This window comes from Ailuropoda melanoleuca, chromosome 2, assembly GCF_002007445.2.
Source record: "Ailuropoda melanoleuca isolate Jingjing chromosome 2, ASM200744v2, whole genome shotgun sequence".
NCBI lineage: Eukaryota > Metazoa > Chordata > Mammalia > Carnivora > Ursidae > Ailuropoda > Ailuropoda melanoleuca.
In genome coordinates this window covers 6,575,957-6,677,859 of record NC_048219.1, presented here as the reverse complement: position 1 = coordinate 6,677,859, position 101,903 = coordinate 6,575,957, and the positions used below count along the sequence as shown (strand labels likewise).

Genomic DNA, 101,903 nt, shown 5'->3' with positions numbered 1-101,903 from the left:
GTCCCAGTAGTTCATTTTTGCCTTTGTTTGCCTTGCCTTTGGAGACGTGTCCAGCAAGCAGTTGCTGTGGCTAAGATCACAGATGTTGCTGCTTGTGTTCCNTTGTTCTTTGGGTTTGGTAAGCTTTTTATAGATTTTGGATACTAGCCCTTTCTCTGATATGTCATTTGCAAATACTTCTCCCATTCTGTCGGTTGTCTTTTGGTTTTGTTGACTGTTTCCTTTGCTGTGCAAAAGCTTTTTATCTTGATGAAGTCCCAGTAGTTCATTTTTGCCTTTGTTTGCCTTGCCTTTGGAGACGTGTCCAGCAAGCAGTTGCTGTGGCTAAGATCACAGATGTTGCTGCTTGTGTTCCCCTCTAGGATTTTGATGGATTCCTGTCTCACATTTAGGTCTTTCATCCATTTTGAGTTTATTTTTGTGCATGGTGTAAGGAAATGGTCCAGTCTCATTCTTCTGCATGTGGCTGTCCAATTTTCCCAACACCGTTTGTTGAAGAGATTGTCTTTTTTCCATTGGCCATTCTTTCCTGCTTTGTTGAAGATTAGTTGACCATAGTATTTACATTCTTTTAAAAATAAAATTAGGGGCGCCTGGGTNAGTTGAAGGTCCATTTCTGGGCTCTCTATTCATTTCGTTGATCTATGTGTCTGTTTTTGTGCCAGTACCATACTGTCTTGATGATTACAGCTTTGTAATAGTGCTTGAAGTCCGGAATTGTGATACCACCAGCTTTGGCTTTCTTTTTTAATATTCCTTTGGCTATGCAGGGTCTTTTCTGGTTCCATACAAATTTTAGGATTATTTTTTTCAGCTCTATGAAAAAAGTTGATGGTATTTTGAAAGGGATAGCATTGAATATATAGATTGCTTGAGGTAGCATAGACATTTTATTTTATTTTTTTTTTTTTTAAAGATTTTATTTCTTTATTTGTCAGAGATAGAGACAGCCAGTGAGAGCAGGAACACAAGCAGGGGGAGTGGGAGAGGAAGAAGCAGGCTCCTAGCGGAGGAGCCTGATGTGGGGCTCGATCCCATAACGCCGGGATCACGCCCTGAGCCGAAGGCAGACGCTTAACCGCTGTGCCACCCAGGCGCCCCGAGGTAGCATAGACATTTTAACAATATTTGTTCTCCAATCCATGAGCATGGAATGTTTTTCCATTTCTTTGTGTCTTCCTCAATTTCTTTCTTGAGTTCTGTAGTTTTCTGAGTATAGATCCTTTGCCTCTTTGGTTAGGTTTATTCCTGGTATCTTATGGTTTTGGGGGCAATTGTAAATGGGATTGACTCTTTAATTTTTCTTTCTTCTGTCTCATCGTTATTGTACAGAAACACAATTGATTTCTGTGCATTGATTTTATATCCTGCCACTTTACTGAATTCCTGTATGAGTTCAAGCAATTTTGGGGTGGAATCTTTTGAGTTTTCCACATAGACTATCATGTCATCTGTGAAGAGTGAGAGTTTTACTTCTTCTTTGCCAATTTGGATGCCTTTTATTTCTTTTTGTTGTCTGATTGCTGAGGCTAAGACTTCTAGTACTTTGTGTTTTTTTTTTTCTTCTAGTACTATGTTGAACGACAGTAGTGATAATGGACATTCCTGCCCTTAAGGGAAAAGCTCTCAGTTTTTCCCCATTGAGAAGGATATTTGCTGTGGGCTTTTCATATATGGATTTTATGATATTGAGGTATGTTCCCTCTCTCCCTACACTGTGAAGAGTTTTAATCAAGAAAGAATGCTGTACTTTGTCAAATGCTTTTTCTGTATCTATCGAGAAGATCATATAGTGCTTGTCCTTTCTTTTATTTATATGGTGTACCACATTGATTGATTTGTGGATGTTGAACTATGCTTGTAGCCCAGGAATAAATCCCACTTGGTCATGGTGAATAATCCTTTTAATCTACTGTTGGATCCTATTGGCTAGTATTTTGGTGAGAATTTTTGTATCCATGTTTATCAGGGATATTGGACTGTAATTTTCCCTTTTGGTGGGGTCTTTATCTGGTTTGAGATCAAGGTAATGCTGGCCTCAGAAAGATTTTGGAAGTTTTCCTTCCATTTCTATTTTTTTCTTTAAACATTCTTTAAATGTTTGGTAGAATTCCCCTGGCCCTGGACTCTTGTTTTTTGGGAGATTTTTGATTACTGCTTCAATTTCCTTGATGGTTATGGGTCTGTTCAGGTTTTCCATTTCTTCCTGTTTCAGTTTTGGTAGTTTATATGTCTCTAGGAATGCATCCATTTCTTCCAGATTGCGTAATTTGTTGGCAAATAGTTGATCTTAGTATGTTCTTATAATTGTTTGTATTTGGTGTTGTGATCTCGCCTCTTTTATTCATGATTTTATTTATTTGGGTCCTTTCTCTTTTCTTTTCGATAGGTTTGGCTGGGGGTTTATCAATCTTATTCTTTCAAAGAACCAGCTCCTAGTTTCTTTGATCTGTTCTACTGTTCTTTTGTATTTCATTGATTTCTTCTCTACTCTTTATTAATTCTCTTCGCCTGCTGGGTTTAGGCTTTATTTGCTTTTCTTTCTCCAGCTCCTTTAGGTGTAAGGTTATGTTGTGTATTTGAGACTTTTCTTGTTTCTTGAGAAAAGTTTGTATTGCTATATACTTCTCTCTTAGGACTACCTTTGCTTCATCCCAAAGGTTTTGAACAGTTGTGTTTTCTTTTCATTTGTTTCCACAAATTTTTTAAATTCTTAATTTCCTCATTGACCCATTCATTCTTTAGTGGGATGCTCTTTAGCCTCCATGTATTTGAGTTCTTTCCAAATTTCCTCTTGTGATTGATTTCAGTTTCAAAGCATTGTGGTCCAAAAATAAGCAGGGAATGATTCCAATCTTTTGGTATAGTTGAGACCTGATTTGTGACCCAGTATGTGATCTATTCTGGAGAATGTTCGATGTGCACTTGAGAAGAATGTGTATTCTATTGCTTTAGGATGGAATGCTCTAAATATATCTGTGAAGTCCATCTGGTCTGGTGTGTCATTCAAAGCCCTTGTTTCCTTGTTGATCTTCTGCGTAGGTGATCTGTCCATTGCTGTGAGTGGGGTATTAAAGTCCCCTACTATTATTGTATTATTATCTGTGTGTTTCTTTAATTTTGTTATTAATTGGTTTATATAATTGGCTGCTCCCATGTTAGGAGCATAAATATTTACAATTGTTAGATCTTTTTGTTGGCTAGGCCCTTTAATTATGATATAGTGTCTTCCTCATCTCTTATTACAGCCTTTGGTTTAAATATAATTTGTTGGATATAGGGATTTCCACACCAGTTTCTTTTGAGGTCCAGTAGCAAGCTAAATCGTTTTCTGCCCCCTCACTTTAAATCTGGAGGTGTATTTGGGTCTAAAATGAGTCTCTTGCAGACAGCATGTCGATGGATCTTGCTTTTTTGTCCAATCTGATACCCTGTGTCTTTTGATTGGGGCATTTAGCCCATTTACATTCAGAGTAACTATTGAAAGATGTGAATTTAGCGCCATTGTATTACCTGTAAGGTCACTGTTTCTGTTTATTGTCTGTGTTCCTTTCTGGTCTATATCACTCTTGGGCTCTCTCTTCGCGTAAAGGATCCCTTTTAATATTTCTTTAGGGCTGGTTTAGTGATCACAAATTCTTTTTAGTTTCTGTTTGTCCTGGAAGCTTTTTATCTCTCCTATTTTGAATGGCATCTTAGCTGGATAAAGTATTCTTGGCTAGAGCAATAGTAACTTTCATTCTTGCTGGTGGGAATGTAAAATGGCACAGCCACTTTGGAAGACAGCCTGGCAGTTTATTAGAAAGCTAAACATAGTCTTACCATATGATCCTGTGATTGCACTCCTAGGTATTCACCCAAATGAGTTGAAACTTATGTCTACACAAAAACCTTCACATAGATATTTACAGAAGTTTTATTCATAACTGCCAAAAACTGGAAGCAACCAAAATGGCCTTCAAATAGTGAGTGGATAAATAAGCCATGGTACATCCATACAATGGAATATTAATCAATAATAAAAAGAAATGAGCTGTCACAAAATATGGAAGCAACCCAAATGTCCATCTATAAATAAATGGTCGAGGAAGATGTGGTATGTGTGTGTGTATGTATATGTGTGTGTGTGTGTGTGTATATATATATATATCCATATATATACCATATATCATGCTGTATTTGTCTTTGACTTATTTCACTTAGCATTATACCCTCTAGATCTGTCCATGTTGTTACAAATGGCAGGATTTCATTCCTTTTTATGACTGAGTTATATTCCTTTGTGCATATATGGCTATATATGTCCATATATAGCCATATATATCTATATATGTATACCTATATAGATATATGTGGATACATATACATATGGATACATGTATCAAAACCCATATTGTTGTACACAATACATCCATATGATTTCACTCATATGTGGAATTTAAGAAAAAAAAACCCAAAAAAGTAGACTCTTTTTTTTTAAAGACTCTTAAATATGGAGAACAAAGTGGTGGTTACCAGAAGGAGGGTGCCTGGGGGGATGGGTGAGACAGGTGAAGGGGATTAAGAGTATACTCATCATCATGAGCACTGAGAATGTATAGAATTGTTGAATCACTGTACTGTATACCTGGAACTAATATACCACTGGTTGTTAACTATACCAGAATTTAAAATAAAAACCAAAATTAAAAATGTGTGATTAAAAAAAAAATGAAACAAGATGAGCTATCAAGCCACAAAAGATATGGTGGAAACTTAAATGCATATCACTTAGTGAAGGAAGCCAATCTGAAAAGGCTATATATTATATGATTCCAACTATATGATGTTCTGGAAAAAGGAAAATTATAGAGCTAATAAAAAGATCAGTGTTTTCCAGGGGTTTGGGGAGGAATTAGGAAGGGAGGGATGGAAAGAGGATTTGGGGGACAGTAAAACTGTTCTATGTGATTCTGTAATGGTGGCTATTACATTATGTATTTATCAAAATCCATATTGCTGTATACAACACAAACAGTGAACCCCAATGTTCACTATGGACTTTAGTTAATATAACAATATTGGCTCAACTGTAATAAATGTACTATATTAATACAAAATATTGATAATAGGAAAAGCTGTTGGAAAGGGTAGAAAGGGGACATATGGGCCTCTCTGTACTATCTACCCAGTTTTATATAAAGCTTAAATGATTCTAAATAATAAAGTCTGTTAATTAAAAAATAGAGAGAGATGCTTTTTGACACATTCCTTTTTTTTTTAATTGCATTTTGATGCTGACAAAGATGGAGAAGGATAGGCAACTTTGCATACTGCTATAATAAAACAGGGAGAAAGGGGAGAAGATAGTTGCAACATATATAAATGAAAAGAGCTGATGTTCAGAACATATAAGGAATTACTACAAGTCATACACACACACACACAAAAGAATTACTGCAAATCAGTAAAGACAGATGTCCTTGAAAATAAAGGGCAAGATAGTGGTATCTGGCTGGCTCAGTCAGAGGAGCATGAGACTCTTGATCTTGGGGTCATGAGTTCAAGCCCCACGTTGGATGTAGAGATTACTTAAAAATAAATAAATAAACTTAATAAAATAAAGGGCAAGATAAAAATGGACAAGATGCTTGAATAGGCACACACAGGAAGAGGAAATTCATATGGCCATTAAACATATGAAAAATTGCTCAGCCTCAGTCATGAGGTTGCAAATTAAAACTACATGAGATTTCAATACTTACCCACAAAAATGTTTAAAACCAAAGATCGACATTACCAAGTTTTGGGAGGTGTGAAGCAACCGGAACTCTTATTTATTACTGGTAGGAATGTAAAATGGTACAACCACTTGGGAAATCCATTTGACAGTATAAATCAGAACATACGTGCATATCCTCCACCCTAGCTAGACTGTGAGCATATGTTATGTTCATATGTAGAAGAAGATGTGCACAAGAATATTCCTGACAGCCGGTAAAATCATAGCAACCAAAACCTGAAAACAACCCAATAGTCACCAATAGTAAAATAGACCAGTAAATAGATAAATTGTGATGTATTCATACAGTGCAATACCATATAGCAAGGAGAAGCAGGAAGCTATTGCCGCAAGCAACAACCTAGAAGAATCTTATAAACGTAACACCATAGAAGAAGCCAGGCATGCTGTGTGAGTCCACTTAAAATTTAGTCAGACTGACATATCTATCATCTAACAGCTGTATAACAGACCACTGAGTAGAGATGACATAAAGATGTAGTAAGGATGTTGTTTAACCACCATACGTATACAGATAACAAATTAGGGTCCTTCCAGTGTCTTTTGCTAGTTTAAACAGTGTTGTAATGGCATTGATTTCATGTAACTTTCCAAACCAGACAATTTCTTGTGAGACAATATAAGGCATTTACATATTGAATAAATATGGGATGTACATGATATAATATTCGATTTCAGAATTTTAGCTGATGGTCAACAGTACAAGCAAAGGCCTGGCAGTAGAACCGTTTGGCAGACAAATGAGACTATCTGAGGTTAGATCTCCCAGAGGACCAGTTTGGATAGGGAAGCTGAGGAGTTTTTTGGGTTCTTGTTTTTTGTGTGTGTGTTGTTTTGTTTTGTTTTTTAAGATTTATTTATTTATTTGAGAGAGACAAAGAGAATGGGGCGGGGAGGAGCAGAGGGAGAGGGAGAGAGAGAATCCCAAGCAGACTCCCCGCTGAAGCCCAACACAGGGCTCAATCCCAGGATCCTGAGATTATGACCCAGGCTGAAATCAAGAGCCAGACGCTTAACCGACTGAGCCACCCAGGTGCCCCTAAGGAAGTTGAGGTTTAATGGAGAGGATTAGAAACCCTTTTTGAGGGGCGCCTGGGTGGCTCAGTCGTTAAGTGTCTGCCTTTGGCTCAGGGCATGATCCTGGGGTCCTGGGATCGAGCCCCACATCAGGCTCCTCTGCTGGGAGCCTGCTCCTTCCTCTCCCACTCCCCCCTGCCTGTGTTCCCTCTCTTGCTGGCTGTCTATCTCTGTCAAATAAATAAATAAAATCTAAAAAAAAAAAAGAAAAGAAACCCCTTTTGAGGAGTTTAGACTGATATCCCCACAGGCACTGGGGAGTCTTTGAAAATTCTTGATCAGGGGAAATACATCTAGTCATCAGAGATTCACCAAACACTCGCACTGCATTATGTACCAAACTAGGTAGACATCAGGCTTACAAAGACAAAAGACATTGTTCTATTTGCTCATCACATAGTGAGAAAAAGGGGCGCCTGGGGGGCTCAGTCCATTAAGCATCTCCCTTCGGCTCAGGTCATGATCTCGGGATCCTGGGATTGAGCACTTTCTCAGGCTTCCCGCTCAGCGGGAGTCTGCTTCTCCCTCTCCCTCTACCCCTCCTACACCCCCACCCCCCCGCTCATGCTCTCTCTCTCAAATAAATAAATAAAATTTTAAATATATATATACATATATATACACACACACAGTGGAAAAAAATAAATGCAACACATTTGCTAAGTTTTGTAGAAGTTTATGTAGAGTTTGTCAACAGGAAGGAGCAACAAATTCTGTTTTGTTGGGGAGAGCCAGGGAGGGGTTCGAGGTGAGCCTAGAGTTTGACAAGCAGAAAAGTTAAGGGATGACATGAAATCAGAAACTCTGAGAGCTCATATTCTGGAAGTGGCTACCCCGTAGGTAAGGAACAGGGTGGCTCTGGGACATGGGAGGGAAGGAGGTTTACTTTTTATTCTATATCTTTCAGTACTTTCGAATTTGGCACACGCATTACTAAATTGCTCAAAGTTCTACGATAAGGTCTATACAGCTGCCACCTACGCTCTTAGTCATTACCCTAGGCTACATCCCAGTAGGAATTCTGAGCCTCATCCACTTGGAAGAGAGAAGAGATGTACAGGACATTTGGTGGCATTGACTCTGATGGATAAAAGAAACATCTCAAACAGAATCCTTGGTTTGAATGCTGGGTCACTGAAGGAGAGTAGTGCCAATGACTAAAACAAGCACCTGGGAAGGCCTATTGATTTGGGGAGGAAGATGAAGAGTTTGTTTTGGAAAGGGTGAATTTGAAATTGGCAGAAATATTTAAACAGAGATATCCTGTACACCAATCCCCAAGACCATTTTAAGGAGTCTGCACATTCAAACCAATATCCAAATATTGCTAAAAAGTTGTTTGCTGGGGTGCCTGGGTGGCTCAGTTGGTTAAGCGTCTGCCTTCAGCTCAGGTCATGATCCCAGGGTCCTGGGATCGAGTCCTGCATCGGGCTCCCTGCTCAGCGGGGTGCCTGCTTCTCTCTCTCACTCTGCCTGCCTTTCCCCCTGCTTGTGTGCTTTCTCTTGCTATCTCTCTATGTCAAATAAATAAATAAATAAATAAATTCTTTTAAAAAAAGTTATTTGCTTTTTCCACGGTCATACTGTACAAGGTACATAGTGTACAGAGGCTACCAAACACGTGATAATGAGATCGATCTGATGGCCAATGGTATGTAGGCTTGTGCACGTCCATGATTTAAAATTTTCTGTTTAGGGGCACCTGAGTGGCTCCGTCGTTAAGTGTCTGCCTTTGGCTCAGGGCGTGATCTCGGGGTCCTGGGATCGAGCCCCACATCAGGCTCCTCCTCTGGGAGCCTGCTTCTTCCTCTCCCACTCCCCCTGCTTGTGTTCCCTCTCTCGCTGGCTGTCTCTCTCTCTGTCAAGTAAATAAATAAAAAATCTTTAAAAAAATTTTTTTTCTGTTTAATTTCTCATGGTAAGTATCAATAGCTATAACCCTCAAAAAACAAATAATTTTGAGGTTCTCAATAATTTTTAAGATTGTGAAGTAGTCCTGAAACCTAAAAGTCTGAGATCCTCCACTGGTAGATGGCTTTCAAACTTCTTAAGGTCTCACAGAGGGAACTTATACATCATGACCCAGGATCCACCCATATACACAGAAGTATAATTGAAGGAGTTTCACAAACCAATATTATGGCTCCCTATTCAGGATATAGATGGTGTTTTGTTTTTTAATATTTTATTTATTTATTAGAGAGAGAGTGAGAGAGCGAGAGAGAGCACGAGCAGGGGGGAGGGGCAGAGGGAGAGGGAGAAGCAGGCTCCCCACTGAGCAGGGAGCCCAACTCAGGACTCGAACCCAGGACCCTGGGATCATGACCTGAGCCTAAGGCAGACACTTAACTGACTAAGTCAACCAGGTGCCCATACATGGTGTTTTCTATCTCATTTTAAAAATTAAAATGCTGATAAGAGCTCACTAAATTGATTTCATGACCCACTAATGGGTAAAGACCTGCAACTTGAAAAACACCGCTCTAGGGGCGCCTGGGTGGCTTAGTCCTTAAGCGTCTGCCTTCCGCTCGGGGCATGATCCCAGCGTTCTGGGATCGAGCCCCACATCAGTCTCCTCCACTGGAAGCCTGCTTCTTCCTCTCCCACTCCCCCTGCTTGTGTTCCCTCTCTCGCTGGCTGTCTCTCTGTCAAATAAATAAATAAAATCTTAAAAAAAAAAAAAAGAAAAACACTGCTCTAGAGTCTAGATGATTGGAAATATGGAAGGAAGCTGGAGCATTCTGAGAGGACGCGCTCAGTGGAACATGGTGTATATTTAATATGTGTTGAGGAAGTCAATGGAAGGAATGTCTTATTCTTCAAACTTCCGGTTCTTCAACTAGGCAACATTTGCATAAAGCAAATAAATAGGTTATCGCGAAGAGCAAGTAAGAAATGTAGACGAAGTCTCTTCGTATGCTGCAAACTACTACAGAGACGGGAGGGTTTGCTGTTATAAAAAGCTAAAGGAAATGTATAAAGGTTACTGGCCGTACAATCAGAAAACTTAGGTTTAAATCTCAGCTCTACCATGACTAACTCTGTGACTTGGGTATCACTACCAATAATTGATATTTATTGAGTGCTTACTGTATGACTGATATGGTGCTAAGCTTTAGTAAATGTTTTATCTTCTTTAATCCTTACCATGACTTTATTCTTTAGGAACTGTCTTAGATTGTATTCATTTGCATCCATGGAAAATGAGGTTTGGAGAGCTTAGATCATTTACAAGTACTTAGTTCAGAAGACTTTTTTCTTTTCTTTTTTTTTAAGATTTTATTTTATTTATTTGACAGAGAGAGACAGCCAGGGAGAGAGGGAGCACAAGCAGGGGGAGTGGGAGAAGAAGAAGCAGGCTGCCAGCAGAGGAGCCTGATGTGGGGCTTGATCCCAGAACGCCAGGATCACGCCTTGAGCCAAAGCCAGACGCTTAACGACTGAGCCACCCAGGCGCCCCCAGAAGACTTTTTTTCTGTTTGCCTCTTTGCCTTCGCAGTATCTGATCTCTTTTCTTCTTTGAAGAATACCTGGATTTTCCTCACGAAACCACCCCACCTACACACTTCGTCCACGTGGCTCAGGTAAACTGGCTCTACCTCTTGGATTCAGGGCTGCTTGGGTGACAAGGCCGGCCACGTGGCATCATCCTCCGGTGTGCCACAGCGGTTGGTCAAGGTGTGGTCACTTGACTCAGGTGGGACCAATCAGAGCGAATTCAGGGCTTTTCCTACAGCTTTGGCGAGGAGGTGTCCCTTTCTGCTGGGCTGGAGGCTGTGTTCCTCTAATCCCGGAGCTGCAGTGACCATACTGAGTGAGAGGTCGGTCACCTGAGGATGGGTCAACATGGAGCAGAGTAGGACCGAGATGTGGGGGGAGAGAGGGAGGAAGAGGAAGAGAGCAAAAGCACTAATGATACTCGTGGAGCTGCTGGATCCTGCCTGCAGACAAACAGAGACCCATGAACTTTTCGGTTACAAGAGCCAAAACATTCCCTTTTGTTCTTCAGTCAGTTAATATTTTTTAAAAGATTTTATTTATTTATTTGAGAGAAAGAGAAATCGAGAGACAGCATGAATGGAAGGGGAGGAGCAGAGGAAGAGGGAGAAGCAGACTCCCCACTGAACAGGGAGCCCAAGGGGGTCTCAATCCCAGGGTTCTGGAATCATGACCTGAGCCGAAGGCAGACGCTTAACTGACTGGGCCACCCAGGCGCCCCTTAAGTCAGTTAATTTAATTTAGTTGCTTCCCATGCACTTACATAGCACTCGCTAAGTGCCAGGAACTATTATTCTAAGCACTTCACAAATAATAACTAGTTTACTCTTCATGACAACCCTGTGAAGGGAGCCGATAGAGTATTTTCATTTTACAAATGAGAAAACCAAGGCACAGGATAGCCAAACAACGTGCCCGGCTTTCTCTTGAGACGTTTGCCTTCAGAACCTGGCCAAGATTTGACCTGCGTCCAAACGGATCCCACACACTTACTCCTTTGCCAGTGTTTCTCAAACTCTCCTCACTTACCTTCCATCTTTGTCATAATTACCAGAGTCACAGACCTTCTATACCATTATTCATCTAACAGTTTCCCTTAAGTCCACTCTAAATCAAGTCCCTTCTTCGATTTGTCCCAACCTCTAATAGCAGCGACATCATGAGCTTAATGTTTTCTAGGAAAAAACACATGAACTATTAACATGTAAAATATTTATCCATGTGTCAACTAAAATCACCTGAGTCCCCCCGCCCCTCCTGCCCAGCCTCCCACTTCCCTCACTGATGTGATGTGTCTTCATCTGTAAATAGGGCCCCTGATAACGGGGTTGTTATTTAAAATAACTAAGGAGCCCCTAGAGGGCTTCTCCCTCTGTCCTTCCGCCTGCTTGTGCTCGTGCTCTCTCCTGCTCACTCTCTCTCAAATAAACAGATAAAATCTTAAAAATAAAATAATTGAGGAAATAACTCAGGCACTGCTTTGTTGATTGTAAATTATGAAACACAAGGCAGGTACAACAGCTGTTAAGATGACAAACTCCTCAAGGGCAAGGATGAGGATTTGGGAGTTTTGACCTCTTAAGTCTCATTTTATACCAGTCTCTTTCTCTTGGCTACATGCCAGTCTCCCTAGGTTGTGTTTATGTCCTCAGATGGGGACTCTACCTTCTCCCCCTGGAAGATTTTTGCTCGAGCATTCTCTACACTGTTACCCTCCTCTCACCGAGGCAGAGTGTGTTTTCGACACTGGCCACGGCCATATTTTTCGTCCCGTGGTTATCCTATGCCAATAAGGTTGGGAGAATTTGATACGCGCCCATAGTAACTAGGATACCTCCTCTGTTTGCCTGGCTAACTCCTACTTCTTCAGCTCTCAGATGAAATGCCTCTTCTTCTAGAAGGCCTTCCCCCGAGCAAAACTAGGGTGGGTCCCTGGTCATAATCTCCCATGGCATCTTCTACTTCCTCTTTTGTGACACTTACCCCCAGCTGCCATGATTTTTTTCACTGTCAGCTTTTGCTATACTGTGAGTCCTCTGAAGGCCGGGACCATCTGCCCACAGGATCTCCAGCAGCTGGCCTGCTGGATACCTGCGCACAGGGTGCTCTCGGTACTTGTCGAGGGAATTAATGGCTATAGAACTGAATGAGATGATGACAAGTTGCAGCTTCATGAGGGAGGCTGAGACAAGTGTTTTGCGTTTTTTTTTTTAGATTCTTTATTTATTTGAGAGAGAGAGAGCACGAGCAGGAGGGGCAGGGAGAGAGAGAGAGAGCATCTCAAGAGGACTCCACACTGAGCGCAGAGCCCGACATGGGACTTGATCTCAAGACCCTGAGACCATGATCTGAGCTGAAACCAAGAGCTGGACACTTAACTGACTGCGCTACCCAGGTGCTCCTGAGACAAAGATTTTAAAGGAAAGGCAATGTAGCATGAACAGTGCCAGGCTACGGAAGTGTGAGGAAGGGTAGAGGCCCAGGAGAGCCTTTCTAACCGAGTTTTGAGGATCAGGAAGAATAGGCTACCCCGGAGTGAGATTTGAACCCAGGCTTTCCAGGAAGATCCACAATGTAAACACAATATTTTACTTGAATCACACACACCCATTTTGTCTTGCCACAAAATTCTCCAAATCTTTGGTACTTAAAATGTGCTCTGGGACCAGAAACAACTGCATCACCAAGGAGCTTGTTAGAAATGTAAGTTCATAGGCTCCACCCCAGACCTACTGATCCAGAAACTGGATTTTAACTAGATAAATTAGACACCTTCAAGTTGAAGACAGTATATTTTTATTGCAGGAGCTGTGGTGTTTGGACTCAGTACCTTAGGCGCGTTAGAATGTCTGCTCCACAAAGGCTGGATTTTTACCCATCTTATTCTCTTCTGTATCTCCCAGGGCTTGTGTGCGGTTTAAAACTCAGGCTGAGAGCTGGGAAGCCTTATGCATTTAGTCTTATACTCTCCAGTGCTCTCGAAGAGGATCCATAGATACTGAAGCTGGAAGGACCTCAGCTTACCAGTCAATGCTGTCTGTTAGAAGTATCCGTGACAATGGAGATGTTCTATATCTGTGCTGTCAAATAAGATAGCCCCTATCCACAACTGTCTGTTGAGAACTTGAAAGGCTGACTAGTATGACTGCGGATGGAATTTTAAATTGTAATTAGTTTTTTTTTAAAAAGGCCATTTTTTTTTACATTTATTTATTTGAGAGGGAGACAGAGAGGGTGGGGGGGAGGGGTAGAGAGAGAGGGAGAGAGTATCTCAAGCAGACTGCCTACTGAGCGTGGAGCTGGATGTGGGGTTCAATCTCATGACCCTGAGATCATGACCTGAGCCAAAATCAAGAGTCGGATACTCAACAGACTGAGCCACCAGGGTGCCCAAAATTGTAGTTAGTTTTAATTAATTTAAATTTAAACAGTCACATCTGGCTAGTGGCTACCATACTGGACATCACAGGCCTAGACAAATCTTTTGTTCAATGGACAGGAAGACTGAGGCTCAAAAAAATGTCAGTGACTTAAGATCACACTGTGAGTAGATGGGCACCTGGATGTGATTTCGTGAGCACTGAAGGTGAAGTGCACAGAGCTTAGAAAGAGACACACGTAGGTCTCTGGTAGCGGTGTCAGGCCCAAGAAACTGGCCAACTTGGAAAACTTCTCTGGGCCTCACATCTCTTCTGTAAAAGAAGGCTTTTACTTTATTTTTGCTTGCTCTAAAATCCCTTCTAATTATTCATGTTAAAAGGCTCTAGGGGCACCTGGGTGGCTCAGTCTGTTAAGTGTCTGACTTCAGCTCAGGTCATAATCTTGGGGTCCTAGGATTGAACCCATGTTGGGTTCCCTGCTCAGCAGGGAGTCTGCTTCTCTCCCTCTAACTGCCCCCTACCCAGCTCATGCTCTCTCTCCCAAATAAATAAGTAAGTAAGTAAGTAAATAAATAAATAAATAAAATCTTTTAAAAAGTTTCTAATTGAGTAGTTTTTGTCCCTTCCTTGCACAGTGCCACCTAGTGGTGCACTATGAACCTTGCATCGCCTCCTCCTGGATCAATTCTTGGCCAAGGAGGATGGGAACTCCTGTGAGTGGACCACTCCCTTCCTGTGCCTAATTTGGCCATGAGATCCCACTTCAGTGTACCCTCCTCACAGACTTGGGCAAGAAGTTCAGTGCTGACACTGCTAGGTGTCCCTGGGCTTTTCCCGACCACCTCTCAGACCCTCCATCCACAGGAACAAGCTTTGTGACTTTGCTCTTGATGGAGCCCTACCTAATTTACGTGTCAAAAGTCTATCCCTGTGTCTGGTCCAGGGCATGGCACCTTCCTCCTCTGCCAAGCCCCCAGTTTGAACTTTTTTTTTCTTTCTCTAGTCACAGCTCAACTGATGACCAAGCAAACAGGCAGCAGGTGGAAATCCATGAGCCTCTTAACATCAAGCTGGGGACAGTGCAAGAAAGATTCTCAAGGTTTTTACCCACAAGGCATAACAGTCTGTGAACTTGAGCAAGTTATTTAATTTTTCTGAGCCTCAGTTTGCACAGTGGAGATAAAAAAATATCTATCTCTTGGGTAATTTTGAGCATTAGAAATAATACATAAAGTACTTAGTGCATAATAGGTTATCAGTAAATGGTAGTAGGTTATAATCACAGTAATAACGTACACCTTCTATTTGCTTGGGACTGATATCTGAACTCTAGGGGATGCAGAAGGGGTGCAGAAGATGTGATCCCTGCAGGCCTCCACAGCAGCGGTAAACAGCAGGCTACCACACAGAAGCAAGAACAGATCATTGGAGACAGGGTATAATTAAGTGCAAAATGGAGGGTCATGGCCTGAGAGTGCTGCGGGAGCACGGAGCCAGGGAAGATAATAATCATCCTCATGTCTACATAACACTTCAGTGTTTACACTGTCCTTTAACATCTATAATTTTACTTATAACAACAGTGAGGTGGAAATTAATGTTATCTCCCTTTTACAGAGGGAACTGAGGCTCTGGAGGCAATGTAACATACCCCAGGTCGCGCTGGAAAGTAGCAAAGGTGGGACGTGAGCTAGGGGCATCGTGACTCAGATACATCCTTCTTTTCACTCCCCAGGAGGTTTTCTGGATAAGTCTGGACTTGAGATGGGTGTTGAAAGGTGAGAAGTATTGGGGAATCAGTGGAGGCTCTTCAAGCAGGGCCACTCATTAAAGATGCAGGGGAAGAGGGTGTGAAATTGGACCAGTTGACCACTGGGATCCCTTTGGGTGGGGAGAAAGCCCTGATGCTATACACTCACGATTCCTGAACCAGCCTGATGGGGTAGAAGGGGTTGGGGAGGGCTTCCTGGAGAAAGCGGCATCTAGGCTGAGACCTGTACGAGGAGCAGGAGTTGGCCAGAGCTCCCAGGCAAAAGAAATAGGAGGACATTTAGGGAACTGGAAGTAGTTCAACCAGGCGGCAGCGGAGTGCATTAGAAGTGAGGCTGTGGCCAGATGGGGCAGGGCCCTGTAAGCCACATTAAGATCTTAAACTTTATTTCGGGCCACTGAGAAATCAATGGGATGTTTACCCAGGCAATTTGAGCTTAGACCAATCACTCTGATTGCAATGTGGAGACTCAATGGCAGGGGCCAAACTGGAGGCAAAGACTGGCGAGGAGGCTGAGGCAGCGCCCAGGCAAGAGTGGAGGGCTGCCTGGTGGAGCGAGAATTGCAGGGATTGGGAGACATGACAGATTTGGGAGACAATTTAAGAGGCAGAATGGACTGGAGTTGGTGATTGATTGGAAACTGGGGGTGTGCTGGGGGGGAGTCAGGCAGAAAGAAAGGAGTTCAGGATGATTTCTGGTTTCTGGCTTGGAGCAGCTGCGTGGGTGACTGTGTCTCTATCCCTGGGCTGGAGAAGAAGAGGGAGAAGTGGTCCCTGAAGGGAGACCAGAGGGGAGGGGCTTCGAAGGGCAAGAGGATTTAGCAGCTGATGGGGAATAGTGGGTCAAGCACTCTTAGTAGAAGGAAGCCAAATTTCTTCTTTTTATTCATTCAATACATTAGGGACCTACTGTGTGTCAGACACCAGGAGTACAGCGGTGAACCAAACAGACCAGGTCCTTGTCCTCATGCAGTTTATGTTCTAGTGGGTGGAGACTGACAAGAAGCAGAGAAATAAGTATGTTGAGGTGCCATGAATGACACAGAGTAAGGGGATGTGCGTGATGGAGGCTGCGGTTTGGATGGGGTGATAAAGAAAGGCCTCTCTGACTTTTAGGCAGACTATGAACAAAGAGAGGGAGTGATATGGGGAGCAGTGGGACACCCTTCTGGGCAGAAAGAAGGGCAAGGCTTAGAGGTGAGAGGTTCCCTGTATGCGGTGGCCACTCTAGCCATGGCAGGGATTGAGGTCAGAAACTGGTTTTGCTTCCTCCCAGCTCTGCCACTTACCAGCTACATGACCTTGGCATGTCACTTACCTTCTCTGAGCCTCAGCTTTCTCATCTATAAAATGGGTATGCTAATACAGAGAACTAACCGAACTTATGCATAGTGCCTGGCACAGAACAGATTCTTCAATAACTTCAACATTTTGTTTTCTTTTAAGATTTTTTTTAATTTTTTTATTTTTTTTTAGATTTTATTTATTTATTCGACAGAGATAGAGACAGCCAGCGAGAGAGGGAACGCAAACAGGGGGAGTGGGAGAGGAAGAAGCAGGCTCATAGTGGAGGAGCCTGATGTGGGGCTCGATCCCATAACGCCAGGATCACGCCCTGAGCCGAAGGCAGACGCTTAACCGCTGTGCCACCCAGGCGCCCCACAACCTTTTGTTTTCTTTTTCCATGGAGGGACTAAAAGACACGGGATGGTGGAAATTGGTTTAACAGAGGTGAGGTGAGAATCTGATAATTCTGGTATTGAACTCCCATGGCTACGACTGCTGGAGGGAAAAGAGTACACCAATATATATCTTCCTTCACCTCATTTTCCTCTCCTCTCTTTTCCTCTCCCAGTTTCTGACCTGGACTTATTTGTGTTTCCAAGCAAGCCTGCTGAAGAGAGACTGATAACGGACACTTTTGATGATGCAATACCCTCGGTTCAGTCTTTAGGTCCCTCTTCTGTCCCTGAGTCCCCTGTCCCTACCAATGGACTGGTTTCATTTCACTCTGGGAGTCAGGAGTGAGCGGAGGGGGTGTGGTGGAAAAAATGACTCAACCTGGAGCTTGGTGATTTATATGATAAAGCTCACCCTGTGTGGGGGGGTGTCTCTGTGCTGGGTGGGAGGCTCCAGCCCTTATCAGGTGTGTCAATATTGCGATTCTAAATGCGGAGCCTCTAAGGACCACTGAACGAGCACAGAGTGGGGGCGGCAGGGTGCGTCATGGAGGTGATCACCTCTGTGCTAATGACTGAGATTCTTGTCAGAGCTTGGCCTCTGCAGGCAAAGAAGGAAGAGCACGTGGAAGGAAGGGACATAGGAGGGGAGGGGCCTCAGGAAGCTGAACTGTGTGAACTTGGCTGAGTCATTATGTAATCAGCCACACCCTTGCTCAATAGGCTTCTGTGGTTCCCCCCTGCCACAGGATAAAGTCCTAAAGACTCAACGAGAACCCAGCCTACCCCCCTCCCATGCTTCCTACAACACTCTCTGCTTGGAAGAAGCAAGACCTCCTTTTTTTTTCTGATCCCTTTCCCCCATTTCTTATATATGTGTATATATATATATATGTATATATGTGTGTGTATATATATGTGTGTATATATGTGTGTATATATATGTATATAAACACATCATACGTAGGATATATGAAAACAAACTTTACTTTTAGATTTAAAGAAAAGGTACATACGTGGTCAAGAGAGTTTCCGTGTGCTTCTCCGACTATTAACTTCTGACATTACCAAGGTGCATTTGCCAAAACTAAGAACTCAGCATCGATATATTTCATTAGCTAAACGCCAGACGTTTTCAGATTTCACTTGCTTGCCCACAAATGTCTTTTTTCTGGTCCAAGCTCCCCTCTAGGGCGCTACATCCCATTTGGTCCTCATGTCTCCACAGTCTCCTCAGGTCTGGGACAGCTTCTGTCTTTCCTGTCCCTATGACCTGGAGAATCGTCAGGAGCACGGATCACATCTTTGGCAGAATGTCCTTAATATGGGTTTACCTGATGTTTTCCTCAGGGCTAGACAAGGATTATGGGTTTACGGAAAGAATAGCACAGAGGTGAAGTGCCTTCTCCTCACATCCAATCGGGGGCACGTGCTGCCCACGCCACTTATTACTGGTGACGTTAACGTGGGTCACTCCGTGATATTTGCCAGGTTTCCATACTCTATTCTTTTTTTTTTTTAAAGATTTTATTTATTTATTCAACAGAGATAGAGACAGCCAGCGAGAGAGGGAACACAAGCAGGGGGAGTGGGAGAGGAAGAAGCAGGCTCCTAGCGGAGGAGCCTGATGTGGGGCTCGCTCCCACAACCCCGGGATCACGCCCTGAGCCGAAGGCAGACACTTAACCGCTGTGCCACCCAGGCGCCCCCATACTCTATTCTTAAGCAAGTCACCAAGTCCAGGCCACACGCAAGAGGTAGAGAGTGGGATTAAGCTCTACTTTCCGGAAGGGGGAACGACTACATAAATTATTTGGAATTCTTCTTTTAAGATCTGCCTCTTCTTCCTTATTCATTTATTCAATTATTTATTTATATCAATATGGACTCAACTCATATATATTTATTTCATACTTTGGGTTATAATCCAATACTATGTTATTTATTTTGTTACTCCAATTGTCCCAGCTTTGGCCATTGGGTGTCTTTCAGGTTGACTCCTATGTCTCTTTGCCATGCCCCTTTTGTTTATCGGGTTCTGGCACTATAACACGCTCTGGGCTCATCTTGCCTTTTCTCTGACCCAGCCCTTCAGTGGTTCCCCACTGCCACAGGATAAAATCCCAAAGGCTAAAATCAGCTTCTCCAAAGATCCCTGGTTCTTTTTATTGGAGAATATTTTTTAGAAGCCAAAATCTGGATGCTGGATCCTTGCTTGTTGCTACTGGGGAGTAGACTTTTTTTTTTTTTAATGAAAAGTATTAGACCTATGTTGTGAAATTGTGAAATATACATTCACAGAACAGTACATCAAGCAGATAAGTACAGTTTAAAGAATAATTATAAACTGCAGATAATCAAATCTGTTGTTACCATTAATTATGTTCATTCCATTGTATTCTCCTCCTGAAACCTTCCCCTGACCTGCAAGGCCAGGATCGGGTGCCCCTCATATGAGCATTTGTAGCACCTGGCACTTATTCCTATCCTGATTCTGTATTCATGCACGTCCATAGTAAACAAGTTGGAAGACGCAGGTGTTTAAAGAAGAAATCGAGCCAGCATTTCTACAATCCAGGGGGAAACTTTCTAACTTACCAGAGTCATCTGAGGATGTAATGGGTTCCCTTTAGATCTGTGTTTCATTCATTAGCCACATGGGGCCAGTGAGTACATGAATTGTGGCTGGGTTTGAGTTGGGATGCTTTAATACAAAAAAAGAATGTAAAATATCTCTTTAACAGCTTTTTTTTTAAAGATTTTATTTATTTATTTGACAGAGATAGGGACAGCCAGTGAGAGAGGGAACACAAGCAGGGGGAGTGGGAGAGGAAGAAGCAGGCTCACAGCAGAGGAGCCTGACGCGGGGCTCGATCCCGTAACGCCGGGATCACGCCCTGAGCCGAAGGCAGACGCTTAACCGCTGTGCCACCCAGGCGCCCCTAACAGCTTTTTGTATTGATTACTTATTAAAAGGATGATACTTCGAATATGTTGAATTAACTAAAACATCATTAAAATTAATTTCACCTGTTACTTTTGACTTTTTTGGTATTTAACAGAAAAATTTTAATTATATACATGGCCTGCATTATATTTCTATCAGACAGGGGTGTCCCATGACCTGATATATTTGAGCACCGATTGGATTTTGGCAGAGTTGTGATGGCATCGGTGGAGACTGGATTAGGTGATATTTATTTATTTGTTTATTTACTTTAGTATAATAACATGTAATGTTCTATTAGTTTCAGGTATACAATATAATATTCAACAATTCTATAAATTACTCAGGGCCCTTGATCCCCTTTACCTATTTCTCCCTTCCCCCTACGCACCTCCCCTCTAGCAACCATGAATTTGTTTCTCTGTATTTAAGAGGCTGGTTTTTTTGTTTGTCCCTTTTCTCTTTGCTTGTTTGTTTTGTTTCTTAAATTCCACATATGAATGAAATTATATGGTATTGTCTTTCTCTGATTTATTTCACTAAGCATTATACCCTCTAGCTCAATCCATTTTGTTTGGATTTCTTTATCTTCTTTACCCATTCATCTTCTTTATCCATTCATCTGTGGATGAACACTTGGGCTGCTCCCATGTCTTGGCTATTGCAAATACTGCTGCAATGAACATAGACATGATATCTCCTTTCAAATTTACGTTTTTGTATTCTTCAGGTAAATACCCATTAGTGGAATTATTGCATCATATGGTGATTCCGTTTATAATTTTTTGAGGAACCTGTTTTCCACAATGGCTACACCAATTTACATCCCCACCTACAGGGCACAAGAATTCCTTTTTCTCCACATCCTCATCAACACTTGTTATTTCTTGTCTTTTTATTTTAGCCATTCCAACAGGTGTCAGGTGCTAAGTCATTGTGATTGTCATTTGCATTTCCCTGATGCTGAGTGATGCTGAGCATCTTTTCATGTGTCTGTTGACCATCTGTATGTCTTCTTTGGAGAAATGTCTATTTGGTCCTCTGCCATTTTTAATTGGATTATTTGATTTTTTGGTGTTGGGTTGTATAAGTTCTTTATATATTTTGGATATTAGCCCCTTGTCAGATATATCGTTTGCAAATATCTTCCCCTATTCAGTAGGTTGACTTTTTTGTTTTGTTGATGGTTTCCTTCACTCTGTAAAAGCTTTTTATTTTGGTGTAATCCCTATAGTTTAATTTTGCTTTTGTTTCCCTTGCCTCAGGAGACATACGTATCTAGAAAAATTTTCTCTATGGCTGACGGCAAAGAAATTACTGTCTATATTTTCTTTTTTTTTTTTTAAGATTTATTTATTTATTTATTAGACAGAGAGAGACAGCCAGCGAGAGAGGGAACACAAGCAGGGGGAGTGGGAGAGGAAGAAGCAGGCTCATAGGGGAGGAGCCTGATGTGGGGCTTGATCCAGGAACGCCAGGATCACACCCTGAGCCGAAGGCAGACGCTTAATGCCTGCGCCACCCAGTCGCCCCCCTCTTCTAGGAGTTTTATGGTTTCTGGTCTTACATTTAGGTCATAATCCATGTTGAGTTTATTTTTGTGATTAGTGTAAGAAAGCGGTCCAGTTTCATTCTTGTGCATGTAGCTGTCCAATTTTCCCAGCACCATTTGTTGAAGAGACTCTCTTTTCCCCATTGTATATTCTTGCCTCCTTTGTCATAGATTAATTGACCATATAAGTGTGGGTTTATTTCTGGGCTTGTTACTCTGTTCTTATTGATCTATGTGTCTATTTTTGTGCGAGTACAGTACTGTTTGATTACTACAACTTTGTAGTACATGTTGGGATTGTGACACCTCCAGCTTTGTTCTTTTTTCTCAAGATTGCTTTGGTTATTCAGGGTCTTCTGTGGTTCCATACGGTTTTTATTTTTATTTTTTTTAAAGATTTTATTTATTTATTTGACAGAGGGAGATAGCCAGCGAGAGAGGGAACACAAGCAGGGGGAGTGGGAGAGGAAGAAGCAGGCTCCCAGCAGAGGAGCCCAATGCAGGGCTTGATCCCAGAACGCCGGGATCATGCCCTGAGCCGAAGGCAGATGCTTAACGACTAAGCCACCCAGGCGCCCCAATTTTTAGAATTATTTGTTCTAGTTCTGTGAAAAATGTTGTTGGTATTTTAATAAGGATTGCATTAAATCTGTAGATTGTTTTGGGCGGTATGGACATTTTAACAATATTGGTTCTTCCAATCCATGAACATGGAATATCTTCCCATTTGTTTATGTCATCTTCAATTTATTTCATCAAGATTACACAATCTTTTTTTTTTAAGTTTTACTTATTTATTTTTATGTAACATCCACACCCAACATGGGGCTCAAACTCACGGCCTTGAGATCAAGAGTTGCATGCTTTTCTGCCTGAGCCAGGCAGATGCCCCAGGATTATGTGATCTTTAACGTAGATTACCCTTGAGAGTTTATGATTCTACAGCTTCAGCCTTTCTCCTACACTTTACCTACACCTACACTCTGCTTCTACTGCATTGTTCTTATTCCCCAGACATGCCCTTTGGTTGTTTGTTTCTGAGTCTCTGTTTGTCCAGTATGCTCTATGTATAACGTCTTTTCTCCTATATCTTCTGTCAGAACCCTACCGAACCTGAAAAGCAGCTCACATGCCACCTCATCCATGAAGCCTTTCCTGACCCCTCAGAGCCAGAACAAACTCTGAACACCTCCAGCACTACTACGCACCAACCCCTCCATATATTCTGTACTTTGGCAATTTGCTAACTTCCCTCCCTAACTAGATTGGGAGAGACTTGAGGGCAGGGATAAATGGTACAGATACTTCTAAGAACCGATGTCCAGATCCTCAAACTTCCCTTGTGCTCTTTTGGAAAATCCATTTGGAGAACACATTCTGGAATCCAGGGCCATCTTATTTCTCATCTCCCGAATATGTTTACAAAAGCTGCTCAACCCAGGTTTTTAGGGGCACCTGGGTGGCTAAGTCGGTTAAGGGTCTGCCTTCGGCTCAGGTCATGATCCCAGGGTCCTGGGATCGAGTTCTGCATCAGGCTCACAGCTCAGTGGGTAGTCTGCCTCTCCCTCCCCCTGCTCTTGAGTCCTCCTTGATCTTATGCTCTTATTTGTGTGTGCGCTCTCTCCCTCGCAAATAAATAAATAAAATCTTAAAAAACAAACAAACAACCCCCCCCCCACAACCCAGGTTTTCACGCACAGCATTGGGGGGTGGGGGTGTTGTGCCTTCAGGGCACCAACTAAAGGTGAAGGAGTCTAATGACTGAATAATAAGGCATTTTGCAAATTGGGCAGTTGCTAGTTCCTTACTTTCAATAGGGTTGAAGGAGGTTCTAATTTTGTTGTCATTAAAAATAACTTTTTTTTAAAGATTTTATTTATTTATTTGACAGAGATAGAGACAGCCAGCGAGAGAGGGAACACAAGCAGGGGGAGTGGGAGAGGAAGAAGCAGGCTCCCAGCAGAGGAGCCCAATGCAGGGCTTGATCCCATAACGCCGGGATCACGCCCTGAGCCAAAGGCAGACGCTTAACCGCTGTGCCACCCAGGCGCCCCTAAAAATAACTTTTGATGATGGATCACTATGTGATTTTTGGCTTATAACTCAGAAGAAATTCAAATAATTAGGTGACATTGTAACAAAGCTCTTTCCATTCTCATCTTACGTATGGTACATGGTTTCTCAATGATTCTATTTATAGAAATAAAAAACTGATATAAAATTGTGGCTAAATGCAGCCTTATTCCAACAATAAGTAATATTTATCCAGAAATATGTGAACTCCTTGCAAAAAGTCTATTTCAATAAGAGATGCATTTCCAGTATTATTTTACTCTTGCCTTAATAATTACTTATATTAAAAAACAAAATTCAACTGAGGAATTCAATCATGAATCGGATAGCATCCATTCCAGCCAAGTAGAGGGATGCTCGCAGGGGTCGTACAAAATGCAAGGCTATTATAGGAAGGAGGGTGGGGCAAGAAAGTCATAAACAAATGAAAAGAAAGGCAAGTTCAACTTCCCATAGGGGAATAGGCAGGGGGTCCCATACAGACTACCCCCTTTGGGAGACTGAGAAGACCTATGCATGGATTACCTCATTGATACTTACCAGAAAGTTCCTGACTAACTTATTAGGATTTGCATTTCTCAGGGAGGTTGAAGAGCACTTGGATAACCCTGTTTGGGTGACTTGGCCTGGCCCAAGTAATGCCATTTGGGGCCTGTGGTTTTCTTTTTAACATTTATCAAAAGATACATGTTATGGGTATGGCTGGCTGGCTCAGTCGGTAGAGCATGTGGACTCTTGATCTTGGGGTGGTGAGTTCAAGCCCCATGTTGGGTATAGAGATTACTTAAAAATAGGGGCGCCTGTGTGGCACAGCGGTTAAGCGTCTGCCTTCGGCTCAGGGCGTGATCCCGGTGTTATGGGATCGAGCCCCACATCAGGCTCCTCTGCTATGAGCCTGCTTCTTCCTCTCCCACTCCCTCTGCTTGTGTTCCCTCTCTCACTGGCTGTCTCTATCTCTGTCAAATAAATAAATAAAATCTTAAAAAAAAAAAAAAGAAAGAAAATCTTGGGGTGCCTGGTTGGCTCAGTCAGTTAAGCATCTGCCTTTGGCTCAGGTCATGATCCTGGGGTCCTGGTGTTGCAGGATTTTTTTCTCCAACGGTGCCCACGGTTCTTGGTCACGCCACCTGGAAGAATGAAGAGGTAGAAGAGACAGTGGCGGGCAGCAAAGCAAGGTTTATTGAGCGATAGAAAAGTGATAGTACAAAGCTCCCAAGAAAGGAGGGGATCGCAGAGGGTTACCCAGCTCTGCGACTTCTGGCCTTGGCTTGGGTTTGGCCAATGCAGAGTCTTAGCAGGAGGAAGAGGGGAAAAAAGAAAGTGAGGTCAGGGTCTCTATTGCCTTGGTTCCTACCTCTGCTGGTCTAGTCAGTCTGACCCTGTCCCTGGACAAAAAGTTAGTGTTCCTCTCAAGCAAAGGAACTGCCCCTCTAGGTCTCAGGTGGTAACAGCCTGGCTGCTGCCCATCCCAGCTTCCTGCATGATCCCTTGTGATTTTCTCTACCTTGACCACACCTTCTAAATTACCCCAACGTATATAGCATAACCATCTCGAATTGTCTTAATTTGAGTGTGCCACTTGCTTCCTGTTGGCATCCTCACAAATACAGAAGCGGTGCAGAGTTTTTAAAAATCCCTTAAGGGGCCATGAAAGCAAAAAGTCTGAAGACCACTGATCCACACTATAGCCTCATCCATTCCTTCAGTAAACATGGACTGTGTCATGCCTAGGGCTCCGCTACAGAGGTGAATTCCATGGGGTCCCTCTCCTCAAGTTATAATAATCGAGTGGAACAGAAGATACACAACTAATTAAGCAGAGGGCAACAGAATGGAGTATGATATGTGCTTTAATAAGGATATGGACAGTAAATTGTGGGAGCACTGTGGAGAGAGCAACCGACTAATTTTACTTGGGAGAATTGGGGATAACTTCACCGAGGGGGGTTCATATGTTTTATGGCAGCAAAGATAAATAGGAGCTTGCCTGAAAGGAAAAGGGAGAAAGGGCATTCAAGGCGTGGGGGTGGGGGGAAGAACCAATGGTTATCAGAGGATTGCTGAGTCATGGCCGGTTTCCAAAGGTGGTTCAAAAAGCACCAAGAATAAAGGAAATAATATGTAAATATGATTAGGTTAAGTAAAGAACTTATACGTGGCAAAAGGCATTGCAAACAGAGTTAAAATACTAAATGGCTCTGTGGAAGAAGATAATTGCAATTCATATATAAAGAACACCTAGAAATCTGTAAGAACGAAAGATAAGCAAGCGAGTTGAAACGTAGGCAAAGCACGGGAACAGGCAAACCGGTAAGAGGAAGTCCCTAAGGCAGAGAAATGCAGATTAACACAATTAGGTACCGCTTCTGAAGAACAGAGTGTGGCAAGGGGACAAATAATAACTTCACAGTGGAGAAGTGGAAACACACATTAACCAAATGCTTAAGGGTAATAATCTCACCAGTAGCAAGTCATGTGGGTAGCATGTGCCCCCGATTGGATGTGGGGAGAGCACTTCACCTCACTGTTATTCTTCTCGTAAACCCATAACCCTGTCTAGTCATGAGGAAATCACCAGATAAACCCATATTAAGGGCATTCTGCCAAAGACCTGATCATTACTCCTGAGGACCATTTAGGTCATAGGGGCAGGAAAGACTGAGAAGCTGTCACAGATCCAAAGAGACTAAGGAGACATGAGGACTAAACACAATGTAGTATCCTAGATGGGAGCTTGGACCAGAAAAAGGACATTAGTGAAATCTGAATTAATCTAGAGTTTAATAGTAATAAACCGGGGTGCCTGGCTGGCTTAGTGGATAGAGCATGTGACTCTTGATCTCAGGGTTGTGAGTTTGAACCCCACATTGGGTATAAAGATTGCCTTAAAAAAATAAAAAATAAAATAGTAATAAGCCAATGTTGGCTTCTTAGTTTTGACAAATATGTCGTGGTAATGTAAAATGTCAACATTAAGGGAAATTGGGGGAGGAGTGTGAGTCTCTTGACTATGTTTGCAACTTTTCTGTTGATCTAAAGATACTCCAATAATAAATACTTTAAATAAAAAGTTTATTTTAAAAAAGGTTGAGGGGTGCCTGGGTGGCACAGTCGGTTAGGCTTCCAACTCTTGATTTCGACTCAGGTCCTGATCTCAGGGTTGTGAGATGGAGCCCCATGTGGGAATCTGCGCTCCGTGCAGTCTGCTTGAGATTCTCTCTTGCCCTCTGCTCCTCCCGTTCATGCTCTCTCTCTCTCTCTCTCTCAAATAAATAAATAAATCTTTAAAAAAAAATACTGAAACACTATTTTCTACCCATCGAATTAGCAAAGAATAAAAAGTCTGGCTCAAACAAGAATTGAGAAGATATGGGAAAAGTAGCTCGCTCATACTTGCAGGTGGGAGGCAAAAGAGACCTTAGGAAGGGGCGCATGGCTGGCTCAGTCAGTAGAGCATGTGACTCTTGATCTCGGGGTTGTGAGTTTGAGCCCCGTGTAGGATGTAGAGATTAAAAAAAAAAAATGTACTTTAGGAAAACACTTTAGTCTAGGAAAGCAGAGAATGTACAAACCTTACAATCCAGAAACCATTCTCAAGTATATAGGAAGAAGAATTCTTAAGCACATGCATCAGGAAATATGTGTAAGAGCAGTCGATACGACATTGTTCACAGTAACATAAAGTTAGAGTAACTTGAATATCCATCAATAGGGAAACACTTTAAAAATTGAGATATATTGGGGCGCCTGGGTGGCATAGTTGGTTAAATGCCTGACTCTTGGTTTGGGCTCAGGTTGTACTCTCAGGGTCGTGAGATCGAGCCCCACATTGGGCCCTGCACACACTCAACGTGGAGTCTTTTTGAGATTCTCTCTCCCTCTCCCTCTGCCCCTCCCATTCATGCTAACTCTTTCTCTAAGATAAATAAGTAAACCTTTATTAAAGAATTGTGACATATGAATATGATGAAATATTTACTATAGAGCAGTTCAAAGGAAAGAACAAGATCTCTATATATGAACATGGCTAGATGTTAAAAATATAATATTGAGTGAAAAAGTAAAGATGAAGAAGGATAAATATATGATGCCGTTGGTATAAATTTAAAAGACACACAAAAATACCATATATTGGTTTTTTAAAATATTTTATTTATTTATTTGAGAGAGAGAGTGCATGCACGGGGAGGAGGGAGGGGCAGGGGGAGAAGCAGACTCCCCGCTGAGCAGGGAGCCCAAACTGGGGCTAGATCCCTGGACTCCAGGATCATGACCCAAGCTGAAGGAAGATTCTTTTTTTTTTTTTAAGATTTTATTTATTTATTCAACAGAGATAGAGACAGCCAGCGAGAGAGGGAACACAAGCAGGGAGAGTGGGAGAGGAAGAAGCAGGCTCATAGGGGAGGAGCTTGATGTGGGGCTCGATACCACAATGCTGGGATCAGGCCCTGAGCCGAAGGCAGACACTTAACCGCTGTGCCTTAACCGCTGTGCCACCCAGGTGCCCCCTGAAGGCAGATTCTTTAACCGACTAAGCCACCCAGGCGCCCCACCATATATTGTTTATGTTTACATGTATCCTAATTCATTCATCTAATAGACCTTTCATGAGTGCCTTATTATGTGCCAAGTGCAATTTTCGTTCTGAGGATACAGCAGTGAACAATAATAGCTGACAATTATATAGGACTTGCTGTGAGCCAAGCACTCTGTAATAATAATAATTAATAATAATAATAATAGCAAACACTTATGTAGCGTTTACTACATAGCAGGTATAATTCTAAGTACTTTACATGCATTAGCTCATGGGACCCTCATAGTAACCTTATGACATAGGTTCTATTATTACTCCCATCTCACAGCACAGCGCAGTGAACTTGCCTAGGGTCACATGACCGGACCGTGGTGGTGAGGGCGTACAAATCCAGGCGGCCAGGCTCCAAGTCTATCCTACCAACCATGACGCTCTTTGCCTTGAATCTGTGCTGTCATGGAGCTTACATTCTAGTGACGGCAAGCCAGGCCGTCAGACAGTGACAGAGCTATGGGGAAAAATAATAAAGGGGAGGAAAGAGGGAGAAGGGGTGGGGGTATTAAGTTTTAAGGAGGGGATGTGGTGTTCAGGAAAGGCCTCACTGAGAGATACCATCTGAGCAAAGATTCCCAAGGAAGGAGAAAACCATGCAGCTATCTGGGGGTGACTGCATTCCTGACAGAGGGAACAGCAAAGTCAAAGGCTCTAAGGAAGCAGTAAACCTGGAGCATTTGAAAAATAAATCGCAAGGAAGCCAAGGTGGCTAAAGCAGAGGGAAGAAGGGGGAAAAGTCAGAAGTGAGTCCGGAGAGATGTGGGGGCTACATGGTGGGGGGTGCTTCGAAGTCATAATGAAGACCTCGGAGGGGTCTGAGCAGGGGGTGGCAGCATGTGACTTAGGCTTTAGAGGGCTCCCTCTGGCTGCTTTGTTGAGATGAGACTGCTCAGAGGCTTTTGTAATAACCTGGGCAAGAAATGGCGGAGGCTTGGACCAGAGCATTCACAGTGGAAGTGCGAAGAAGTGGGTGGGTCCTGGATATATTTTGCAGATTCAATTGGCAGTATTTGCTGAGGATTGACAGGAAAGAAAGAAAGGAGTCTGGGGTGACTCAGGTTTTTGGCCTGAGTAAGTGGGAAGATGGAGTGACTGTTTCCTGGATGGGGAAGACAGTGCAAAAAGCAGGTTCGGGGACGGGGGGAAGGCCTGGAGTTCCCTTTTGGACGTGCTGAGTTTGAGGTTTCTGTTGGACAAGCACGTTGTCATGTGCCGTGTTCAGTTGGACACAGTAGTCTGCAGTGTCGAGCAGAGAAGATAAAAAAATCTGTGTACGGTCTGCAAATGGATGTTATTTGAAACCACAAGAAACGGTGAGATCACCGGAGACGTGAGTATAGATACAGAGTGTGCAAAGGTGAGAACCAAACCCTGGGGCCTGAACATACGGAGGCTGTGCAGGAGGCTGAGGAGAAGGGAGCCGAGAAGGGGAGGATTCCGCAACAGGAGACTGAGAAGGAACAGCCCACGGGGCAGAGGAAGGCCAGGGGAAAAACCGGGAGAGCGTAGAGTTTCATCAGCTGATTGAAGAAGGGGGTTCAAGAAGGAGCAAGTGATCAAATGCGTTGAAGGCTCTGACAGGTAAGCGACGATGAGGACTGAGGAATGGCTGATGGAGCAACACGGGGGTGTAGCATGCAGAGTACGATACCCCGAAATATGCTGCTTTGGCATAAGGCTTATTTTGAGCAGAAGGCGACTGATGCAAGGAAGGCTCTCTGTCCTCCGCCTCTTCGGATGAAAGGAGGACACACATTTCAAAGGGGTCCCTGCTCCTTCTCCACCAGGAAAGAAAAGAGTTAATCCCCGAGACAGCTTCAGACCCTTATAGCTGGAGCCACCGCCGGAGGGGTCTACTAACAAATTCACTCACGGGCCCTTCTCATTAGTTGCCCGTATGTTTGCCTCCCCACAATTTGCTGCCCCTGGAGACAGGTTCTTTTCCATCGTCTTGTCACTTCCCCAAAAATGTATTGTTCCTTTGCTAAGATGATATATAAGCCCAAGTTCTAACTAAACCTTTGAGTCACTCATCTGCGGGTGCACGATACACGTGTTCATGAGCTTCTGTTTGCTTCTCCCTTGTTAACCCATCTTTGGCCAGTCTTATTGATGGGGCCCCAGCTGGAGACCCTAAGATGGGTAGAGAAAGAGACTTTTCCTCTCCAACAGAGGTCATTAGTGACATTGACAAGAGGGTTTAGGTTCAGCATATGGAGGTGAAAACCTAACTGGAACAGATTTCGGAGAACGGGAGGAGAGATGATGCAAACTGTCCAGACAGTTCTCCCAGGTTTTGGCAGTAGCTGGAGGGAGTACAGAGTGAGCAGATGTGTGTTAAAGTGTCAGAATAATGCATTACGCTCATGATAGAAGTTGCCAGTCATTGATAGAAGTTGACGTACATTACATTCATGATAGAGGTTGATGCTAAGCAGGTTCAGAGACTTTTAAAGATTTGATAAAACAGTACATATATCCTTAAAAAAACCATCACCCACAATAATTGTATGTTGAAAGCAAATATAAGAAATTGTAACAGCTGATAATTCAGAAGTGAAAATTTTGGTGTTTGTTATGTTACCTTTGTACTTTCAAATTATCTTATGGGGCGCCTGGGTAGCACAGTCGTTAAGCGTCTGCCTTCGGCTGAGGGCGTGATCTTGCGGGATCGAGTCCCACATCAGGCTCCTCCGCTGGGAGCCTGCTTCTTCCTCTCCCACTCCCCTGCTGTGTTCCCTCTCTCGCTGGCTGTCTCTCTGTCACATAAATAAATAAAATCTTTAAAAAAAAAAGAAAAAGAAAAAAATTATCTTATAAATAATTGCGGAGGGGAAGTTGTGGGCCTGAATGTATGAAGTACCTTGTGTGCTCTGCGGAGAATGGGGTATGTAGCTGTCTAAACAGAGGATGATGGTGGCTCAGAAAGTTCTCCCTGAAAGCTGTGGGTGTGCCGGACTTGTGTACAGCCAACTGGAGGTGAGAGTGATACAAAGATTACTTTTTTTTCTTTAGAGAGGGAGAGAGAGGGTTGGGGGAGGGACAGAGGGAGAGGGGGAGAGAGAATCCCAAGCCGGTTCCATGCCCAGTGCGGAGCCTGACTCAGGGCTTGATCTCACAACCCCAAGATCGTGACCTGAGCCAAAATCAAGAACCAGACTTCTAACCAACTGAGCCACCCAGTCACCCCCAAAGTTTACTTTAATAGGACCAGGGCAGAGTTTTTCAAAATGAGGACAGGACCATCTGCTTCAAAACCTCCCAAAGGCACTTAATAAAAATTCCAACCCTGGGCCGTTCCCCTCCAGCCTGCTAAATTTTAACCTTGCCAGCAGGGCCAAGCAATCTGGATCTGGAACATGGAGTGGCAGCGAGTTTGGGGGAAGACTGGAGGCTGTGTTTTGTACCTGGAGATGGCAGTGCCCATGGGCTGTCCAGGCAGTGAGTGGATGTGAGTGTCAAGCTCACTGATGGGTGTTTAGCAGACTCATCGTGAAGTCCCATTGTGAGAAGCACAGGGATGTGCACATAGTAGGTACTGAAGGTTTATTGAGTGAATTATGAACTGAGCTCAAAAGTCCCCTTGCTGAATTCCAAATTCTAACTCCTGACCATCCTCCCAACTCTCTTCTAGTTGCTCGGGGCGTGTGTTTTTTCACGCTGGCTATCAGCCTAGAGAAATGGGCAGAACTTAGGCTTCAGAGTCAGACAGGCTTGGATCCTCATCTTCCCTCTCCTCCCCAGCTTGGTGGACACAAGCAGCTCTCCTCTTGGAGCCTTGATTTTCTCATGTACAATAACATATCCTGTCATGCGTTCATTCATTCATTCACTCAGGAGGGTTCTTCTGCCCTCCTGGAGCTTACATCCTATGTGGGAAATGGCAGTAAACAATAAATAGATTAGATAGGTAAACTATACCAAATGTGAGAAGGTGAAAAGTGCTATGGGGGAAAAAGAAAAGAGCAGAGAAAGGTCTGGGACTGGGTGATAGTGGCGGTGGTTGGACAGGGGAAACATCACTCCTGAATAGGGGTATCAGGTAGTAGGCCATGTACAGAAGGGAGGTTTGTGGGAAGGCTTGAGGAATGTGAGGGAGGGAGCTGAGTAGATATCTGGGGGAAGAGTGTTCCAGGCAGAAGGAAGGGCAAATGCTTAAGGCCCTGAGGCAGAAGTGTCTGAGAAATAGCAAAGAGGCTAAGTATGGTTGGAATGGAGCAGTGAAGGGGAGATTGGAAAACAGGGCCTTGCAGGGCAGTGATACTACATAACAAAGGAAAGAAAGAAATGAACAGTTACTGAGCGCTAACTATGTGCCAGGAACCGAGATTGACGTACACCAGCCATTTGATCCTTCAAAGAATCTTCCCCTCCAGGTGCAGGCAGACCTCATTTTGTTGTGCTTTACAGATGTTGCATTTTTTACAGATTGAAGGTTTGTGGCAGTCCAGCATTGAGCAAGTTTATTGACGCCATTTTTCCAACAGCATTTGCTCACTTCATGTCTCTGTGCCACATTTTTTAAAAAAGATTTTGTTTATTTGAGAGAGAGAGAGACAGCCAGTGAGAGAGGGAACACAAGCAGGGGAAGTGGGAGAGGAAGAAGCAGGCTTCCAGCAGAGGAGCCTGATGCGGGGCTCGATCCCAGAACGCCGGGATCACGCCCTGAGCTGAAGGCAGATGCTTAACAACTGAACCACCCAGGCGCCCCTCTGTGCCACATTTTTTAAAAGATTTTATTTATTTATTTGAGAGAGAGAGAGCGAACATGGGGGGGGGGTGAGGGGCAGAGGGAGAGGGAGAAGCAGACCCCCCGCTGAGCAGGGAGCTTGACTCTGGACTCTATCCCAGGACCCCAGTATCACGAGCTGAGCCAAAGCAGACGTTTAACCAACTGAGCCATCCAGGAGCCCCTCTGTGCCGCATTTTGGTAAATCTCACCATATTTCAAACTTCTTCATTATTATTGTGTTTGTTACAGTGATCTGTGATCAGTGATTTTTGATGTTACTATTGTAATTGTTTTGGGGTGACATGAACTGCATCCATATAGGACAACAGGCTTAATCAATATATGTGTGTTCAGACTGGTCCACCAACCAGTTGTTCTCCCATCTCTCTCCCTGTCCTCGGGCCCCCTATTTCCTGAGATACAACAATATTGAAATCAGGCCAATCAATAACCCTACAATGGCCTCTAACTATTAAAATGAAAGGGAGTCATGTGTTTTTCACTTTAAATAAGAAGCTAGATGATTAAGCTTAGTGAAGGAGGCATGTGGAAGGCCGAGATGGCCATGAGCGAGGCCTCTTGTGCCAGTTAGCCAGGTTGTGAATGCAAAGGAAAGGTGTTGAAGGAAATTATTTTTTTCATTAAAGATTTTATTTGACAGAGAGCACAAGCAGGGGGAGAGGCAGAGGGAGAAGCAGACTTCCCACTGAGCAGCGAGCCTGATGTGAGACTCAATCCCAGGACCTGGAATCACGACCTGAGCCAAAGGCAGACACCTAATCCACTGAGCCACCCAGGAACCCCAGTCTTGAAGGAAATTAAAAGTGCTATTCCAGTGAACACAGAAAGTGAAACAGCCTTCTTCCTGATACAGAGAAAGTTTGAGTGGTCTAGATAGAAGATCAAACCAGCCACAATATTCTCTTACGCCAAAGCCTCACCCAGAGCAATGCCCCAACTCTCTTCAATTCTGTAAAGGCTGAGAGAGGGGAGGAAGCTGCAGAAGAAAAGTCTGAAGCTAGCAGTGCTTGATTCATGGGGTTTAAGGAAAGAAGCCATTTCTATAAAATAAAAGTGCAAGGGGAAGCAGCAGGTGCTGATGGAAAAGCTGCAGCAAGTTCTCCAGAAGACCTGGCTCAGGTCAGTGATGAACGCAGTTACACTAAGCAACAGGTTTTCAATGTAGATGAAAGAGCTTTCTATGGGAAGAAGATGCCATCCAGGACTTTCATAGCTGGAGAGGAGAAGTCAATGCCTGGCTTCGAAGCTTCAGAGGACAGGCTGGCTCTCTTGTTAGGGGCTAACGCAGCTGGTGACTTTAAGTTGAAGCCAGCGCTCATTCACCATTCTGAAAATCCTAGGGTCCTTAAAAATTATACTAAATCTACTCTGCCTGTGGTCTATCAGTGGAAAAACAAAACCTGGATTTTGGCACATGTTTACAACCTGATTTACTGAGTATTTTAAGCCGACTATTGAGACCTACTGCTCAGAAAAAAAGATTTGTTTCAAAACATTACTGCTCGCTGACAATGCACCTGGTCACCCACGAGCTCTGATAGAGATGTCCATCAAGATTAATGTTGTTTTCATGCCCGCCAATACAATGTCCATTCTATGGCCCATGAATCTGGGAGCCATTTTGACTTTCAAGTCTCATTATTTAAAAATACATTTAAAGATTATATTTCATATCGCTATAGCTGTTTTAGATAGTAATTCCTCTGAAGGACCTAGGCAAAGTAAACTGAAAATCTTCTCAAAAGGAGTCATCATTCTAAATGCCATTAAGAACATTCATGATTCATGGGAAGGGGTCCAAATATCAACATTAACAGGAATTTGGAAGAAGTTGATTCCAAGCCTTGTGGATGACTGTGAGGGGTTCAAGACTTCAGTGGGGAAAGTAGCTGCAGATGTGGTGTTAACAGCAAGAAACCTAGAATGAGAAGTGGAGCCCGAAGATGGGACTGAATGGCTGCAATCTCATGACAAAACTTTAATGGACGAGGAGTTGCTTCTTATAGATGAGTAAAAACGTCTTTTCTTAAGATGGAATCTACTCCTGGTGAAAATGCTGTGAAGATCGTCAAAATGACAACAAAGGATTTAGAATAGTACATAACCTGAGTTGATAAAGCAGCAGCAGAGTTTGAGAAGATTGACTCCAATTTTGAAAGAAGTTCTACTGAGGGTAACATACTATCAAACAGCTTTATATGTTCCAGAGAAATCGTTCATGAAAGGAACAGTCAATCAATGCAGCGGACTTCATTGTTGTCTAATTTTAAGAGATTGCCCCAGCCACCCCAGCCTTCAGCACCCCCCACCCTGATCAGTCAGCAGCTATTAACGTGGAGGCAAGACCCTCTACCAACAAAAAGAGTACGATGTGCTGAAAACTCAGATAATGGTTAGCAGTTTTTAGCCATAAAGGTTTTTTTGGGGGGGGGTGGTTGTCAAATGATCCTCTTTTTTAAAAAAAATATGTTATTTAACTTACTTTTTTTTTTTTTAAAGTAAGCTCTACACCCAGGTTGGGACTCAAACTCACAACCCTGAGATCAAGAGTCACATTTCTACTGACCGAACCAGCCAGGCACCCTAAATGATCCTTTACTGAAATATTTTCCTTTGTAGTTCTTAACTAGCTGGGCAGTTCACTGTACCACCGCTGATGTCATCTACAATATCATGAGGGTGGCGGCCATCAACATTGCAGCCCACAGATTGGGCAGTCCTGGGATCTCTTTAATGGTCCCGAGAGTTCTCTAGCTAAACATCCATGCTGCATCTGTTGAGCAGTGCTGACAATCTCATCAAAAGTGGTATTTCCACTGTGCTTAATTTTTTCTTCTTTCTGTCTCTTGACAGTTCCTTGAATGCTTTGATAATTAGAGCCAAGGCTGAAGGGATCTCTTCAATCTGGGCCTCTCTGTTCTGAATGGTCAGTTTCCCTGTAGTCCTCAGACCCTTCCGACCACTGGTTACCTTGGCGATGTCATCACCAACATTTTCTGGCAATAGACCTAGGGGAGGTGGATCCGGGCCAGGGCAGATGTGGCATTGATTTCCCCAGCAGTGTGCCTCAGGTATACAACTTTGATCTCATTGGGATCGAACTTAGGTGGCATGGTGGAGGTGGCTGGTGTCAGATGACCCTGGATTCGGGACCACCGAAGACACTTGCACCTTCACCATCTCTGAGCTGAAAGGCAAAAAAGCCATAAAGTATTTTTTTAAATTAAGATTTTTTTATTTATTTGAGAGAGAGAGAGAGAGAGAGAGCATGGGCATAAGCAGGGGGGAGAGGCAGAGGGAAAGGGAGAGGCGAAGGGAGAGGGAGAGAAGCAGACTCCCTGTTGAGCATGGAGCCCAACATGCGGCTCACTCTCACAACCCTGAGATCAGGACCTGAGTAAAATCAAGAGTCAGACAATGCACCCCAGGCACCCCCATATTTTTTATTTTTAATTAATTAATTATTATTATGTTCAATTAGCCAGCATATAGTACATCATTAGTTTTTGATGTAGTGTTCATCGATTCATTAGTTGCATATAACAACTAGACATACCCTCCTTAATACCCATCACCCAGTTACACCATTCCCCCACCCGCCTCCCTTCTGTAATCCTCAGTTTGGTTCCCAGGGTCCAGAATCTCTCATGGTTTGTCTCCCTCCCTGATTTCTTCCCATTCAGTTTTCCCTCCCTTTCCCTGTGGTCCTCTGCACTATTCCTTATGTACTACACATGAGTGAAACCATGTGATAATTGTCTTTCTCTGCTTGACTTATTTCACATAGCATAATCCCCTCCAGTTCCATCCATGTTGATACAAATGGTGGGTATTCATCCTTTCTGATGGCTGAGTAATTTTCCATTGTCTATATGAACCACATCCTCTTTATCCATTTGTCTGTTGAAGGGCATCTCAGCTCCTTCCACAGTTTGGCTATTGTGGACATTCCTGCTATGAACATTGGGGTGCATGTGCCCATTCTTTTCACTACATCTGTATCTTTGGGGTAAATACCTAGTAGTGCAATTTCTGGGTCATAGGGTAAAGTATTTTTTTTTTTTTAAAGAAACAGACTCTTTTTTTTTTTAATTTGACAGAGATAGAGACAGCCAGCAAGAGAGGGAACACAAGCAGGGGGAGTGGGAGAGGAAGAAGCAGGCTCATAGCAGAAGAGCCTGATGTGGGGCTCGATCCCATAACGCCGGGATCACGCCCTGAGCCGAAGGCAGACGCCTAACCGCTGTGCCACCCAGGCGCCCCAGGGTAAAGTATTTTTTAATAAAGGTATGCACAAGGTTGCCTGGCTGGCTCAGTCAGTAAAGCATGTGAATTTTGATCTCAGGGTTGTGAGTTCAAGCCCCACATTGGGTATAGAGCTTACCTTTTAAGAAAAAGGGTATGAACAACATTTTGTTTTGTTTTGTTTTGTTTTGTTTGAACAATGCTTTTTTTAGACATAATGCTATTGCACTCTTAACAGACTACACTCTAGTATAAACATAACTTTTTTTTTTAAAGATTTTATTTATTTATTTGACAAAGATAGAGACAGCCAGCGAGAGAGGGAACACAAGCAGGGGGAGTGGGAGAGGAAGAAGCAGGCTCATAGCAGAGGAGCCTGATGTGGGGCTCGATCCCATAACGCCGGGATCACGCCCTGAGCCGAAGGCAGACGCTTAACCGCTGTGCCACCCAGGCGCCCCTAAACATAACTTTTATATGCACTGGGAAATAAAAAAATTGATCTGACTTGCTTTATCGTGATATTCACTTTATTGCAGTGGTCTGGAACTGAACCCATGATATCTCTGAGGTATGTCTGTATTATGACCCTACCCACCTCTTTTTTTTTTTAATGTAAGTTCTATATGTAAGTTCAATGTGGGGCTTGAACTCGAATAAACTGAGTGACAAAAACAAAATGTGACTTGGTTATGATGTACAACTAGTAAGTGGCCCAGCATATTCTTTCCTAGTACCACACATTATTTGCCACATATCTATTGATGTCATAGCTATAGCAATTTCATAAAATTCCCATTACTTTTAGTGAAAAGATTCAATGAGGGGACAGGGGAGCCAACATGGCCTAGGCAGGGGGAGACGCCACCCAGGACCCAAGCATCCTGAGACTACCCTAGATCTGCAGGGGGAAGGGTTGCACAAACATGGCTTCTCTGAGTCAAGAAGTATGGGCCTGGAATGGTTAAAAAATGAGGAATGCTAAAACAGGGTTACGAACATTGCAGTATATTTTAACTGATAACTTTAAGTAAGATCAGACTTTTCACATGAACACTACACAGTGATATAGTTTATCTGAAATTATTAAATTCATAGCACACTCGAGGTGGTGTGGTCTCATGTTGGAACCAATTTCACAGATGTGAGGGCTTTCCTTCTAGTCTGTCAATGTGTCTCTGTGACTGGATGTATACCTTCATGCAGTCCTAACATGAAAGGTCTAGTTTGAGGCCCTCAGTACATGTAAATCAAGATAATGACATACATATGTGGTGCTTGCTGGGTGCTGCTCTAAGCTTTGCAAAGATTCTTGTGTACAGCCATGACCTCTTGAATCTTACCAATTCCAACGAACATGATATGTTCAAATCTCAGTTCCACCACTGCTGTGGGTTGACTTGTACCCTCCCAAAAGTTGTTGAAGTTCTAACTTACAGAACCTGTGAATGTGGCCTTATTTGGAAATAGGGTTATTGAAGATGATCTGGTTAAGATAAGGTCATTAAGGTGGGCCCCCATCCATCTGACTGGTGATCTTGTAACAAGGGGAAATTTGGACCCAGAGACAGAGACCCAGGGAGATCACGTGGTGATCTTCACGTGGTGATCTTCACGTGGTGATCTTCACGTGGTGATCTTCACGTGGTGATCTTCACGTGGTGATGTGAAGACTGGTTATGTTGCCACCATCAAGCAACACCAAAGATTGTCCGCAAACCACCAGAATCTAGGAGAGATGCAAGGAACGGATTCTCCCTCATAGCCCTCAGAAGGACCCAATTCGGCAGACACCTTGATTTCGGCCTTCTAGCCTCCAGAGACTGAGACAAAAAACGTCTGTTCTTTAAACCGCCCAGTTTGTCGTACTTTGTTACAGCAGTTCTAGCAAACTAATGTACCTCTTTATATACTAGCTAAGGAATTCTCGTCTCCTGTTTTGTTATCTGCAGAACTGGAACCATAATAATGGTTCTCTAGGCCACGCTCTATTCTAAACCCTTTGTGTAGATTACCTCATTTGGTCATCACAGCATCTCTCCGAAATTGGTACCGCTACTGTATCCCCTTGAGAAACAGGAAAGGGAACAGAAAATTAAGTAATTTGCTCAAGGTCATAGAGTAACTAAATACACAGGATAAAATAGATCCTTCACGAGACAGTTGGGAACTCTGCATGAGACTGCGGGTGTCTAGCGAAAGCGCTTTGTAACTAGTGAAGCATTCCACCCGTGTTAGTTAGAATCTCTGGGGATTCAATCCTTTTTTTTTTTTTTTTTTTTTTTTTTTTTTTTTTTTTGGTTACTTCTGACTCTTCTCTTCCTACCCGTACTTCCTTCCCTTGGCGACAGTGGTCGCTGCGGTGCGCGGACGCTGACAGGTCCCTCTAGCCCGCTGCGCTGGCTGCTCGCTGGTGTCTATAAATAACAGCGCCGGGCTCAGCGAGGCATCAGTCAGCCGCCGCCGGGGCTGGGGTTCGGGAGGGGGCTGTTACTGGAGCTGGACGCGGCGGAGCTGAAGCTGGGCCGGGGCGGAGCGCAGCGCCGCGCCGGGGCCGCAAGGAGGGGTGTGTTGCTGCCGGCCCACCGCGAGCCACCGCCAGGCCGCCTGCCTCCGCCTTCCGCCTCCCTCCATTTCCCCGGAATTTCAGCCCGGCGCGCCTGCACCCCGGCCCTTCTCTGGGTGGGGAAGCTCCCGGCCGCTTTCCGGCTTCACTCCTTCCTCGCAGGCTGGGCTCCCAGCCCCCTCTCTTCTTTTCCTGGACTGGCTCCCACCCCCCGACCCCTCCTTTGGTCCCCTTCCTTTAGCTCAGGCTCCCTAACCCCTTCCCTTAGCTGAGTCCCAGCTCCTCAGTCACATTCCTCAGCCAAGGGTGTCAGCCTTCCCTCTTCCTTTCCCTTGCCTGGGGTCCAACCTATCCTGTCCCTTCCTCTGTCCTTAGGGTGCAGTCTCTTTCTCCCATTCCCTTTCCCGGGCCTGGAGTTCCAGACCTTTTGGTCTCCTGTGGTCCTTTCTGGGTCCTTGTCCCTTTTCCCCAGTTTGGAGTTCTCCATTGCAAACCCAGCCTCCCTCCAGCCCCAGAGATCAGCTTCCACACAAATACCTCTCAAAAACATGAACTTTTCCTAGGGACTACCCCAGTCTGTCTTCTACCTGCTGACCCCTTGTTACCTATGTCCCAGGTCTTACTCTCACTTTGCTAACAGTCAAGGCCTGCTGAACCAAGGGATCAGCATGAGGCTTCTGTGGTCTGGCATCTGTGGCCGCGCTCCCCCGAGAATCTTCCCTTCGTTGCTGGTGGTGGTAGCCTTGGCGGGGCTGCTACCTGTTCTCAGGAGCCATGGCCTCCAGCCCAGCCCTACTGCCAGCACCATCCGAGGCTCAGAGCCACCACGGGAACGCTCGATTGGGGATGTCACCACCGCCCCACCGGAGCTCGCCCCCGAAAGCCGCCCTGTTAACCATTCCGTCACTGAACACAGCATGAAGACTCGAAAGGCCTTTCCAGTCCTGGGCATCGACTACACACATGTGCGCACACCCTTTGAGATCTCGCTCTGGATCCTGCTGGCCTGCCTCATGAAGATAGGTAAGTCCAGTTGGCTCGGACACTTCTGCGGCCACCAAACTGGAAAGCTTCTTGCCCAGTCCTTACCACTTGAGACTGCCCAGGAATAAAGGTCCGGACCACTCCAGGAAAGTAGGCAGGCTCCGTCCTGCCATCTTGGTGTTTCTCAAACTTGGGCTCTGTGGTCTGAGTGCTCCCAAGATTGGAGCCAGCTTTGTGCAAGGGAGACAGCAGGATTAGGGCATGGGATGCTTCTTATAATAGGTACATTCAGCAAGGGTTCCAGGCCTGCAGATCTCCTCTGGCTGGGCCAGACCCGGAGGGGAGCCAGGCACCCAGCTGTGCACGTACGAGACAGAGGAGTGTCTTCCAGCAAAGTGGCCAGTCGGCACTGTCACTAGCAGCCAGGGCAATTACATGCTTCACAGGAGGGCGTTCCAGAATGGAGTATTATATCTACTTGGCCTGTCTGAGGAGTTTAAGCATAGCAGGGGACCTGTGTGCTGGAGATCTAGAAGTGTGGTGGAGCCTGAGGGATCCCCATAGTATCACCTTCCTTTATTCCCAGAATGTTATCTGTCAGCTTTGCCTGCCCAGGCTGGCCGGGAGCCCCTGAGTCAGTTTCCGGCCCAGGAATGCCGTCCTTTATACAGTTTATGGGACTGGAGCCCTGGAAATTTCTGAAGTCTGTTTTGGAGGTGGAAGGGGGAGTGGAGGAGGTCGAAGCTTGGTCTGGCCCCCCACTCACCTCCACGTTGGCACCCGGCTGTGTCTCAAGGTGCTGTATGGGCTGACCAGTCACGTTGGCTGGCAGCTCAACCAAGTGGGACAGGGACAGGTGGATGGGCTCAGGATGTTCTGGTCTGAAGAGACTCTGAAGTGTTCTTTTTGGGAGAAGGAACCAGAAAAGTTGTTCCCTCCCCTCCCTGGTCTCCATCCCTGCTAGGCCTGAACACTCTGTTCTGCTGGGTGATTGATGGAGTTCACCGGAGCCTGCATAGCCCAGAAGTCCCTGGAAGTGTGTCCAGGGGGGCTTTGAAAGCTGCCTTTGCTTTTTTAGCCGCAGCTATCTGTGGAAGGCATGAGGATCTGGGATTCTGCTGGTTTCGGTTTGGGGAGTTTGTGACTCTTGGTAGGAAGCCTTGCAGCTTTTCCAAGGACACGCAGGAGCTCAGTGGTGATGCCCGGCTGGCGTGAGGCAGGCTCTGGGACATGCTGCAGGAGGACACTCTGTTTTGACAGATGCAGTGGCTGGTGTGGAGCTTTGGTGCTTTGACAGTAGCAGGGCCTGTGCATGGAGCTGGGCCACCAGCTTCATGTACTTATACCCTGATGGCAGCCAGCTTCCTGGTAAAAATCAAGGACTGGGCAAGGGGAGCTATGTGTACTGATTCTGACAACATGACCTTGAACAAGCTGGGGCCTCTTTCTGCAGGTCTTGCCCAACCGTGAAACTGGCAAGAATCTCTACATTTGACCATGTCAATTGAGTCATGAAAACTGTGTCTTAATTTTTTGTAAGAAACTAGTGACCGTGATGTGTCATTTGCCTGTATGAGGCCAGTAAGAGACCTCATAATCACTGTCTAGAAATTGCCCTTCTCTCTGCAAGTCCCTCACCTTCCAACGACACCTGGCATTGTGTTAGGGCACTGGAGGCCGGTACGCACACTACAAGTCTCAGTGCCTTCTGTTGGGACGACAGCATGACCACAGAGATCCTACTCTGGGCAGTAAGGAGTTTGTCCCTGAAGGCCTGATATCTGTTTCTGATGGGGTCAGGCTCGGCCTGCTTTGTCCCCACCAGAACCTGTGCCAGGGACCCTGAGCAGCTGGAGAACAGAGATGATGCCATGGCAAGGGCATCAGTCTAGAAGTTAGGAAACTTGGCTTCTCATCCCACCTCCCTCTCTGACCTTGGGCCAGTCACGCCTCCCCACCTGTCAGCTGATCTTTGGCCCCTTCTAGGGCTGACATTTCTGCCATTCCACTGACTCGGGTAACCCTGGCAAGTCACTCAGCCTTGGGCCTCAGTTTTCCTATTGTGAAATGAGGAGGCTGGACATGATCTCTGAGGACGTTTGCAGTTCCAAAAGTCTGTGTCTCTGACTTGGAAGGGCATTTGGAAAACAGAAGAGCCCCAGCATCTGGCTCTTCTGGGGGAGAGAATTATGACCAAAAGATCTCAAGGGTCCCTGTTCAGGTAGCCAAAGTGAGTGCCCATTTTTTCCTTTCCCTTTGCAGGGTAGAACTGAGGTTAGATGAAGGCGCCTCCACTCTGCCCCTGAGCCTTTCTGAGCCTCTGCTTCCTCAGACATAATATGGGGGAAATAATAATACCCATAAAGCTGTCAGTGTGACACTGACCCAAGTTAGTGCGTATGAAGCTGCCTTTGTACCTACAGGAAGCACTCAATGAGTGACATCTGCCCCCGTTGGGATTTATTTTATTTTATTTATTAGAGAGAGAGCCCCCGAGCGGGGAGGGGAGGTTGCATAGAGAGAAGCAAAGCAGAATCCCGGCTGAGCACGGAGCCCGATGCAGGACTCGATCCTAGGACCCTGTGGTCATGACCTGAGCCGAAGGCAGACACTTAACCAACTGAGCCATCCAATCGTTCGCCCCTGTTGGGATTTGAACCACCAAAGGCAAATGCATCCCTACCTCAGCCTCCTACGTACAGTCTTCCTCTGAAGCTGGAGGATTACACATCTCTCAACCCTAGGCTGCCACAGGGCGTCCTTCCTTAAGGTTTTGGGGTGTTGGGCGTGTCCTACTGATTTTGTTCTTCCTTTCACTTTAGCTGCCTCCAGGGCTGGTCCTGGCAGGGAGGGGACACAGCACCAGCTGACTTAGGGGACAGGGGTGGGGTCTGAGGCCATGCTTCCTCTGCACTGTCAGATACCCAGGAACCTCAGAGTTCATTTCGGGGTCTTGCCTACTCTCTCAGTACTTCGGTGTGGGTAGGAGCCAAGTCAGAGCCCTCATTCTGTCACGTCTGGCAGCTGCTTCCCTTGCAAGGTACCCCTCCTTTAAGAATAGAAAGTGCTGTGTGCAGTTCACCTTCCTGTCCTAATCAGTGAGCAGAGCCTCAGGTTGACCCCGTCAGAGATGGTTGGGGGAGGCTGGGGTTGGTTAGAGCTGAAGTTCTAGAGTAATGCTTCTGGGTTCTCTTCTGACTGGCTCCGTGGGTGACATGGGACCCTTCTCTGGGCCTTTTCGCTCTCTCCGACGGTCAGGGATTCTTGCCTTTTCCTTGCCCAGGAGGGGCTGGTGGTGGGAGGGGGGTTTAGACTATTAGGAGACCTGTGAGCGTGACCCTAAGCCTAAGGTTAGGTCTGCTCCCCCGCCCCCGCCACCTTGTGATTTGGGCCCTGTGTGAATTCCACTTTGTCCCCAGTTCACCCAACTTCCAGTCTAGTGCTTGTTCCAAGGGAGAGCCTCACTGTAACCCGGCTCGCCACTGGCACCCCCTGCGTTTGTTTGCCCATATCCCTGACCTAGAACTCCTGGCAGAGGCCCGAGAGCCCATAAAACAGGTATTCATTTTTGTCTCCTGACCAGAGACAAAAAAGCCTTCCTTTGTCTCTTCAAGTCATATAGTTTGTTTTTTTTTTTTTTTTTTTGGTTTTGGTCTTTGCAAGGCGTATCCTGCCATTTCCTCCTTAAGTCCTTGGGGGGGGAGGGGGTCACTATTGCCCACTTCACATGCATGGATATCGGCCCCAGCAACTGGTTTCCTGTAAAAATAAGACTAGAACTCACCTCTCCCACTTCTCAGAAGGAGAGAGGAACAGCTTTAGAGGTCATGTTGAAATTCTCTCAAGAAGCCCAGATGGCACCCTCTAAAGAGAAGGGGGTGGCCTTTTCCTCTCTGGGAAGATAGCTGACTGACTGCAGGACAGTGGAAAGGGAGGGTCAGCTGGGGGCCGGGAGGAGGCCTTCAGGTAGGACACGTGTCTCCAGAAGCATCAGGGCACGTGGAGGCCTTCGACTGGTCACGTTGCTGGACTTCATTCAGCTGAGCGCCCACGAGGCGTGCCTTTCCTCTCATTCCCGCTCCTCCAGCTCTGGGAAAGCAAAGACGTGGTCAGAAAGCCTGGGCTTCCGCCGCTGCCCTGCAGTACCAGGGACCACGGCCAGGCCTCGTTGCCCTGGACCTGACTTGCCTCACTGTGAGGTGAAGATGCCGCCTGTGCCTTCTAAGACGGGTGTAGAGGACGCGCTCGGGAATGCCCAGCACGGTGCCCGGCGGGCTGCTGAGGCAGCTTCTAGGGCCCGTTCAGACTCCACCCCTTTGGGCGGGCTTCCCAGCCCACTCCAGCCCACGACCAGGGCCAGTTGCTCTCGCTTCTCCCCCTGAACCCGTTTCCCTTATTGTTTATCCACAGCTTTGGCACGAGGCCTAGCCTGCCCTGTGACATCTCTTCTGTTGGGTGTGTTTGCGTTTTAATCAGAATTACCATTTATTGAGTATCTACAGAGTAGTGTCAGGCACTTTGTAAAAGTGATCTCGTTTAATTCCTACTAAAATCGTATGAAATAAAGGCTATCTCTGTTTTACAGATGAGGAAGCCGACCATAGAGGTTATCTTCCGTGATGTTGAATTGCTGTTTCTTTTCTGTTTGTGTTTCGGCCTGGCCTCCTAGAGGAGTGCCCCTGTCTCTCTGGCCCCTCACAGTCCCATGGGCAGATGCACACGCCGCCTTCCTCGGAGTCGGTGCCCAGCCTGCCGAGCTCGGACTCCCTCTAGGGATGGGCCAGATGTCAGTGGTGGGAGTCCTCTCTCTGTCCTGTGAAAGCTGTTGGGGTTCTGCGCCTGGCTTTGGGCCTATCCCCGGTCCCCATGAGTTGCACAGATACAGCGGAATCCTGCAGCGAGGCTGGGCCTGTCCCTGAACCTCTGGTAGTAAGCCTGCCTGTCCTCTCCGTGGAGGTGCCCTTTCTGTGGTCTGACTGGAGCTTGCTTCTCCCCTGCTTGGGTAGGGGAGTGCCCATGGAAGGGGGGTTAGCCAGCAGGGAGTGGCTAACCCTGTGATTGCAGTCTTCTGCCGCTGGGCAGGGAGGGTGTGGGGCTGCTTTGGGTTACCCTCAGGGCCCAGCAGGATCCCCTGAGAGGCAGCTTCTGTGTTGGGGGCAGGTAGAACAGATTTCTTTAGCCCTAGAAGGCAGGCAGAATCTAGTAGCAGTTATCATCACTGCTGTAACTTGTTTCCAAAGCACTTGCATATATAGTATTTAATTCTGATCGTCTCAGTGGGTTAGCAGGTGGTATTGATGTGCCCATTATACATCTAAGGAACCTGAGGCCTCCTAAGAAGTAGGTGGCAAAGGACGCATCTCTGGACTTCTGATGCAAGACCCCATCCTATTTCCTGCCTGGCTGACATCCTGGGTCCTTATAAAGATCAAGGGAGACCAGAGATAAGGGGCTTTGATGAAAGTAAGTGACTAGGCCCATCCACACTGGTAACTCGAGCAGTTGTCAGAAGGGACATTAGTTTCCCCAGTAGGAGGGGAGAGCTGAAGGAACAGGGCAGTCTGGGTTGGTCTGGAGTCCAGGCCAGATCAGCTCCTAGTTCTAACAAATAGCATGAGGGCTGAACTCAGCCTTGGGGCCTGTCATACTCAGACAGGTCAATGGAACAGCAAACCTTTGAAATAGAGGGCTTTTCCTTTTCCTTAAAGTGTTATAGGCCCTCCTGGAGGAGAAAGGAGAGGCAGAGACCTGAATTACAACCAAAAACATGCTGAATGGGCAGGAATGAGGAAGTCAAGAAACCTGAGATCTGGGGGTGCCTGGGTGGCACAGCAGTTAAGCGTCTGCCTTTGGCTCAGGGCGTGATCCCGGAGTTGTGGGATCGAGCCCCACATCAGGCTCCTCCGCTATGAGCCTGCTTCTTCCTCTACCACTCCCCCTGTTTGCGTTCCCTCTCTCGCTGGCTGTCTCTATTTCTGTCAAATAAATAAATAAAATCTTTAAAAAAAAAAAAAAAAAGAAACCTGAGATCTGGTCTTAGTTCTTTGCTGAGCTGTGTGACCTTAGGCAAGGCACAACCTCTCTGAGCTCCTGTTAGGAAATATTTGTGATAGGGACGCCTGGGTGGCACAGCGGTTAAGCGTCTGCCTTTGGCTCAGGGCGTGATCCCGGCGTTGTGGGATCGAGCCCCACATCAGGCTCCTCCGCTATGAGCCTGCTTCTTTGTCTCCCACTCCCCCTGCTTGTGTTCCCTCTCTCGCTGGCTGTCTCTATCTCTGTCAAATAAATAAATAAAAATAAAATAAAATAAAATCTAAAAAAAAAAGGGAAATATTTGTGATAGTTTTGTCAAGTATTTGTTAATTATATTAGCTGCTACTTATTAAGCTCCTATTTCAGAAGCCATGTCACGTACTTGCACAGCTAGAAAATATTGGGGTTTAAGCCCAGATCTTTCTGACTCTAGAGCCCATGTTCTTCATTATCCCCCCACTCCCTTTCAGTTCAGAAGTTTTATTTTTCCATAATTATGAACAAGGAAGAGTTTTATGGTTTTAGTATGTCAAGTCTTGACTGCACTCTGTGGATCATTTCTGGGTTTAGGGAAAAAGCCGTGACCCCCCTCCTTGCCCAAGTCCCACTGTGAATTCAATAGCCCTTCTCTAAGGTATTGGCATTCAGAAACACAGGAGAGGCAGGGAAGTGGAGTGGAGGGACCCCAGATTCCCTTTGGGAATGCCAGCCTGGGCTGAGCCGGCTGGCCTGCCTCCTTCTGTCATCCCCTCACCTGCCCCCTCTCCTTCCGTGGTGAGGAGAGAAGGCTCACTCAGCAAACCCAGGACCTGGGTTATTCCTGAGTCATCCATCGCCTGTGTGGGCCTCATTTTGCAGCGCTCACACCCCCTGCAAACGTCTGAGTCAGACACGTCTCCCCAAGGTTGTCTGCACACACCGCCCTGGGCCAAACCATCTCTTTAGATGCCGATAAACATCAACCGATACTTTTAGGCAGCCCGTGATTATATGTGGGTATTTTTAATCTTATGGGCTAATCTAATTTTAACTGAACTAAGTTTTGAGTTGGGCCTGGATCAGTGGGCTCTCCCCCTTCTTGGGATTATGCTGACTTCATTGTCTTCCCCTAAAAGCTCATCTAACACCCGGGGCCAGTTTTGGGGTCTATGAGGCCAGACCTGACCCCTGACTTCTAATACTGACTTGCTGAGAATTTGGAGTTCCCCAAATCACCCCTAGCAAGTTCTTTTCTGAAAAGATATGTCCTTAAGCAGCTTGGAGTGAGGTTCAGGATGAGAAGTCCTGTTCCTCCCGGGGCCCCCTTTCCAGTCCCTTAGGGGGACACTTATCCCTAAGCCCAGTCTAGCCCTTCCACAGCATTCAGCCTGTTGGAGACCAGGCCACTGAAGGCGGAGAGGTGACATCACAGCTGTGTGTCAGGCAGAGCCCACAAGCTCACCAAAATAATAAATAGCTAACACTTAACATAGCACTTTCCGTGTGTCAGGCAAAGCTTGCAAAGGCTATGTCTTTGTACTGGCCAGCCAGGACTGAGAACAGCTAATTAATTTGTCTCTTCAAGCTGGGATCCAAGAGGCAGGTCAGCCGAAATCAGCCACCAGGCCTTTAGCTTGTGGCCCATCAGGGAACCAGGAAGAGTGAAACCCTGAGCCCTGATCGTTAGGTGCTTCCAGTGTGCTTAGGAGAAAATGGTCTGTTTGTGCTGAGGGGGTGGGCAGACTCCCGGAAGGCAGAACATCAATCCCTGAGTGCAGGGGTGAGGAGGGGAGGCTTCTCAGTGAAGGATGGAGAGGAATGAGATAACCATGCAGGACTGAGAGAGTTATTCTTAGCACACAATCCCCACGAGTGTAAGCCCCTTGAGGACAGGGCCTTTGTTTGCTTTCTTCTCTGCCTTGCACAGAGTAAGGGCTCCTGTGTACCGGGGGATTGAAGGAGTGCGGGACTGACTTCCACGATTATAGAGATGGGGTCCATGTGAAGCATGGGGCAGATTGGAAACCTAGTTTGACGGCCCAGAGAGGAAGAAAGCAAGGGTTGGAGAGGCTAGTCACCAGACTGAATGCCAGGCTGGGAGTTGAACTGAGCTCTGAAAGTCACACTCAGAGTGCTTGGAGGCGTCAGCCTGTGAGCGGTGCTGCCAAGGCCACTTCCCTCCCTGGCCACCTCCCGGGGCTTGTCTCTAATGGAGGGTCTCTAGGGACATCCTCTGTGGGCTGGGTGGGGTCTCCCTGGGAAAGTCTGGGTCTGTTTGCTTTGCCCTCAATTTGTGTAAGTAAAAGCAAGATACCAGAGCATCCTCAGGGAGCTGCCAAGAGGCCTAATTGAATTAAACTTTTCCCGGGAAGATTCTTCAAGCCGTCAACTGCACCGTGACTGTGAATGAATGAGACCAGTGGCCATAAACCACGCAAGAAGGCAATCTCATTAATTTATGGTTGTGCCTAGACAGGTTGACTTATGGCTTCTCTTTGTTTTTATGTGTGTTGGGAGTGGGCTGGGGCCAGAATCTCCTCTCTGTAGCAGATTTATTTTTAAAATATGAATAAATAAAACATGTTTGTGGTCAAAATAAAACCAACAGAATAAAACTCACAGTACAGAAAGGTATTAAGGTAAAAAGTAAAAGTTCCCCTCCTCGCTTCTCTGATAACCCAACTGTCATACTCCCCGGAGTTAACTTTCTTGTGCTGCTTTTCATAAATTTCTATGCATATATGAGTGTGGGAGTATGAGGATAGATTTAGTTTTCATAAAACCATTTATGTAAAGGAAAAGAGTTCTAGGCTGGGGCCTAAGTCCTAGTCCTAGTCCTAGCTCTGCCTCTTCCTTGCTTGTTGACCAATGGTAAGTCATTTTGCCTCCCTGGGCCTTGATTTTCCTATCTGTCGATTTCAGTTGTTGAAAGGCCTCTCTGGGACTTTTCAGCAGGAAAGGCAGTCATCCCAGAGGAGCCCCTGCTCTGGTGAGGCCCAGGGCAGACTGAGGCCCTTTGGGAGATGGGCCGCTGCTGTCATTAGCCCTACCTTCGGAGTACAGAATTCCCGAGTGCTGGATCATGGTGCTCTCCAACTCCAGCTCAGGGTTATGGGATTAAATGAACAGGTTTGCAGAGAGCCAGCTCTGTTGCTGGGGAAGTAAGACAACACACAAGGGAGGAAACACAGGTAGGAAAGTATGTGGCTCAGGCTGGGATGATTGGGGCGTTGGATTGGAGCAGGAGAGATGAGGGAAGGTTTCTTGAAGGAGTAGTCCTGAGGAGTGGGCCAGGTGGAGAAGAGGAACATTGTTCAGTAAGGCGTGCCTTTTTTTTTTCCTTAAGATTTTATTTATTTGTCAGAAAGAGAGAGAGAGCACAAGCAGGGGGAGCAGCAGGCAGAGGGAGAAGCAGGCTCCTTGCTGAGCAAGGATCGCAATGTGGGACTCGATCCCAGGACCCTGGGTTCATGACCTGAGCTGAAGGCAGACGCTTAACCAACTGAGCCACCCAGGCATCCTGGTAAGGCTTGCTTTTGAAAGGGAATCTGGCTTAGGTGGGAGAATGGCCTGGATGACCTGCTTTTCTTCTAGGATCTAGGTTTCTAAGATACTTTTTTTTTTTTACTTTTTTTTTTTTTTAAAGTGAGTTCTCACCCAGTGTGGGGCTCGAACTCACAAGAGTCGCATGCTCCAGCAACTGAGCCAGCTAGGTGGCCCTAAGAGTCTTTCTGAGTCCATGATGGAGTTCAGGGGACTTGTGGACCACCCCCCCCAGAATAGTCTGCAGACGTTATATAATTGTGTTTTTATCAGAAAGAGCAGTACTAGCCACAGATTTTCCGAGGGATCTGTGGCCCCACAAAGTTAAACAGCTTTGGTACTTTGTGCTGTGAAAATTTGAAGAAAGATAAAGGACTTTCCTTGGGCAAAGTGTAATACTGCACCCTGGGGTGAGTGGGATATGCCTAGGGGACTGCAGAACTCATTCTAGGCAAGGAGAATGAACCCGGTCAGAATGAGTAAGCTGTGTCCTGGGAAAAGAAAAAGGAAATTGACCCTGTAAAGTAGAGAAAAGCTTCTCTGGACTGGGGATCAAAGCAGATGCAGCAGACCCCTGCCCTGCCCTCCTGCACAGGCAGGGAACGTGCTGGGCTCCTTCTGCCCCCAGGGTCTGCTAGGTTTCCATGGGGAGTCCAGTTCACACCCCAGAAGGTACCCTTTTTTCCTAAAGTGGCTAGGGCCCAAACACACCTCTGAGTGTCTGTTAGGGGAAGCAGCTACCTTCGAGGCAGCAGAAACAAGGGATTGCCTCTGAAGGGGACAGGCTTTGAGGGCGCAGTGCCAGGCAGCCCTGATTCGCTTCTGCTGTTTCCTGGACTGAGGATGCTTTATCTCTTGCTCTCACCCCGTTTCTGGGAGTGAGAGTAGAGAATATTTTTCTACCTGCAGAGTACTAGAGGTGGAAAGAACCTTAATGTAACTGAGGCCCCAGGGCCCAGAAGGGAGATGGAAATGTTTTGATCCCATCCTCGGATTTTCCAGTCGAGGCCCAGAGAGGATGCGCTCGGAGACACGCATGAGTTTAATGGCAGAGGGAAGGCTCTCCCTGCTCTTCTTAACTAATAACCCAGGCATCTCTGGGCAGTAAGAGGGGCTGTGGTCTTTGACCTGGATATTGGTTTCCAAGCTTTGGTAACTGATGGGCCCTTTAAGCCTAAGAAGGGCAGCTTCCTCCTGGAATATCTATCCCAGAGCTGTTCCTGGCCCGGAAGCCATTTGGCCTTGGCCACCCAGCTGCTTGCAGGAGAACCAAGTGCAAGGCTTTGGACTCCGTCACGAGGCAGTGTTGAGCCTGGGTGCTGGGCTTTTTATAGCATCTTTGCCATCAAACCAGGCATTGAGATCTTATCTTTTGGGTCCTGGGCCAGGGCCCACAGGAATCTGGATGCTGTACCAGGTAGGCAGGATACCTGCTTGAGGCAGAGCCAGCTCACCTCACTGAGCACAGCCCAAGACTCCTGTTTCATCTCAGTGGAGGAGGGGAGCAGGCAGTCCACCCCACCCTCCCCTGGCCAGGCTGGCTGGCAGACCAAGCAAAGATGCATGAGAACCACTTATTTTGAGGAACTCAGGGACCGGTCTGAAAAATGCCATATAGATGCAGCAGAGTTAGGTAGTAGAAAGTGGGGGTGATTTTAGGTGCAGATGGAATTCACTGAGGGTTTAGAAGAGACAGAAAGACCTTACCACCTGGGAGGATAAGGGGAGGGGGTCTTGTAGAAGTGACAGTTGAACTAACCCTTGAAGAATAAGAAGGATTAAATGAGATGCTTGAGTGAAACAGGTCTCACTGGGCACAGCCAGAAGCTTCTTGGGGCAGGACCTTTGAATTAGAGGAGTGTCCCAGAGCAGCTTCCTTTGCAAACATGGTGGTTAGGCACACAGGCTTTGCCACGCCACAGACTTGGGTTCAAATCTCAGCTCTGCCACTCTGTGGCACCGTGACTTTGGGCAAGTCACCTCCCCTCTTTTTGAGTCTCAATTTGATCACCAGCAACATGGTGTAACACCTGGCAGTGATGCTGGAAGGACTTGAAAAGAGTACCCTCGTAAGATGGCTGTCACAGATTTCAGCACATTCCAGACACAAGATAAATGGTGGCACTCACGAATCCCTCTGGGATCAGGAGAAAGAGAAATACTGGCTTGTTTTCTCTAACCCCTGAATCTCCCAGCAACTGAATAATCACTCAGCAAGACTTACTGATGCCCTGCTGTGTGTCCAGTGCTGTGCTAAGTGCAGGGGTGGCGTGACTGTGGATAAATCATATTTATCCTTTTAATGCGTACACTCCTGAGGTGGCTAGAGCGCTTTCCAGCATGCGTCAGGAAACCTTCTGGGGAGATGCTATTCTCCTTTTCATGAATGCGGAAACTGAGGTCCCACAAGGTTAGGTGACTTGCCTAGGAGCATAAAGCCCAACTGTGGCACAGTTGAAGCCAGACCCAGGGCTTCTCATTCCAAGTCCTTGCTGTTTCTCCTACGTGACAGTCATCTCACCATCTAGCTGTAGTAGCAAGACTTATCACGTGGAACATTTAATGAGCAGAGCACGATTTTGTATGACAACTTGATGTGCAGCTATAAAAGCACTAAATTTTGCAGAACAGATGATGGTTTTTTAAAATAGGCCCTGCTATGATGAGGTGCCAGGTGAACTGTGCCAGTATGAAGGACAGAAGGTTCTGCCGCTTTGTAACTCCACCACCCTGGCTAAGCCTCAGTTTCTCCAGCGAAACAGGTAACGTGTGTAAAGCTCCAGGCACATCATAAGCACTCAGAAATGGGAGTTGCCACTATGTCCGTAGCATTAAAGGAAGAGGAAACGCAAATGATTGGAAGATGGTTTTAGGTGTGACGGCCAGAGGGCATTGCTGACTGTCACCAGGACTGGCCTGGGCATGCAGGTGAGGCCTGAGCTGAAGCGTCTGAGTGTGGTCTCAGCTGGGAGGGGGAGACACACATTCAACAAATACCGGATCCGTGCCTCATAAATGCTGTGCCGGAGATGGAAAGACAAATAATATAATCCAGCCTCGCAGGAGACTGACACATAAACAGGTGCTTGTGCCGTGCTGTGAAATGCCGCAGCAGGGCCCCACAGGGCTGGGGTGCACAGGAGGAGACGGGGGTTAGATCAGAGTGGGCTTCCCAGCGCTTCGAGCTGAGCCTGGAGGTTAAGCAGGAGTTTGCTCACCTGGAGGGGGGAGCTGGACGAAGGCACAGAGACGTGAATAATGCATAGCCATTGACCTTTGCTTGTGGAACTCTTGGGGCATTTTTCAACCCCTTAACCTCAACCCCAGACACATTCCCCCACCTGCCTGGCTGGACAGAGAAGCGGAGCCTCCCTGCGGGGTTTGGGCACCAGTGCTGGATGTGGCTGGATGTGGGCGGCAAGGAGGGAGCTACTGTTTTTGGGAACCTCCCGAGTGCCTGGCCTTGTGCTAAGGGCTCTGCGTGATACGTTGTGGTCCGAGGGTCTCGGTTGCCCTGAAGGGTACAAGTCCTGAGTCCTGGTGTGTGCCTTTGGCTGGCTTTATAGCCACCTCGGGGAATACAAGCGCCCGACGATGGCTGTGTCGCTGCCTCAAAGCCTAGAAGGACTTCAGGGAGAGGAGCGATGGGGCTGGAATGAGAACGGGGCAGAAGCGTTTGTGCAGGTGTCCTCACAAGACCTTGACAAGGTGGGGGGGGGCTGGCGGATCGGGTGAGGGTTGCAGCACCAGCCAAGGCTCTGAGCAGTGGGTGCGAGGGGACAGCCAGCCGGAGGAGGGGGAGAAGAGGAGGCCTAGCCAGCCAGGGTTGGGAGGGAGGGCGTCTGCGCTGGGGGTCAGTGAGAAATAAGATTGGGTAGGAGAGCTAGTCGGGGTTCACAGGCATGGAGAACTCCAGCCAGAGGGCTCCTCAGGCTGCTGGAAAGTGTGGCCGCGCAGATCTGAAGCTGGCCCTTCACTGTAGTTCTGCTTCTGCTCTCCCTGTCCAAGCGGCGAGGTCTCTAACCTGGTGACTCCAGTGGCCTCCTGAACGGGCTCCTGGCTTCACTCCCCTCTGCCTGTAATCAGCTCTCCACGGAGCAGCCAGAGGGATTGTTCAGAAATACAAACCAGAACTCAGCATTCCCCTGCTTCAAACCTTTCAAGTGCTTCCTGATGAATTGGGGATGAAATAAAATCCAGGAGAGGCGTGGCTACACCACTCTCAACTTCCCTGCCTGCTGTCCCTCCCCTACCTCACTCACACCAGCCTGCCCGCATTTCTCAGATGCACTCGGCTTGCCAGGCCCGTTCCCCCGCAGGGCCCCTGTGCTTGCTCTCTCCCCTGCCTGTAAGACCGCCGCAGGCTGGCTCCCCATCCGGGCCCTGGATTGGAGGTCATCTCTTCAGAGAGGCCTCCCTGGCCACCGAGTCTGATGTGTAGCACCCCCCTCCTCCCACGTCAGACACTATTCTGGGTGCTGAGGACACAGCCAGGAGCAAGACAAGGAGGCTCCTGGAGTCAGGGGGCTCGCATGCCAGTGGGGGGTGTTGGGCAGTGGACACAACAGTGTCAGGCAGTGGCAAGTATCCTGAAGAAATAAACATGAGAGAGATGTGTTCCTTTGGATGGTCAGCGAAAGCCTCTCTAAGGAGGTGGCTTTTGAGGTGAGCAAATGACAAGAAGGAGCTTGCCTTTCAAAGACCAGGGGCCCTGGGGAGGGCATGTTTGAGGAACCTGGATAGAGGGAGGGGGAGGGAAGGAGGTGAGGGGTGAGAATGGAAGGGAGGACAGGGGTCAGATTGGGTTGGGTTGGCCTTGGGTTGGATTCTAGGCGCTATGTGGTGCCATTGAAGGCTTTTGATCAGGGTGACGTGGTCTGACCTGGGGAGGGATGCGCAGAGCAGCCTGGGAGCCGGAGCCGGAGCCGGAGAGTTGGCTCTGGCTTGGCACTGACCTCCGGGAGCTGAGTAAAGCAGGTCCCTGGGCTACGGCCACTCGGCCTTGGTCTGTGAGAGCAACAGGTGCGAAGCTTCCAAACACGCACCTGTGGCCAGGCCAGTAGTGGGACGGAAGCTCCAGCTGGGGGGAGCTGTTCTCAGAGAGGGGTGACCGGGGAGCGGGAGAGGGCAGGAGGGGATGAGAGCACAGGAGGAAGGGAGGAGCTGAGCGGATGCCAGGCTCTGCTTGACTCCTGCCTCCTCCTCCCCTGCCCCACCCTAGTGCCCACAGGCGGGCGGTCACCAGACCCGTCCTGTGCACACCTCAGTGTGGCCAAGTGCCATGGCTCTGACATGCCTGCTCCCTGCTGAATCCTGTGGTCCCACATGACCTGGGGGGCTGCCAGGCCCGAAGAGACCAGGCCTCGAATCAGAGAATCAGACTTTATTGTTAGGAAAGGATAGATGCTAGGGACCGAGCGAGGGATCCAGGTGGTAAGATGGAGAAAGATGAGGAGGTGGGGGATCAAGAGGCTTAGACTTGCCAGCTCTTGTAGCAGTGGGGGGCCTGGCGTGCAGACCTGGGGAGGGTCGTTGACAGTGCCGTGGAGAGCACCTGGCAGTAAGGCTGGCAAGTGCTTGCCGAGCAGTGAGAGAGCCTGGCCCAACCCCCTCATCTCACAGAGGAGGAAGCAAAAGGCCAGAGAGGAAATGACTTGCCCACAGGCCAGGGCGGCAACAGGAGGGGGGGGTTAGTTCAGATCTTCCAAGCCCCTAGTCTGGAGGCCTTCTGTAATGGTGTCGGTGGGTCTTCTTTCCCCTGCCATTCCCTCGGGACCCACCCCTGTCCCTCCACAGGTGAGGCAGCTGCCCGTGGGCGCCCTGGCTTCTCTGGCTGGCCTCTGAGCACCTACTGTGTGTGAGCACAGCTGTGCGGGCGGGAGCTCCTCCCCCCTCCCCGCCAGTGGTGCTGACAGTTGTGTGAGGGAGATAGACCTGTGAACAGCCACCGTACAGGCTGAAGTGACATGGGGAGGCGGCACAGTGCGGCGTGGGCCCTGGTGGCAGACGGGCCTCGGTTCTGGCACTGCCACTTAAAACAGTGGTGACGAGGCCTGAACCTAAATTAGGAAAGATCAGGAAGGCCTCTGACTCAACGTAGAGGACTGTGGACATTTCTTGTAGTGACGGGAACTGGAGAGGTTCTGTGGTGAGACATGATCACAGCTGACCGGCGTTGGGGATGAAGGTTCTCCTAGCAGGTGGAGAATGGCCTAGACGGAGTTTCTCACAGTGTTCTTGGCTCTGGGGATTTTCCGCCTCCTCCCTCCATAGATAATTATCCTTCCTAAGAAACTGATCAGATGGGAAACTGCAGGAAATGGTTTGGGACAAGGATTGTGTAGGAGTTGGGGGGGGATGAAAAGGATGTAGCAGGAGGGGGCATCAGGCCCAGCAGCGGGAGATGGCTCCCTCGGAAGGAGGAGAGAGGGAGTTGGGCAGGCTGGGAATTTAAAGCAGAGTGGGTGGCTCAGGAGGAGCCAAGCCAAGTTCCTCAAAGTTCCCCCGCTCCCCTGGCGAGGAAGAGGGGTGAGATTGACTGGCAGGGCCAGCTTTTCTGAGGCAGTGTGAGGCGGAGTGTCCAGCAGCCTCAGCCCTGGGCCAGGTGTCAGAGCCAAGCCCAGGCCCAGCTCTGCTGCTCAGCTGTCCTTCCACATCCGAAATTCCATCACTGGGGGCCGGGGCCTATGATGGCAAGTGGGCGTGCACTGGGTTCCCCCTCCTGGCGCAGAGCACACTTCCTGTCCCAGCTCCCAGCAGGCCCAGAGCTTTAGTTGTGGGCCCGGCCTCTGCTCCCCGTGGGCCTTGCTGGTGAAACAGCTCTCAGTGCGCCGGGGCTTCCAGGGAGCCAGGCTCCTGCCCACGTGAGCAGGTGACTGAACCACAGCCACTGTGATTAGCAGTGAGGGGCAAGCAGAGGCAGGGCTGGCTGTGCAGGGGCCGGATGGGAGGGAGTCAAGACAGCCGTCTGTACAGTCACAGCAGGGTCAGTAGAGCCTGGTGGTGGACGGTCATCAGAGCCCAGCACATCTGGCTTTGAGTCCCAGCTGCACCACCTGCCTGCTCTCTGACATTAGGCTGAGTACCTGACCTGTGAAGATCATTTGTCTGTACATTCTCCCTTACCTGTTTTTTTTAAAACCTTCCCTCCTCTGTTTAATTGAGGAATAACATGCATAAATACATACAGGAGAGTGCGCTAATCTTAAAGTGAATGGCTCGGTGATTATATTTACGAATGTGTGCGACCGTGTTAACAAACCAATCAAGATAGAGGATATCTATGTACCCCCAGAGTCCCCTCCTGCCCCTCCCAGTCTGTACCCCCACATTCCTCCACGTAACCCCTGTTCCGAGTTCTGTCAGCATCAGTTGGTTGTACCTGTTCTTGACCTTGTTATAACTGGAGTCGGACAGCGGGTACTCTCTTGTGTCTGGCTGCTTCTGCTCCGCTTATCCGGGAGGTTCCTCTTTGTCGTCATATGCAGGAGAGCTTGTCAACCTTCTGTCACTGTGAGCATTGCCTGGCGTGAAGAAGCCACAGTGGCTCACTGTCCTGCTGATGGGCATCTGGGTGGGTTCCCACTATTGACAATTACAAATAAAGCCGCTCTGAACATTCTTATACTCCATAGGGTTTTGTGAAAATTAAATGAAATAATCTATTACAGTAAAGTGTTGAATACTGAGTTTAGACTTAGAGCAGGTACTCAAAAAATTTTTCTCCCAGATTTTTATTGTTGTTGTTCATAAAAAGGAAACAAAAATTCAAACACTACCTAAGTGTGTAAAGAAAAAATGCAAGTCCTATCCCTTTCACTCACCTGCTCCTTAGAGCTGATCACTTTACAGCTCAGTATGTTTGCCTGAACTTTTCTTTGCTATTGTGTGAAGGTCTTTTTTTTTTTTTTAAGATTTATTCATTTATTTTTAGAGAGAAGGAGAGAGAGAGTACGTGTGGTTGGGGGGTGGGGTGTAGAGAGAGAGCGAGAGAGAATCTCAAGCAGACTCCGTGCTGAATGCGGAGCCCAACGTGGGGCTCAGTCTCACGACCCCAAGATCACGACCTGAGATCATGACCTAAGCCAAAACCAAGAGTTGGACGCTTAACCGACTGCGCCACTCAGGTGCCCCTGAAGTTCTTTTTAATAAAAATAGTTGCATAGTAGTAATTATGCTGTTCCTACCCTTTTGCAACTTACTTTTTTTATTACGTCTGACTTTTTAACAGTCTCCTTATCAGCACCGAAGGAGCAGCTTCAAGAGGGACAGACTGGGATGAGCTCCTGAACCAGTCTGCGGAGGCCTTCCACTCTGGCCTGGCAGGGCTGCTTTCAGGTTTCCTCTGTGTGGAACCCAGGGTTTGGCTTCTGGAACCCTGGGTGCAAGTCCTGGCTCTCTTGTGCCCTCTTTGGGTATGTTCTTGGGTTTTTGTGCCCTGAGCTTTGGTTTTCTCGTCTTTGATGCAGGAGAACCCACACCTGCCTCATACGGATGCCATGAAGTCTAAATCTAAATGTGATAACGTACAGGAAAGATCAGTGTTAGGGTAGGAGATAACATATAGCAAAGTACAAAGTGGAAAGTACAAGGTGAAAAGGACACGTGTTGCTGCTTATTATGTAAAATTACGAGCTGTTAGAGCTAGAGGCCTCTGAGAAGGCCGCAGAGCCAGCGAGTGATGGAGCCAGAACCAAGCCAAGGGGGACATCGGCCCCACAGCTTCTGAGCTCCCCCCACCCTGCCGTGGAGGGAGTGCCTGCCATCCTCTGGTCCAGGAGGGTGGGGAAGCAGGAAGGTCAGCAGAGGCATGGGGACCTGGGTGGGGAAGGAGATGCTACCCCAATCTAAGCTACAACACTTTCTCCATCCTAACTGTGCCCCCAAACCCCAAACTCTGTCCATTCCCCAGCCCTACAGAGCTCCCTTCCTCCCCCTAAGGAGCCAGACCAGCACCCCTGCTCCCTGCCCCCTCCCGCAGGTAACTGCCTGGAGTTGTGTTTCTGAGGCTTCTTATAGCTTGCAAATGTTTGGATCTCCTGAGCCTTCGGCCCCCCCACACCCCCAGCTTTCATAAGAGGATAGAGAGTGCTCCCCCAGGCCCGTGAGCTGATGGCGTAGACTGAGGTCAGGAATCCGGAAGCAAAACCCTGACCAGCCTGAGCTGGGGCCTGTGCCTCATTCACCCTGCTCCCCCTCCCCAGGAAGAATTGGCATAAGATTTGCACAGAACCGGCCTAGGTGGGCTCCGCTGTCCCCTGTACCTGGCCACCGCACTCAGTACCAGGCGCACCGAGGCAGAAGTGGCTGCCTGTGCTCTGGCTCCCGCCCCTTTTGGAGCCACAGCTCATTGTAGCAGCACCCGTGGCGGTGATATCAGGTTGCTGGGCAGGGCCGCTGGGAGTGCCCTGTTGGTCCAGGGTGGGGTGGGAGCCCTCAGATCCCCTTTCAGGGCAAGGCTGTGGAGTGACACATGTTCTAGTGGCAGTGAATGGTGATGTCACAGAAGTCCTGCACAAAGGCTAGGAGGCACCTCCCCGTCACGCTGGAGCTCTTGCCTTGTGTGGCCCTTCATCATCTTGGGTGGGTCTCCCCTGACCCTGTGAAGCGAGTGGAGGTGTCCTCATTTTTTAAATGGTCTGGAGAGGTTAACTAACTCACCCAGGGTCACAAGAAAGTGCCTGAACCGAGCCACCTTGAATCCTAGGAAACCAGAGTGAAAGAGCCATGTGAGGTTTCCCGGCCCTGTCACCGCATGGCTGAGCAAACCCAAGGCCCAGAGTGCAGGCACATGGGGATTGGCACTCAGGACCAGTATTCTTTCCATGCCGTGGACAGCAACCATAGTTAGTACCATGGTGGGGCCCCCGTCCGCTCCTTTGAACATTCTGAGACAGTCTCGTTAGGGCCGTGCTTTGGAGAGTGGAGAAAAGTTGTCATCCAGCTTATTTTTTCTGTGGCTCAAATGAGGAATGTGGTTGAGAACTGCCCCTGAGGACAAGCCCCCGGCAGCTCAGGAATCCGTTTCCCGGGCTTGAACCCCGCTTCGCCCTGCCCCCTCCAGCGAGGCAGCCTTGGGCAGGTGGCCTAGCCCCTCTGAGCTGCAGATTCCTCGTGGGCGATGCGAGTGTGCTAGTGCATCTCTCACCGGACGGTTGGAGGGTTAAGGAGCCCTCAGTGAGCACCGCGATCGTCCACGTCCCCCTCTCAGGAAGACGCTGGGTCATCTCGTGACTGAGCTGATCAGAACCAGGGCTCCAGCCTGAGTTCCGGCCCTTCTTGTCCTGCCCTGCAGGGCTGCTTCCTGGTTCCTCCTGTCGCAGGCATCCCCACCTCTGTGCCGTGTGCACGATCGTACAATGGGCCCTGCTCAGGTGGACGCAGGTGCTGCTGGAGGCTTTCTTCACTTCTTCCTGGGCACGGGACAGTGACTTCTGTGGGCCACAGTGGTGGCAGGCAAGTAGGTAGGCTGGCAGCCTCTCCACCCGCCTGGGACCTCACCCCGTGTGCTCGGCTAGTCACAGATGGGCTCCTGGCCTCCAGCCAGGCCCTCACTGCATAGCCCTATGTGGGCTGGCCTCCAGAACCCATGCCCTACGCATGAGAGCGGCAGCAGGAAGCAGTGACAGGTCATTTCCTATTGAGCAGCCTGGCTCGAGGGCAGAGCGCAGCCTCTGGGGTCAGGCTGTCCCAGGATCAAGTATGTTTTATTGCTTCCTGGCTGAGTGCCACTTGGGCAAGTTCTTTAAACTCCAAGCCTCAGTTTCTCCTCTGGAAAACGGAAATAGTGCCTACCTCATAGCATGGCTGAGGCCAAATGAGTAAGCACAGGGCTTGGTGACAATTGTTCCTTCCCATGCTGGCACACAGCTCGCGGCCACTCTGTATATCCCCCGTGGCAGTGCGTGCAGGTTGTTACGCAGGGGCCTCTCGGGCCTCACCTAGGCCTGGGAGGTGCCTCCAGAGGAGCTCCGTTCCTCTTCACTGGGGTACCAGACAGCTCCTGGTCTCCCCTAGCAGATCACACACAGAACCGGGGCATATCGGTCCTGCAGGGGATCTTAGAGGGAACCAGGAGTTTAGAGTGGATGGGTGTCTCACTCCCAGGGTCACATGGCAAGTGACGGCCTGAAGCGAACCGGGCCTCCTGTTCCCAGCCCAGCGGGATAGAGAGGCCAGGCTCAGAGCTGGAGCACGCATGCTGGGCTGTGGCTCTGGAATCAGAAAGACCCAGCGGTAGGGCCTTGGTGAAGTCTCTTCACTGCTCCCTGGCTCGGTTTCCTCAGCTGCAGAATGATACCTAGGTCAGAGAACCTCCAGGGGCCTCACGCAGTTAAGGTGTATGACACATCGCAGCGAAGTGCTCGGTAAGAGGTAGTTGTGGACAAAAGGTGGGAGTAATGGGTGGCACTGTGTCCCATGTGAGGACCGGCTTTGGGGAATGTGGCCTCCGTGTGCATCCCAATTCTGCCAACACCTTCTATGTGACCTTGGCCGAGGTCCTGCCCTCTCTAGGCTCTGGTCTTTGCATCTGTGGAATAGAGGGGTTGGACTGGAATGGTCTCGGAAGGCCCTGTCTCCTCTGCCCTCCTGTGGCTTCTTACGGAGGTTCTTCGTGAAACCCAGGAGACGCCTGACCTCCCTTTGCTGTTCCCGTAGCCCTGGGCCCTCCTGGCACCAGGACCGAGGCCTGCAGCCAGCCGTGTCCTCATCCTTTCTCTGCAGTGTCCTCTAAAGGGCAGCCTCTCTGAGCATGCCCAGCTCTCCCATCCACTCAGTACCTCTCTGCTCTCAGAGGCCTGAGGTGACAAACTGTCCCAGTGGGCAGAGAGAGGAGACAGGGAGAGGCCCTCCAGGTGTGACCTCTGTGTCTCCCTCCTCATGATGCTCAGCCAGCTGGACTGTTTTCAGAAGTGTGTGGGAGCCTTTCAGGGCAGCCCCAGGAGACAGATGCCTTAGGCACCTGCTTAGGGGGAGCCCTGGCCCCCACCCCACCAGCGAGCCTCTGGGACGTGCTGCTGAGGTCTCAGGGAGCCTGCTACTGCGTGGCCCAGCTGCATTCACAGCTCCTGTGACCTGTGATCAGGTACCTAGAAGGCAGTCTTGCAGATCTTAAAGGGAACAAGAAACAGGTTCAGTGGGTATCCAGAGGGCTTCTGTCTCCTCCCAGCCACCCTCTGCCTCTCCTCAGCCTCCCCCCAACCTCCCTTTCTGTCTCCCCTCTGCCTCGACCCAACCCCCCCCAGCCTCTGCTCAGCCTTACCCCAACCTCTCCCTCGGCCTCCCCTCCTGCCTCCGCTCTGCCTCCTCTCCCCTTCCCCTCAGCCTCCCTCAGCACCTCTGCAGGCTTCTGCCAGCCAGGCTCAGCCTGGAACCAGTGATGACAGCGACAGGGTAGCAAGCCCTGTTTCGGAGGGGCTGCCTCAGAGTGTGGCCCCATCCCCTGACTGTGGCTGCTTCCCTGGCGCCTGTGCCCTGGTGCCAGCAGGCCCTCTGTGGGGCTGGGGACTCAGGGTACAGAGAAGAGACCATGCCCTTTGCTGAGAGTTTTCTTTGGCAGCTCTTTGCTCCAGGTACGTAATCTCATTGGATCCTCAGAACAGCCCTTGAGATAGAAATGATTACAAGCCCACTTTTCAGATGAAGAAACTGAGTTTCACCTGAGACTCAGAGCACCTGCCACGGAGACACGGCTTGTAGGTCGCAGAGCCAGGAGACCGGGCCGCTGGTTCTCAGGACCATGCCCTCTCTTAACCACCGGGCTCCCTGCTGGCTGAGTTGGGGTTGAAACCTTGGACAGATCCCTGAGGCGACTGTACCCCTGCTTGTTTTTCCAGATGTCACCTTCCCCAGCTATGTCACTGAGGATCTGCCAGCCTGCACGTGGGACTGCCTCCCCTGGCCGGGGCCCAGCTGCTCTGCTTCATGCCTCTAGAGCTCTGGCTGCCACTGACTGCTGGGTCCTCCTCTCACCGGGACCTGGCTCCAGCGGAGGGCACAGCCCCTCTGGTGGCATGATATTCCTACTGTGCTCTTATGGAACTCAAGTCAGGTGGCAGCCACGCTGGGCCGCAGAGTAGGCCAGCCCTGGAGAGCAGACATGCTCTGCTCCCCAGGAACAGGGAGACCCCTTGCCATCCCCCCCTCCATCCAAGACCTGTCTTTCTTTTTGTCACAGCCACCTAGGGCCATGAGCCTTGCTTATCGCCATGCTGGAGGGGAAGGAAGCAAGGCTCAGGGCAGTACTGTGATTTGCCAGAGATCACAGAGAAGTTCAGGTTTAGAGCTGGGACAGAAGCCAGCTCTTGTGTTGGCAGACCAGGGCTCTTTACAGCAGCCCGTGCTTTGGGCTATCTTACTCCACATGAGGACTGTCCTGGGCCCAGATACTGTGCTTGTTGGCGTGGACAGAGATGGGGAGTGTGAGGTGCTTTGTCCAGTAGCAGAGCTCATTGGTAGATGTCAGAGCTACAGAGGCTCTCAACTTGCCTCTGAAGATGGGGAAGGCCAGAGAAGGCCAGAGAAAGATGTGCTCTTTTAAAGCACCTAGTAAGTTGGTGGCAGGGTCTAAGTCAGAACCCAGGTCTCTGAATCCCCAGCCTGGGCTTGGCTTGGGCTCTTCCTCTCCCCAAATGTAGCTTTCTGGCCTCCTGAGGCATGTGGAGGTGGACGGGGGGCGGGCTCGCCCACCCTGCTGGGATCTGCAGGAGGCAGCGCAAGCTGCCCCCGGAGCCTAGACTTAGCAACTCTGCGGCTGGACCGCTCTCCCCATGCCGGGGTGCTAAGCCAGGGTGGCCAGCACCATCTCCCATTTTTTCTTTACCGAGGTGCTTGCAGACAGGACTTTCACATCGTCCCAGACCAGAGCCTTTTGGTGACTCTCTCTGAGCACTGGATTGGGAGTCCACAGTCCCAGGTTTGTGACCTAGCTCTGCTGCTGCCCATGTGATCTTGGGAGAGTGTCTGGACCTCTCTGAACTTCTGTTTCTTCATCTGTTGTCTACTGCCCAGAGAGAGGGCTGCTTTGTGCCCACCTAGGTCATCACTTCCTTTCCAGCCTTTGCTGTCACCTGTGCCCAATAGAAACTCACTACCTACGCCATGCTTGTTCTCCACACCTCCTACCTTTCCACATGCCACTGCTTTGCTCAGAAGGCCCTCCCAGTGCCCTCCTAACCCCAGCCCTGCCTTCAGGCTCAGGCCAGTTCAGCTAGTGTTTAGTGCACATGAACTTCCTACCATGCGCTGGAGATGAGGTTAAATCACACTGGAACTCCCCCTTGGGTAGTCATGCCAGCTCAACAAACAAGTCTTGGTCTTTGCCACATGCCAGGCTCTGTGCTAAGTGCCGGAGCATCAACGAGGACTAGGACAGGGTCCCTGCCCTTGAGAGCCGTCTGGAGGGGGAGACAACCTGCCAGCCACACAGCGTGAGGCGACTCTTAATGGAGGGCTGCAGGATTTCGGACTCGAGTGTGACAAGTTTCTGCCCTGGGGGGCATTTAGGGAATGCTGCTGGCGGAGCTGGAGTGCTTCTCCAGTAACCCACCAGAGCCTCTGGTTTGCTCAGTGCTCTCCTGTCTCTCTTCCCATATGGTCCCCACAACCTTGCTTGGTCATCGAGGCAGAAGATGATCAGATGAGCAAACACTGATAGTGAGCCTACTGTGTGACGGGCACAACTCTAGGTGCTAGGAGGTACTGCAGCAGTCGTGACAGTCTGCCCTCATGGAGGGGGACGGGGAACCCATCAATGAGTACATACAGACTTCAGTAGTGGTGAGTGCTGTAGAGAAAGATAAAGCAGGGTGAGTGGATAGAGAGGACTCGGGAAGACCTCTCTGAGGAGGTGGGATTTGAGCAGGGACCTAAAAGACAGAGGGAATCTATTGTTCAACGATATGGTACAGAGTGTTTCAGGCAGAAGGAAGAGTAAATGCAAAGGCCCTGGGGTAGAATTGTTCTGTTCAAGGAAAAGCAAAGAGGCTGTAGAGCCAGAGGGGAGTTTGCCACTGGGTTGGAGGTGGGGTATAAAAGAAAGGAGTCAGGATGGTTCCAGGGTTTGGGACTTGAGCAGCTGAATGATACTGGGGCAACGGGGACCACTGTAGGAGGAACATGTTTGGCGGTAGGGAAACGAGAGCTCAGCTCCTCTGCCCTTGACAGTATGAGTCCACCCCAGGTGCACCCAGACACACCAGCCTACGGGTCACCCATGCCCACCTCTCTGGGCAGTCTCCTCATCTTCTCAGGCCCTACTCCAAGCTCAGTCCCCTGAGAGTCATGTTGTCTCATTGATGTCTTTCTGGCCCTTCTGAGAGGTCACCGAAAAGCCCAAGTTGAGGGGTAGCTGACACCTCTTCTTTATCGCTGCCCCCAGATGCCATAAAGCACTGACTGAGCTGGGAGGGGCGGAAGGGGTCCCCGATGCTTGCCTGAGCGCTGTCGTCTTTCTCCCACCCAGTCAGCACCTCTGAAGTCTTGTCTTGTTCTCCCTTCATGGCATCCCTCCTCCCTCCCCTGGAGCAGGTGAAAATGGGACGCTGGGCTTCGCTTTCCACCAGGCTGTTGTCCTGGAAATGGTAGAATTTCTCTTTGTGTTGCTTTGATGATATTGTGAGCAGGTTCAAGTTATATATAATGGATCTAATTCATTGTTAAGCTTCTAAGCTAAGTGACTTGCAGCTGGAAGGGACACTAAGGACAACAGGTATTTGGTGCACTCAATTTCAGTTTTCGCCTAAATTTGCATTTTGCAAACTCTACCTTACCCCTGCTAAAGGAAAAGAAAAGAGAAATCCAGCTTTCCCAAGGTCTAGAGTTTCTGGAAATGGAACCTCTCTTACGGAGCTCCCCTACCCCTGGTGTGGGCAGACGTGCTAGGAGCTCCTGCTGTGGCCTGCTGGTCCTGAGAACAGTCTGGCAGGAGGAGAACCACGGATGGGGATGGGTGGGGGAGGGAAGCCTTTCGCCTGGAGAGCCGCCTACCTGGGCAGCAGGAAGGGGGCGGGCAGTGGCTTGAATCCAGACTAAGTCTAGGTTCTTTTCCAGCTCAAGCAGTCCATGCTTTCACTTCCTCCACACTACATGGTTGAAATTCGGGGAGCTGAGAAGGGCCTCCTTTGCAAGGGGCATGATTTAGATTTTTCTGATGCCAGTGGCCCCACGGGATCAGGTGAAGGTACAGAAGTGGAAGCAGAGGCCCTCTGGTTTCGCTGCCAGCCACAGGGGCAAGACCTGCCTGGGGCTCTTCGTGGAGGATCTCAGTATGAGAAACCAGCCTTCATCCTAATGCCGTCACGGAGGGACTGTTCCGTATGCTATGGCACGGGCAAGGCCATGGATACGGTGAGGTCGCTCCTCAGGGGGCTGGGAGGCAGTGGGAGGGGAGGTAATCTTGGGTCTGAAACACTACTCTGGACCTCTGGTTCTGTGACCTTGAGGCACATATGCGGCCATCCCTCTGGTGTTTTCTTTACTTATTTTTAAATGGGGGATAATAATAGTACCTACTGCATCAGGGTTGTTGAGAAAATTAAATGAGATGCTTTAGTAAAAGTGTTTGGGGCAGTCTCTGCCCCATAGAAGCTGTTCTAGCAGGGTACATAGAATATGCCATGTATATGGGGCACCTGGGGGGCTCGGATGGTTGGCGGTCTGCCTTCGGCTCAGGTTGTGATCCCAGGGTCCTAAGATCGAGTCCTGCATCAGCGGGGAGCCTGCTTCTCCCTCTGTCTCTGCCTGCGGCTCTGCCTACTTGTGCTATCTCTCTGTCAAATAAATAAATAAATAAAATGTTAAAAAAAAAAAAAGAATATGCCATGTATACCAAATTTTAAAACTGTAGATACAGAAAAGTTTGGAATTCTGTATACTGGGCTGTTCATGGTGTGGATTTGAGGGTGGGAGGGTGTCTTGTATAGCAGGGAGAGGGAAAGGAGGAGAATCACTAGGACGTTCTCCTCCTCCTGCTTATGTACTTGGATCCTGTTGGGACAAAGTTTTAAATGACCATGCATTCTGTTTACAGTCATCAAAGCACCGTATTTTCATTTTGAAAAAAATCAAAAGAAACCAGTATGTATAGCTGGTACCTGCCAGGGACCCAGACCAGCCCGAGCCTTTGAAGCCTGAGGTCCTACCCCACCTCCCTGAGCTGCCATCCTTACTGGCTGCCTGAAAACCTCTGGCTCACCAGTCCTATTGTTGCCTCCTGGAGCTCTGTATCTTGTCAACACACACGGACTGTTTACTGCCAGTCCCTGTCCCTGTCCCTACCCCCGCCCCCCCTCGTGTGACTCATCCTCTACCTCACACACAGGGACGCTCAATCCGGAGCCTTTCCTGTGGGGGGTGGGGAGAATCTGCTGGAGCGAAGTTGATCCAACAAATGTTTATGGGGCGCGGAGGTGACTGGGGGGGCTGGGCTGGGTACCAAGAAGTGCCGCCCCAGTGGGGTGAGGTGGGGTCAGGGCTGCTGAAGTGCATCCTTGAGACCCAGGGAAAAGGCTACTGGGAGTGAAAGGCAGAGTGGGAGTAGAACCTGGTTCAAGGCCGGGTCAGGGGCATTAGGGGCCAGACCCGAAGGTCAGGAGACCCTCCGAGGCCTGCACACCCGTTGGGGCCCTTGACTCCAGTCCTTGCATGGCCTGCCTGCTCCAGCTGTGAGCCAGTGTCTCCCTCCCCGTACAGTCTCTTTCCCACGCTGGCTGGAGGTTTCAGCGTCCTCAGAAGACTACCTGGATCCCCTCTCTGCTCATTCGTGCACACTCTCCCCACCCCCCGCCAGTCTCCTGCCCACGAGGCCCAGCTTCAACGGCACATCCTGTAGGAAGATTCCATCATTCCCTGAACCTGCTTTTCCTGAGCCTCACCTGGTGGGTCCCAGGGCCGTGTGCTGGGATCCCAAACGGGCTAGAAGACCTAGCTACCGAGCTCCTGGCTCCGCAGTTAGGAGGGGCACCTGACTCAGCCTGGGGAGTTCAGGAAAGGCTTCTCAGAGGAGGTGACACTGCCACCATTAGGGAAATTAGGTTTTGAAAGGTGGGTGGAAGTTCAAGGTGAAAAACAGTTTCCCTTGGTGTGCACAGAGTTAGGGTTTGAGAACTTCTGGCAAGTGGAGTTCAGGGGTTGGGGATGGTAGGTTCCGTGATGAGGGTTAACCCCGAGCTTGGCCAGTTCTCTGGCCCTGGAAACCTGATCACAGCACCTGCTCTGGGGTACCTTTCCTGCCAGGTCTCTGAGAGGGCCAGGCTGTCGCTGTGTCGCTCTGCCTACTGCTTTCAAATCAGTCTCCTTGGCCACCAGGTGCCCCCAGCCCAGGTGGCCTCTCTGGCCTCCCTCTTCCTCATCAGTCTTCTCTGATGTTAGCCCGCTGCTTCGCAAAGTACATGTTGCTTCTGTGTCCAACCCCGATTCTCATCTTTCTACACACGAGGAAACCGAGGCCGGCCTGTGGAGCAATGATTTGTCCAGAGCATTGTGGTTACTAGAGGGCAAAGCTAGGCCTCGAATCCAGGTGTCGGCCTCCTGGCCCGGTCTTCTTTTCCCACGCCTCAGGCAGCCTGATACAGGCTGTGTGCATTCTCAGAGAGCTTTTTTAGCTCATTCCCTACCCACACTCGATGTTCCCGGGGGGTGGAACCCTGTCTCCCTGAGATGTGGGGCGAAACAAGCAAGAAATAGAGGTGCTGTGCGGAAGACGAGAGGGGGAGGCACACAGAGCCTGACTCCCCCAGCCTGGGGGACGATTCCTGCCCAGGTACTTGGAACAGACTTATTTATGGCTGCACCCACGGCAGAGGCATATTGCAAACTGGAATGCTCTACCCCTTGATCCCGACAGGCTTTGTTTCCATTGACGCAGCATGGCACAAAAGCCTGGCAGTCCGGAGACCTGGGTTCTGATTTTGCCCCTGCCACTTGCCAGCTAAGTAGCCTTGGGCAAGTCACTTCGCCTCTCTTTGCCTCAGTCTCTTCATCTGTCAAATGAGGGTCTGGGTACAAGAGAGGAAATGAGAGGAGCTCCATGGAAGCCCCAGCATAGGACCTTGTATCAGACACTCGGGAGTGTCTGGTACGTGCTTTTCTTCTCTCTGCTGGAGGCTGTATCTTCAAGTGAGTCCTGATTAAGTACAGTATCACTGAGTGGGCACTATCGGTTTACATGTTTAAAAACTGTCATTCATTGGGTGGCTCCCGGAGGCCAGGAGCTCTATTATCTCCGTGACACTTATACAGCTATGCTGGGGGTGGCGGCATCACCCCAGTTGCAGAGTAAGGACCAAGATTCAAAGACACATGCGACATGTATCATGTAGGATCTCCCTTGCTCTTCACAACAGCGCTCATATTTGGATATTGGCAAAGGCTCGGTGAAGACAGCCTCCCTTCCTATTTCTCTTTCTTTTCCTTGTTTTTCATATATTCATTACCCTTAACCTCTATTCGTTATGTGCAGGATACTTGTCCTGGGCTCTTCAGAGGATACAGACCCTCGAATGGCTCTCCTTCTGCCCCCCTCTCTCTCTCTCTTGCTTGTGCGCTCTCTGACAAACTTCTATTGATCCCTCAAAGCCCAATCCAAATGGTCCCTGCCCTGGGAGCATCACCTACTCCTGAAATTTAACCATCCCCACCTCCTTCCTCTTTCCTACACTTGACATCTAAAAGGCAGCTTTATCTCAGTTCACAAATAGTTAATGCCTACTCTATGCTGGAAGCTGGAGACCCAGATGACTCCAGAAATATTTCCACCTGTAGGGAGCTTAACGCCCAGTGATGGACAAGTTTACACCAATAGGTCTTGATAATGTAGAGTGATTCATGTTATACTTTGGTTTTGAGGAAAATTATTCTAATAATAGCAGTCACCACTTTTTGCTAACGTTGAGCACCAGCGTTGTTTGCCATGCTTTGCCCTGATTACTTCCTCTTGTACTCCAGTGTCTGAAATAGGCTTTTACACAGATGGGGAAACCGAGAGTAGAAGATAAAACATAAGTGCCTAAGGCTGCCCAGCTAGGAACCCTGATTGGAACCCGGAGGCCTGGCTCACAAAGCTTTGTCTCTGCTGGTCTGGCTGTCAGCCTGCTGGGACGCTGGCTGAGTGTGTCCCGAGTGTGTCCCTTTTTCCTTGGTCCTCGTTGCTGACGTTGATGGTGGAAAGAATCAGACTAAAGAAGAATCAGCTCCTTCTACCCCAAAGGAGCCTCAGCCCCAGTGGAGACCAGAGCTGAATACTGATCAGGCAGACAGGGGCTGAGCAGTCTGATCATTCCCAACTCCCGCCTTAGAAATTAGTGGCTAACACTGAGCACTTCTGGCTGAGTTAACTTGGGAGGGCTTCCTGGAGGGGGCAGACCTAAAAGATAGGAACGATTTCTCAAGGTTTTACTAGCCACTGGAGTGGAGGGGGAGCAGTGGTGAGACTTCCCTGGAGGAGAGCTCATGGAAAGAATACCACTTCTGGTCCTCTCAGAGCCTCTTTGGGCCTCTTTGGGCCTGAGCACTGCTGCTCCCCTTAGGAACAAAATAAGAATAAAACCAGAGATGATGTGATGAGTGGCTAAGAACAGAAACTCCGGAGCCAGACTGCCTGGGTTTGAGTCAGTTATCAGCTACTTGACTTTGAGCGAGTTGCTTAACCTTTCTGTCCCTCAGTTTCCTCATCTGTGAAATGAGGGGGTGGTCCTCATGACCTCCCAGAGCTGTGATGAGGTGCAACTGAGATCAAAAGTATCAGAGCACACTGCCGCAAACTGTAGAGTGCCAGGTCTTCGTTGGAGGTATTACCTCTCAGGACTGTCGTTGAGACTGGTTGCTGGGGCAGTTGAAGAGGGAGTTAGAGAAATGGAATCGTGTGCAACCAGGAATCCCTTGGGACCTGGCCGAGTTGCAGCCCCAGAGCAGTCCTCAGGCCTGGAACTAGGGCGGCAGGGCCCCTCGCACACCCCTGGGTCTCTGGTGACCAGCACGGGTGGGCCAAGGAGGCCCTCTTCCCGGCACTCCCCCCTGACTGCCCAGGCCAGGGGAGAGATGCGGGAAGTGGGATCAGGGGTGTCTGGTCGCCCTGGCAACCGAGGGTGACGTGGAACAGCTTTGCCTGCTGCTCCGCTGCACCAGTCTCAGCAGCTGGGGACCGTCCCAGGAGATGGAAATAAAACATTCTCACGGCGGAGAGCAGAGAAGCTGCAGGGGCGCCGGGAGCCCCTCACCAATTTGAAGTTTGCTCAAGTGTCTGTTCAGTGTGCCTCTGTGTGTATGTATGTGTGTGTGTGAGAGAGAGAGTGTGTGTGTGTGTGTAAGAAAGGGTGAGATTGTGTGTAAGAAAGCTAGAGTGTGGATTAGTGTAAGAGGGATTAAGTGTAAGAGTGGGTGAGTGTGAGGAGTGTGTATAAGCTAGAGTGAGGGTATGTGTGCAGGGAAGTGTGTAAGAGTGCGAGAGGACACGTGAGAGTGGTGAGTGTGTGAGAGAGAATGGGTGTGGGTGAATGTGTAAGAGGGAGTTGGTGAGCGTGTAAGAGAGCAAGAAAGTGGGTGAGTGTGTGTGTCCCTCTGTCCCTGCCCTGCTGGCACCTGTGCTGGACACAGTGTAGCCACTTCTGCGTGCCTGTGGTGGGGACTGTGTGGGTGGGTTCGCCAGGTGGCTCGGAGACGTGGAATTCCACACCTTCTCGCTTCCTTGCTCCGGGAGGACTGGACGCCCTCCCAGGAGGCCGTGTGCTTGGAGAGATCCCTGGACCTAGACCTTCCTGCGTTCTCGCGGTGGCATGGTCATGGGACCTTGACAGGTCACTGGTTGTCTCTGAGTCTCAGTTTCCCGGACCGAGGAGCAGAGAGTTGGACGATCTCCAGGGTCTGTTCCAGCTCTCCCAGCTCTGGATTTGACTCTGACTGCCTCTGCCCCCCTCCAGATTCCATCCTGGTGACATCACTTCTGCCACAAAGTTTGGGCCTGGAAGTTTCGCCTTATTTCTTGGCATCTTGGGATCTCACCTTAATGGTGGGCTTTTGTTGGGGGCCCCAACTCTGCCCCTTTCTCCACACCTGGTGTCAGCAAACTTCCTGCGTTTTAAGGAGACTCTCCAGGGCTGCAGGGTAGGAACAGCTGGTGGAGTCAGGGCCTTGGAAGAGGGACAAGCCAGAACAGGCCCGCAGGCTCCCCTTTCCCTTTACCGCTGCACCCTCCCTCCCCCCTGGAAGCTTGCTTTTCAGTAATGTGCCGCCTGCCCCGAGGTAAGGAGCCAAGAGTGGATCCCAGACCTTCTTCTTCAGCCTGGACCCCTCCCTCCCCTGCCCTTGCCCGTCAGGGCCTGCTCACCAAGAGGCAGGGCCAACACAGGACAACCCCAGGGGACTTGCCCCGGGAACATGGCTCCAGCCCCAGGTACCGTGGGAGCCGGCTTCTGTGGAAGAAAGTACATAGCACCCAGGGGGCGCAGGACCTAGCAGGCCTGGGTGGCCGGGGCCTATCTGGCCTCCTCTGAGTTCCAGGTTTTCCTCTGTCAAACAGCTACCATACACCTGTCCCTTAACCTAGTGAGGGAGGCCTGATGGCCTGAAGGTCCTAAGACTGGGAAAAGCCATTCCCGTGAGTTCGTCATGGAGGTTCCGACTGAGTCACCTCTGTGTCCCCAGTGCACAGCACAGCCCGGCTCAGAGAAAATACCCATGTTTGAGTAAAAGATTAAATAGCTCTCTCTGCTACAGATAGTTTAAGCTAGAGTGGAACTCCTCCCTTAGACTCTGGGAAGCCACTGCTTTCTCTTCTGCCAAGTGGGTACAATACGAACCCCACCGGGCAATTGTGCCAGGCTCCCAGCACAGTGCCGGGCTCACGGTGCACCTTCAGGAATAAGGAGTGTTCTTCACGTTCCCACTCTTGGCTTGTTTCCCTTGTTCCCTTACCCCATCCCTCCGTGTGGTCCTCATCTCTGGGTCTGCAGGGCACAGTGGGACACTTTCGGGGACCAGGCAAGCTTTGTGGATTGGACTGATGGCAAAGAGGGGTGGGGAGGCATTTTTAAAGTTTAATGTGCTTGGTGGAGGTGGAGGCTGTCATCTGCTTGCCTGGGCTGTCTCTTCACACTGTGCCTTCTCCTCTTGGTGCTCAATTCCAGGGTAGGGTGTCGAGGTCGGCTGGCTGGACCTGGACTCCGGGACTTGAGAAGCTGCTTCCTGGTGGCTGCGGGAGCTCTGTTCCCCTTAACCCCATGCCATCCCATCACCCCTCCAGGGCAATGCAGGTCTCTGGGTGTGGTACCATTGTCCTGTCTCTGCTGCTCCTGCCTGGGTTGTCTGACCTTGCTGGGTGCCAGGGGGAGAGAGGAATTGGGGCAGCAACTGTGGATTGAGGTTCGAGAAGGAGAGGCACAAGAGAAGTACTCCTGCCCTAACATGAGCAGGCAGGGGTGGTCAGGGAATGCTTCCTGGAGCAGGAGGCAGGTAGAAGCATGTGGTGTCAGCCATACACAGTAGGGATAGAGGTACAAGAATAGTGTTCTGGAGAGACAGACTAGACCAGGCAAAGATCTGCAGGTGAAAGAGGATATGGCTCATTTGCGGGGGAGATGCCCCTTCCAGTGCACCAGCCAACTGAACACTGGGGCTTACTGGTAGATGCTACAAAGACTGGGGAATTTTTCAGCAAGAGGTGAGCTTGGTCAGGTCTGTTTTGAAGCCAGCAGAATGCATATGGTGGCTTTGGGGTTCTCTCCTGGCCTAGGATGGAGACATGTTATTTTCCAACATGTTTGAGTGTCTCCTGGGAGCTTGGCAGTATGCCAGTGTTCTGGGCCTAGCTAGTGTTTCGAGTGTGAGTCTTGACTTGTAGCTCTGCTGGCACTACTCCGATCAGTACTCGAGAGTGGGAGGGGCTTTGGGCATGGGGAGTTGCTTCTCCTTCCCAAGGATCTCAGGGGTAATGAAAGCCAAAGACTGCCAGATGGGTTATCAGGAATTCTGTGAGTTATGGCCTAGCCTTGTGTATTTTCACATCAGTAGATACTTACTGAGTACCTACTGTGTCCCTAGCCCTGGGCATCTGATTATAAACAGATAGGGAGTCTGCCTCCACAGAGCGTATAGGCTAGGGAGGGGAGGAGGAAAGCGAGACCTTTCACCTTGAACAAAGTATCGTACTTTCTTAACCAAGCTGAACCTGGGGTTTTTGGTACCCAGCATGTAGATAGGTGCTGGGGTCTTCTCTGCCTACCTCCCCACCCCAAAACAAACCAAAACCCCTTAGGGAGCTTGGGGCCAAACCTGGCATTGAGAGAGTACGTCTTAGAAGGGAATTTTTACTCCTTCCTAGCTCTGGGTTTGGGGCCTTAGGGCTGGCCAGTGCTGCTGGCTCGGGGAGAGTGTTGGCGGGTCTCAGGCAGAGGGGCATGTTCATGCCTTGATGAGGAGGGAGAGCAGGGGTCGACCTACAGAACTTAGGAGTTTGATGGGAGCTGGGGGTTCAGACCTGGGTTCTGTCCTGGTTCTTTTTTTTTTTTTTTCTGTCCTGGTTCTGCTTCTAATTTGCTGTGTGCCCTTGGGCAAGTCCTTTCCCCTTTCTGAGCCTCAGTTGCTGCATCTTTAAAGCAGAGGGGATTAGGCTAGAAACAGATGGCAGATAGGTTTTGTCTCACCTGCAAAATTGATTGATCGCTGTTTGGCTTCTTGAGCTGCTCTGTGCGCTCAGCAGGAAAGTGCATGAGTCTTGGAATGGAGGTGTAGGTAATGCCCTTGGATACCTGGAGCCTTGGTAATCAGTGGGTCATTTCTGCCTTCTGGAGGCACACAGAGCTGCTTCTTTCCACTCTATGGCAGAGACAGAGATAACATCTGTATATTCTTTAAAAAAAAAAAAAACACGCTTCGAAAGCATTGTCACTTAGCGTATACAGCAAACCCTGGGAAGCTGGTATTACTGCTTCCATGTCACGGGCGAGGAAGCCAAGGCTCAGAGTTACCAGAGCGGCCCTCTGAGGCCAAGCCCCTGTCACCAGCTGCTCTTCTCATCTCCAGCCCCGTCCCCAGCCTCGCGTCCTGACTCGCCGCAAGCCCACGGCCTCCTGTTCTCTCACTCTCCGCAGGTTTCCACGTGATCCCCACTATCTCGAGCATCGTCCCGGAGAGCTGTCTGCTGATCGTGGTGGGGCTGCTGGTGGGGGGCCTGATCAAGGGCGTGGGTGAGACTCCCCCCTTCCTGCAGTCGGACGTCTTCTTCCTCTTCCTGCTGCCGCCCATCATCCTGGATGCGGGCTACTTCCTGCCGCTGCGGCAGTTCACGGAGAACCTGGGCACCATTCTGATCTTCGCCGTGGTGGGCACGCTGTGGAACGCCTTCTTCCTGGGCGGCCTCATGTACGCCGTGTGCCTGGTGGGCGGCGAGCAGATCAACAACATCGGCCTCCTGGACAACCTGCTCTTCGGCAGCATCATCTCCGCCGTGGACCCCGTGGCCGTGCTGGCCGTCTTCGAGGAGATCCACATCAATGAGCTGCTGCACATCCTTGTCTTCGGGGAGTCCCTGCTCAACGACGCCGTCACCGTGGTGAGGGGCCCAGACCCGAATCCGGGTCCAGGGCGAACCCCACCTCCGCCCGCTAATCACAGTAGCGAATCAGCAAATGTCCCTTCCTGCTGGCTGTGTGCCAGGCGTCATGCTGAGCCCTCGAGTGCGTTAGCTCATTTAATCCTCATGATGCCCTTAGGAGGTGTTTCTTAGTCTCACTTTACAGAGGAGGCATCAGGCCCCCCGAAGTCCGACGACTTGCTAACACGCGATAGGACCAAGGTTAGAAGCCAGGTCTGCAGACTTCAGGGCCTGAGCTCCTGGCCTTACCCTCTGTCCCTGACTTGGACTGTGATGTGAACTCGGTTAAATTACGTATCGTCTGTAGACTTCAGTTTACCCTTTATAGGCCAGTTAGTCTATGAGGGCCTGTTCAGCCGTCCTGTTGGCTGTGTCCTAAGTTACAGTTCACTTTGGGCGGAGTTCAGGGGCAGCGCTGGTGGAAAGGGACCCTGCCCTGAAAACATCCAGGAAGGGCGCCTGGCTGGCTTAGTCGATAGAGCATGTGACTCTTGAGCTCAGGGTCACGAGTTCCAGCACCACATTGGGCATGGAACCTACTCTAAAAATATAAAAGATAAAAATTTATTATAAAAATGAAAAACAAAAAAAACACAAACCTCCAGAAAGTGATAAATAAAATGGATAGACCTGGGGTTGGCCACTTGCTTATTATGTGATCTTAGGCGAGTGACTATACCTCTCTGGGCCTCACCTTTGATAGCTGCAAAGTGGTCGAGTGGGTAGTACTTTCCTCCCAGGGGCTAGTAAGGACAGATGCCCCCAGCGCAGTCCACACACGGCCACGCCGTATGTGCTGACATAGGCCCTTCCTCCCAGCTAGTTTCCTCAGGAAATGGGTACGTGTATGTGCACACTCACATCGTGTTGTGAAAACACCCCCATTCTCCTCCTAGTTGGACCCCTCAGAGAGCAGCTGTACACGTAGGAAAACACAAGGACACGTGTGCACACCAGCGCACGTTCGCACACCCACTCCCCCTTCATCCACCCCCAGTCCCTCAGGAAGCCGCACTTCAAAGAGACATAGTGGTGGTCAGCTTGCCGCAGGCAGACTCGGCTTCCTCACCTCTTGCTCTTCCTCCCCTGCTGCCTTCATCGGGTCCTGGTGGGGCTGGGAGAGCAGCAGCTCGATCTAAGCAAGCAGGCCTCAGCACTGGTTCTTCTAGCACCAGCTCTTGCCTCAGTTTTTCCATCTGTAACAAGGATTGCAGTACCCAGCCCGTCATCCTCCCAGGGTTCCTATAGGAGTCACACCAGTGGGTACCACAGACAAAGCCCTCCCCAGTTGGATCTGGGTGTTGGGGTTCAGGTTGGCACTCCTGGGGAGCAGTGGGGTGTGGTTATGTCAAAGGGATACCTCAGTCTGGCCAGCTTGGGCCTATGGCCACGCCTCCCCAGGGGGTGGCAGTGCTCGTAGTAATTGCTCCTGCTCACTTCCTGTCCGAGCACTTCCTGTCTGAATATGTATTGCCTCATCCTGTCCACACAAACTCCATGAGGCTGGCACTGTAATTATCCCGTTTTTCCAAGTGAGGAAACTGAGCTACTGATAGGGAACTCGTCCAGGGTCCTGTGAGCTGGTGAGTGACGGTAAGTGATGTAGCTGGGCGTCAGACCGATGCAGTGGGAGTCCGGAGCCCACACACTTACCACCAAGGCACGCTGCCTCTCTAGTCCCATTGACAGTGCAACCGGGTGGGAGAGGAGGACCTTGCCCTCTCTACCTGCTGCACTGGTCCAGGTGGTAGACCCTGGGGACCCATGAATCTCCTCAGGCCAGTAGTGAGCGTAGGTAGCCTAGGGCTGAGAACGCACCTGTTGTCCACAGCCGGAGCCCTGACCTGTCTCCCAGACAGCTATGGCCCGGGCAGCACTGGGGACGAGCCAGTGCTTGGCATGTCCCCTTCTTGCTTGGCCTGCGTCAGGCCCTTTCTAGAGCTCTGGGCATGAGTGCGAGTGCCCTATTTCCTGACATGAAAGCTGAAGGTAGCCCCTGAGCTGCATGGTCGCAGGTCACCACTCATACCCATACTTCCTTGCCTCTAGGTTCTGGGGGCTTTGGAGAGTTCCTCCTCAGAAGTTCTCAGGTCGTCTTCCCTCTCTCTCAGCACCCCAGGCCTGGAAAGTCCCCAGCCGGGTTCCTGGCAGAGCTGTCTGGGAGTAGGCCCAGTAGCCAGGGAGCCAGCACCTGAGCGCAGGCAGAACCTCAAAGCTGCCCCCGTCCAGGAGGGCCTACCCACTGCTGTCAGGGACCAAGTTCCGGGCCTGGTGTTGCTGCTGGGGCTGGCGGCCCTTTGTCAAGTCACTCCACCACTCTGAGCTGTGGTTTAGGAAAGGAACAGCATCCTTGGCTCGCCTGCTTCGTGAGGCTGTTGTGTGTCGAGTGGGATAGCCATTGTCCAAGGGCTTTACAGTACGTGATGTGCCACTTCAACGTCTGACGATACCATTACAGCGACTGTTTATTTCTCAGTCCAGGAGGTGGGGAAGCCTTAGAAACCCTCTCGTTCCATAACATCTGAACTTGGCTGTTCATGATAACCACCTGGAGAGCTTATCGAACAGAGATTTCTGGGCCCCACCTCCCGAGAATCCAAGTGGGGTATGGCCTGGCTGTGTATATTTTCGGAAATGTCCAGAGGTTAAGAAGTCCTGTTCTAGTTCGTTGTCTGAACTTTCTCTGCTCCGTACTGAAGGAGAGACTGAAATCCAGACGGGAACACGATCTGCCCAAGGTCAAACAGGCCGCTTCGTAGCTCCAGGAGTAGCTAGCACCGGGATGGGCATGGTCCTGAGCACTCGGCCTTTATTAACTAGTTTAATCCTCACAGTGGCCCTGTAAGCTTGGTACTGTTATCCCATTTTATGGTGAGGAAAACAAGCGCAGGGAGTTGGAGTAATTTGCCCGTGTATACGCTAGGGAGCGGCAGAGCCACAATTCCACCTCAGACTGTCCGGCGTCAGAGTTTGTGCCCTTAATTGTCACGGGGCGCTGCAGGCCTGAAGCAAGGCCCTCTGGCCCTTGGCACTAGGGTTTCTCTGCTATCACGTGGCCTCCTCTGTGGCCGTGATCAGTGGAAGGCATGCAATCGCCCTAGGTGGACACCAGGGAGCTGGGGGGGCCGGGGCCCTGCTCTCCTGCCAACCAGCTTACACCCCTCCCCAGGTCCTGTATCACCTCTTTGAGGAGTTTGCCAACTATGACCGGATAGGCATCGTGGACATCGTCCTCGGCTTCCTGAGCTTCTTCGTGGTGTCTCTGGGTGGGGTGTTTGTGGGCGTGGTCTACGGGGTCATTGCAGCCTTCACCTCCCGATTCACGGCCCACATCCGCGTCATCGAGCCGCTGTTCGTCTTCCTCTACAGCTACATGGCCTACCTGTCGGCTGAGCTCTTCCACCTGTCGGGCATCATGGCGTGAGTCTGGGTGCGGCGTGGGGGAGGCTGCCAACCTGGATTCCCTGGGCTTGTGGGGTCACGAGGGAGTTCCCCAGGGCCCAGACTCCAGCCCTGGGGTGAGATTCATGCACCAGGTTCCAGATCCTGGGACTGCCCCTGGAAGCACTGAGTTTAAAGTTCTGGAAAGCCTCAGCCCTGCTACTTCTTCCCTTCCTTTGCCTCAAAGGGAGTTCCTTGGTTGTAGTTGGATGCAAGCTCTCGCATTCACTGTGCTCTTCTGCAGCCCCAGCAAGGAGGCCTGGGGCTTCCATTGCCATAAGGAGTCCTGAAGGCCCTGAGGCCTCAGCTGGGTCTTGAAGTCCAGGGAATGTGGAGAGGTGGTCAGGTGCAAAGGTTTGCCCAGTTTGGGAGGACATTGGAAATGCAGAGGCCAGGCCAGATTGGGGGATTCAGGGTGAACTTGAGGAGGCTGGGCCAGCAGGAGCAGAGCCCAGGTATGGACACCAGGCAGGGAGGGCTGGGGCAGCTGTGTGGAGCTGAGCTCCCCATGGGGACCCCCATGCATTAGAGACACCATACTTGGGGGAGTAAACCAAGGCCATGGACGTGTGTAACTGACTCCTATTAGACGGAGGCAGCATGGCCTTGGGGGAAGGCACCGGCTTTAGAGCTGGGCAGACCTTAGTTTGCATCTTAGCTCTGCTGCTCACTGGCAGGGTGACAGTGGACAGGCAACTATCTCTCCAACTCTGAGATCCCTCATCTGAAAAATGCAAAAACGTGCCCACGTCTGGAGGGTCGAGTGAGAGGACGGAGGTGGAAGAGTTGTAGGGCCCACAGCGGGTTCTGACCTGTCCGAGGGCTCAGGATACGGGCACCGGTCCGCCTCCCCGGCAGTGGAGGGGCTCTGGGAAGGTGCAGCTCCACTGAACCCCGAACTCTGCTCTTCCCTGACCCCAGACTCATCGCCTCGGGAGTGGTGATGCGCCCATACGTGGAGGCCAACATCTCCCACAAGTCTCACACGACCATCAAATATTTCCTGAAGATGTGGAGCAGCGTCAGTGAGACCCTCATTTTCATCTTCCTCGGCGTCTCCACGGTGGCCGGCTCCCACCACTGGAACTGGACCTTTGTCATCAGCACGCTGCTCTTCTGCCTTGTCGCCCGAGTGCTGGGTGAGGTCCTGGGCTGGAGCCGGGTAGAGGTGTGTGCGTGCGCGCGCATGTGCGTCTGTGTGCCCGTGCGCGTGGGCTTGTGTGCCTGTGGTGTGGAGGCAGGGACCGGGCTGCGGGCGGGGGCCCCGTGTACGAAGGGCTCGGCCGGGTGGGCTGCCGGCAGCTTCCAGCACAGCCGCACAGCCGCGGCCTCCCCGCTCTTCTCTGCTATGCTGAGGCTGGGATGGGTCTTGTGATGGCTCACGGGAGTCTGTGATCTCCGGGAAGACAGTCATGGTGCGTGAGAACGGAGGGGCCTCGGGGACCCTGTGCCGCAGAGCCCGGGTCTGCGAATGTTCTCTGCGTTGTCTCGGGGCACAGATGACTTGAGCACTTGCGGACCTGTCTGTGCTGCTGGCTCCAGGCCACACACAGGGACCAGACCTCAGGTCCTTGGTTCTGCTTATACTTTCCAGACACACCTCGCCCCAGTGACTGTGTCACTTTCCCCTCTGCATCTCACTCTCCTCCTCTCGGATGGTAGGTCTGTGGTCCCTGAGCCTGACTGGCTATCACCTCTACCTGGTACACTGTTTAGAAACCCCGGTAGTCCTGAACCTCATCTGCCAGAGATTCTGGTTCTGTGGGTTGAGGCTGAATCCAGATCTCTACATTTAAAAAAAAAAAAAAAGTTTTTATCATGGAAAATTTGAAGCATGGAGAAAAGTAGATCCCATGAACTCATCATAATGAATGGATACCAACTTGTGGCCACTCTTGTTTCAGCTCCTCTCCCAATCCCGTTCTGACTTCCAGCCACTCGAGGCCTCTGTGGTGTGTCTAGAGCACATCCAGGTTGGGAGAGCCCCTTAAGGATCCCCCAGCTCTTGGCTGAGGGACCCAGGAAATGAGTGCGCTGGGCAGGCATCCTAGCCAGGGGCTGCCTCCCGGCCGAGCAGTTGGAGATGAAGAAGCCAGGCGGGGCTGGGGACAGCTTGACGCTCTTCTTGCCCTTCCTGGCAGGGGTGCTGGGCCTGACCTGGTTCATCAACAAGTTCCGAATCGTGAAGCTGACCCCCAAGGACCAGTTCATCATCGCGTATGGGGGCCTGCGAGGGGCCATCGCCTTCTCCCTGGGCTACCTCCTGGACAAGAAGCACTTCCCCATGTGTGACCTGTTCCTTACTGCCATCATCACGGTTATCTTCTTCACCGTCTTTGTGCAGGTGCTGGACAGGGCGGAGCAGCCCCCCTTGGGACCCTGACTCTGCCAGTGGAAAGAGGAGGCACATAACCTGAGAGGGGGCCACGAGTTCTAGTCCACCAATAACTTGCTATGCAGTCTTGGGCAAGCCGCTCCCCCTTTCTGGTCCTCAGTTTCCTTAACTGTGAAGGGGGAGTTAAGTGACCAGTCAGAATGCTGCCTCACTTAGAAATCTAGGCAGCACTGAGAGAAGTGGGCTCAGTCAGCACGCCCATCTCAGTACAGGGCTTCAGGGAAATGATTTAATGTCTCGGGATCTCAGTTTCTGTGCCTGTAAAGTGGGACTAATAGCACAACATGGGGGAGCTAGAAAGGTTGCCGACCTGGGCAGTAGGAGGTCTGGAGGCAGCCCGAGCTCTGCTGCTCTTGTGTGACCCTGGGAAAGACCCTCCTCCCATTTCTGGGTCTCAGTTCCCCATCTGCAAAGTGAGGGCACTGGCCTAGATGATCCCGGAGTCTTTCCAGCTGCAGGTCAGTGATCCCTGTGCGTTTCAGTGACTCTGGTTTAGCGGAGAGTCCCCCCAAACCCCTCAGAATCCCCAGGGAAACCCAGCCTGGCTGGTGTCAGTGCTCCACCTTGCCTGACCTGTGACTTTGGGCAAGTGAGAAACTGTCTGTCTCTGTCCCTTCTGCCTTTCCTAGATGCAAATCCTGGCAAAGCTTTAGGTGGGAAACAACATTTCCTTCTCAGGAGAAGAACATGTGGCGGCATCCTCCTGGGGCCAGACTCACCTTCTGTCCCTTCTAAGGATAGCGGGCTGCCTCTTTTGCCCCCTTGCTCTGTTCCCCATCCTCATAACTATTTTATCACCTTGACTGGGCGGTTATCTACGCTGATGGCTTATCAAGCCCATTTTCAATGAAGTTAGCTTTGAGGGAGGGCCCTCCCTGCCTGGGTTTGAATCCGGCTTTACTACTATTTCCATAAGACCTTAGAAAGTTACTTAACCTCTCATCTGTGAGATGGGGACAATGGAAGAACCTACCTGTCTGGGGCAGTGTGGGCATTCAGAAACTAATACCTGGTAAATCAGCCCTGGCTCTGGCACAGGGCACGTCTGCAGTGAAATTAGCTGCCGTTGCTGTGGCTACTAGGCTGGGCGGTTCCTGTCCTGTGAAGAGGTTTTCCCTATCAGCCAGGCCTGACTTCTCTGGGGTCGCAAAACAAGTTTGTGGTAGAGCCCACATTTGAACCCCGGGCCCTCTGACCCCACGCCCGGGTTAGATGGCCGATGTGTGAAACCGAGGGGCTGTGTCTTCAGGATGAAGCAGGCATTAAGGACCTGCCTTTGTACAAGGGCTGACACGGAGGTTGGGAGAGTGGGGACCTCAGAGCAGAGAGCATCCCAGCTTCAGGGGCTTTGGGGGCAGGGGAGGGGGGAGGCTCCGTGGTCTCCCTGCCAGGATAGCAGACCTGGAGTGCCTGACACCTACCTGTCCCCCCAGGGCATGACCATTCGGCCCCTGGTAGACCTGTTGGCTGTGAAGAAAAAGCAAGAAACAAAGCGCTCTATCAACGAGGAGATCCACACACAGGTACTAGAAACTGGGCCTTGGCCCTTGGTTGCAGGAGAAGGCTCAGGGAGCTGGGGAGCAGCTAGGCCTCACATCCTTTGGCTTCACTCAGCCCCCTCCTCCCTTATCCCAGTGCCGGGTGGTCCTTCAGCCCTGGAGGTCGCCAGATCCTGCCATAGGCAGCTGTGGTGTGGGCAACCAGGTGCCCTAGGAGGGGATGTCATGCCATCTCTACCTCTAGTAGGAGCCTATCCCAGGCATTGGGCACAGGTGGATTCAGGGAAGGGGGCTCAGCAGGGCCATGGCAGGGGGTTTGAGGCGCCAGGGTTCAGGATGAGTGAGATGTTGGTGCCACCTCCTGGCTGCTCCTGGAACTACAAGGCTGGGCTGAGCAGAGCTGCACGAGGGTGGAAGGTAGGGGCCCATTCAGAAGTCTTGGTAGGGAGGGAGCCCAGTAGTGAGGCTTGACCTGGCCCTGGGCCCATTTCAGTTCCTGGACCACCTTCTGACAGGCATCGAGGACATCTGTGGCCATTATGGTCACCACCACTGGAAGGACAAGTAGGTGGCAGGCCTGGTGGGCAGGTGGGCGGGAAGGGCAGGTGCGGGTCTCCCTGGGCCTGGGCGTCTCCCCACCCTGAGGAGCTGGCTCCATGCATCTTCTCCCTCCCCCCACCAGGCTCAACCGGTTTAACAAGAAATACGTGAAGAAGTGTCTGATAGCCGGGGAGCGCTCCAAGGAGCCACAGCTCATCGCCTTCTACCACAAGATGGAGATGAAGCAGGCAATCGAGCTGGTGGAGAGCGGGGGCATGGGCAAGATCCCTTCTGCTGTCTCTACCGTCTCCATGCAGTGAGTGCTGATGGCGACGCCAGCGGCTTCGCACCCACACACTGACCCCTACACACCAACCTGGCAGGCCACGCGGGGGCGAGGGTGGCGGGCCTGTCTGTTGTCCAAGCAGGGTGGGCGAGAGAGCCACAGGGCCACAGAGGACCACCCCACCCAGACCATCCCCGGGGTGACTTCCTGGCCCAGCCCAGCAGGCTCTAGGGTCCAGTAGCTTTGTTGGGGACCTAACCTGAGCCCTGTTGTCCAGGAACATCCACCCCAAGTCCCTGCCTGCCGAGCGCATCCTGCCGGCACTGTCCAAGGACAAGGAGGAGGAGATCCGCAAAATCCTGAGGAACAACCTCCAGAAGACCAGGCAGCGGGTGAGGGGCTGCTCCCTGCCCGGCGCCCCGACAGCCGAGGGGCCTTCTGCTTCAGCCCTGCCCCACCCGCGTGCGGAGCTGCCCTGGCCCCCCCAGGCCCAGCTTCTGGGGCCTGACAGCTGTTCTCCCACAGCTGCGGTCCTACAACAGACACACGCTGGTGGCAGATCCCTACGAGGAGGCCTGGAACCAGATGCTGCTCCGCAGACAGAAGGCCCGGCAGCTAGAGCAGAAGGTGGGTCTAGGACTGGAGCCGGCCCCTGCCTTTCCCAGGGAGTCTGGGTGCTTCTTCCCCCGCACCCCTGCCGCCAAGCCCCTTTGAAAAGAGAGCCACTGTGGGTTGTTTTTTTTTGTTGTTGTTGTTGTTGTTTTTACCTCCTCCTCTTGTTTGGGGGACTGAGCCCCAGGGCAGGTTCCAGAAAGCTGCCTCCTCCCCCACCTCCTCCCCACTCGGGGCAGCAAAGAGGCCAATGCCCGCTCACTGCATCCGCAGGCATCTGAGTCTATCCATCTGCTCTTACCCTTCATTTCCGAGCGAAAACACTAAGGCCCAGGGGAAAGGGATCTGCCGCAGATCATAAAGCAAGGCATACATGCATTCGATTGTTTGCTCGGGAACGTTTTTTTGGGTGGTTCGTAAGTGCCGAGCATCAGAGTAACCTCTGTGGGTCCAGCAGTGAGTCAGCCAGGCCCTCCCTTGCAGAGCTCGTCATGCAAAGGCCCAAGCCAGATGGGAAGGGCAAGGGGCCGTGAGCACTTTGAGCAGGGGGTAGTCAGGGTAAGCTTAGGAGCAGGGGCAGGACGAGGAGAGTGTGAGCAGAGGAAGGCCCAGGCTGTGTTCCCAGTCACAGAACATGGCCCTTGGTAGATACCGAGAAAACAAACTTTCCAGCAAGTTTGTTAATGGTGCCAGGCTTTGGGCTTTATTCCAAGGGCATGGAGAGCCCTGAAGAGGTCTGAGCACAGGGCTGACATGGGAAGGGGTGTAGGGGGGAGTGGGATGGAAAGGAGTGGGGACATTAGTAGGAGATGGAACTACCAAGACTTGGTCACCTGTTTGAGGTGGGGCTTCAGGAAGAGGAAAGAGGGGTCATTCTCTAGCCTTCTGGTCTGGGGTGTTGGGAGTGGTGGTTCAGTAGGGGACGACGAGGATGGAGCAAGGTCTTGAGGGAAGATAAGAATCTGAGTTCGGTTTCAAGCTATTGCACTGAGATACCTGGGTGCCTTTTGGGGTCCAGGTGTCCATTCCTGAGCTGACTTTATGGGTCTGGACCTCTGGGGCGAGTGTGGACTGGAACAGAGACTGGGGTGGGGTTGCTGTGGGAGAGGCAGGGCCATTTAAGGCTTCTCCAGAGATCATACAGCTTGACAGAGGCCGGGCCTAGCTTCGGGAACGCCGGAAGTGTCGGCACGGCCTCAGCACTGGTGCCGACAGAGGCGGACGACGAGCCCCATGAGGAACTGGCAGAGAGGGCGCGAGCCCCCGAACGTGCCAAAGGAGGGGGTGGCCACCAGCCTTGGACGCCATCCCGAGGGGCTGCCTGTGCTCACCCCTGTCTGCCCTCTCTCTGTCAGATCAACAACTACCTGACCGTGCCCGCCCACAAGCTGGACTCACCCACCATGTCGAGGGCCCGCATTGGCTCAGGTAAGGCAGGGCACAGGGTGCCTGGAAAGGGGCCTGGAGGCTGGGCACTCAGTACCACTGTCTCCTGAGGATGAGACTCCAACAGCAATGGGCCTCAGCCACTGGGGAGGACGGGTTTCTCCCTCTGACCTCCTCCCAAGCCAGAGCTCCTTCTATATCAGGTGGAGTTGGGGGTTCCCCCAAGGGGACAGAAGCATGGCCCCGCTGTCCTCCCCAGGCACAGAGGTGCTCCACGTGCGGCTTAAGGGGAGGACCGTGAAGGGGTTTGGTGCCTGGCAGGGAGGCAAGAAGGGTCTGCACCACTGGTATATCCAACATGTGGGGGAGACATCAACAGGCCTTCTCCCAGGCCTGGGCCCTGGGGGCACATGGTGACTCAGGAGGGAGCTCTAATTCTTGGTCTGGGGAGGGTCACCTATGGATGACCCTGATCTGAGGAGAGGAATGCAGTCCTACCTTTGGGACTGCAGCGTGAGGGGAAGAGAAACTGTCTGATCGGAGCTCATCCAGGCCCATGTGGAGCATTGCCACATTCACAGGAAGGTTCTGTGGGAGTTGCTGGCACACGCCAAGGGTGGGGGGACATGCTTGGCAGGGCTCGGGGGCAGAAGCCAACTTGTGCCTTGCTCTTGGTCCCCAGACCCGCTGGCCTATGAGCCAAAGGCCGACTTGCCTGTTATCACCATCGACCCAGCCTCCCCGCAGTCGCCTGAGTCTGTGGACCTGGTGAATGAGGAGCTGAAGGGCAAGGTTTTGGGGCTGAACCGGGATCCAGCCAGGGTGGCGGAGGAGGACGAGGATGACGACGGGGGCATTGTGATGCGGACCAAGGAGCCCTCTTCCCCGGGCACGGATGATGTCTTCACCCCTGGGCCAAGTGACAGCCCCAGCTCCCAGAGGATACAGCGCTGCCTCAGTGACCCAGGTCCCCACCCTGAGCCTGGGGAAGGAGAGCCTTTCATCCCCAAGGGGCAGTAGCGCTGGGGTCAGTGGGCAGTGCCCGTCCCACCACAGACTCTCCCACCAGAGCAGGGGCTGCTGGGGGAGCTGGGGGCTCCCTTCGTCCTTCCTGACCTGGATTGGCCCTGCCCCTCCCCCGACCGCATGGCAGCTGGGCCCACAGCCCCCACCGCAGCACGGCTTCCCCCTGCCTCCTGGGAAGCACCCTCCCTCCCACCAGAACTGCCTTCCCAATCCATCTGGCAGAACTGTTGGTCTGTGAGGCAGACCCTGCCCCTTCCGGATTCAGGCTCTCTCCCAAACCCGGCCTAGAGCCTCAAGATTCCCAGCCCTCAGAGGCCTGCCCCCTACTCCATCAACCTCATTCAAACCAATCTGAGTTCCTAACCAAAGAGCCTCTGGCTCAGCCTTGATCCCACCTGGAAAGGGAAGGAGCCAAGACCTCTCTCGGCCTAGGCCGGGCCCTACATTAACAGCGGAAAGACTGGGGAACCAATCATCCGACTGGGGGAGGGATCGGTGACACACAGCAGGCAGGCGCACCCTCCTCCTGCCAGCTCTGTCACCCTGGCCAGCCCCCCTGACCTGAAGTTGGGGTGCTTTGGACAGTGATGTGACTTAGCTTTCCACACTGCTCCAGTGGGGACCACTGGACCCTTCAGGGGCTACTGTCAGGGGAGGGGCTGTCAGAGGCTCCAGAAAGTGCTGCCTTTTTATCTGTTTTGTTTGTTCACACTCCATGTATGATTCAATTTGCACAGAGGGCATTCCTGTTTTTAAAAACATTTTGAGAACCCCTGGCTTAACAGAGCTCTAGCCCTCCTAATCCAGAGAATTACCCCTCCTCGTCTGTGCCTGTCTGCGCAACACTCCCCCAAATCGGTCCTCTGCCTCCTGGGCTCTTAACTGTGGCCCCAAGGCTATGATTTTAGAAGTGACTTCTTCCACTCCAATTCATGATTCTAACTCACTGATGCTGGGCTCCTGACCTTCTGTGCTCTTGGGCCTGACCCTCAGTTCCTGCTGGCCTATCCTCTCTCTCATCCCTCTCCACCGCCTTGGCCCCTGGACCCCTTATGCCCATCACGCCCAGCTTGCTGTGGAGCCCAGTCCTTAGGGGAGAAGGCCTCCCCGAGCATCTCCCACCCCACCAGGACTGGAGGGTGGGCAGAGTCCCGGGCCCCCAGAGGCCTTTGCTCACAGGCACACACACCCACCCCCACCGCCACCATGGCCAGGCCCAGGCCTATTGGTGTCTGTCCTACCCGAGGATTGTGCAATAGTCAGAGTGTCCCTCTTCCCAGCAGACTGGGCAGTGGGCTCCTCTGCCCCCCTCCTCTCCATGCAAGTGCTGTTTTGGGCAGGAGTCACCATGCAAGGGTGATGTTGACAACCATGTTCGAAGCCCCCACAGCTGCTGCTGCTCTGCCACCCGTACAGAAGAAACCGGATCTTTTTCATATTCTAATAAATCTGTGTGAGTTTTTATAGAGTTGAGGGCTGCTTCCTAGGGACCAGGACTTCCGGAAGGATGGTGGCCTGGGGGCCTGAAGGACTTAGCTCAGTGGCTGGCACAGAGAAACTCTAATCCCTTTCAGCTGCTGGCATGGCTATTACTGTGCACCGGACACCCGAGACAGAGCAGTGAACAAAGCAGGGCGCTCCCTGCCCTCAGGTGCCTTCAGCCTCTCGGGTGACAGCGTCCATCACAGACATGCCAGGAAAAACCCAACGTGTGTGCGAATGACAGGGAATGAAGGAGGGGAGCGGAGGGGTGGCAAGGACTGTCCTGAGTCATCTTAGGAAAGGACTAGAGAACGAACTGAGGTTAACCGGGTGAAGAAGGTTTCGGAGAGTTCCTGAATATTCTAATCGGGAGCTGCACTGGCAAAGACCCTAGGATCTGAGAAAAGGCGGGTTTGGCTGGCTCAAAGGGTGACAGGAAGGGAGGCAAAGATGGGACCTAGCGGTCCTCGGTTAGATTTCGGTTTATACGAAGGGCAGAATGGGAAGGTTCTGTCACCTGTAAAGTGGGGACAATAGCGTGGATCAAAGTGCTCAGGTGTGTAAGGATCAGCACAGTGTGGGGTCCAGCGGGCTCAGTTCAGCGGAGGTTGGATCCCTGAGGTGCATTTCCAGGAGCTGACCACCAGAGGGCAGTGGGGCCTTGGCACACACCCCCGGCACCCCTGGAACCCGGGCTGTTCTGAAAAGCGTCTTGTTTGCTCAGCCTGGGAGGCTGGAGTGGTCAGTGCCAAAAGGCCTGTCGGGAAGGACCATAGCATCCATTCCTGTATCAGCCGGTTCCCCGACAAGAAACAGATGGTACGCTCAAAGGGATAGCGAAGAGCCTTCAGCTAAAAGATTCTTTACAGAGGTGTAGGCAGGGTGAAGGGAACCTAGCAGGCATGCGGCCCAGGGGACTCACACTACAGGGAAGCTGTTATAACCCCTGGACCTGAAGAGCAAGAGGAGGAAGCTGTTACTATGGGAGAGGGCTGCCCTGCTGCTGCCTCCCCTCGGCCAAACCGTCGGAAAGCCAGAAGGGAAGGCCCCCGAGTGACTTCACTGAATTCGGCCCACAGAGGTCAGCCTTGCAGTAAATGGAGCAAGGGGAGAGTGGATTGAGGGGAGAGGACATCTGAGCAGAGCTGTTCCTTTTGCCCCTCTACCACCCACCCATCCTTCAGATGAAAAACTCCTGTCTCTATTATTTAATGATTATAGAATTTCCGTTTAGGATGATGAAAAGTTTTAGAAATAGTTTGGGGTGATGGTTACACACTGTGAAGGTACGAAGTGCCCTGGATCGTTCACTTTAAAATGGCTCATTTTAGGTTATGTGCATTTCAGCTCAATTTTTTAAAAATGGAAGGAAAGCTCATCCCCACCAGGAAAACCAGTCTCATCAGCCACTGCCTCCTTGTCAGACACCATGTTCTTGTCCTCCTTCAGTCATACCCTTTAACTTAAAATGTTCGTCATCACGGGCTCTTGCAGCAAGATGGGCGGTGGGGTGCAGAAAACAACAGAAACACACCACAGCACCACCTTCTGCAGCTGGTCACAAGGCTTAGTTCAGCACTCGACGGCATCCTCCTTCCACCCACTTCTATGCCCCTCTTACCAGGGGCCAGCTCTCTGGCTGGTTGGGTTCTTTACCTGGTGGGGGTGCCCTATGCCTTTATTCCTATGCAACTCAGGTTCTGCTTGGTCTCAGGTTCGTTGGGTTGCCAACTTTCCCACTGATGGCCATTATTGGACATGGGAGATCCAAGAGGCACCCAGTCAATCCTCTGGATTCCAGATGTAGCCTTCCTGCCCATTCCCCATTTTCCTTCTGGTAATCTAGATTAATCACACTACCTGTTACAGTTGACCCCCTCTCTGCCTTTAGGTTAGGTGACATACAGAGCTCAAAATGACCCAAGGGAAGACTCTACTTCCAATTTAAAGGAAGCACATATGTGTTCCCTGGAGGAAGTATTCCTTCTTTGGGTACTAAGGACTCCAGGCCCACTGAACCCAAAGTTGAGGGGATAGAAAGCAAAAATCCCCGCAGTGGGTTATTTGGAATAATATTGAGAGAAGCCATTCCCATCCCTACCCCTCAGTCCCTGGGCCTCTGCGTTCTGGCCAGGAGAGCTGGAGCCAGATTTTGGCCACTGATTTAAAGCAGGGACTGCATACTACCTGTCAGCCTCACCTTGCAGAGCAGTATCTCCCGGCTGGTGCTGTCACACTGTTCTATCCATTCAGCTACTTTTGAGTGACAGGGCACATTGTAAGTCCAATGCATTAAGACCATTGCTGTATGCCACTCACCATAGAATGAAGTTAGGCAATGTGTGGGATAGCATAGTGGTGAAGAAGGCATTCTGGAAAGTCCAGAGATGATGGTGCTGGCTGAAGCCTTGCAGGCAGGGAAGGGAAGTTCATATCAGAAATATGTATTTATTACCATGAGCTAATAAGTTACTGTTCCCTTCATAAAAGAAGGGGTTAGTGTAATCAACCTGCCAATGGGTAGCTAGATGGTCCCCCTGGAACGGTGGTTCTCAAAGTTTTGGTCTCAGAAATCCTTTACATGCTTAAAAATTATTGAAAAAATTATATTCTTAAAAATTGTAAAGGGCTTTTGTGGGGGTCATATTTATTTTGCTGGATGAGAAATTAAACTTTTATTTATTTGTCAGAGAGAGCACAAGCAGGGGGAGCAGCAGGCAGAGGGAGAAGCAGGCTCCCTGCTGAGCAAGAAGCCCAATACGGGATTCGGTCCCAGGATCCTGGGATCATGACCTAAGCCAAAGGCAGAGGCAACCGACTGAGCCACCCAGGTATCCCTGAGAAATTAAGCTTTAAAATAGTCATTTAGAATTAATAAATCTATTACATGTTAATACAAATATAAAGTTTTGAATGAAACATAACTTTTAAAACAAAAACTGTGAGTAGAGCAGCATTATTCAACATTTTTGCAAATCTCTAAAGAGATTTGGCTTAATGCAAGACGCTAGATTCTCAAATCTGCTTCAGCATTTAGTCTGTTGTACATATGTCAGCCCTCTGGAAAATTCCACTATACACTCATGAAAGAATGACAATGAAATAGGCAAAGAATGACTTGGTATTAATATGAAGGTAGGTTTGACCTCACAGAACTCCTGAAAGAATCTTGGCGAACCCCCAGGGGTTCCTAGTTTACACTTTGAGAACCATTGCCCCAGGGAATGGTACCACATAGGAAACTCAGCTTGGTCTTTGCTGCTGGCAGCCAGGTGGCTCAGAAGTGCCAGCTGCCCATCGGATTAGGTGAGGAAAATATGTTGAGCTTATATGTATTTTCTATGGCTGCTGGAATAAATTACCACACATTTAGTGGCTTCAAGCAACACAGATATATTATCTTACAGCTGCAGGTCAGAAGCTTGACAGTTAAGTCTTACTGGGCTGAAACCAAGGTGTCAGCAAGGCTGCCTTCCTTTCTGAAGTCTCTAGAGGAGAATCTATTTTTCTTGCTCCTAGAGGCTGCCTGCATTCCTTAGCATGTGCCCTCCTTCCATCTTCAAAACTGGTCATGGCCAATCGTTTCCCACATCACACCACCCTGACACGGACTACCTCCTGCTTCCACATTTAAAGACCCTTGTGATTATGTCGGGCCCATCCAGATAATGCAGGACACTCTCCCTAGTTTCACCATCGGCTGTTTAGCAGCCTTAATTCTATCTGCTACCTTAATTCACCTTTGCCATATAAAATGTATTCACAGATCCCAAGAGCTAGAACATCTCTGGGAGGCCGTTATTCTGCCTACATTACTATGAGTAGCCCCGATCCCTGCCACCATGGCCACTTTGTATGTGGGCCCATTGAGCAAAAATCAAGGTAGCTGGGAAAAGAAGCTGATGTCTACAGAATGGGTCTCGTCCCCCTGATGGTCGACAGCCTTCTCCGTAATGGCGGCTCTCTCAGAACATGTGTGCGGGTTAGAAATAGCTTCACCGCCAGTCTCCCAACCTTGTCATTTTCAGGTTTCTGACCAGCCAGCAAACTTGTTCGCCACTGCTCATGAATCGTGTAGATCTGTACCTCAGGTCTTCTCTCCTTCCACGCAGAATGGACAGCCGATATAACTAGAAGTTCTACCCTGATGCTTTGAGAGGTTATCCCTCCATCGCTGTCTTTTAGAGACACCCTGAGTGTGGCTTTAACGCAGCAGTTGTCCACTTGTGGCTGATGCTTACATACCATGCACTCATTTGGAAATCGTGGCCGTGTTTTCTCCCCCATGCTAGCCGATCGTAACAATTTCCCCAACTTGAGGGAGAAGCAGTGAAGCAGTGAGAGGGGGTACCATGGGGATTTGAACCCCTGCTCCTGCAATTTCCCTGTGCCTTCCGGACTTGCTCAGACCTGATCTCATATATGCCATTCAATAATAGAATGCTACCATGCTCGTCCAATTTTATGATTAGCGGGATCAGATAATATCCAGTTCTGGTGGCCTGGGTCACTTGGTCTCCACCATATCCAGCTGTGAGCCAGGAGCTGTTTTTAAATGGAGAATAGCTTATTGGCAGAAGAGAGCATGAACTAATCTAAAACTCTAAGGGTCTGTAACTGTCCTGCAACTTTCCTGTGGGAGCTTGTCTATGTAGCATCTTTTTCGCCGTTGTCACTTCCAAGTCATAAAACTCATGTGACAGGGAAGCTTGCTCTGCAGTCTGGACCTGCTGCGGTCTTACATTGCTGCAGGCCTCACTCGAAACATGCAGTCTTCCAGGTTTCTCAGGAAATGGGTTAGAATAGCACAGCCCAATAGGATGTATGTTGCCTCGAAAATCCAGAATCCCACCAAACATTTTGCCTCTTTCTCTGCAGTGGGCAGTATAAGGTTCAGCAACTTGTCTTTCGTTTTATAGGAGATATCCTGACCTGCCCCAAACCACCAGATACCCTGGAAAGTTCACTGACATGACATGCCTCTGAATTTGTGTGCAATGTATCACCCGTTGGCATACATCTGTTCTACCAAAAATCTACAGTGCTCCCAATTTCCTGCTCACTAGGCCCAATTATCAAAATCTCATCAATATACTGAACCAGCATAGTGTTCTGAACCATATCAAGATGATGACTGTCACTTTGGACTATACTATGACAGAAATCCGCAGGCTAGACAAAACCCTGAGGCCGTAAGAGGGAAGACGGGCTGTTGTCTCTGCTACGCAAAGGCAGATGATTTCTGATTACCTTTACTTAGTGGAATAGAAGAGAAAGCATGTTGGGTCAAAGATGTACATCAGACCAGGAGCTGCATTGATTTGTTTCAGTAAAAATGTCATGTGTAGAAACACAGCTGCAATTGGCATCCTACCTAATCTAGGGTCATTCCCCAAGACCCAGCGGGGTTTTGCCCCAGCCAAATATGTGACAGAACTGAGTCTTGATAGGAATGACAATCTCTGCATAGTTCCGATCTTTGACAGTGGCACTAATTTCTGAAATTCGTGTGGGAGTCCAGCATTGCCTTTGGTTGGCTCCGTAGATGGTGGTGACATTGGGCTTCCAGTTAATTTACAGACATAGGGTCTATGGTCCTTTGGATCCGCTGGGGCTAAGAACAGATTGAAAGCCTTGAACTCATGACTCTGTGCAAGAGAGGAAATTCAGAAAGCCCCCAGGGTGACTCTGAAGGAATCTTTGCTCTCTGGTAGCGACAGCACAGATACGGTAAAGAACCAAGGCCAGGCCCTCACTGTCAAAATCCCGGGGTTGCAGAGCCAATGAAACGAGCCACCCCACCAAGTATCTTACGCTAAGGGAAGAGCACTGGTTCAGAAGGCGTGGGACCCTCGGCATGGGATGGGGATATTTGGGTAGAACTTTGAACTCCCAGCACACCCTGAATCTTCCCTGCTGGTGAGGGCAGAATGTCCTGCCTTCTGTCAGAGGAAACCAGCCTTTCCCAGCATGAAGTCGTTCAGGGACTTCACGTGGGGAAGTTGCCTCACGGGGGTTGCTGATCTTCCTCAGAGTGCACCCCATCACCTCTCATTACCTACAGGCAAATACTGAGAAATTTTTCCCCTGTGTAGCCCAGTTTAAGGCTTTCAATCTGATTTTTTCCTTTGTGTACGTTTCCTAGGGCAATCAGATGGAGAGTCAGAAGGCCACTCCAGTCTGTAATCACTACTGTCACCATGGTGACCAAGTGCCAGGGCTGCTTGATCTCCCACCATCTTCCCCGTCCATCTCTTGCCACCACTGGCCCTAAAGTCAGGGGCTGGGATGCCGCCGCGCGCCGCGGATGGCCAATGTCCATCACCCCCGTCAGGGAGGCTGCTCGAATGCTCATCAAGATGTGGGCGCAGCCCAATTGCAGATGTCAGCATCGCATCCAAGGATCTGTTTCCCAGGGCTATTCTGGTATCAATTCTTGTAGCCGTCAGAGCCCCAGATGGAAGCAGATGGCTTATTTAAAGGGGGTAAGTGGAAAGGGTTTGAGGAAGGGACTTCTACAAAGTGGTGGGCAGAGTTGAAGGAGCCAAGAAAGGCTGGTAGCCCTCAGGGCTGGAGCAGCAGGAAGCCTTTACCACCTGGGGAACAAGGGAAGGTAGCAGAACCTGGTGAGAGCTGCGGCCTTGGGAAAGTTCCGCCTCCACTGACCAGAGCAGAATGGAGACAGGTGAGGAGTGAGCCCGTAGAGTGAGCATCTGACACGATGCCCCGTTTTACAAACAAAGATACCAAGGTTAGGCTGCCCCCATGCAATTCAGCAGGTAGGCCCAGTGTGTGTGTGTGTGTGTGTGTGTGTGTGTGTGTGTGTGTGTGTGTGAAGGGAGGGAAGCACAGACCCCTGTCCTGGAAGCACCAGCAGGTTGGTGGGCCAGACACCCACCCTCAGCTTCATTTCCTCATCTGTGAGGGAGACTTCCTAATTTCCACCCACCTCATAAGCCCAATAAAAGGGTCATGTGAGATCCAGGAAAATAATTTTCCATCAAGGAATATTTTTTGAGGACCCACTACAGGCTATACTGTGTGCTCAGAGGAAGGATGGAGGGTAGAGGGGGGCACTTGTGGAGAATTGAGATGCCCACCTCCCCCTTCTTAGTTCCCAGCATATCCCAGAGAAGGACTTCAGGAAGGGGGACCGCAAGACTTGAACCCAGAAGCAGACCTCACTGGACTCCTGGAAGGTGGAAGGTCTGGGGGCTGCAGAGAGAGAGAGAGAAACAGGCAGCCTTGGTCATGCATCTCTGGAGCTGTTTCTCCATCCATGTCCCAGAGAAGCCCCTGATAGGACCCTGCATCGGGAAAGGGGGAAGGGTGGGTCAGGTGGCTCTGAAGCGAGGCAGCAGGGGGTCAGAGAAGAATGTGGTTGAATGTGGTCTGTGTCTGCTGGGCTGGCCGTGTGACCCACAGGACGTCAACCAGACTCTCCGCTTCAGCAGTCCTGGGCCCACTAGCTGGCCTCTCCGGCCCGCAAGCCATCCCGCCAAGACCCCTGGTGCCTAGTCTGTCACGCGGGCCCTAGTCTGCCGTCGCTGAATTTGAGCACAAACGGTGTGCTGTCAGATGTGTGTTAGTTTAAGCTCAGCTCCAGGAGCAGGCAGTTTGCTCTGACGGAATTCACGCTGAGAGGGGTGAGGGTGGAGGGTCTCAGCCCCATTTAGCCAGACGGCCAGTTCCTTAGTTCTGGCCACCAGAGCTTAGCTTCTTTTATTGTCCACCAACCCCAGAGGCTGGGCCCGTTAGCACACTGGTATTAGAAATGGGCCTCACTGCTGAAAATACTGGTGTCAAGATATGGGGACTGGCTGGAATGTTATAAAAACTCCACCTCCCTTGCCCGGACAGCCTTTGAAAATCCAGCCACCAGGGCACCTGGCGGGCTCAGTCTGTGGAGCGTGTGACTCTTGATCTCGGGGTTGTGAGTTCAAGCCCCACAATGGGTGTCGAGATGACTAAAAATATTTTTTTAAATCTTAAAAAAGAAAATCCAGCCACCAACAGTGGTTGCTGTGAGTTTGGGGATTGATGGAAAGGGGGCAAGAGGGACTTTCCGGGGTGAGAGAAATATTCCTCATCTCGAGCAGAGTGTTGTCACTTAGGTCTGTGTATAGAACTACGTACACGTTTTATGTCCATGTTTTATTTTATTTCTTTCAAGATTTTATTTATTTACTTGACAGAGAGAGAAAGGCAGGCAGAGGGAGAGGGAGAAGCAGGCTCCCCACTGAGCAGGGAGCCCGATGTGGGGCTCGATCCCAGGACCCCGGGGTCATGACTTGAGCTGAAGGCGGACACTTAATCGACTGAGCCACCCAGGCACCCTGTGTCCAGGTTTTAAAAGTGATATTAAAACATCTAGCCACCAGCCCTGGAGTTCACGTTCTGTATCATCCCCGCAGCACCCGGCGTTCTGCGGCTGCTGGTGGCGAGCACGCTGGGAGCCTGGCTGGGTAGCCGTCAGCCCAGTTGTACGGCTGGAGTGGGGACCATTCTCCGCAAGCTCACTATTCTTGCAACCCTGGGGCAGACCGTGGTCTGGTGGAGCAGCTGGACACTAGACGTGGCCCACACCAATGTACGTGTGCTCGGTGCCCTGAAGGAGACGAAGAGAATAATAGGAGGGAGCCAGGGGGACCCGCAAGGCTCTCTGAGGAGGTCCTGTGTAAGCCGCAGCTGAAGGGAAAGAAGGCATCAGCAACGATGAGTCGTACGGGGAATGTTCGGTCAGAGAGATGGGCCTGACTCTGACATTTCTAAGGACCCGAGAGAAGGCCTTTTGCGGCTGGAGAGCAGGTAGACAAGCACAGAAGTACAGGAGAGAGGGGAGCGGCTCTCTGTCAGTGCGTCGGAGACACGGCCCCACAATTCAGCAGGACGGTCACGTTATCCGATGTGTGCTTTGAGAGGCTAACTTTGGGCCATGTGGAGAATTGATCGAAGGGGGTCTGGAATGGAAGAAGAAAGTAAGGAGACTGGACTGGTGTCCCAGGTCAAGGTGACTGTGGCTGGGACTAGGGTGCAGACAGTGCTGATGTGGACATGTGTCATTTAGAAGTATAATGACAGACCCCTGATGGGCTGCATAGAAGACGTGAGAGAAAAGCAGGAATCAAGGAAAACTCCAGCATCCAGGCTTCAGTGGCTGGGGAGGGGTGGGGGTGCTGCTGTTCACTCAGAGGGAGGCCCAGTTTGGGAAGCCAGAAATCCAGGGTTCCCTCTAGCATGAGTTGAGTTTGAGATGCTGGTGGGAGTGCCGAGTGGACCTATCAAGTGAGTCTTCACAGAAATGATCTGGAGCTCAGGAGAGGGCTGGGCTGGAGATAAAATGCAGTGAGTCTAACAGTATCTGCTTGGTGTTAAAAGCCACAGAACCAGACGAACTAACCTAGGGAGAGCACAGGGGTAGAGAAGGGCCAAGGGCCCAGCCAGGGGCCCGAGGAACAACTAGTGTTTCCAGTTTGGGTGCAAGGCTGAAGAGGACTGGCCAGAGACTCAGAAGAAAGGTCAGGAGTGTGTGGAATCGTCGAAAGAAGAATATCTCAAGGAGGAGAAAATGGGCAGCAGCGTTGAATGTGGCTGGAACTGAGTCTGACGATCATAGAAAAGGGCCCATCGGGCAGAGGAACCTGTGATCCCACCACAGGGATTCAAGCAGCCAAGGCCAGAAGGTGGGGAATTCTGGGACAATGACCACCGTGTCTTCAAAAAATAAGTGGCTAGACCAAAAACTAAAAATTAAATAAGAGGATTATTGTAGCTTAAATGAAATGTAAGGACTGTATCAAGCAAATACAATGAATGGCTCCTGTTTTGGTCTTGATTCAAACCAACCTGCTGCAAAAGACATTTATGGAGGGAAATGTGATGACGTATTAGGTAACATTAAGGAATTATTGTTATTTTTGTATCGACAATGCTACTGTGCTCATATTTTAAAAGCCATTGTTGGGGGTACCTGGGTGGCTCAGTTGGTTAAGACTCTAACTCTTGATTTTGGCTCAGGTCATGGTCTCAGGGTCATGAGATTGAGCCCCACATTGAGCTCCGTGCCGGGCTTGGAGCCTGCTTGGAATTCTCTCTCTCCCTCTCACTCTGCTCCTCCCCACTGGTCTCTGTCTCAAATTAATTAATTAATTAATTAATTAAATTAAAGTCATTGTCTTAGGAGCACCTGGATGGCTCAGTCGAGGGAGCATGTAAGCCTTGATCTAGGGGTTGGGAGGTCGAGGCCCACACTGGGTATAAAGATTACTTAAAAATAAAATCTTTAAAAAAAAAAGTCATTGTCTTAGAAATCCATACTGAAGTACTGATTAATTTACTAATGGTATAAATAACTTGGATTTGCTTTAAAATGACCAGAAGACTGGAGGAGAGAGAAGTGGTAGGGCAGAGATAGAACATTAGTCCCACACTGATGTCTGCTGGAGCCGAATGTTTGAGTTCATGGACATTCATTGTATTGTTCTATTTTACTTATGTGTGAAATTTTCCATAATAAAAAAGGTAAAAGAAAGAAAAAAATCAAAAGGAAAATGCTTATTGTATTTGGCAAGATGGATACCAGTAACTTGACAAAGGAAATCTGCAACAAATGGAAGCCAGATTTGAGGGGTTTGAGGAGTAGATGGGACACGTCGAGTCTAGATTGCACTTTTAAGTTCGCTGCGCTAGGGAGAGGGGATGTAGGCAGTAACTGCAGGAGGTAAGAGTCAAGGGCTGCTGGGATAGGCAAAATTCTAAGATGGCCTCCAAGATTCTTGCCTCCTGGTATTCATGCCTTGTATAATCCCCTCCCCTCAGGTGTGGGCAAAAACTCTCATGGGACATCACACCTGTGATTAGGTTACACTATATGGCAAAGGTGAAGGATCTTGCAGCTATAATTAAAGTCCCTAATTGGTTGACTTGGAGTTAATCATAAACTAGATTATCCTGGTGGGCCTGACCTCATCAGGTGAGCCCTTGAAAGAAAGTGATTCCACTCCTGGCCGTGAAGAAGCAAACCGCGATGCTGTGAAGAGGGCCGCGTGGCAGAGAAGAGCTGGTGACCTCTAGGAGCTGAGAATGGCTCTCAGGTGATGGAAGAAAGTGGGCATCTCCTCCCTACGACTGCAGGGAGCTGAATTCTGCCCCAACTAGAGAGCCTAGAAGAGGAGCCTGACCCTCAGAAGAGATCACAGCCTTGCCCAACACTTTGTTTTTATCCTGGTGAGACCCTGGGCAGAGAGCCCAGGGAAAACATGCCAGACTTCGGACCCACGGAAACTGTGGCACAATGTGTTGTTCTAAGCCACGGAGTTTGGGGCTGTGTGTGAAGACCAATACAGATGTTTGTTTCGTTTTATTGGGGAAGATGGGAGATATTAGAGATGGTCTTACACTGTTGGGAAATGGCCCAGTAGGGAAGGAAACACTTTGAGAAAGTCAAAGGGGTAAAGGTTCAGAGTCAAACACCCTGGGGAGAAGCAAGGGGCAACCCGTCCAGAGCACACACAGGCAGGTGGGTTTGCAGATTTAGTTGGTGGAAGATGAAACTGTGTCGGTGTGAGAGGGCTTTAATCGTCTGAGTAAAGAGTGAGAGATGGAAGCCAAGCTCTGGAGGTCTTTTGCCCACCAGATACATAAGGACTTTGGATTTGTTTGGTCTCGCAAAACCCAGGACCTAACCAAGAACAAGAATCTTATAAAAGACCCCAAAGGGCTATGCTCTCAGTGCAAGGGTGAACCAGAAGATTCCCCTAAGAGGAAAGCAGGGGAAGTGATTGAAAAGCGGTGCATGTGGAATCTGGTGGTGCTGACAGTACTTGCTTTCTTGACTTGGCTGGTGGTTACACAGATGTTTGCTGTATAACTATACGTTACACCATGAATTTATATTTTGTTCACCTTTCTGTACATGAATTGTATTTTACAGTCAAGTTTTTTTTTAAACAGAAAGCAGATATTATGACAAACTTTAAGCCAGTATATTTGAAAATTTAGGCAATATGGACAAATTTCTAGAAAACTTTCCAAAACTGAATCCAAAAATAGATATCTGAATAGTTCCATAACCAGCAATCTCTTGCTATGTAACAATTATGACAAACTTAGCAACTTAAGTTTATACACAAGTCACACCAGGCCCAAACCCCAACATACGGCTATGGACCCTATGGACCACTTCCAAAAGGTGTTGTGGGGAGGGAGAAACCCAGATCAAACTATTCCATAGGGCCAGTGGCCCCTGTCCTTCCCTACAGGAAGAGAGCTGGCACCAGGGGCTGGAGATGGAGGGAGGAGAGGCTGGAATCAGGGTCGGGGGTTACTCTAGGAGGGGCTAGACTGGTCTGGCCAGACTTCCTCTGACTATCCCAGTCTAGCCCCTACCTGTTGTATAAGTGTAGGGTAGTGGGGTGCCTGGGTGGCTCAGGTCATGATCCCAGGGTCGTGGGATCAAGTCCCACATGGTCCTCAGGTTCTCTGCTTAATGGGGAGCCTACTTCTCCTTCTCCCTCTGCCTCTCCTCCCAGCTTGTGCTCTCAAATAAATAAATAAAATCTTTAAAATAATTTATTTGAGGGAGAGAGAGTGCGCATGCAAGGGCAGGGGAAGGGGCAGAAGGAGAGAGAGAGAGAAATCCCCAGGCAGACTCCTCACTGAGCAAAGAGCCCCAGGTCCTACGCAGGGCTGATCCCAGGACCCTGAGATCATGACCTGAGCCAAAACCAAGAGCCTGCTGCTTAACCGACTGAGCCACCCAGGGGTCCCCACTTTTGCATTTCTTGATAGACCCGGTTCTTCACCTGCGTACTAAGTATGGACCACTCTGGTCTCCCCCAGCTGGCTCCAGCCCCACATATTTGACTCCAGGAGAACTAGTACCCCGTGTTGTTGCCTGCTCAGCGCACACTCCACAGCCTGCAGACCGGCGGCCCCACGAGCTGCTGTCTCTCAGCTCACGCCATAGCTGAGCCCGCCGTAGGCCCTGCCACCATGCTTCAAGGCCACCTAGTCCCGGGTGATGGGCACAAGGAAAGACCACTGCGTCCCCTGGGCACTGGCCTCTTGGTGCACGTCTTTGGTCCTCACAGAAACATGAACTTCTGGCTGGGAGACAAGCCATGTTAGATAATGCCTGCTGGGGGCATTCCGTAAGTTTATGAATGGAGGTGCAGAGAGAGCGGCGGCGGGGGTGGGG

At 49.7% G+C, this 101,903-nt stretch overlaps 1 protein-coding gene and 1 long non-coding RNA gene across 2 annotated transcripts; one reads left to right on the top strand and one right to left on the bottom strand.

Moving 5' to 3' along the window:
• Positions 1-39,790: 39,790 nt before the first annotated feature.
• On the top strand, positions 39,791-92,087 carry SLC9A1 (solute carrier family 9 member A1). The gene is made up of 12 exons (XM_002913362.4): positions 39,791-40,937; positions 75,536-75,996; positions 79,208-79,458; positions 80,401-80,618; positions 81,621-81,823; positions 83,308-83,397; positions 83,867-83,937; positions 84,056-84,229; positions 84,477-84,591; positions 84,725-84,826; positions 86,167-86,239; positions 86,880-92,087. Exons 1-12 carry the CDS (start codon positions 40,583-40,585, stop codon positions 87,215-87,217), a joined length of 2,451 nt encoding a protein of 816 aa, XP_002913408.1. The 5' UTR covers positions 39,791-40,582; the 3' UTR covers positions 87,218-92,087.
• On the bottom strand, positions 57,973-59,849 carry LOC109490123. Its single transcript, XR_002143359.2, has 3 exons — positions 59,717-59,849; positions 58,655-58,964; positions 57,973-58,037 (listed from the first exon to the last, which is right to left on the bottom strand). It is a non-coding gene; the product is annotated as an uncharacterized LOC109490123 (long non-coding RNA).
• Positions 92,088-101,903: the final 9,816 nt, after the last annotated feature.

Bases quoted from the DNA above. Each gene is read 5' to 3' on its own strand.
- SLC9A1 (XM_002913362.4), top strand. From the start codon at position 40,583: ATGAGGCTTCTGTGGTCTGGCATCTGTGGCCGCGCTCCCCCGAGAATC. The intron at 79,459-80,400 runs GTGAGTCTGGGT...CCCTGACCCCAG, and splicing joins CACCTGTCGGGCATCATGGC to ACTCATCGCCTCGGGAGTGG. The intron at 84,827-86,166 runs GTGGGTCTAGGA...TCTCTCTGTCAG, and splicing joins CCCGGCAGCTAGAGCAGAAG to ATCAACAACTACCTGACCGT.